Genomic DNA, 132,747 nt, shown 5'->3' on the forward strand with positions numbered 1-132,747 from the left:
CCACCCCACTCACACTGGCTTCCAGAAACTCCATGGGAGAGCCACTTGTTTGAATGAGGGAGGGGAGGGCAAAGGAGAACAGCAGGCAAAACAGACAAGGGAACAGGGTGGCTCCACCAAGATTCTGTTTTCCTAGAGCTTTGCTCCCAACTTCAACACTCACCCAATCCCTGCCCCCTCTGGGACTCTGGCGGCCCCCACCAACTCAGTCACTCCTGTATCTGGGACAGAGGGCACCCTGGCTGCCTTGCATATCTGTGACCTCTTTGCTTCCCCAGGCATCTCCCAAATCCATTGCTATAGCCCGGCTGGGGGTGGGGACAGGGTATTGGGTGAACAGGTGAGGGAGCCAAGAGGAGGTATGAAGAGGGGAGAGGGTGTGGAATGGAGGGGGGAAGAGCCCAAATCAGGGTATAGGAAGGAGCAGGAGTGTGCTGGGCTTGCGTGGGAGGGACTGCGATCCTAAGGAAACAGGCAGGGTCGGGGCAGAGTGGGGCTGGGGAGTCCTGGGGTGGCTGTGGTCTCGGGGAGGTGAAGCAGGTGTGTGGCTCTTATCCTGGGCAGGGATGGGGCCCCTGTTGGCAGACCAGATGGGATGCCTTGGTGCCCCCAGGGTGGGGGTCCCAGTGAGCAGCCTGTGCTCTCGGGGGGGCCCATGTGAGAACATGAGCCCTCCACGGGGGATGAGGCACTTGTCCCCCAGAGGAAACGGGGTGCTGATTAATCGGGGCACTAATGAGCAGCAAGGAGAGGAAACTCAGAGGGGCGGGGGAGGCGGCTCCATCGATCCAAGCCACAGAACCAGCAGCTGAAAAAAAGTGAGAAGGGAATCGATCTGAGGGAAACAGCAGCTGCTGGGGATTAGAGCCCGAGGTCCACCCGCTGCCCAGTGGCCACCCCTCCCCTGTGTCAGGCCTGCCCCACCGGTCACAGCTCCTGCCTGGCCTCGGAGAGGGGACCAGGGATGGCTCCCCTGGGGGACAGGGAGCCACTCTGCCTATCCTGGCTATCATTCCAGGTCAGGCCCTGGCGGTCACCCGTCACCCCAGCAGGGAGCCCGCTGCACGCCTAGCCTTGGCCATGTCTGGCGCCCTGCTGGGGTTGTCCCCAGCCTCTCATCAAAGTAGCTTCCCCAGGGGCTCTGTGGCTGGACTTCCCCACAAGCCAGATCCCCAAGCTGGGAAGGTAAGACCCCTGGGGTCAGGGACTGCATCTGGCAAGCATCCCAGAGGGGAAAGGGGCTGGCATTGGGAGCAGTTGCTGAGTTAGCAGAGACTCCAAGTGACCACAATAAGTCCCCCTCTCAGCCCCCTGCCCAGGCAGCCCCCTCCCAGGCTCTCCCCTCTGTGCTAGACTCTGAGACCCTTCCAGCACTTCCACCCTACCTCCCCCTCCACCAGCCTCTCTTCCCCTTTCTCCCAGTATTGATTTTTCTTTACTGGTTCTTTTTTTTTTAAGGTGATTTAATTGCTTTTTTAAGGTTACTTCAGTCTGGGACTCTGCCAAGAAAGTAGGGAGCTGCCCCCCAAGCTCTCCCCACCACTCACTGCTGCCCTGGACTTAGTGTGTGGTCCTAAATTGCCCTGCCATCCATTCAGACCAGGAGTCCAACTCCCCCAACATACTGGCCTTCATCAAGATCCCAAATCACACCCTCTGTCCTGAGGGCATGGCAGGAAGCCCTCAACCTCTAAGAGGAGTGGAGTTCGGTTGCGGTTTGCCAGGTGGGGGGCACTAAGCCACAGGGAAGTGGAACAGCCATCAGTGTGCATGCAGCACCCCCACCCCCCTGCCACTGCCCCACAGCCAGCTGTCTCTGACTGTCCCCAAGTCCAGATCATCCAGTCTTTCACATCTCCAGGAATGTGCTTATGCCCAGTGGGGCTCCCCACATGTCCTTTCAGCCCATCCCTTGGCCTTCCCCCCCCACTCCTCCAGGTTCTTCGGTTTCCCCCGCCCCCCTCTCCCTACATCCCCTGCCCCTCCAGCCCCTATCCTTTCCCCCCTCCCTCTCCCCGCTTCCCTGCCTGCCTCCTCTCTGCCCGGCTGCAGTTGGGTGATAATCTCCCTCATTTAGCCTCCCGGCTGCTTCCCCGGCTCATTGCCCAGCTGGTCCCTGGGGCCGGGCCCAGCTTCTTCCCCACCCCCACCCCAGCCTGTGCCGAGCTCTCCCATCTCCTCCCTGCTTCCCCCACCCACTCCCAGGGGACCAGCTGCCCCCTGCAGTGAGCATCAGGGCCAAGTGTGCTTGGCCAGGATCTGAACTGCAAGTGAGCAAAGGGGGCGGGTCTGTCCTGGACTCAGGTTGGAGATGTGGCTGCAGGGCATGCGGTGGGGGCATGAGGTGGAGGGGCTGCAGGTCAGGCTGTGAAGCCTTAGCCGGGCATCCTCTGCCCACTAGTTATCCCCATTCCCCAGATTTGTTCCCAGTCCAATTCTCTACCCACACCACTCCCTGGGGGGATGAACTAGGCTTCTAGACAGAAAGAGAATGGTGGATGAACTGAAAGGCGGAGTTTTGAGTGGCATCTGTATAGCCTGACAAGACCAGGCACGGGAATGGGGAGCAGAGGGTGAGGGAGGGCAGGAGGGTTCTGACTCAGAGCACCTGGCAGGGTGCAGAAGATTTTATTTGGGGGAAATGCCCCAAAGGCAGACCAGGAGACCTCCCAGTATTCAGCCTGGGGGGCCAAGGGAGCCTCTGACGCCCTTCCTGCACGCAGCGCTTGGAGCTTTGCCTCCTCTCCCTGCACTGGGACTGCCAAGCTTAGCCAAATTTGCCCCTTCTCACCATGTGCAGCCCAGGCTCCCTGCCTGGGTGGTCCCATTCATAAATGATATGACCCCAAAACTCCTAGATAGCGTTCTCCTAGAGAGAGACCCCAGCCACCCCCTGCTCCCAGAAGACACCTGGCCACCCTTCCCAGACCTGACACCTGTCCCAGGCCTGGCTATGGTGTGGATCAAGGGATGAGCTAGTGTGGGACTGATGTAGGCAGGAAGGGACAAAGATGGGGGTGTGGAGGCCAGGACTGGGCCAGGCCTGGCTGGTGAGCGAGCAGTGGTGACAAACGGGCTGTGCGGGGGCCGAGGGGCGGGGGGCGGACGGCAGCTGATTTATCTGGGTTATTTATGCCGCGGACGAGGCAGGAGAAGCGGTTAATGAGAGTTCCAGCGAAGGGGGGTGGGGAGGCCCAGACGTGATCTGAAGCGACTGAAGAGGGTTAGCGTCCCACCGCCAGGCCCTGCCCCCACTGCCCACCAGCACTCTGCACCCCGCTCCTGTGGCTCTCACCAGCACCCCCATCTCCCTCCGGGGACGCCCAAGCCCGTGCAGCAGTCACTGCGACTGAAGGTGATCAGGCCCAGGATCCATGGGCAGGCCGCTGGAGGGGTCGAGAAAGGAAGAACAGGGAGAAGAATGATGAAAAAGATTGACTGGACAAGACACCGACCCAGTCTGTGGGGCCTGCCAGGTGGACTTGGGGTAGGAAGAGGCCAGTGTGCGAGTGGGTGGGCAGTGGACAGCCACAGAGCTAAGGCTGCAAAGAGGGCAAAGGGCACTGGGGTGCGGATCTGGTGTCCTCCAGTAGCCATCATGGGGCCTGAGAAGCAGAGACAGGCTGGATTGGGGGCCTGGTCAGAAGAGAGCCCGAGATGGAGGGGGGAGAAGATCCTGCGAAGGAGGGGGAGAGGGCTTTGCAGCAGCGAAAGCTGCTGGGAGCAGATAAGGCGGTATAGCAGCAGGAAGGATTAGAGCTCTGAGGGGTACGGGCGGGCGGGGGCGCGGCGTGGGGTGGGGGCAGGGAGGAGGGAGTCGAGGGCAAGACACCAGGGCCGAGGACATGAGTGGGAGAAACAGGCGCTGTGAAGGGGGCAGGATTTAATCAGGGGCCAAGAGGTGGTCATCGCCTGGGAAGAAGGAAGTATGGGCTTCCTGACCGTCTCTTCTGGGGAGAACTTTCATGTTCTTGGCGAGTCCCCACGCCCTGCGCATATCTCTCTCGGGCTAAGTGGAGGGCGGCATAAGCTGAGAGTTAGGGTACCGGCAGACTGCTGGGTGGGGGAAGTGGCTGGACCAGGCCCTGGAAGCCAGGAGTCGAGGCTAGAGACTGAGGGTACGCCAGCGCCGCCTCGAGGTGGCCGACGGAACAGCCCTGGGGGACCCAGTCAAGGGTGCCCTGCCCGCAGCCCTGCCTGGATGGAGACTCCATCACACCCAGGGTGGTGAGGACCAGCGGTTTAGAGGGGGGTCTTCTACAGGGAGTATTCGCTTGGAGGGAGGGCAGTGGCTTCCCCAGGCCTCAGACCTGGCTGCCCACTATCACCACTGCTCTCCGGTTCTCCAAACCTCCCAGAAGGGTGTGCTTGTGGGGGTGAGGCCCCCGCTCCCTCCAGACAAAAGCTGAGCGTGGCTCAGAGGTGGCCAAGGTGGCGGAGGGGAGCCTGGAGGAAGGGGCGGGAGCAGGAGGAAGGGGCGGGGGGAGGGGAGCGGGGGTGGCGGGCGGGGCAGAGTAATTGCGTGTTTGTCAGTTCTGCCTCTGCACCGGAGGGAATGTGTGTGGTGGTGGGTGTAGCTGCGCCTCGAGGAGTATGTGTCTGCTGGCAGAGGTGTCAGTGTGTCTGTCTCAGGGGCCTGGGCTCTCCTTGGCCCCCGCCCTACACCCCTTTGTGTTTTGGGGAGCCGGCTCTGGGAACACCCAGCTGTGCTCCGCGCTGATGCGGCAGATGTGGCGGGGCCCCAGCTGTGCCTGCTTCCCGGAGAGGGGGAGGGGGCTGCAATCTGCTCCCCCAGTAATGGCTGCTAAGTGCCAAGGGGAGGGATTGAGATGAGGGTGGGACTGGGGCCCAGGGCAGCCCCTCCAAAGGAGCAGGAGCGAGATGAGGGCGCTGCCCCCACCCCACCCCATCCTGGCTAGCCTCACCCCAATCTGTGTTCTTGGCTCTCTCTCCCCTTGGTTGGTTCCTGAAGCCCATCCAAATTTCTTTCCTCGCTCTGTCCCTGTCCCCAGCTCTCCTACCCTGTCGCCCCATCCAGCCTGGTGCCAGGGGCCCGCCCCCATCCCCGGCCCCCAGCCTGCTCCCCCTCGCTGATTTTACAGAATAATCTTTTTATGGAAACCGAAAAAAAAAAAACGCTAATGGCAGGAGTGCACCCCTCCCCCGCATCCCTCCCCCTCCTTATCCCGGACTTCCCACCAGTTCCCTCTTGTTCTCCCTTCTCAACCCCTGGGGGGCCAGCATCCTCCTACCCCTAACAGGGCCATTGCGGTCCCAGAGATGGAGAAGGGAGGCTTTCTGCTCTCTCCCCTCCAGAGGCAGGGTGATCCCACATCCTGGGCCCTGCGCTCTGCTTTCATATGGATGGGGCGCTAGGTCCCTCCCAGGGTAGTCAACAGCTCGGGTGGGGGATTTACAACTTCTCCCCTTCTTAGGCCCCCCTCTGCGTTAGTGTGCACACATGCACAGCAGTGACTCCATCAGCCTGGGGGAGCGTGTTTCAAGGACCTCAGCTTCACTGCCCCTCTCCACTTCAAACACACTGACCCTTTCCCCTTCTACTGCTCCCCCCCTCACCACCATCACTGGGCCTAGGAGGGGGGTTCCCGGGGGCTGGGGCCTGACACAGACTTATTGGATTTCACGGTGTTTTGCTGAGAAAATAATTAAATTATCATATTTATGATGGAGCTGCCATGGCCTCTGCCAACCACTCGGAACAGAAGGGTCAGGACTGGGGGGAGGAGAGAGAAGGGACCCAGCCTCTGGCCTTGTGGCCCACTCCCCTTCCACAGGGAGTTGACCCCAGGCCCAGAGTAGACATTTGCAGCCCCCTCCCAACTCCATGCACAGATTATGGAAGTCAGCAGGAGGCAGGGGCAGGAGGAAACCCAGGAGGGGCTGATCAGGGCAGGTTAGAGGTCAGGACTGCTAAAACCCCGCCATTTCACACATGTTCTCACACAGCCTGCAGGGCCCTAAGGGGTGGGGAGGTCGTCTGGCCCAATTCCGGTCACCCTCAGCTCTAGTCCAAGTAAGCACATCTTCCTAACTGCCCAGCTATGAAGCTATGAAATCCTGGGCTCTGTCCCAGACCCTGGTGCTGAAGAGAAGGCCCAGGCACCCTGCCGCCTGCCCCCCCTTGCCTGCTGCCAGGACCCCCTCCTCCCTCCCACCCACGTCCTGTCCCCCCATTCTCTTCGGGTAATTAGATTCCTCTCAATTAGCAGATTACGATCATTACCAGCTCATCTGGCAACTAAGCTCTGCACCCACAGCTGGGAAAAGTGGGGGGGGCACCAAGAGGGGCACATGAGGGTCGTGGACAAACATGAGAGATGGTTGGGTTTCTCTGGGGCTTCAGGAATGTGGAGGGGAGGGCTGAGATCTCCCAAAGGGTAGAGCCAGGGTGGTGGGAGGTAGCCAGGGCCCCTCCCCTCCCAGAACAGAGGGCCCCCACTAGGCTTCACTCTGTCTTCCCCTGCCAGGGGAGACCGACACAAGGCCTCAGGAGGGGAGAAACCCCCACCCCACCAAAAGCCAGCCTAGAAGCAGATGGAGCTGGCAAAGCAGAAAACAGGCTGGGCTAGAGCTGGGCAGGAGGTGAGGAAAGTGGCTGCCAGGTGATCCGTCTCAGGCCTATGGCTCCTAGTTCTGGAGCCCACTGCCGTAACCTCACTGCCCCACCCAAGTCCTTCACCCTTCCCTTCAGAATCCTCATGAGTCTGAGCCAGACTGGGGGAAGAGGCACAGGGAAGCAGGGAAGCAGAAATGTTGGGGCAGGGGTGAAGGTAAGGGCCAGGCACACTGGGAGCCTTGAGGGCCTTACTCCAGAGCAGCATGCCAGGCTGAAGGCAGTGGGAGGGGGAGATTTACCAAGGTTCCAGATTCATTATTCATGAGCCCGCAGCAATAACTCCAATTTAAATGCTAATGTGGGGGGGCCTGACTCAGCTGCCCCCCTTTCAACCCCACCCTAGCCCAGGCACAAGCGGAGTCCGCACTGGCTCCAAGATTCACAGGGCTTTATTAGGGAGTAGAGAGGAAGGCCAGGAGTCCCTGGCCACCCAGTTGCTCCTGGCATGTGAAGATCCTGTCTGGCTGCCTCCAGTCCTTTCTGGACAGAGGCTGGCCTTGAGGGGAGTGGGTAAGAGGTGCGGGGGCCATCTGGCAGTTGCCCTCAGAGAATGATCTGGTTGGTGAAGCTGCGACTCAGCTCCTTGTGTGGCAGAACAATTGAGTTCAGGATGAGCACCTCAGCAGGGATCCGGACACGGCAGCCTGCAGCATGGAGGAGGGCACCAAGTAGGCCATGGGGAGGGGAATTGCAGGACAAGGGGCTGGGGGCTAACACCATCCAGGAGAGATCCCCCCCTGCCCATCTGTGCCTTGGCCTCCTGCCCCCAGTGACTCACACACTAGCACACAGCAGGCACTTGGTAAATGTTTGCTAAAGGAACACACACACACACACGCACGCACGCACGCACGCACGCATGCTCCCCATGGGACACACCATCACTTGTGGAGATTGCACAAAGCCCCAGGTCACTTGGGAAGCCATACCCAGGATGGTGATGGCAGGCAGCAGCTTCCCATCCTTGAAAAGGCTCTCACTATCCATGTGGGCTCGGGGGTCATTGGGATTGGGGTCATTGGGGGTACCTTCCACTCGGGCCCAACGCCCCACAGTGCTCCCCCAGCCCACGATGCTGTGCAAAACACATGTGTGCTCCTGCCAGACAGATGGTATGAGGTGAGGGGGTGAGAAGGGGCCAGATGCAGAGCCAATGGGGTTCACCCCTCCCCTTGGCATCTGGGAGTGCCACACCCTGCTGCATGTGCCCAGGTGCCTACCTGCAGCGTGGCTCCATGGAGGACAATGCTCTCTCGGAGCCGCACACCCTCGCCCACAGTCACCCCCTCCCCAATGGACACATTGGGGCCCACCTGTGGAAAAGAATGCGTACCATAAGCCCTGGAGGGGCTTGGAGGACTCCAAAATCAGTCCCCTCATAGAACAGATAAGGGGGAAGGGACCTGCTTGAGGCCACCTGACCCGCTGTGACAAAGCAGAGACCATCACTCCAACTCAGGAAGTATCCGTGCACTCCCTCCAGCCCCCTACCTTGCCCAGCCCCCTTCCTCTCTCTGGGCAGGCCCACCAACTTACCACCGCTGATGGGGCCACCTTAGCTGTTGGGTGGATGTAAACGTTTCCTAGAAGCAGAAGAGAGGACCTGGGGGCAAATACCCCAAATCATATCTGGTTTAGGGAGGGCAGGGATTGAGACTGCCTCTGGATCTGAGGTCAGGAGTCATGGTTCAGAGGGCAGAGGGGCTGGGGTGGGGGCAAAGGTTAAGAACTGGAGCAGGGTGGGTACCTCGGATTCGCGGACCCCCTGTGCTGTGCTTGGCCAGGCGTTCTGGGTGAGTGAGCTGGTACTGGCTCAGATAGAGGCGGGAGGCATACAGGGCTGAGCTAGGGGCCAGAGGGCAGAGCAAGGGCTCAGGGATCAGCAGGGCTCTGTGCTTACCAACCCAAAGTCTCACCCCCTTTCCCCCAGGCAATCCAGCCACCCCATTAAAGTCCCCTCTCATACCCTGCAGACTTGATCTGGCTCCAGATACCATCAGTGAGGTGCACATAGATCTGGCCCTGCCCGGCCAGGGCTGAGAACACGTCCTGCTCCAGGCGGATGGTACCTGCCCCTGGCCACAGGCCTGCAGAGTCCTCCCTGGAAAGGAAGGGGTGCTAACATCAGATCCCCAGCTGAGCCCACCTAGGGGACCAACACAACTCTCAGGAACAGGAACCAGAGGGAACCCTCCACCTCTCCAGGTCTGGTCAGGTCTTCTCCCAAATGATAGTTCACATCCCAGGAAGCTCCCTTACCATCCACATGTATTTGCCAGGTCCTCCCCTAGTTGGAGTGCTGTCGACCTGCTGCCAATCCCTGCCCCGTGTCCAGGGAGTTCAGTCAGACCTGGGTTCCCCCATTTGCCCATTCTCCTCCCCACCCATGCCTCTAAACCCCACCTCTAGTCACCCGCCCTCTCACTGGATGGAATGAAACAGACACTCACCCCAAAGGAAGGCAGCTGGTGAGGGCAGAGACAGTCACAGAAAAAGGGGGAGAGGGGGAGGGTGTGAGGGGAGAGATGGTAGAAATGCCAGCTTAGCAGAAATAGAGAAGCCAGGAGAGATGGGGAAAGAAGCAGAGATATGGGTGCGGTGAGAAGATGGCTGAATGACTGAGACATCAGATGGGAGCTGGGTGGGGAGGAGGGGGTGAAGGCAGGGTCCAAGGAAGGCAATGGGTCCTGAGCCTAGGGGGACAACTTGGGATTGTGGCTTGTGGTGAGCAGGGCTCTGGGGTGCTATGCTCTAGGGGAGCCTCAACCTGAGAGAAAGAAAGACAGAGAAACACAGAGAAAGCATGTGTATGTGTGTGTGTATCTGCACCCAAGCGTGTGTGCGTCCAAGTGGGTTGCCGTCTGTTTTGAAAGACATCTCTGGGACTCTCAGGCATGGAGAGAAATGGACCAGAAGGGGAGTGGGCAGGCAGTGACAGAGGAGAAACTGGGATGGATAAGGAAGAGGGACAGAATGAGGTTAGAAGGGGAGGGACTGGGGAGGTTGGGCTGGAGATGACAAGTGGAAAGCAGAAGGGAGAAAAGGTGAGCAGGTTGAGATGGAGCCTGCAGAGACTGGGGGGTCTGTGGTTGGGGGTACTTGGGGGTACAGGACCATGGGGCCTGCCTCACAGTTGCCTATCCTGCTGATTACACTGGAAGACATCCCGGAGGGGCTTCAGGGCTTCTGGAGAAAAGAGGTAGATGCCGCAGTTGATGATGTCACTGACAAATGTGCTGGGTTTCTCCACATAGTGCAGCACCTGAGGACAGAGAGCTGGGTGTAGTAAGAGGGGCCCTGCCACTACCCTCTAGGAGCCTGTAACCTCCAGCTTCTCCCTCCTGCCAGGCTGGTCTTCCTAAACTGCAGTGCACATCTTGCCACTGTCCTTCACCTTCACTTTCAAGATAAGTCTGGACTACATGTCTTTCCCCTTGCAAACCTCCCTACCTTCCAGCACTACCAGAACACAACTCCATGCCATCACATGACTGTGCCTGGCATGCCCTTTCCCATCTCTTCATCTGGAAAACTTGGCTATCAAAGCCCAGTTGACATTGTCACTTCCTCTGTGAGTCTGCTCTTATCTGCTCCAGAGTTAGCTTCTCAGGTCTGGGCACCACTGCCCTCTGGCCACACCTGCCTGTGGCACCTGTGTCATTTGCTGGTTGCTTTTTGACCGCCTCTCCAACTACACAGGGTTCCAGAGAGGGAGGGATTGTGTCTTTGTGGCTGTGTTTTCCTCATGCCTACCTGGTGCCTAGCACAAAACTTTAAAAAGTCATAGTATATGTGTGTGTGTCTATGTATGTTCAGGTATATTTTTAATACTACAGCTTAAACAAATAAAGCTGGTGTGTGAAAGTCAGTTAGGCTCAAGGCCAGGGAGTTTCACAAACAGAGGCAGAGACCCTCTGCCTAGTCGATTATGTTCCCACCTCCTTAATTCCAGAGGCACTATGCTGTCACCTGCTTCTGCGCATTTGTACGTACTGCTCTCTCTACCTGCAATATTCTTCTGTCTAGACAAATTTAACTCAGCTCAGACCTTGCCTGCTCTGGGGAGCCCTCCCACCTGCACAGGCGCAAGGCTGGGTTGGGCCCCCTTTTTGTGTTCCCATAGCATCCTGTGCACACATCTATTGGAGCATCACAACCATGACAATTAACTGTTACTCCTTCACTCTTACCAATCACCCTAGAAGGAATATAAGATGAACTGAGGCTACACCCCACCTGTCTGACTGGGGCCCACCCCATAGCATTACAGCATTCCCTAGAGGCAGAGGGGGTGGGGAGTGATGACACACAGAGTTAGCACCCAGCCAGCCCCTCCACTCTCACCTCGTGTGTCTGTGGATTCTCTACAATGCAGCCATAGTTGAGGGATTGTGTCCTGTTAGCCTGAAAGACAGCACACTGAGACAGTGACCTGCCTGCTCCAGGGCCGCAAGGTCTGTTTTCTCTTTCTTTCTTTCTCTCCCCTACAGCACCTGGCACGCAGCTCCGCCACTGACAGGCTTTCAGCAGGGGTGCAAACTGACAGCTGCCCTCCCCCTCCCTACTTCTGAGCAGCCAAAGGGCTCCAGGTCTTCGTTACTGCTGGGGCTTCTGACACATCTCCTTCCTCATTCCCACTCCTAACTCCCTAGGCTGCCTCTGCCTCCCTGATACCCTGCTTTCCAGGAACCTCTCTGGATTACTCCTTCTATACCCTCCAGCCCTCCAAGCCTCCTCACCGTGGTGCCAAGGAGCAAGAAAGGGTGAGGCTGGTGTCTGTAGGCCTTCAACATAGCGTTCAAGGGAAAGTCGGAGCAGACATCGGCGTTGAGCACGAAGAAGGCCTCCGGGCTCCCTGCCAGGATCTGGTCCCGGAAATGGTAGAGACCACCCCCTGTGCCCAGAGGCACAAATTCCTGCAGGTACCTGTCCCCAGAGACCCCAGAGCCAGCTCAGTGAGATCAGAGGAGACAGATACCATGAGCCTGGGTACCGTACCCCTCCTACTCCTGGAAGTAAACCCGCCCAAAGCCCAGAAAAACTCAATATACTCAGGGATCCAGAGATGCCCAAATAAAAATCCTCCCAGTGTGTGAGGGTGAAGTCTGGCAAATGCTCACTCTATCTACTGCTGAAAATTCAGAGGCTTAGGGCACCACTCCCCCACCCCACACAGCATGTGTGCACAACACCTGACTGGAAGGTTAAACTCCTGCTGGGCAGCTTCTAGGAACCGGCTAAGGGGCTCATCAGGTTGATAGAAGCCAATGAGCAGAATCTCCTGCATCCCAGGGACCTGAGGACAAGGGAAGACGTTGGGAGAAAACAGTATCTGATGGGAAGGAATGTTGGGGGAATCTGTGGAATTGGCCCAGAAATCCAGAGACCACACAGTTGCAGACTCAGCTATGGGGCCCCCCTGGATACTCACTTTACCACTTTGGTCTGATTTCTCCTCTGGACAATGATGTTTCAGTCTTTAATCTTTCAATCTTTTTTCATTCTACTATCCCCCAACTGCCTGCATCTGAATTGGGAAAATTCTGCCTACCAATCCATTCATTTCCCCAATATTTACTATCTGTTAATCTGACCTTGGGATGAGCATGAAGTTAGGGTATCATTTACCAAGTGCCTACACTGTACACTTCACAAACATCATCTGTAAGCATCTTTCACCACCCCACGAAGTAGGTCTAATTCACCCCATTTTACAATTAAGGAAACTAAGGCTCAAAAAGGGTGAGAAATTTACTCAAGTCCTTACAGCAGGCAGATACTAGATTCATATAGTCTTATCTGTCCCGATACCAAAAACAACAAAGAAATTAGCTTCGTGGTGAGCAACGGTATGAGTCCAGAGCTGTTATCATTAAGGTTCCTCATGCTATAGCTTTAAATGGTCTCCAAGATGCCTGCCTGATCTCATATCCCATGCTTTAAAACAGGAGTGAAATCTGAGCAAGAAGAGGCCAGATGAGACTAGATTAGGTGGAAGACAGAACAGCTGCACTGCAAACTCCAAGGGGTGCCATTCATGTTGTTATTTGTAAATGGTGGTCCTTGGAGTTATGCCTAGCAGGAAGAGGTTAAGGTTGGAAAAGAGGGGCAAAATGGCATGAAGGAATGAGCAGGAAGTGAGGTGGGAGAGGGGTTCCTATGGGGTTACCTGGGCACAGGCCTCAATGTGGTGCTGGATCATAGGGACCCCTGCCACCGGAAACAGGGGTTTGGGCACCTCAAAAGACAAAGGCCTGAAGCGAGTCCCTGGGAGAGGAGAGAGAAGTACATTTCATCTTCCAGTCTCCCTCTGACTCCACCCCACCAACCATTCAAGCCCAACCTCCTACCCCCATTCCTCCAACTCCTCACCCTTTTGAGGGCCTCCAATCAGGATCACAGCTTTGAGCATGATGTTGATTGCTACCTAAACCTCAAATACCAACAGAGAAATCAAGCTCAGATCTCACAGCCCAACCCAGAAACTCCACTCATATCCCCAAGCAAACACCAAATCTCCAAGAACAACACAGCCCTCTCCCGGGATGTAAATCCAAAGTTCAATACAGTCCTTTCTGGCATACAACTCCTCACAAATCCCACATATCTCAAATCCCAACCCAGATTCCAACAGGCCATCAAACCCTATGGTGACTCATCCCAGATTCTGAAATTGCTCCCTGTAATTTGATGCCTAACAGACTTCCCTCTGGCCACAAATTAAACTCAGAAACTCAGCAGTATTACCCCCTTCTCACACTCCAAACCTCCAAACCTTATCCACGTATTCCCAAATGCTGCAATCTCACGCTAGATGTTAAACTCTGAATCCCAATAGTGAACCCTGAAAATCGAACCTCGGATCCTGAGGGAGCCCCAGATATATAACCACAATGGTAAGAGTGAATCCCAAGTATTGAACTAACACTGATATGCATCTGATGAATCTCAAATCCTAGCAAAAACCCTCTATATGCTGAACCTGAATCCTAAAACTAACCTCTAGGTGATGAACCCTGAATCAAAAGACATATTCCCTTGGCATCCCAAATACGGAACTTACAAACACCCTGAGTTCCAATACTGACAAGTAGCTGAAACTCAGGATTCGGAGGACTGATCCTCAGAACCCCACATCTGACTGTTCAATAAACCCTAACCTCGCGTAGCCAGGGGTTGTAGGACCAACACAGGAGCGGACGTGCGTAGAACCATCCGGGACCTCCAAGCATCCCGGCCCCTGCCCCCCAAACCCTCCCACCACCCCTCCATCAGGAGCCTTTACCACTAGTTCCCTTTATTGCAGCTCTGCGGTCCACAACTGCTTGCTCCTTCCGCGCACGTGTCTTCTCGCAACTCGCGAGAACTCCTTAGCATAGTATGCCGGGAATTGTAGTTCTTAAGCCCCTACCCCACGCTTCCGACTATGAGAGAGGGAGGAGGGCCTTAGAGGAGAACGCAGGGGCAGGGCCAACGGGTAAAGGGGGCGGGTCTAAATAGAAGAAGGGTGGGGCCTAAGAAGTAGAGACTGGAATCTACGATTAGCACCCGAAACTGCCTGGGAACGGGCCCAGGAGGAACAGCCGAAGTAGAGAACTAGGTCGCGGGGAAAAGCGGCTAGAGACGAGACAGGGGTGTGGCCAGTCTTGAAATGGACAGGGCCAGAGCGCAAACCCTCAGGAGAGGGCGGGGCTTGAGGTATACAAAAGGAGGGAAGGCGGGGTCATAGACCCCTAGGCCCATCCCGCAGGGAAGTGAAGGAGTGTCTGACTGTAAAAGAAAGCGTGTCTCAGATTTACTGTCCGTAAAGTAAAGCAGTGGACTAGGCACTCCAAACACTCTGGCCCCAACATTCTGCGACCTTGGCGTGTAGGTCCGGAATAAGCGTGGGCGCTAACGGAAATGGCATCTCAAAAGTACAGAATAGACACGGAGGGTCAGGGAGAGCATCTTTATTGAGCAAGATGGAGAAGGGCTGTCTGTCCCACACACCCCAGGGCTTAGAGCCAGGGCGAAAGGCCTGAAGGTCCCTTTCAGGCTACGTCCAAGCGAGAGACGCTCTGGTCCATGTCCTCCAAGTACACCTCGTATTTGCCGCGGTCCTCGGGCGTGGCCCAACAAATGGTCAGCGTCGTGGTGGTACTACCGATCTCGAAGAACACCCTGGGCGGGAAGAGAGGGCAAAGGCGCTCCCCGTGTCAGGTAGAGCGCGCCCTGGGCCCAGCTAATTAGCTAGCTGTACTTCACCCCCAGTTTCTCCGCCCCCGTCCCACCCCCGCCGGGTTTCTGGGCCCTTTCCAGTCCAGGCGTCAGCTCCAGGCCTGGCCCTGCTGCCGGCCTCCGCCCTCGCCTGTCATCCTCCTCTATGTCTTGCCCATCCTTGGTCCAACCCACGACAGACGCAGGCTCACCCATGATCTCCGCAGTCAGCGTCACAGTGGCACCCTTGCGCGCCTTAGTGTTATCCGATCCCTTTTGAATCTTCGCCGGGACTAAATGAAGGGAAAGGGAATGCGAACCAGTGAGGGATCTAAGGTGAGGCGAGACAGGGACATTGCCTCCCCAGCTAATACCGGGCCCTAGATATGAAATGGATTTAAACTCGCAGTGGACATTGAGCAAGTCTGTATCCTCTCTGGGGCTTTATCTCCTTAGCTGTTAAATGAGACTAATATCTGCCCCCTCTGACTTCTCAGGGGTGAAAGCCGGGAATGCTCACACTTTTTGCAGTGCCTTGTAGACAGCTCTGGGTAGTGGAAATTTCCCTGTCGAAGCCAGAAGATCTGAGCTCTGCCCCTGGCTCTCTGTGACCTTGGGGCCCTGGAGTTGAGTGATTGAAGCCCTCAGTGGACTTCTGTGTCTCGGTGGGACGGATCCTGAGGTAGGGACTGGCTCCCCAGCCCTCTTGACACTGTGCCCCAGGCTATGCCTGGGGCTGGCCTGGTCCGCACCCATCCCAGACTTAGCTAGGCCCAGCGGTAAATGAGCACAGCTGGAACCAGCTGCAGGCGTCTGGGGGTGGTATTGCTCAGCGGGGGCACTGTACCTGGGGTGTGCATACCTTCTATAAGGATTCCCGCCGAGTTGGAGCCGAAGGGGTTGATTACATTGATGCTGTACTGGTCCAGGTCTGCCAGCTCATCATCGCGCACCAACAATGTGACTACGTCAGGGTTCTTGAAGACATGGCGATTGATACTTTGGCCCTTCTCGTAGCTCCTTGATGTCATTGCTCCAACGGATGAATGGGTCGGGAAAGCAGAAATGCTGGCAAGTCAGCTGGGCTGGGCTGCCCTCCATCAACACTGCATCCTTCAGTGGCTCTAGCACTCGTGGCAGCCCCTTCTCACATAGTTCCTCTGGGACCTAATAGCCAGCCAGGTCAGGGCCCAGACCTCCCAAGATGCAGCTCCCACCTGCAGCCCTGCGCAGCGCTCCTGTCCCCTGCCCTCCCTTTCTGTCCACTAGAACCTTAATGTAGGCGTAGAGAAGTAGAGGGCTGTGCCTGAAGAGTTACCCTGGTAAAATGATGTACTCTTGTCGGCCACCCTTCCACACCTCAGTAACATCTGTCCCCTAAACCCAATGACCCTAGCAGTCCATGACACTGTGCTCATGGACCACCCACCCACAATGTAGGAATGTGCTTTCTACAACTTCAGCTCCCTTCCTCCTGAGGGCTCCAGGGCTCCCCGCTCACCTGCAGCCCCTGTAGAGGCCTGAATGTGAATGGTTGCTCTCTGGACCTGGGGGTCCTTGATATCCAGGGTGCATTCCTAAGGTTGGGCAGCAACCACTGTTTGTTTTTTTTTTGGTGGGAGCTGCTTTGGATATCTAGGTGAAGGGAAGGTAAACAGGAGGTCTAGGATGACACAGAGATTCTGACTTTAAACCTTTTCCCTGCAGATTCAGAACATCTCAGTGGGAGAGGTGTCTGGGGGTGGTCTGAAGGTGGGACTCACCATCGGGGGTCAACTTCAGGACTCCGGTGGACTAGCTGGGTAATAGGTGGCACAGAGCCCTTCTGGACGGCACAGCAGGGGCACAGGCAGGTGCTCAGTCCCAGGCCCTGGTTTTATACATCACTCCCCTCCTTGCCTTGTTTGGTGCGGCTGCCCCAAGACTCGGGGCCCCAGCTCCCGCCCCCTGACCCAAGCAGGCTCCTTACTTAGCTAGAAGACTCCTGGGATGCTGGCTCAGTCACTGGGGCAGGCCCAGGGAGAAACCCAAGTGGCTCTAGTCCCATCCCCTCCCAGGGCAGTGGGTATCCAGCCCACTCTTGGGAGGATCAGACAAGGCCCCAGCCCAACAAGAGATGCAGGTCCCTGAATCTGGGGCAGGTTTACACTCTGGTCAGTCCCCAATCGGACATGTCCTTCCCAGGACACTATTGGTTTAGGGGTGCAAGTGTTTGTGGGAGTCTCCCTGAATGAAGCCAGAGCAGCAGTGGACCACTGTCCATCCAGCCAGTTATGAGAGATCATGTGGCTGTCAGGACCAATCCGGAAGCATCTTACTCCCCTAGACCCAGGAGTCTAGAGGTTGTCATTTCTGTACTGTGCCCCCTGGTGGTAAACAGACAAACCTAGAGGGGACCATAATGATTTTTGAGAACAGTATCCTCTCCTGCCTCCCCCTCCCCATTCACTCCCCTCCATGTGGCAGTGGTAAAGTTTGCCTGAGCTGCACTGTCCTCAGAGATTGGCACTAATATTGACTCCCCAAATCTAGGTCTGCCCAAGCCCCTTTGGGGCATAAGCTGGTCCACTGGGGCATCAGACCACCCAAGATGAAGGGCTTTAGTTAAGCCCTCTGGGACTCGCCTGGATTCCAGTGTGCCCAGGCCAGGGCATCAGATCACAGCATTGCTTCCATTCAACGTAACTGCCCGCCCAGGTGTGGAGCACTGTCACCTTTTGATCAGAGCGATTTTGACACAGCTCTGCTGACATAAATTACCTTTGCTCCTCTGAGTTTGGAACAAGCAGTTCGCATGCCATTTCCAATGGAAATGGGAAGAGAGCTCAAGATCAGAGTGGGGACGGGAGAGGAATTTTACCATTTATCAAGATATGAGTTCAGGCACCTCAGTTTCATAAGAAAAGACTTGGAGTGAGTAGGGGATTAAAGCTTCTCACAGGTAAACTGTATATCTTCATTGCTAAAGTGACAGGTGGGCAAGACGCTTCTCTGGTGCCTTCCAGCTGGCTTTAACATCCTGTTAGTTTATAATGATGGGGCTTGCCTCTTCCCTGGGGTCCTGAGAAACCAGAGAGGCTGGGCTGGGCTGTGGAAAAGGTTGTTTGGGCTACAGCCAAGGCACCCTCAACCTCAATCAGCATCACACCTCCGCCAGCTCTCTCTGCTCATAGTGGGAAGCTTTACTCCTTTCACCTGGCCAAAAACAGACTTTCCAAGGTGGAAGAGTGGGGAAACATCCTTCCCACCCACTATCCCCCCACTCCTCCACCTCCCCTCCACTGCGCACACACAAGAACTGATTCTCCCTTCCCTCATCTCAGGGCAGGGCAGCTCTGTTCTAGGATCCAGGGACCATTCTGTGGCACTGTGGGGGAGTGGCTAGAGCCCAGGTCCTTAGCACCCAAGCCAGGGGGGGAAGGAGGTCCAGGTTGAGGTGTCCCTTGGCTCTAGGAAAGTGCTCATCTGTGGCCCCCTCACAGCAGACATGCTGCCCAGAGCACTCAGAGCCGCCTTGTGAAGGGGAGCCCCACATGCCCTGACTGGTGCTCTAACACTGGGAGCATGGGGGTGTGGGCCTGTCCTGGTTCCCTCTTCGGCTCTTTACACCACCTGCTGTTGCCGATCATGAAGAAACCATTTCTGTTTCAGGGGGCAGGATCAGAGCTGACCTGTCTCCTGGGCAGAGAGAGGGAGGCTGAGCCAGGATTTTGGTGTGGGCTGGGCCACTCCAGAGCCCAGCATCCTACAAGTTGTGATGATGGAACATGGGAAGAAAAGAGGTGGGGGCCACCAGAGTCTGGTTACAGGGTGGTGGGGGTGATTTAGTGGTCCTGCCAGGATTCCAGAAACTTCAGAGGGAGAAGCAGGCCAAAGATTCTCCTCTTTTAGGAATAAGGGAGAGGCAAGGGGCCAGGAGGGCCTGGCGAGGGGATTGGAAGGCGAGGGCATACCTCCCCTCTTACTAGCCCAGACCAAGCTAAAACACCCCTGTCCCAGCTCCCCCAGCTCCCTGTACTGCCAGTCATCCCTTCCCATAGACCACACATAGGTCCTGCTGCTTGCCGTTTTTATTTTCCTTGTGAAAGACAGACGGACAGCTGCACAGACAACTGGATGGCTGCAGGGATGGCCAGGACAACATGGGCAATAGGGATTGGATGGAAGGGAAACTTCATAAAAGTCAATAAATAAATAAATATGAATTGGAAGAAGGGTGAAGGCCACGAGGGGCAGTGGGGACATCCTTGGGCAAGCACAGAGTGTCCAGAGCTGCGTCCACCGGGATAGGAGCGCTGGCTTGCTGATCACTGCCTCCAGCCTCCAGCACTCTCTGCACCCCCCTACCATGCTTCTCATTTCTCCTTCCTCCTTTTGGGCTTGCTGGCAGCTGGCGTACCCCACCCCCACCCAAGTCCTTTCTTCTCTCCCTCCCCCATCTCCAGACTTTCTCTCACACAGTAACTCTGTCTCCATTTCCTGTTCCTGATTCACTGACACAGGAGCCCACCCCCCAACACCCTGGGCTCCTTCCTTCTCCTCCTCTCCAGCCACTCACCTTCCTGAGTTGGTTCTCCCCAATGACTTGTCCCTCACTCCCAGAACCTCCCTAGAGTCACCCCCTCCCTATCCCTTGGCTCCTTCTCCTGGTCACTTCCCCATTCCCTCCTTGCCCCTCTTCCAGCTCCTGTGCTCTGGCCCCACCCAGCCTGGCCAATGGGTCTCCTGCTCTGGCTCTGGCCTGGGTGGCATCATGCAAAGCCCAGGGGCCTCTGTCCCCACAGGTCCATGAGGTAATAGCCTGGCTGGATGTTACTGCTGGTGGAGTCTGAAGCCCCAGGCCCAACAGGCTCAGTGTGGGCCCTGGAATGTCCCACAGCATCAGCGGGAACCCCAAGTGGAAGCCAGAGGCCCAGCTGTGGTCCAAGCCGCTAGGGGCTGCCTGGGTAGGAACGGAGCAGCACCTTGTGACGGGTGGCAGCCTCAGCCCTGCGGCGCCGCTGCTCGCCCAGGAATTCCTTGAGCCGGTTGGTGGTGAAGGTAAGCGTCTGGCGGCGCAGCTTCATCAAGTAGGCGTCCTGCAGCCATGGGTGGGCCAGGCAGTCCTGCAGGGAGGGCCGGCTCCTGCCAGGCCACGCCAGGGACCCTGAGCCTGGAGGGCTCTGCCCTCCCACAGACCCAAGTCCCAATCCTGAATTCACCCCTATGTGGGTGAGGTAGATCAACTCTGGGACTCAGTTTCCAATCTCTGGAATGGGGATGATGATTCTGTCTACCTCATAGGGTGTCATAGGCTTTGGTAGTGGGCAGTGCAACCATTTAGTGGTAGTAGCAGCAATGTGTTCTTGGGGGCAGGGGAGGAGCTGGGGACCTTACACATGGGCTGGGCCAGGACAGCCAGGGGGCAGGCAATGCTGGGGGCTTGGTAGATGTGGGCCCACTTACCAGGGATGTACTGAGAGGACCTTTCGCAAGAAGAGGGTGGCACTTTGGGAGGTGTTGGGGTACAGCTGGAAGGCATCAAAGCGGCCCCCCACAATCCGAGCCTCTGTTTCTTGGGGGTCTGGTTCATAGAACGGGGAGTGCCCACTGAGCCTGTTGTGGAGACAGGTCACACACAGGGACTGAGGATCAACTCACAGGTCCAGGGATACATTAGCATGGGGGTCCTGAGGGGCACAGCACTCAGGTACAGGGCTACCCCCACCTGTGTGTGCATGTGCATATGTGTGCTGGGGAGGCAGTGAGGGGAAGAGGGTGCAGGCAGAAGGTGGGCCCGGGGGCACTCACATGATGTAAGTGAGCACACCTGCTCCCCAGATGTCCGTGGCAGAGCCGATGGGGTCTCCTTTCACCATCTCAGGAGCTGACAGGAGACAGGGGCCAAGCTGAACCAGCTTCCTGAGGGCAGGGGCGCAGGGAGAGAAGGGGAGGCCCTGGGGGCCTAAGGACCAGGAGAATGCCCAGGTCACCAGACCATGGGAACAACTAGAGCAGCAAGTCCTGTATGCCAGCAAGCAGGATGGGAGTAGGGGTGGGCCCCAAAGGAGATGGAGGGCGCCTTAGGAATCAGCCCAGGCACTGAATGGTGGGAATCCCCAGAACTGCAAAGGAGGCCAACACCAGGTTGAGAGCCTTTAAAATCACCCTGGTTGGTTCTGATCCCAGGCCTGCCCCTTCTAGCTTTGGGAACCTGGGCAAAGTATTAAACCTGTCTGGCTCTCCATTTCCTCATCTGTAAAAGTGTGACTTATAGAATAACTCAAAGGAATACAGATAATGAACATAAAATATTTGGCATGTAGCTGAATGGTAGCAGGTTTTCCTTATTTATATAAGTTAATAATTAATTCTCTCATCTTTCCAGCTTAATCAAATCATGGCTCTACCATTTATAACTACCTCATGTTGGACAAATACTCAATCTCACTGTGCCTCTATTTCCCCATCTGTAAAATGGGAGGTAATGTTATGCCAATCTCCAGGGCTATTGTAAAGATAATTTGAAAAAAAATACCCACAGAAAGGACTTAGTTCATTGCTTACATACAGTAAACAATAAATGACACATATGTGAATAAAATGGGGGAAGCCCTGGCTGCTACTGCTCTGGCTGGCATGGTGTCCTCACCCATGAACTCCAGTGTGCCTGTGCGGTGGCCAAGGGGCCTCAGGGCCTGGGGGTTGTAGGGTTGGGCACTGCCGAAGTCCACGATCTTCAGGGCATTGTCAGGGGCCAGCAGCAAGTTGTCTGGCTTGATGTCCAGGTGTAGCACATGGCAGCCATGGAGGTAGTCCAGGCCTTGTAGCAGCTGTACCACATAGGTGGCCACATCATCTTCTGAATACCGGAACCTGGGGGACCAGGTAAAGCAGGTGATAACCCAGCCCAGCAGCCCCACTCTTACTTTCCATTGCTCCCAGAATGCCCAGCTACCTGTCGCTGAGCCCACAGAGGAGTTCCCGGTTGCCACAGCTCTCGGTGATGAGCACGAGGTAACGTGGGGTGATGTAGGCCTCATGCAGGGACATGAGCCGCTCGTGGTGCAACATCCGCAGCACTTCATACTCCTGCAGGACCCGCCGCTTGCCCTCAGCCGCATAGGGCACAATCTTAGCCACGAACGTTCGTCCAGTGGCATTCTCCCGGCATGCTCGCACTACACCAAAGCGGCCCCTATGTGTGTGTGGGGAACACCGCATGCTCAGAGGAGAGGAAGGGATGTCTGCATCATAAGGGGTAAAGGGTCGGGGGAGCAGGGACCCCTGGGAACAAACAAGTATAAGTGGTCCTGACTGTAGGCTCTGGAGTTCAATCCTAGGAACCTGGCTTTGAGTCCCAGCTCTGCCACTCACTGGCCCTGTACCCTGTACCTTAGGCAAATCCCATAACCTCTCTAAACTCAGTCTTCCCATCTGTGAAATGGGTGACGATAACAAAGCAGTCTCTTTCAGAGTTGTGAAGCTTAAATGAGATCATGTGACTAACTAACAGTTCAGAGAAAATTTGAACTCAATAGTGCTAAACATGTAGAGCCTAGCACCTCCCTGACCCTGGCCAGGGCAGTCAGGTCTTCTCTCCTGATCCCTCTGCTCCCTATGTCCCACCTAGTCCTCACCCCTTCCCGATCCCATCCCCACTTGCCTGGCCTTCTCCTCTAGGAAGGTGTAGGGTTTCTGAGGGGGACCCTGTCGAAGAGCAGTGCCCTCTGGTCTGGGAGAGCTGGGGGGGCCACCCCCAGGGGAGCTGACCACCTCCTTGGCTGGGCTGAGGCTCCGCACAGTCACCTTGGTGGGCTCCGGAGGGGGCTCAGGGGCTGGGGGCTCAGTGGCTGGTGGTGCAGACACAAAGGAGGTCACCATATACAGGGGAGTAGAGGAAGACGCTGGTTTGACCTCTTGAGGGATAGAGGCTGGGGTCAGGGTCCCAGTGTCGGGAACGGAAGACTTGGGTTCGCTTGGGGTGGCCTGGGCACTGGGTGGGGTGGGCTCTGCTTGCTGAGCAGCCTGCAGACCCCTGTGCTTTCGTGGGGGTGTTTGGGGTGGTGGACCCACAGCCTTGAGTGAGGACAAGGCCTGGCTAGGAGAAGTTGGGGGAGATGAGGGGCTGAGAGTAGCTAACTGGTGGACTGGGGAAGCAGGAGCTGGGGCGGGGCTTGGGGCCAGTGAGGTAGGAGAGTCAGGAGGTGGGGCCCTGGCTGGCCCTGAGGTAACAGGGGCTTCTTGGTGAGGAGCAGATGGCAGAGCTGAGGAATCTAAATTGAGACAAAGAAAATCATCACCATGGCATCCCAGGGGCAAAACCATGGTGCTCTAAGGAGGGGGTGGACCCCGGGCTCAGGGTCCCCTTCCAACTCTGGCCACACTCCACCACCCTCTCCTGCTGACCTTGCATGCCCTTGACGAGGACCTTCTCAGAAGGGTTGCTGAAAGGCCCTTGCCCAGCACGGTTGGCACAGGCTACACGGAACCTCACAGTCACACCAACTGGCAGCTGGGTCACGTTGTAGTAACAGTTGGGGATTCCTGAGGTCACGGGATGCCAGGCAGACTCCCCTATAGGCAGCATGGAAGGAGGGGCTGAGGCCACAGCCAGGGTGGCCCAAGCTCCCAGTACCATCTGTGAGGAAGCCAGGGAGGGTATTTGTCTCCCGGGCATCTCTGCCTTCCACCTTCCCCCACTCCTTGCACCAGCCTGCCTTGTCCCTCACCATCCACCCGCCGCTCCAGCGTGTACGTGCAAGGTGCCCGGCTGTCTCCTGGCTTCCACAGCACCAGTGCTGTGTCCTGGTAGGTTTGGGGCACTTCAGGAGGAGCTAGCTTTCCTGGAACACCTGGCAAGAGGAGGGGAGCCCTTGAGAGCCCCTGTGCCCTAGCTCAGGGCCAATCATGCCCGGCCCCACCATCCCCCATCACTGCCCGCCTTGGTCCCTGTCCCCAGCTTACGAGCCACAGCCACAGTACAGGAGCTGGTGATGCTGCCTAGCACGTTGGTGGCTGAGCACTCATAGAGTCCGGCATGCCGCTTGCCCGCCCGGGGGATGCTCAGCAACTGCCGTCCATCTTTGCAGGACACAATGATCACAGAAGGCTCTGACCGCAGGGACTGCTTGTCTGGGGGCAGGAGGGAGCCAGAGGGGCTGCTGAGTGAAGCAGCACACCTGGCCCTCCAGGCTCTCTCGGTTGCTACCTCCCACCAAGCATCCCCTGGCCTTGGGACCATTGCCTAAATCTTTGCTCTGTGGAAGAAGTGACCTCCTTACCTTTCATCCAGGAGATGTGGGGTGCAGGGCAGGCTGCAGGCAGGCAAAGCAGAGTGGCTGCCTCTCCCTCCAGCAGCACCTGGTCCTTGAGTTTGATGTGGAAGACTGGGGGAAAGTCTGCAGGGAGAGCACAGACAGCCTCCCTGGTCTGGGCTGCAGGGACCCTGTTTTGCTTACCACCAAGGAAGGGGAGGTGCATGTGAGAGCTGGTGCTGAGGGCAGGGAGCAGAATGAGAGGTTGTCTCTTCGCTGATAAGAGAAGTAGAACCCCATGCCACACCTTTGAGAATTTTCTTTGGGGTGAGCATCACTTTCTCTGGACACTCACTGCATGTAGCACTATCTTATCTTTTCACTGACTATTGAAGATGCTTGGTAGCTACCCCATATGTTTGTAAATCTCCTAGAGCAGGGCCTGGCACTCAGTAAGTGTTCTATAAACATTTGATAAATAAAATAAATAACAAATATTGAAAAACCATCATGGTTAAGATCTTGTAATACCCGCTCCCTCTGGGATACCACAGGACAAGTGAGAGGAACTGGTGACCTGCGCTGAGACTTGCAGGATTGAACATAATATTCAATCAAAACGTTCAGTCTTAAAAGATGTGAAGTCAAGGAAAACCAGGGGCAGACTCCAGAAGTGTGTTAGCCTCTCTCACTCCTTGTCCCACCTGGGTTCTAGGGAGATAGTCCTAAACCTTCTACACACTCCTCAGGTTGGCTCACTGGTGAGAGCTTTGGAGGGGACAAGAGACAGGGGGAGCTCCCTCTGGGAGCCCCAGCTGCTGCCTGTCTGAAGAACTGGGAGGGATAGGAGTGGGGATGAGCTGGGCCGGGGAGGAAAGCTTGTTAGGAGTGGGTGGTCAGGACAGCAGCATGCCCCTCTTTCACTGTACCCCAGTGTTCCCCCCAAAGGGGTCCCACACTGAGGTGCCAACAACATGAGGTAAATATAGTTTCATCAATGGCTACCTCCAGCCTAAGTGAGGGAACCAGGTAGGCAGGGAAAGAGAGAGGCCAGGAGGAGAAGAGAAAGGTAACTCCAGCCCAGCTCTGCCAGTCCCACTTCCATTCCCCTGGGCCAACCCTGGTTGGTAAAGTGGACAAGAAACAGCTTTCTTCTTTCAGGGAGGGGGAGAGGCTGGATTAAGGTAACACTGTCTCAACAGGAAATCAGCTGCACAAGCAAACCAGAGCTGGGAGGGAAGCCCCAAGTGGGAAGGGATCAGCTGTCCCCGGGTCTCTGGGCTGGCTTCTCTCTCTCTCTCTCCCTCTTTCCCCATCCTTCTCCAGCTTTGTACCCCACACACACCCCCAGCAGGCCTCCCTCCCTCCTCTTCACTTACTGCAGCCCCCACTGCCCACTGGCTCATGGGAAGACACCTCTGCCCTCCTACCCAATGCCCCTGCAGGACACAGTCACCCCAAGCCCAGCTGAGGCACTGCTGGACTGGTTCTGAGGAGTTTCATCTGGAAGCCAGGGAAGCACAGAACTGGTGACTGGAGGGGGGCCTGCAAGCAGACTGGCTTGGTGGGCCTCCTCCTCCTCCATGCCACTCTGGAAAACAGCCTTCCCAAGCCTTTGCTGGTAGTCCTTGAGTAATACCCCTTCTTCAGGTGGGGGACCAGGGTGGCCCCCGTTGGAGAATACCTCAATCCCTGCAGCCCAGGACACTCAGGCAGAAAAACAGACCGGGGCATATTCCAAGTCCGTCCCACCAGCACAGAGCCCTGAGGCCCCTTGTCTATGCAGAAGTGCCTTCTCTGGGGGCAGCAGGACAGGGCAGGGCAACCAGGTATTCAGGGATGTAGAGAAATGGAGAATTGGGGGCACAGTCCAGATTAGGGGCCTCCAGGATGGGAGAGAAAGAGTGTCTTTGTGTGTATGTTCAAGCCTATACACATCTGGAGGGGACGGTAGGGGCAGAGGAGCCCTATCCTGAGCTCCTTCCCAGTTAGAGACCTTCTGGGATCTCCCAGGAGGAAGGAGGCTAGCCAAAGAAAGTCACAAATATGGTGTCCCAAAGTCAGCTCTGGGGTCTGGCTGCAGAGGGTCATATAGTCCAGCTCTCTGGCTGCCCCACTACTACCAGCTCTGCGACTTGGACAAGCTACTTAGTGTGGCTAAGCCTCTGTTTCCTCATCTGTGAAATAGGAATGACAAGAATATTTCCTAAACAAGGAGGAAGGGTTGAGTTCTTATAAAGTGCTTAATAGGACACGTGGTGTTGCTAATTAGTGGCAGCTGCTGCTAGTATTGTTATTGTTGTTTTCCTGACTCCAGGCTCCTTCCACCACTGCCTGGCTCCTCCCTGTGGTCCATCTCTCACCCGGCTACAACTGCCCCTAAGGCGGGGAGGGGGCTACTTACCCAGAGGGCCTAGATTACCTGATTCACTGCGCACATACTGGTGACCCAAATCCTCTTGATCGCTGGCGGAGAGGCTTGGCTGTGATAACCCCTTGTCCTTCCTCAGCTTAGAGAGTCCCCAGCGCAGCCGGCTTCGCCTTTCCCCAGGAGCTGGGAAGACCCAGGCCCATGAGCACTTGCTCAGTGGGTACCAGCAAGTTCCCACCTCCCTGCAACCAGCAGCCCAGAGGGGTAGAGAACTTCTGGTCTCCACCCTGGCCTGCTCCCTTGCCAGCCTCTGCCCCTCAGCCAGGCTTGCTCCATCCTGGGCCCTCCAGCACCCCCTCAGCCCTCTCCTCCTTCCAGAGCTTCTCTCCAGCGCACTCCTCTTCTGAGCTCTGTACCCGTCATCCCAGCCTTGCACCCTTACCCCATCCGCATGTGTTCACACATTCACCTGCTACTCTGCCCCTCCTCACCTGAGGAGCCCGACGTGGCGCTGGCTTCGGAGCCCAGGGACTCTGCAGAAGGCGTGGTGGCCCCGGCCTGGGCAGCCAGCTGGTTTTGCGGGAGCCCGAGGCGCCGCAGACTCTCGCCCTCGGACGTGGCCCTGCGCAGCCTTCCGAACAGCGGCGTGCTGCGGCCCGACGCGCCTCCCGAGTCCTCGCTGCTGCCGCTGCGCTGCAGCCGGCTCGACAGCCGCTCCAGCGTGGAGCTGAGCCTCCTGCGCACCGTCAGCACCGGGGAGCCCCGCGCCGAGCTGCCACCCTCCGAACTCTCCCCGTCGCCACTGCGGGCCTCCCAGGCCGGGTGGCGCTGTGCGGGCGGGGTCCGCCGCAGGCGCTGGGACAGCGACAGCGAGAGGCGGCGGACGAGGCCCGGCTCCCCGACCGCCCTCAGGTCCTGCACGGAGCGGGAGCGCTCAGGCCGTCGCACTAGCTCCAGCGGTGTTCCCGCCGGGCTGGGCCGGTACATGCCATCCTCCTCAGCCCCGCGGAAGGGGCCGCGCTCTTCGGACCGCGAGCGGCTCAGCAGCCGCAGCCCCCGCGACAGGGGCGACTCACGGCTGCGCTTGAACTTGGCCTCGAACACAGCCTCTGACTCCAGGTTCTCGATGCTGCTGCTGGGACCGCTACCTGGCCTGCGGGGCACCGTGCGCACCGTGGGCACCTGGGCTTTCTCGGCTAGCAGAGTGGGAGGCCCGGCCGAAGGCGCGCGCTTCTGGGAGGCTCCCGGCGGTGGGGAGGCCACTCGAGCGAACACAGCCGGGTGGGGCTTGGGCTCCGACTGGGGAGAGGCAGGGCCCTGCGGGGGGCCTTGCGTGTGGTCTGCCAGCTGGAGCGTCTGCATGATCTGGGCATAGGGTGTGAGCGGGGGCGCTAGCGTTTGCAGAGCCACAGGGCGCTGTGTAAGCTTGGGGGCTGGTGCTAGTGCTGGCACGGACTCTGCGGCCTTCTTTTGGGTAGGCTCGGGTGCCGAGGGCTCGGGAGCATCACTGACTGTGGAGGCAGGAGGTTCTGAGGATTTACGGGCAGTGGGTTTGGGGGCACTGGGCTCCGCAGAGCTGGGTGACTGGGCCTCGCTGAGGGCAGACAAGGAAGGAGACTCCTGTAGCCTGCAGGCCCCAAGCCGGGCCACAGGGATCTCCAGGGGTGCCCCAGCACGGCGGTGCCGGCCCCTGGGCTCTGTCTCACCCTGCGAGAAGCTGCTGCTCTTCTGCAGGCCCCGTGTCTCGGGTGGGGGTTGGTGGTGGGGTGCTGCCTCACTGGAGGCAGCCCGTGCCAGCCGGGGGTCCCGAGCACAGCCCCCCAGGCTCTCTAGCAGGGGGCCCCTGAGGCCGCTAACCTTGCCATCCTCAGGGCCTCCCCGAAGCAACCGCTGGCGCAGAGCCTGCAGCCTCTGGGCATACTCAGCCTCACCCAGACCTCCCCGGGTCAGGCGGGTGGCTCCTGGGCTGGGACTCCGGCGCTGAGGCAGCTCCACAGAGGCTGCCTTGTGCAGGCCCCGGCCCGGCTCCCCCGGCCCGGCCCGGGGCAGGGCGCTCTCAGCTGAGCTGCCCCTCCGGAGCTCTCTCCGCTGGGGGCTGGGCCCAGCCAGGGACTCCTGGCCTGGGGAGGGGAGGCCCTGAAGACTGGTGGCCTCCTGGTCCAGACAGGGGACCCTTCCCTGCTCCTGCCAGTCCATGGGGGTGGCTGCTGCAGCCTCTGGGGCCCCCAGGGCCTCATCCTCAGTGGGAATGTCAGTGAGTGACACCCGGGAGCCAGAGAACTCAGGCTGCAGTGGCTGGGGCACTGAGGGCAGCTCCTCCAGCTCTTCCTCTTCAGAGTCGGAGGAGGATGAGAGCCCCCCACTGGGGGGTTGTCTTCTGGGCACGGTCACCCACACCCGCTCTGGGGGTGCCCGCAGCAGCTCAGGGATGGGGCGCAGCACCAGGTGGCATTTGTAGCTGATCTGAGAGCGCTGGAGACAGGGTCCTAGAGTCAGACCTGAGGGACCCATGGCACCAGACTGACCTACTCAGGCCTACCTCACCCCAGGGAGAAGGACTAAGGCAGGCAGAGGGTCAGGGGATAGGAAGGAAGCCAGAGTTGAGAGAATAAAAAAATGGATGAGGATGGATGAACACGAGGTTAAAGGTGCATGACTGGAAAAAGGGAGGGTTAAGGAGAGAAGGCTGCAGAATGAGAAGGTGGAAAGCACAGAGGCAGCACCCAGGCCAACTCACCTGCCACCTCCGCCGGGAGAGGAATAGCTTCAGGTGATCTGTGCTCACCTCTGCACCCTTTGCCTGTGTCTGCAAACCCAGCAAAGAAGGCCTGAGGGAAAGTCCTCCATCAACCTAGACCCTCTGGCAGTACAAAGCCCACAGGAGGGGAGAATGGACTGAGCAGTATGGAGTCTGGGCTCCTGGGGTCCCCTTTCCCTGAATCTGTCACAACTGCCAAGGTGCCCACGTATGGACAAATTACCTGAACCTAAGTGGAAAGGCAGAAAATTGGTGGTTCCTCAGGTGGGCTTCAGAGCTTATGCCACAGGGCTCAAGGCCCTGTCCTGGTACACCGGCTGCCCTGGAAGACCTGCCTAGGCCTCTGGGCCAGGGCCCTTCTCCCTATCTTATCATTTGTCTCCATGTAGAGCCAGCACCCCAAACATCTGGAGCCTTGGTAGGCCAGACCAAGACAGATGCTTCCCTCAGCCACCCACCCAGGCTGTTCTTTTAGGAGCTCATTTCTGATCATTTCTGAAATAAGTCTTATGCTCCAAGGACAGATACCAGAGTGACCTCAGCCTTCAGTTGACCCAGCACAGCACTAAACGGGTAGTTTATTTAGTTTCTCTTTCTGGGTCATTTGCTGACTCCCCAACCCCTGCCTGGAGCTATGCCCTGTGGTATTGGGGTTTAAAGGTGAATGAGTGAGAATTCTGCCCACATGGAGCTCAAAACCAAGAAGCCAAGCCAGCCACACAACCCACCAACTGCAGTGCATTGGGCCAGCATAGGACAGAGGTGGGCATATGGGAGTGAGGAGGACAAGGCTGGTCTTAAGAATCCAGGGAGAATCCTAATGAGAACCCCCAGGATAGGGAGGTCCATGCCTATGCCTTGAAGACCATGATACCCCAGCTTGGGCCTCAGTTTCCTCATCAAGAAGATGAGAGTAATACCTTCCTTTGCAGAATTATTGTGAGGCCAATAGACTTTATATGTATATAAAATGCCTATCATGGCTACTGCACACAGTAGGCACTCAATAAATAACATTCTTTCTCTTTTTATCGTCTCTATCACTACATTACCGGACTGAACTCACTTTGAGCCAAGGATGTTCTAGAGTCTCTTCTGCGGTAGGCCTCCTGTAAAGGAAGGAGGATGAAGAAGGGATTTATCGTTCGTTCACTCAATAAATGTTTGGGGAAATGGGGCCTCTGAGGAGTTGGGGGATTGAATGTCTAAAGGCAGAGGCTTAGGCAGGAGTAGAGGGTGGCATGAGGGGACTCTGCAGGTGGGGGCTTCTCAGGGCCTCGTACTCACAGCCTGTCCTGCACCAGCACTTTGATGAGGAAGCCCCGGGCCTCCCTGCTCAGGCTCAGGAATGTGGTCTCCTCAAAGGCCACATTGTAGTTTCGGATGTTCATTAATGTTGTCCGATCATTTTCCCCAACAAAAGGGGAGATTCCTGTCAGACTGTAGGGATGGAGAGGACTGGTGTAAGAGGTGGGCAGGGCCCTGGGGCTGAGGCAGAGGTGACCTGAGGTGCCAGTGGGAACACAGGGCTGAGGACAGGTGGAGGCCCCAGGGCTCTGGGGAAGGCAGAAGCTGGGTGAATGGGGCAGATGGTAGTCTTTCAGATTCCTGTCTGTCTTGTCCCCACCCCCGACAGGCAGGGAGGCAGTACTGCCTCAGGACACCGGCAACCAGGTCTCTGCCCAGAGCCCACACCTCAGAGGACTTGTTCTGTCCCTCTTCCAGCAGAGGCCTGGGAGGTGGCGCCAAGGCGATATGTCCACCGAGACTCAGCCTCTGCTTCTAGTCCCTGTTCTGGACACACAGGACCTTGCAGTTCCCTAAGTGAGCCTGCACTGGCCTCTCTGTCCAGCCTCCCAATCATGCCACCAGTGTGACCACCGTTATGGAGGGGTGTGGCGGTGGAGACAGCTTAGACACACAGACTGGGGTGTCCACGTTCACGTGCATGATGCCTCTTGCAATGCAGGAAGGAGCAGGGGTGTGGAAGACAAGGGGTGGGCTGCAGGCCTCCACCTGCTTTCCTGCCCCAGGCCACGCAAATGGTAGAGGTGGGCCTGCCAGGACACTGTTGGAGATTGGGGTCTTGAGTGCAGAGGGGTCCTTACCAGAGGAAGGCAACGACGCCCACAGGCCTGTGGGAAAAGGAGAGTGGACAGGTAAGAGGATAGGATAGCCCCCCTCCCACTGGAAGTTAAATGTTCCCTCCTACTGCTCATTTAGTGAGGGGTGTCCTCTGTGTGAACAGTGCCATGGACAGGTGGGCACATGGATGTCTCCTACAGGGAGGACTCTGAACCTGGAGTCCAGACATCCCTGGAGGAGCCAAGAGTCATGGCAGGGCCAGCACAGGAAGCCCAGAGGAGTCTGGGGACCAAGGGGCCATGCCTTCCTCACTGGGAGGAGGCAAGGTGGCTACAGAGGGGGAGGCGCAGCACCCAGGGGAGCCAAGGAGCCAAGGACTGACAGGGCTGAGGTCTTGAGTGACTAGGTCAGGCCTCATTGGTGAGGGGTAGGTAGCAAAATCAACAACAGACCCTGTGAGCAATGCCATGAGGCTACATGTCAGAGAAAGAATCTGGGCTAGTAAAGCTCCTCTCTGCGAGGTCCCCAGTATGGCACTAAGGGCCAACTCCAGCAGCCCAGTATGTCAACATTACCAGATGTCAGTGACTCCAGACACAGGGGTCTGGTTGACAATCTCAGGTGCCACGAACTCAGGTGTGCCATACTGGCAGTACTGGGGCTCTCCCAGAGTCAGCTCCTGGGCGTTCCCAAAGTCACAGATCCGTACCTGCTCTTCACCCTCCGCACCATCCCATACCAGCAGGTTCTCAGGCTGCAGGACACAAGGTAAGGCATGGGAGCTGAGTGAAGAGGGGAAGATCCCCACTGCCTGGCCCCTAGAGAGTCTGCCTGCTCCCTGCCCCTTACCTTGACATCCAGGTGTAGCACATGATGCTGGTGCAGGTAGCATATTCCTTCCAGTACCTGTCTCATGTAGGTCCGAATCTGTGGAAACAGAAGGCCCAGAGTCCATAGGGAAAGGGTGGGATATTACATCTGATCACCACTAGGGCTGTGGCAAGAGGTCAGGCGGTGCCTGGGAAGTGGCCTACAGATGGCTGGTGGAAGAGGTTGAAACAAAACTTTGAAGTTTCTGAGATCCAGAACCTCCATGTACAGCTGCACAGGTTGGACACAGCACAATTCTAGGAGGGAGCCATTTATATTATAAGTAGAATTGTGCAGTGCACAATTTGTACAGCTGTACATGGCAGGACAACAGTAAGACTCAATAGAGTCTAGATGGGGCTCCTGGGAGAAATGCTTGAGGAATGTTTATATGAGGAAGACTGGGAACCAAAAGATTTAGGGGCCAGGGGGTGTCTGTTGAGATTTACAGAAGACAGTGCAAGTCCTAGGGTGAGTATCTGGTCCAGTGGGGGCAAAAGGCTCTGCTGCTTGCCCAACAGCACTCTCCACCACTTCCCCTGGCCCATCCATGGGCATAGATGGCATGCCCAGGACCCACCCCTCAGTTCTCAGAGCTCAGGTGGGTGAACGGCCCAACCTGACCCCTTACCACCCACTGCCCTCACCTCAGACTCACACACGATGGGTTTCCTGGCCATTCGTTCCAACAGCTCCTCGGTGCATCTATGTCCCAGGTCAAGGAGAACAGTGACCAGTGCCAACTGCCAGACCCTCCCTGGGCAGTGCCTTCCACCCACCTCCAGAGCTCAAGTCAGATCCCAGCTCAGCTCCTTCCCCTTAAAACACACCTGGTACTAGTTAGTGACTATGTCTTCACCTTCCTCCTCTCATCTGGGTACATAGATAGGACAACCCTGCTTGAATTCCTACTTGCTGTGAGATCTCAGGCAAGTTAGCTAACCTCTGTGAGCTTACGTTGTAAAATGGGGATGATATTTTCTCTTGCCCACCCTGTAGTATTTGTAAGGATCAAGTTAGAGCAGAATTTTGACTTGACTATTTGATCATGACCCAAAGGTCCATGACATACAGTTATTGGTCATTCTACTGAGGTTTGGGGTCTAACAGTGCAGACTGGGAGGCTAGTGTGAAGGGCAAAGTCACCCTGCTACTGGGAGTGACAAGCTGACCACCCAGCATCCTTATCAAAGTGTGCCTCTGTGTAATCACAGCTCTCATGAAAGGATAAAACACATTCTTTATGAAAACAGCTTCCCAAATAAAGCCAAGTACTGATGCTCATCAAATGTTCAGATAGACTGTGCTAGGCTGCATTTTGTGATAAAAATCACACACCTTCTCAGGGGAGTTATGTAACCTAATGAGACCTCAGTTTCATTATCCAAAAAGTGGGGATAAAAAAATCCCATGAGATAGGTGTACACGGGGATTTAGGTTAATATTTGTAAAACTCTTAGAACACTGCCAGGTACACAAAGTACTAAGTTTAAGATTTTTTTTAAATGGGATAAAAAAAATGTTGGTTTTCCCTGAAGTCTTGAAACTCCACCCTGTGAGGTACTTATAAGATGCCTCCAGAACTCTCAGTTGTCAGTGGGAACATTTTGTAAAGGTGAACTGCCCCTCCCAACTGTCAATGGGACGGCTCTGCAAAGTGAAAAACCTGTTGCTAACTGGCTGTCACAAGGACCAATTCAGGCCATGAGACCCCACCCACCCCGCCTGTCCCAGGATACAACTCAGTGACAATGACCAGTCCTCGACGCCTCTCGAAGGCTTCATGGAAGTAGAGGACACAGTCATGCTGGAGCCGGGCCAGCAGCCGGGCCTCCCGCCATGCTGATACCTTTGGCTTGGCCTGGCTAGGGATGAACTTGGCTGCAAACTCCAGGCCAGAGCTACGCTCCACCACGCGTCGCAGGTATGAGAAGGAACCCCTGGGTGATGACACAGGGAGGGGACAGGGCTCAGGCTTTGCTGCAGCCCCGGCTCTCCGTGCCCTCCTCGCCTCAGACCCAGTCTCTCTTGGCCCCCAGACACCACACCTCCTCCCATCCCCACACCTGCCAATCTCCTGGTGGATGTCATAAAAGTCGCTGAGTCTCCTTCCTCGCTGCTCCTCATCTTCCCCTTCTGCCTCCACCTCCATAGCTGTCTGAGCTGGGGAAGAGATACCTGGTGTTAGGTGGGGACAGCAAGAGGGGAAGGAGGGCAGAGACCAGGCAGGCAGGGCACATGGAGGCACAGAACGGGAACAGGAATGTTGGCCTGAGGCAGGGCACTGGGGCTGGAGGATACAGTGGTGAAGGAGTGAAGGGCCAGGGGCCCACATCGGATTCCTGGGGTGAATGCTTTGCCCTTCTCCCTTTGAACCCGAGCCCACCTGAATGCACAGCCAACTCTGCCTTGCAGGAGACATTGCCAGCCAGGTTCTGGGCGGTGCAGGTATAGACGCCTCCATCCTGGGGCCCCGTGCTGAGCACCACCAGGGAACACTCGTTCTCCTCATACACGAAGCTCACATGGCTGCTCTCGGTCAGCAGCGCCTCATCCTGCAGAGTTGGCTGTCACCTCCCGCCCAGGTCTGGTTTCACCTCCATGCCAGAGACCCAGTCTCATCCCTACTTCGGGGCCAGGAACCTCTCTACCCCAGGGCCCAGCATTATCTCTGCCCTGGAGGCCTTGCTTCCCACAGAACCCAGAACTGGCTCCAGACTTAACTTGCATTGATAGCCTGCAGCCCCTAGTTTGTCCCCTGGTTCCTCAAACCCCCACCAGCCTCAGCCTGCTCCCCCAGGTCCCACTTCCTTCTCCTAATTACACCTCTGGAAAAATCTCTGCTCTTCTCTGTCTGGGCTCCCCTCCTGCCAAGCCTCCTGGTCCCCAACCATGTCCCCAGGAAATCCCACTTCCCCTACCCCCGGGCTCCAGCCAGCCCCGTGCTAGAACTCCGCTGAGGCCTTCATTACCCGCTGACCTTGTACCACAGGATGTCCGGCAGTGGTTTCCCCTCAACCACCACAGCAAAGCGGGCGGTTTCCCCAGTCCCCACCTCCACGTCCTCCATGATGGACTCAAACCGAGGGGCCTCTGAAACACAAAAGGGTTGGTGTAGGGAAGGGAGGGCGACAACACGGGTCACAAGGGCCTGCCTCCTCAGTCCCTCTCCCAGCCCTCCCTCAGCAACTAGCTGAAGCAGAACGCCAGACCCCTGACTTCCCGGAGCCCAGGACCCTATTCAGTGGGGCTCTCAAACTCAGCTCCAGGGAACACCAGGGTTCCTTGCCTGGATCAAGCATGCCACTACATAAATCCATGTGATGTTCTCAAAATTTCAAAAACCTAAGCCATAGGATGCAGGCTTGCTTTGTTTGACCCTCAGTGTTCATTTGCCAACTTTGAAATTAGGAGATTTTCATACACAAAAGAAATCTGGATTTCTTGCCTCTCTTGAAAAATCAGGGCTAGCGGTCCTGAGCCTCTTCCCTCACTGCATTAATGGGCTGGCATGGAGTGGCTCAATGCTGCCCCCTGTGGGTGATCGCTATTCTGCACAGTCCCACTGCCCGGTTCTCTGACTTTAGGGTCCTCCTGGTCCTGGCAGGCCGCTCAGGCTGTGACCCTGAATCAAGTTCACTGCCTCTATCTTGAAGTTTTCTCTCTGAATCTTATTTAAATGTCTAAGGGGCCTTCTGCCATCTGGGAGCTGGCAAGATGAACAAACGGGTACTGATTCTCAGCTTAGTTCTCCCATATGTGACTGATTTTATTCTCCGCACATATCATGCAGTTGTCTTATTTCCTGGTAAATTCTCATGATGGAACTAAATACATATTCCAACATGCTTTGCAAAGGAGCCTGTGACCTCCCAATGCCCTACTCCTGAGCATGTTTGAGGATCTCAGCATTAATGGAGTGGGAATCATCAGGCTCTAAGGGAAGAGCAGGGGTCTTAGGCAGGGACCACCACCATAACAGGCACACAGCTTGATTTTACATAGATAAAAGGTGAGGGCATTGAGAGGTGGAGAAGACACTACAGAGGGAAAGACAGAGAGTGGGGCCTGGTAGGAGGGAGGTGTAGATCCAAGCCCCAGGCCAGCTCTAGCCCTGGCTGGCTGTGGCACAGTCTCCCCTAGTCCCTGTACCAGCCAAGCTGGGTGGCAGGGCTCTCAGTGGCCAGCACTCCCCAAACCACAGGGCTCTTCCTATATCTGGGAAGAAAGATGAGCCCCGCAGACGGTTCTGCCAAGGAACAAAATGCTGGCTGAGTAAGGGGGTCGACGTGGGGGGAAAGCTGGGCAAGAGGGAAGGCTCATTAATGGGAGCCCAGGAGCCCAGGTGATCTGTGGCCCCCCCTCCAGCCCCCCAAGCCAGGGGGCCCCCAGCTCTTCCTCACACATCTGCTGCTTCTTTTCTACTGTAAAGTAGCCTCCTCTCCCCTCTGGATTCTGGTCTGGGTGTGGGGTGGCTCTATGAAGGTCAAAGGACTGGAAGGTGTCAAATGAACTTGAACAATTTTTTAAAAGCACCAGAAAATGTACATTTACCTGTGATAAGATTGCCTGTGCTAACTAAAATGGCACTTCCCTTGCATTTGGTTGGAATTGTATCTACTCAGCAGGTAACACTGTTTAGCTCATGCTGAAGTGAAGTTCTGAGTGGCAGTTACATATGTCGGGAGTTAATTAACAAACTGGAAAACAAGACAATTACTGCTTAATGTATGCTACCGGTTGAGAGACTACATCTTTCTAGGAGAAATTATAAGAGGGGCCCTTGCTGCAAAGGTTGGGAGGCTCTGTCAAAGAGGCCTGTGTAAAAGGGCAGCCAGGATCCCCAGGGGGGCAGTCTATGATAAGATGCGTTCACTTGAGCTCCTTTTAAGTTGACTTGGTGTCCCTATGCCTGTTATATTTGAGGTACTATTTCTTGTTGTGTTTAACAGGAGCTCAGAGCACTGTCTGGCTTTGGAGTCTGGCATCGGGGCTTGAATCCCAGCTCCTGTACTCAGTAGGCTGGGTGACTTTGGGCCTGTTACTTACTATACTCTCGGAGCCTCAGTTTTCCCATCTGTAAAATGGAGATAATAACTGACCCCATCTCACAGTGTTGACATAAATGAAGGGATAGACGTAAGATACTTAGCACTGAGCCTTGCATATGCTAGGTGCTCAGTAATATTAGTACTATTGCTGTTATTACTACTAGTGTTGGTATTACTATGGCCCTTAGATAGACAGGACTGAGAGGGGAGTCCCAGGACTGGCAGGGAGGTGTGTCCACCTGAGGGTGTGAGGAGAGGGCTGTGGGCCTCAGCAGGAGGAAGAGGAAGGAGGCCCACTGTCACCCACCTGCCAGCTCCAGCGTGACCGAGCAGGCCTGTGTGCCGTGGCGGTTGCGAGCAGTGCAGGTGAGGGGCCCTATGTCTCGGCGGCTCACCCGGCAAATCCGAAGACAGTACTGGTCATCATCTGGCTGGCTCAGCTCGTACACACCTGCCCGTGCCTCCAGGAGGGCCCCTCGGCAGCTGAGGGACATGTGACAGGGAGGTCACCCAGCATCCAGCCACAAGGAGGTCAGACCAGGATGGCTGGAGCTGGACTGCCACATATGAGGAGTGGAGCATGCAGGGCAGGGCCCACCTCCTCCAGATGACCTGAGCCTCCACATGGTTGAAGGTGACAGTGACACTGGCGGGCTGTCCTTCCACCACATACACGGTGTCTGGCTTATCCAGCACAGCGGGTGCCTCCTCCAGGGGTGGGCCTGGGAAGAGAACAGCACAGGCTCTATGTTAGCTTGACAAGAGACCCTTAACACCCATTGTACCTTTAACCCTCCCAACTACCAAGTGGGCTCCATTTTTGCAGAGGAGGAAGCTGAGGTCCAGTGAGGCTTAGCAATTTGTCTAGGGAACACAGCCAGGAAGTAGCAGAACTAAGACTGCACCCCCAGCTTGTCTGATTCCAGAGTCTTGGCCTTGCCCAGTACGTGGGCCCCTTTCAGGAGTGAGGAGGGGCACGCTAATGGGTGGGAGTTGTGCCCAGCTATGCTCTGCCCACCACAGCCATCGTGTCCAGACCAGCCCTTGAGCCTGCACTACAGGGACCCTGTTCCCTGGCCCAGTAGCTCCCACCTCTGCCCGTCCCCTAGGGGCACCCAGGCTCACCATGCTCCAGCAGCTGCACGGGCTCTGAGGGAGGGGAGGGCTTGCTGCTGCTCTTGATGGTGGTGCTGAGGACCCGGAAGATGTGCTGGGCCCCCTTCCGCAGCCCTGTGGCTGCCCACCTGGGCTCCCGCAGGCCCGTGGCCAGCGCAGTCCACTGGTCTGAGCCCAGCACCTGGTGCTGCACGGTGTAGGTCAGGGCATCCGGGTCTGGGGGGTAGGCAGCCACTAGAAGAGGGTCTTGCTGGGGTGCCCACCACCCCATTCAGCTGGCTTGGGACCCAGGAAGTCATCATTAGTTTGCTCTGAGGACCTGCCTCAGTTTTTCCTGTTGCTTCTGCCTGCCACCCCCATATCTGCTTTTGCCCAATCACTGGCCTGGCCAAGCTCAGAGCCAACAAGATGCCAGGCATGGGATCCAGTTATGGGCATGCAGGGAACTTGACTTATATCCCAATTCCTTGCTACTACCTGAGATAGGGAAACTGAAGCATAGAGAGGGTGCCCAGGGAAGAAGAGGGTATTCCTAAGATCATGACCCAAGCCCCCAATCCCTCTGAGAAAGAGTAGAGAATGTGGTGGCCCCTTTGTCTCTGGGACCAACCTGATGCTGACCTGGATCCGGGATGCCATCCACACATGGAGGGGTGACAGACAAAGCTGCTCCTGGCCCTGCTCCCAGCCCTGCCCATATTCCTCCCTGGGCCTTGCCACCCCTCTTGGCTCCTTTGGTGCCCCCGCCTGAGCCTGCCTGTCCGTGTCTCCCTCCCCTCCCCACAGCTGCGTGGGACGCTGACCCACCGATGGCCGTGTCCAGACTCCTGGGAGGGCTCCATGTGAGCGCGATCATCCTCCCGGTCACAGCCACCACCTGCGGCGCACCATCTGGGGGGCCCGGAACCACATCTGAAAGCCACAGGCCAGATGTTTGCTGGGTTTTTAGGGCCCAATGGCTCCATGGGATCACCAAGCCTCAGGGCAGTGGGCTGGGGGTGGAGGGCACTATAGGGGCAGGAGCAAGGCCAGATGGCTCCCCGGGGGGCGAAGGGGAAGGCATATAGTGCGGAAGCCCCTCCCTCACCCTGGCTGGAGGTTAGGCTCTGGACATGACTGACCAGGGGGGTGTTTGCTTCACCTGTGACATAGAGGTGGGCATAGCAGGCAGCTTTGCCCAGCTTGTTGGCAATGACGCTCTTGTAGACACCAGCATGCTGAGGTCCCACAGCAGGGAACACCAAGCGATGGACATCCCTGTCTGGAGGTGGGAGGGACAGTGACACGGGGCTTGAGCTAGGAGGATACTTTGAGGGGTGGACCCATGCCACCCCAGGCCTGCCCCTTCATCCTCACCCACCACAGGGAGGAGGAGAGGGGGAAGGGCGGAGCATACAGCAAGAAGTGTGTTCAATGTGCAGCAAACTCTAGGTCCAGGCCACCAAGTCTACACGTGCAACCCTGGCCTCTCTTGCCTGTCACTCCAGCACTTCAGGCCCAGCGACTTCTCACCTTCCTTCCACACTGCCTCACCCTCTGCAGGTTCCTAGCCGGCTGACCGCCCTCGTCTCTGCACCTCTGGGGAGTCACACCACTGAGTGGAAGTTCTGGTAAGGCTGTGCTCTCCAGGCCCCGCCCTTAGTCCCCTCTTCTCCATCGCCATGGCCACTGCGGCCCCCTCTTCAGCCCCGAGCCCACGGGAGCCCTCCTCTAGTGTGGTCCTCACTCTGCCAACAGCCCCGCGTGTTAACTCCATCTGGAGCCAGTACAGACACCTGCTGTACAGGGTGGCATCCAAAGCCCTCAGCCCAGACTCCCATCCAGCCACATCCCCTGCTATTCCTCCACATTCTGACCCTGACAGGCCGTCAGGGAGTTCCCTCTCCAGTTCTCTGCTCACACTGCCCCTCCCTTTTGAAACATTCTTCTCTTATCAAGGCCTCCTGCTCCTTCAAGACTCAGCTCAAGGTAACTGCCAGCCTGAGAAACTTCCTCTGCCATGCCCCAGGTCCCCTCTGTGCCCTCATCCCTGCCTCCCTCCCCAGGGCCTCCAGCACGGGCCCACACTGCTTTGGGTGGTCTTTCCTCTTCTCTTACACATGTCGTGGCTCCTGAATCAGCATGCAAACTCCTTAAAGACAGGGCTGGTTTCTCCTGCCAGAACCCAATGACTTGCACACTCTAAGTGCCAAATATGTTATATTATAAATTATAGTAAGTGTTGTCTGCTCTGTGCCCAGCTTAGGCCAGCTACTTAACATGCATTTTCTTTCCATTATCCTTTCAACAACCCTGCAAAATTATCCTCATTTTACCAATGAGGTCAAAGACATTAATGGACTTGTCCAAGGTCACACAGCTAATAAATGATGGAGCCATGGCTTGAACTTGGTTCTCTCTGATTCCAAAGCTCTTCCCTACACTGTGTTCCCTGAATGATGAGGAGGCCATCTCAGGCAGAGACATGAAGGGGAAGAGGCCTGCATTGTCCTCCTTCACGTCAGGGCCATCCCCAAACACCCCTCCCTTCTCTTAAAAGTTATCTCCGCATGGAACAGTCACCAATTCATTTATCTCTGCTGACGCTATTTATAAAGAAAGAGAAGCAAAGGCTGCCCCTGACCCCAGATACAGACAGAAGCAGAGACACCAGCTCAGATCCTGAGACAGACACCCACCCAGGGCCTGAAGCAGATGGAGAGATGGGAAGCCTGTGGGCTGAGCAGAGACAGCCAAGGGAGGGGGCTGAGAGGAAGGGTCAGAGCCATAATGGGGGCACTGAAGAACAGAGTGGGGATGGGGCCGAGAGTGGGGTGTGGGCGACGAGGCATCCTGATTAGGACTGGGGTGCCAGAGTCAGATGATCCTTGCCTGCCTTAGGGCAACTGCCTGACCCTCTGTAAGCTTCAGTTTCCCCATCTGTAAACAGGGAACATAGCACCTGCCTTACAGGCCTGAGATGAGGAACGTGAGATTGTCCATGTCAGCCCTTATGCACTCAGGGCCGGGCACTGACAAAGGGCTTAATATAGGAAGTTTTGTCATGTTGCATCTGTAAGAGGTGCGCATCCTGGGTCACAGTGTGGCACTGTCTGACAGGGCTAGGTAAAGCTTCTCACACAAGACTTGGAGTCCTTCACGGATGGAAGGGAGATGCTGTACTCCCATGAAAAATATCCTAGGCTGAGAGGACAACATCCCAAATACGTGCCTCTGTACTTCTCCCCCAGTTCCTTCTTTATTTGCTGTTCATTAATGACCTGGCCAAGCATCCTTTTGGCGTTAGACATGGCCCACACCAGCCTTTCACTGACATTTCTCCAGGAAGGCATGACAGCACTGCTTTATCAACAAGGATGATAATGGCGGCAACAATAACAGTAGCAATAATAATAATTAACATTTACTGACCTTTGCTATTTGCAGGCCCCACTCTAAGGGCTTTATATTCATTAACTGATTTAATTCTTATAACAAGCCTATTACAGATGAGGAAACTGAGGCACAGAGTCATCTTGTAACCTTGCCCACGGTCCTGTGCTGGCAGCAAGCTGTACTTCCTGTCCAGTGCATGCTATGGGGCCACCGAGGCCCAGAGTGTGACTCAGCAGATAGCTGCTGGGTAGACCCCAGAAAGGAGGCGATGACCTCATAGCCCCATGGAGCTCCCCTCCTCAGGCACCCCATCACTGACCAGACTAGAAAAGGAAGGTTAAAAGAGGGGATGGGGGGTGGGGGGACACTGCCCGCAAAGAGGGTGCTGGAGGGGCCCCTCCCCAGGGTCCCTTCCCAGGCACATACACTGTGTCATGCGCCGGTCATCGCTGCTCTGGATGCGGTGGCCATTGTGGAACCAGCTGATGGTGGGGTAGGGCAGGCCAGTCACCTGGCACTCCAGCATGGCCTCCTTGGACAGCCCCACGTCCAGGTCCTGCAGTGGCCGCAGGAAGTCGGGCATGGACAGCCGCTCCAGCTCACCTTGCTCTGGCTCCTCAGGGATGGATGGCATCTTCTCCAGCTTAGAGCTGCAAGACCCACACCACTGTCCAGAGGCCCAGAGCCACACCCCCCACAACAGGGCCAGGGCACCAGAGAGGCAGCCCAGCAGCCCCAGGGGCCCCAGGCAGTACCTAGGGCCAGTGGCAGCTGTCCGAGGCTCCTCCACGTAGAGCTGGGCTGAGCAGTGGGCCTGGCCGTGTGTGTTGGCAGCACTGACCTCATAGAGGCCCTCGTCCTCACTACCCACGTGGGTAATGTGCAGTGAGTGCAGGCCCCCTTCCTGCCGAAGCCGCACGTTCTCGCTCTCCTCCACAGACCGGCCTGGGGAATGCAGGGGCGGGAGTGCAGAGCAGGCTCAGTGAGAGGTACTGCCTGTTGGGCTTGGGGTGCCCCCCCAGCTGCAGACAGCGGGCCATACCAAAATGAGTCCAGGTAACAGACGGGGGTGGGGTGCCGCTGATCTTGCAGTCGAAGTGGGCAGTGCGGCCCTCCAGTACCTCCACATCCTCAAGCAGCCGTGTGAACAGAGGTGCCAGTGAGGGCCGCACAGCCAGCCGGGCACTGCAGGTCAGCTCATCTGGTGGGTAAGGGTCAGCGCTGGAGAAGGGAAGGTCATGCAGCCCCAGATACCCCAACCTGCAGATCCTGCCTTCATGCTGGGCAGGAAAGGGGAGCTGGGCCAGAACTGAGGCCTGGGCAGAGCCCAGCAAGGTCCCCAGGGAACCAGAGTGCGGCAGTGGTCAAGGTCCAAAGACCTGGACTTTTTGGGGGAGTGGAGGTCAGCAAGAGCGGGTAGCAGGAGGCTATGATGTCTGCAGGTACAACGATGGGAGTCCCCTGCTCACCTCACCCTGCCACCCGGGATGTTCAGCTCAGCTCTAGAGAAGGCCTGGATGCCAAGCCCGCTCCTCCCCTTCACCCTTCCCTGTACTAGGAACTCTCCTCTGTGCGAGGGTCATGCCCTCATGCCCTCCCGCCCCAGACCCAGAGCTCTTGTCCTCACAAAGAATATTCTGGGGAGCTGACCTGTCCCTCTCCTGCTCACAAAGCCTCTCCAGTGTCACCTTAGGTGCTCATCATCCCAACTTGGTGAGACATTATCTCCACTCTCCAAATGAGGACTGGGACCAGGTCAGAGATGTCATTAATAATAATAATGGCTGACATTTATTAGGTGCCACCTTTCACCAGGTGCTGTGCTTTGTTCTTTACATGCATTATCTCATTAATCCTACAAGGTCAGGATTATCAGGACCCCTTTTTACAGATGGATGGTCTTAAGCTCAGAGATGAAGTGATCTATCCAAAGTCACATGGCTGGTATGTGGCAGGACAAGAATTGGAACCCACATCTGGGTTTGCTCACTATACTTCAGCAGACTGACCCCGTAATGGGAACAGCAGCTAACACTCGTGTGGACATGCTTTGTTCCAGGTGCCACTCTACTGCTGCTTTATCGAGGCAGGTGTACTATGCTACCTCCCATGCACTGCTCTTCCTGCAGGAGATGGTGCTGCACTTCCTGGGCAACTTACTCTGTACCCAGAGACCTCCCTCCAGCTCGTGGGTGGGTGCTCACAGCAGCCCAAGGGCCCAAGTGGGCAGTTACCTTTGGCCGTGCTGAGCTTGCAGGTGTAGACGCCACTGTCGTCCTCATGTACAGAGGTGAGCAGCAGCTTGCATTTGCGGCCATCGAAATGCATCTTGCATTTGAGTAGCGCGGGCTGCAGCAGGCGGCCTCGGCACAGCCAGTCTACCTCCACGTCGGCAGGACCTGCCACCAAGCACTCAAACAGCGCCATCTCCCCGGCCCCCACGTCCACGTCCTGCAGGGGGGCCAGCACGGCTAGGGACCGGCTTTCAGGATGTGCTGGGAGGAAAGTGGCCACAGGGGGCACACATGGAGCAGAGACACACAGGGCCAGGGAGACACACATGCACACACACACAGGGACAGACAGACACAGAAAGAGAGATGCATTTTTTTTTCCTTTGGAGAGAGGGAAAGCCCACCCACCCAGCCAGCCAGGGCAGCAAGGAGCAACCAGGCCTGGCTTCACGATGGCAATTCAAGGTGGGCCAGGGAGGGTGAACTTGGGAAGCAGTAGGGAATCAAGGGCAGGGAAACTGAGAGGGCTATGTAGGGGTAGAGACGGCGGCGGAAAAAAAAACACAGCACACCAGCTGGGTACAAACTGGACTTTATTTGAGCTAAGAAACAGGTATTTCCAAATATCTCCACAGCCACTACATCAGGTCCCTAATTCTTTGCCAAGCCTGGCTAAATCCCTCATTCCCAGGCAGAACATCCTGGGCCCTGACAGTGAACAAGAGAGCCCCAAATGGGCCCTAAAAGTACCCAGGGCCAAGCCTCAACCAGGCCTCCTCATCAGCGTAGGGCCTGGGGGCTTCTGGCTTTTGGTCTCTTGTGAAATAGAAAGTGTTGTGCCATTTGAAACCCATTTCTGGAATGGTCAGTGCCTGGCCCCCTCCCCCTTTGTGATCCCCTTATCAACGGCCCCCTGCCCTTAGGCCCCTCCATCCTGTAGATGTCGTGCCATATCTTCTTCCACTCTGCCTTGCCCCACACCAGCTTCAGGCCCCTTCCCTAACTGTCACAGACACACAGACAGACAGACAGACAGGGCCTGTAGCAGCGGTAGCTCATGCGCTCCCTGGGTGCTCCCCTGCAGGGAGAAACTGGGGGAGCAGTTTTGATACCCCTCATGGCCACCTGTTCTTGGCACTCAGTCCACGTTGGGGCCATATGTCCACTTGGGAGGGAAGGGTCCACAGGGACCCACGGGCTATCCCAGGATGCTGCATGGAGTGAGGCAGGGAGGGGAGGCTGGGACAGGGTCCAGGCCGTCTGGCCGGCAGGGTCTGTGGGCAGGAGGCAGTGAAACACAGCGAGGTCCAAGAGGTGCCTGAGACAGGGGTGCGGCTCGGAGGGTAGCGGGGGGAGCACAGGTGGCTCCCTGAGCTCACTCGCCTGTGTACAGACAAAAACCTCGGTCAGCAAGCAGCAGGTTAGTGCAGCACACGCACACGCACACACACGCAGAGGCACACGCTCACAGACCTGGCTAGGGCCCCTCTGCTGAAGAGCTGCCTCTAATACTGCCAGGGCGGCACTGCCACCTTCAGCTTCCCTGAGATCAGCTTTGTGGTATGGGCCTATAGCCAGCCAGAAGCTGGGTCTCTGGAGTTCCTGGGCGGGAAGAGGTCCTGGGACACCAGGATAGAGGCATTCCTAAGGATCAGGATCACCCCAAAGCCTGGGGGATGTCAGGAGGAACCCCAAAGAGAAGCACTGAGACATGGGTTAACACAAAGCAGCAAGGCAGAGCCAGAGCCTGGAGAGGAAGCAGCAGGCCAGGAAAGGGGGCTGGGGTGGGCGCAGGGGGCTGAGGGACTCGGACTTGGGGGGTGACAACCCCAGGAATGGGGGGCAGGGGTCAGGATAACCGAGGGAGGCGGGGCCCAGTGGAGGTGACCGTGACTGTTAGCGCCTGAGCTCCAGCAGGGGGCTGAGGGTGTCCTGGGAAGCCATCGGAGCGGGCCTCTGCCAGGAAGGGAGGGATGACGGCTGAGTGCAGAGCTGAGGAGGGGTTCCAGGCCTGAACTGCTCACAGGAAAGGGTGAAGTAGAAGGTGAGGCAGCCAGCCAGCCGTTGGGGGTTAAACCACCAGCCCCCGAGGGCAGCCTGGTTAGGGCCTGCCGTCCCAGCTGCCTGAAAGGCTCCCTGCCCTTAGGCTCCCAGCCCCAGCACCCCTGGGGTCCCCACAATGTTCCATGCCCAAGCCACCCCAAGGGCCCCTCCGAACGGGTCCAACCATCACACGCTCCCCACCTCTTCCCTCAGCCACAGAGCTTCTGCACAGCAATGGGATGGGTTGGGGGCCAAGGGGCAAACGGAAAGGGGACAGTGGGTGTGAGGGAGGGGCCTGGGGAGGGCAAAGTGACAAAGGTTTATTAGAGTGTTGTGGGAGGATGGCCAGTGGCAGGAAGCAGGGTCTCTTTCTGGCTAGTATCAGGGGCAGGTGTGACTGAGCATAGGGAAGGCAGTACTGTGCACGAAGCTGAGCACTGAACAAGCCTCTGTGTGGCCTTGGGCAAGTCACTTCTCTCTGGGCCTCCGTTTACTCAACTACAGTATAAGCAACTAAACTTGGAGCCTTGAAGACCCTTTTGGTCCCGGCATCCTCTAACTGAGGTTGTGTGAAAGTCAGAAATTGGGCAGGGACCAAGCCTGGATTCGGGGTGGGGGTTCGTTAAGAGTGTGAGGTACTCACCTCTGACTTCCAGGCGGGCCTCACACTGCCGAGCACCATACTCATTAACCGCTTTGCAAGTGTAGAAGCCGGCGTCACCACGCTCAGCGGCCAGGATCCGCAGCCGGCACAGCCCACCCTCTGCCTCCTCAGCAAAGCGCCGCTGGTCTGGGCGCACGGGCTGACGGTTTCTCAGCCTGCCAGAGGGGCAAGGACTCAGTGCCCTGGGCCCAGGGCCCTGATCTGCACATGCAGGAAAGGGGGGCTACAGGGCCAAGCAGGCCTCTCCTTCCTCTACAAGTGTCCACTCCACTCCCCAGATGCTTCCTGCTGACTGCAGGCACCCCTGGGCGACAGAGCTAGGTTTTTACCCTGACTCTGCCACCCCACCTCCCCTCCAGGAACTTTCAGAGCATCTCTGCCCACCTGGGTCTCTCCCTTCTTGGAATCTGACCACACTTAGAGAAGTGCTATGCTGTTTAGCTCTCAATAGTTCTTAAATTTCCTGATGTCTTATTTTTATTTATTTATAATGGACAGATAGGTTTCCCACTTCCCAAAAGGGATATGAAATAACATACAATGTTAGGAAATCACATTGGAGACTAGACAATCAACTAAAAATGAAGACTAGAATCCAGACTAATAAAAAGCTACGTAAACTGACTAATCAGAGTTCCAGGCACTTGCAATGAATGCCTGCTGTGAAGCCCACATTTAACACTGGGTTCTGCTAGCTCTGAAACAAACTGTTTTGTCTAGGACTAGCACAGGGATGGGTACACAGCAGGCCTTAAAAATTACCCTGCTGTCAACTGACAGCCTTCTCCAGAGAATGACTCCTGGTCATTCATCCCAAGTGAACTGACAAGAGACTATCTGTTACCCACACCCTTCCCCAGAAGAAGCCCCTAATGAGCTTGGGACCCCAGGCAAGGGGTGGAGAGGCATGTTGGGGAAGAGGCACCTCTGTACCTGGGATAAGGCCCCCCAGGCAGATCCTGGAGAAGTCTGCAAAGAGTCCATTCTCCTTCACCCAAAGAAGCCTCACAGTGCCACGCCTGGGGCAGGGGAAGCTGGCAGGTGGTGGCCAGTGGCTACTACTCACCAGGAGACCACCGGCTTGGGCTCCCCCTGCACTCGGATGCTCATGGTGACATCTTGGCCTTCTCTTACTGACTGGTCCATAAGTGACACCTGAAGGAGGGCCCCAAAGTGTCAGAGGAGACCATCAGAGATCAGTTTTGGCTCCTGGGGCCTGAGGCTGCCCCTGGGTAAGGAGGGTTGGTGGGGCCAAGCTGAGGACTTGCTGGAGCTTGGTGTGGCCCCAAGAGCAAAGGGGAACACAAAGGCACAAAGGAATGGGGAATGGAGGTATCCAGGGGCTGGGGACTGGCCTTTGGGGTCTGACCTTGAAAGTGGGGGGCGCCTTGGAGCCCATATCCAAGGAGTGGTGGTTCTGGCTGGGACTGAGCTTCATGGTGGGGGTTTGGGACCAGGTCTCCCCAGGCTCTGGGAACTCCTCTGGGGGGCTCAGGTACTCCTCGTCAGAGGTGATGGGGCTGCTGAAAGGGGATGTGGACCCACCTGGAGGAAAGACAGAGAAGAGACAATGGCACAGAGAGAAGGGGGCAGAGAGAAGGAGAGATGGATCAATCAGCCCAAGTCAAGGACCTGATCAGGTCTGGAATGTCACAGAGCTCAGGAGTCCAGGTAGCTCCCGCAGGCCAGCCCTGCCTTGACTTCACTTCCTGGGGCTCCTACTCACTTGCTGTGTGACCTTGCCCAGGTTCCTGCTGTCCCTGAGCTCCGGATTCCTGCTCTGCCAGACTCTCCTAACACTTATCCTGCTGAGACTCCTGAGGCAAAGGATTCGGGCAGTGGAGAGGCCGCCATGGGCCTCGTGAGAGACTTGGAATTCCACTGGAGCAGAAAATTCATGCTCCTGGCATAGAAGCACAGCTCCTGATGCATGTGGTTTGTGCCTCTGGTCCGTTTCTTGGGTGAGCTGGGCTTGGTGCAGAGGAACACACACCTCAGACAAGCCCCATCCTGACCTCAGGGCCAGGGCCAACAAGGCGGCACCATCCAGCCTGCCCTTCCCCCTCCCCCTTCTCAGCTTCCTGTCCCAGATACCCCAGGGGCATCTGTTGGCCCCAGCCCTAGAGCAGGGACCCCAAAATTCTCAGGGGATGGGGAAGCAAAGCTTGAGTCATAGGCCGAGAAGGGCAGTTGAGACTGGGGAAGAAGAGGGGGGCACCAGTGTCTGCTTTAGGGGAGGGGTGTCCCCAGGGTCCTGATGCCCTCCCCTGCAACTGGCCAGGGGCCCAGCCTCACTGAGCTGGCTCCTATCCGACTGCCAAATACAGACATGAATCCACCACAGCCCCCTAGCCCCTCCTCCTGGTTCCCTCACCCCAACCCCTGTGGCCCGGCCCCCCACAGGGCTGCACCCCAACTCACCCAAGACTCTGCACACGGACCCCCAGCCTGCGCCTGTCCTGAAAGCTCTGCCCTGGCACCAGGCCCTCCTGCTGCCTGCCCACTGTCCCCCCTGCCCCACTCCCCAGGGAGCAGAAGCCCAGCCCGCCCAGCCCTACTGGCTTGCTGGGCTGACCCTGCTGAGGCTCTGCACCCGGGGCCTGGGGAAGAGGAGGGAGCCTGAGGAGGGGGAAGGAGGAGTGGGGGCTGGCCAGGCAGGGACCGGCTAGGTGGCAGGCAGGCAGCTGGCTGGGGAGTAGTGCCTGCTGAGACCACAAGCCGACTGGGCCGTGGAGTGGAGGGCGGGAGAGGGGAGGGGCGGAGTGCGCCCAGCTGTATTTAGCCACCCTGCTCATTCCCTTGCACGGGATCTGCCTTTTCTCTTCTTACAGCTCCTGGACCCTGACAAGAGCAAAGCCCCCTCAGTGGTGCCTCCACCCAAAGTTCAGGGCCTTAGTCCCCAGGGAAAGATGGGGGTGGCACTGCACTGAAGCATCCAAGACACTTGCCCTGACCCATTTGTTGTGACATGTCCATCAGAGGAGATACTGATGGCAAATCGCCCCTATAATGCCCGTTGCTCTGACCAAATCATCCAGATCTCCACATGGAATGCGCTGACAAGCCTCAAATACTACTGAGCCAGGCTGTTTTCCCTGGTGCTGACAATCAGAGAACTATCAAGACCTTTAGCCTCCTTCCAGACATGACCCCCTCAACCTGAGGGGGCCCAGAATCCCACCTCTGTCTCCCCATTCTGCCATGGTAGCTTAGACCCAGCAGCTGCCCAGGGGCCCTGGGCCTGCATCCAATCCTCCTCCTACAGGCTCTACCAGCGGCACCTGGTGACAACCGTTCCTTACTCCGTCAGCCTCACCAGGGCCAAGAGTCAGGAGAAAGGGGCTGCTTCCTCCGACAGCCCCTCCCGACTATCCCCCATCTGTATTTGGGTTGGAGAAAGGGCTTGCATTCAGAGCCAGAAAGTAGGGGAGCTGTTGAGGAGAGGTCACATGCCCTTCTCCAGCCTCCTGTCACCCCACCCCCCAGGGCCACATTCCCAAGCTATGACCTGTATTTCCCAGCACTGCCAGTGAAGAAGGTGGGGAGGGCAGCAGAGGAGGGACCCACCATTCAAGGCTGGCTGTCTTGAGGTGGGGGTGGGGAGGGAAGTCAGAATGGCACTTGGTGAGCGTCTGTTGAGGCTTGGCCCCTAGCTGATGCTGAGATCACAGGCATGGCCCGAGGAGACCGGCGCCTCCTCCCCTCTGTGGAGCCAGGTGACCTCCAGGGTCACCTCCAGGTTGGACAGCGCTAAGGTGCTCAGGGGCCCAGGGAGGGAGAAAAGAGATTAAAGCCTACTGGCAAGGTTTGCAGGGAGCCTGAGAGACCCCTGGTGGTGGCTGGGGGAACAGCACCCTGGAGGTATCCAGTGACCAAGAGAAAGGCGGCTGGCCCCTCAGAGAGGGGGCTATCAGAGCAGTCTTTGCAGGAGGCTCAGGCTCCAGAGGGTGCAGAACTAGTCCTCTTAGAAACAATGCAGTGGTTCCCCCACCCCCTCTGTACCCTCCAAACTGTGTGGCCAAGGAGGCTGATCAAGGATCTCTGGCTCCAGAGCCCCTGGGGTTCCAAACCAGTCTCTGATGTCACCCAGTTTTTACTGGCTCCCACACCAAAACCATCCTTGTAGGCAGTCCCTACATCTCAGCCCTGCTCTCACTGTGGGAAACACAGTCACAGCAGCTGGGGAGGGGGTCAGCAGGTATCCCCCAAACCTAAGATGTGCCTATGCCCCCCATGTTGGTGCTGCCCCACACACCTCACAACTCCAAAACACACCAACTCTGTGCACAAGTCTGGCATTTCAACACTGTTCCCAAGTCAGACTCACTTGATGAAAATACTGGTGATGGGGAGCCTGCAAGTCAGGAAGCCCTCCTTTCCCAGACCAGTGTGTCACAACATCCCCTAAGGTGTTCTCACAATATGGTCACAACCACCCATGTGAAAGTCATCACACAAAGCCCTGTATGTCAGGACTTCTCAGAATAGCCCTTGAACCACTGCATCAGGACCACCTGGGATCCTGTTTAAACTATACATCCCTGGGCCTTACTCTGACCTAAAGAATTAGATTTCTAAAATGGGGATGAAGGAACTGCATTTTTAAAAAGCACCCCAGGTGATTTTCTTTCATGCACATGAAAGTTTAGGGGCCCCTGTGATCCTCATGGGAGGACAATCCTAAAAGATGAAACTGCAAGTCCCATCTCACTCAGTCACTGAACTTCGGGGTTTGGCTCTGAAGCTCGGAGGTTTGACTCCACGGCCCACATGCTTCCCACTGCACCACCTGTTCCCACCTTGAGCAAGGTCCCTAACTCTATGGCAGTGGTTCTCAAAGTTCACTGTGCATCAGACCCACCTGGAGATCTCCTTAAACCAAACCGCTGAGCCCCACCTCACAGGTTCTCATATAGTAGGTCTGGGCTGGTGCCAATAATGTGCATCTGTAACACATTCTTAGGTGGTACTGATGCTGCTGGTCTGGGGACTGCCCTTTGCAGACCACTGCTTCATCCCAGCCTCTACTCCTAGGCAGATCCTTATTACCCTTTGCAGATGTGGCAACCCCCCATCTCTGCATGTTACCCAGGTAGTTCCAGGGGCTTCGAAAACCACAGGGATCTCTATTCCCCCCACCGCTGCTACTCACACATAGTTCCCATGACCCACACAATTCCTGACTATCCAGGAGGGCCTCCAGGTGTGGCTGTGAGGGCTAGGGAGTGGTCAAGTCACAGGCGTGACCTCAGGAGCCTTCTGGCTGGTGGGGATGACAGGCAAGATGCCCATGTGATCAGAACAACAAGCAGGAGTACAGAGGCAAGAGAAGGGCACATGGGGCCATGGCAGTACGGGGAGCAGGAGATTACTTTTGGCTTAGGAAAGAAGTGGGAGATGAGGAAAGGGGTATTGGAATTAAGAGTTTGGTTTAAGCAAGACAAAGGGGAAAAACCTTCCCAGCAGAGAAACTTCATGAGCAAAGAAATGTTCAGAGGTGAGAAGTGCATGCAGAGAACTATAGCTCAACCTTCAGGCTACAGAGCTGGGGAAAGATGAAAGAAGTGGGACACAGCAAGGAGAGCAGACGCCTCCCACTGCCTCAGCCACCTCCAGGCCCCTCGGGTCATCCTCAGGTCCAGATGGTAGGAGCCAGCTTCAGAAGTGCGGCCTTCATTCTAAGGGCAAAGGGGAGCGCCTCAAGACTTCTGGAATGAACCAGCACTTATATGTGGCCCAGCCATGCCCAGCCCATTCTCCACATGCACTGTCCCAGTAGGTTCCTGCAAGAGTGATTTCCTGAAGCGTCTCTGCCATGGTAATCCCGTGGTGGGAGATGGGAGACTGAGGGGAAGGGAAGACCCAGGCTAGCCCACAGCAGGGAGTTCCACAAATGCTGCCTTGAATATCTCCCTTTGCAGAGGAAAACAGTTGTGCTGAGAATTTTCCTCTTGGTTTAAAATGGACAAGAAAGCAGAGAGAATTTCCAGTGGCTAGCCTGACCTAGCTGTGTAAGTGGTTAATTCCATATATGATTACTTCGGGTTGCTCTGGGTTAAAGTGTTGGCACCCACAGCAGACTGGGACTCCATTATTCTGACAGGCTGCATGTGATAACCCCCACTCTGAGGTGGCAGCCTTGGGGAGATGCCCATAGTGCCAACCTGCTTCTGGAGGACAGGAGTGGGGAGGGAGAGCTGAGTCGGGGTGAGGGACCAGGCTGCTAGTTTAATTACTGTCCAGACCCTCATCAAGGATGGACGACAGGGTCTTGTGGCATTCCAAGATCCCTTCCATTGGCAGCCACTGCCTTCAAAGAGAGCTTGCAAATTGGCAACAGGCTGGGACCAGGGTGGGAAGCAGAGGGGCAGATGTTGGTGCCTCTCCTTTTGTATTCATGGCCCCCAATAAACAATCTCTTTTCTGTTTGATAGTGTTGGCCACTTGGGTGGGACCAGAATAAACTTCAGTAACCCATATCCTCTGGCCCAAGTATCCTTAGTTAAATTATCATCCTCACAAACCTTACCAAGCTGGTAGCCCTGGAGGTATAATGAGCCTCATTTTACAGATGAGAAAACTGGACAGCTAAGGGAAAGTGAAGAGGCCATGGTCTCGGCCAGAAACTGCTAGAACCTTGGGCTCAAATATATGCCCATGCTTGTGGCAGGACTGAAAGCAACAGGATGGAGTGTCCCACATGCTCCTTCTTCCTGACTAGCACCCAAAGGGAGCCTCCTGTCAGAGCCCATGGTGGGGGTGAGCCAAGTGTGCTCACAGCAGGCAGGACCACAGCCACAGCGTGCTGGAGAGTAAAGAGCAGCAGGAGAGAAAACCCCCAGGGTGACCCACCCACCCCAGCACCTCTGCCCCTCCACCCCATGAGCTCATGAGCATAATTCTACCTTAACCCCAAACCTCTTCAGAGTATCAGGAAAGGGGATAGTAGTGAGGAGTGCAGGCTTGGGAGACCCAGGGACAGGGCTTCAAATCATGATGCAGCCTCCAACAGGCCCTCTGCTCCTAGAGCTGAGGGCAGGCACTTGCCATGGGAGGCTACTTAAATGCACATTAGTTAAAATGAAATGAAATGAAGACCTCAGTTTCTCAGTCATACTCACCACATTTCAGGACTCATGGGCCACATATGGCTAGTGGCTGTCTTACTGGACAATGCACATATAAAATATTTCTATCATCACAGAATATTCTGTTCATCAGCACTGCTCTACAGCAAGTTGCTAAAGCTTTCCAGGTCTCAGTTTCCTCATCTGTAGCATAGGCATAATAATAATAATAACAGAACCTACCTCCCAGGGAGGAAATAAATGTGATAACCTAATCAGCACAGAGCCTGGTATATGTGAAGCACTGAGTAAATGCTCACTGCTGGGGTTATTTTCATCTGCCATTCACACTAAGTTTATTTGCTTCATGGGCAAATATTCCCATCACCCTAAATCACTGGTCGCTTATACCATTTCTAGGCAGATTACAGAGGCTCAGTGAAGGCCACTGGCCTTGCGCTAATTCTCTGTCATCTTATTCTCCATGTTTTTCTCTTCTCATCTGTAAAGTGGGAATATCACATCTGTCACGTCCCTTTTGGGGGAATATATGTATCATGAGGTAAGTCAAATAAGGGAAAAAAGGTGAAAGGTTTGGAAACAAGTATATGGCACCCTCCAAACACAAGAAACTGTTTAAGATGTAGTACATGGTACCCAGCTGGTACTCAGTAAAGGCTGTGTGATGAATGCAGGCAGCAGCTGACAACACTTAGCTTCGGTTAAGCACACCTCTCACACTTGCCAACTACCCCACCCACCCCAGTACACACACCCTTGGGGAGAAGGACTGTGATTTCCCCAGAGGTATTCAGTGGGGTGGGGCAGGCGGGAGGGACCCAGAGCTGGGAAGTGGGGTATGTGTGTTGCTGCAAGAGTTGGTAAGGACCAGACCCTGCCCCCCCAAAACACAGTACTGAGTAACTACTTTCTCTAGTTACCCGTTCCCTGTTCCCATGGTTCCCAACCAGGCATTGAGGTTGGTGGACTCTCTAAGGCAGGCCCTGCTGGGGTGGGTGCTGCAGCCAGCCCTGGTTACCAGGGCACAGGCAGGGTTGGCGGGTAAAGAACAAGAACGGGAGGTGGTTCTATGAGGCCTCTTCTCACAGGACATCAAACCCACCCTCCCTCAACCTGCTCCCCCACAGCCACACTGATACACACCCTTCCCTGGTCCCACCCCCTCCCTCCTCAAGAACTCCAGCTCTGGGACCCCTGCCCATGCCAAACATCTGCGCCACCCACTGGTTCTGCCCGCTCCCGCTGCTCCCTGGGTCCGCTGGCCTATGTCCAGCTGCCATGGACAAAACAGTGCCTTGTAGGGTAAGAAAGTCTGCTTCCTTCATGAGAGCCCTGGGGCCGAGTCAGCCTGACTTACGGGGGCTGTTCTCTGGCCACACTGACTGGTGCAACTGACTAATGTGATGAAGCTTTTCTGGCTCCCCAGGGCGGAGGAGGCACAGAGATGCCGTGAACAGCTGAGGACCCAGGGGCTTGGAAATATGGAGGGGCTGGGGACTGCAGGCCTGGAAAGGGCAAGGGAGGAGAGTCCCCAAGACACAGTCTGAGGAAAGGGCAGAAAAGGAAAAGGCAGCTCCCTGGAGCCTCATGAGAACCTGCGCTCCTGTGCACAATGGCGCCCCTTCATGATGCTAACAACTAACATTTGTCTACAGCTTCACAGTTCATAAAGCTCATTCACACGTTTGCTTTGGTTTGTGAGGATGGTATAATTATCTCTGGGTTATGAATGAGGAAACCGAAGTGCAGGGGGTTCAGCGTGGCAAACACAGAACTCCCAGTCAAGTGCTGACAGCTGCCTTGCCCCAAGCCTCTTTCCCAACCTTAAGAGATTCCCATATGGCCTTTAGATAGACTTGGGGCACCCCTTTGCCTCCCCTTGCCAAATCTCGGCCCAAGCCAGATATTACCAGACTCCTGGAGCTAGGCCTAGGCCCTCTAAGGAGAGTTGTGCGCTGAGTCAGAAGCCAGATCCCGGAGGTGATGGAAGGACAGAAGCATGCAATGGAGGGATGTGATTCAGCGGGGTGGGAGGGGTGAGGAGAAGAAAACCTGAAACATGGGCTCCAGGGTGGGTACATAAGCTAAGGAAGATGAAGACCTGCCCTTCTGCAAGGCCAGATGGGTGCAAGCAAAACAATCTAATGCAGGTCTAGGACTCAGGGAAGATACCACCAAAAAGTCCTTAACTGTGAAGGTGCTGAAGCCCTAGGAATACAGCAATACAGGGTCTGTAATCTTGCCTCTGAGTCAAAGAAAGGGACAGAACAGTGTGTGCTGTTACCCCTCCTTGCCTGCCCAGCCCTGTCCCCTGGTTTAAATCCCAGTCTCCTTCAGGGCCCTGATGTCTCTCAACTCAGCATCCCACTACTGACCAGCTGCTCAACTGTTCTAGGAACTGAGTTCATATACTCTGCACCGTCCTCCAACCTAGGTCCTCTGATCTAGGTGGACCACCCAATGGTAATAATATCCTTGAGGACCGAGTCTGCATCTTTTCCTTCCAGAATACCTGCTACCCAGACTCCCCTCCCCTCCCCCTCACTGCCCAGGGTCAGCACACTGTCAGTCCCGGCAACGTGAATGAGTAGAACTGGCCATGCACACTGACACCAGTCCAGCCTCACCCTGAACCTGAAAGAAACTGGGCTTAAACCCAAAGGAAGTAGTCCGATACCAAGTGAGAGCTTTCATAAAAATAGAAAACAAGGCAGCCTCAGCCACTGCCATCTCCAGAGATGTGCTCTCAGTTGCACCCTCTTTACGGGCTTTGGGTTCAACAGTAGGAGTGAGGGGGAGGGTCATGGCACTTAAAGGCATCTCTTTGTTCTGGGTGGTGGGGGTACTGCTCTAGAGAGGAAATCTCAGAAGGCTCCTGATGGTTTTTAAGTCTCTTGAGCTTGGAGATTCTTTTTCTCTGAGACTCAAGGAAAATTTGCTTTCCCCACAGGACCATTTTCAGGGAAATGCCATGGGAAGATGGCATTTAGAGGATGTCTAAAGACAAATTTCAGTGACTTCATGAATTGGCTAGCCTGGTGAGTGCCTTGGGAATTTGGCCCCTGCCCGGAGGCCAAGGCCATTTAAGTGCTTCCACCAGAGCATCTGACACAAGAGAACAGACGGTGATGCCCACCGGTTGAGAGCCTGAGTTCTCTGCTGGGAGTCGGAAGGTTCGTTCCTCACGTCACCCAGCCCTTGGGCCCACAGGCTCCCTACCCGGTCTTACAGCCAGAAGAGCAGCACAGCTGGCCTGGCCCAGCTCATTGGTGGCAGTAGCTGTGTAACTCCCAGCGTCAGCCGCCCGAGCCTCCCGGAGCAGCAGGGTATGCCGCTCGCCTTCAGCCCGGATGAGAAGGCGGCCATCACTGCACAGCGGGGACCCATCCTTCTGCCAGGACACTGTGGGGAAGCAGCAGGGTAACCAGGTTGCCATGCCTACAGGAGCCCACTGTGGCAAATCTCCCCCACCCCACACAGAGCCCAAACCACTCCTCTCCCCACCCTAGGGAATCCTGAGGACTCACCCCTCACTCACAGAACTTGAGGCCTGCCCTCACCTCTCTCAGGGGTTTCTGGGACAGCTCTCCTAACACACGCATAGGATAGGCCAGCCCCATGAAGCAGACAACCTCCCCTCCTTCCCCACCCTGCCCCCTGAGCATTGGGGGAGGGGGCCTCCTCCTCCCTGCCTCAACCTTAGCCTGGCCCCAGCCCCAGAGCTCACCGCGGGGTGGAGGGTTGGCAGTGATGATACACTTGAGCAGCGTGTCTGTCCCTGGGGCCACGACTGCATTCTGCAGGGGGATCTCAAACAAGGGGGCTTCCAGGGGCTCTTCTCCAGCGGATACATAGGAGTCATCTGAGGACTCTGATGGAGACATGGGGACAGGGTAAAAGGACATGGTCCCTGTGGAGATAGCTCAGGGAGCAAGGGGATGATGGCAGTCCCATCTTAGAAACCCAAACCCAGAGTGAGGAGCTTCTACAAAGGCAGGGATCGGAGAATGAAGGGTCTCTCCCAAATGTCCTGACATAGGGAAGAAAGGAAGCTATAAGGGGGCTTCTCAAACAGGACAGGGCAGCCAGGATTCAATGGTAGTTTGGCTGTACCTCAACTTCAGCCACAATTAGTATTGGTTTCTGGTGGAAGGCAAGGATTGCACTGTGTATGCCTCTGCACTAATCAGTCACCAGGGATGGTAGATCGGGCCCTGTGCAATGTACTCTGGAGGTCAAAAAATTTTACAAGCTTCCAAACATAAGACAAGATAATAGCAACCCAAGATTTAAGCAGTAATAGTGTTGTCACAGGGCAGCATGTGGTAGACTGTCAAATCAGTGATGCCCCTGGATTCAAAAGAGGGAGCAGCAGGTGGGGCCTGTAGCCATCTGAGAAGCCTCATGAAGATCAGCTTTGATTTTGTCCATTCACCAAATAGTAATGCTGCACTTACTGCATACTAAGCTCTGTATGGGTACAAGGGAGACAATAGGAAATAAGATGCAGTCCCTGCTTAGAGGAAGCTTGTATACACAAAGAGATCATAAAACTCCACTGTCATGGATCTCTCTGGGTATTTTCTGACTCTGACTTTCTATAAACTAGATAAAACACGGTATATGTAGCCAAAAGAGCAATGAAATCCCAATTATGCTGTTTTCTAGCCACATAATCTTGGGCAAATTAAATAACCTCTCTGCACCTCAGTTTTGTTACCTGCAAAATGGAGCTGATAAATAACACCCAACATCTTGCAGGGCTGGCATAAGGATTAAAATTTTAAAAAATCCCTAAGAGGCAGTTAATATAATACCTGAGACATGGCCGTGAGAACCCAATGTGGCTAGTATGATGATGGACAGGTACCTAATCATTTCTAAGAATACTTAAATGAAAAATGAAGTAATTTTAATGAAGAAAAACACAGGGTGGTAAGTGCAACAAAAGAGACACTAGCAAGGTTGTCCTGGGAGAAGTGGGTAGAGGCATCTGGCCTGGGGAAGCAGCAGAGGGTAGGAGCCAATCAAGAATGGCTTCCTCTGCTTGGCTGCAGGAGTGGGCCCCAAGCTGATATTTAGTTAGGGGCAGGGACATTCTGGCTATTGGCCACCACCCATGGGAAAACTGGGAGACAACACACAGGCTGGCATGTGACTGCAGTCAGCCCAGTCATGTAGGAACTCAAGGATGGCAGAGAGGAGGCTAGAAGGGAAGCTGAGTCATATCTTAGTGGCCACAGATGGATCAGGGGATGGTGCTGGTATGGATAGGCAGAATGGTGTGCTGGCTGGCCCCAAATTTGCCTGTAAGAGGAACCTGACAAATTACTTAAGACTGGTTTCCATCACTTCGCCTACAGAGGGGTGGGGTTTGGAGTGGCTCCTTAGGTTTCCACAAATACCTCCTTCCATGGTTAGGTCCTTGACCCTACAGCCCAGCAGAACACTGGCTGGACCTAAGGCACCTATGGCAGGCATCTGGGCACCAGATCTTTGCTTACATGTCGGTTCCACCCAACCTCCATCAAAACATACTCACACTGTGCCTCATCAGTGGATGGGTTCTAGCACAAGGGCCTTCCCAATCCTTCACTCAAACTCCAACCTGGGTCCATGCCTTCCCAGGAAAACCACAACCCCGCCATGTCTAGCATCCTTGCTCTCCCCAAACGCCCTCCCACCTAGGGCTCAGCACCTTCTCAGCCCTCCCTGAGGCCTTACCAATCTCAGGCGAGGTGGGCCGGGCCCGGCGACCTCTGCCCTGGCTGCGAGCCCCTCGGCGGTCCCAGGCACCCCAAGGACCATCCTCCTCTGGTCCTCTGCGCAGTCTCTTCTCGGCATCAGGCCCCGCCCTATTTCTCTCCAAGGTCTGGGACACAGCAGCGCCCTCCTGGCCCGGCGTGGCCCAGGGCAGGAAGCGCACGGTCTGCGCCGGGGGCTCCCGCTTCCGACTCGGGGGTGCTCTCGTCCTGGCCTCGGGGGGATCGGCGGCCGAGGGTGGCACGGGGCTCCGGCACTCCTGGATGGCCCTGCCCCGGGTCAGCGGGAACTGGTCCCGGCGCCTAACCTCCTGCTGCGGGCCTTCCCCTGGCTCCGATCTGCCTGCCGGTCCGCGGCCCCGGGGCCTCCCCGGCTCGTCCCCCGGCTTCCCCGCGACGCTGGGAGGGGGCAGCTGGGCGGCGGCGGGGCTCTCCGCCCGCGGGGTCTTGGGGGTTGAGGGCCGGGAGAAAAGCGGGGGCTCGCCGGGCTCTCGAGGGGACGGAGCACGCTGCAGCGTGGCGCGCAGGGACTCGTGCGAGCGCACCAGCTCCTCCCGTGACGTGGAGCGGCGGATACGGCCCAGTTCCTGGGCGAAGCGCAGCTCGAGGTCGGAGGCCGGGCTGCGCTGCCGCGTGCGCTCGTCCAGCGAGGCCGCCTTCTGCTGGAACAGGCGGCGCCGCTCGGCCACGCTGCCCGCCGCCGCCCGCAGCTCCTCCTGCGAGGCCTCGGACGTGCCCCACGGCGCACCGCCCTCGGACTTGGGCTGCTCCAGCGAGCGGGCCTTGCGCAGGGGCACCCACGGCCGCAGGGGCGCCGGCGGCGAGTCGCTGCGCTCCAGGCTGCGCCGTCGCTCCTCGAAAAACTGCAGCTTATCCAGAATGCGGGAGCCGGCCCGCACCAAGCGCGGCGAGCGGCCCAGCGCTGACAGGCGGCCCGAGGCCTCGCTCAAGGGCGTCTGGGGCCGGGACTCTGCCGTGCCAGCTAGCGAGGGCCCCGACGACTTGGACTTTTTCCCTCGCTTCTCTTCGGCGGTGGCGTCCTCGGGCAGCACGGGCTCCTGAGTGCGCCGGTGAGGTGATGTGGGGGTGGCCGGGGGTTGGGCGCTGGGTCCCGGCGGGGCCCGCTTACCCACCCGAGGGGACGGTGGTGGCAGCAGCGCGGATTTGGAGGGAGGCGGTAGGGCCGGGCGACGTGGGGCTTCACTGGCCGGCTGAGGCTGAAGGTCAGGTTCCTCCCTGTGCAGTCCACTCTGAGGGACGCTGCTGCAGAACCAAGATGAAGATGGGTAGAAGATTCAGGGGGCCTCGAAGACCTTCAGCTCGTGACAGGAATTGGGTGGTGGGACATGCTGGGAAGGCTTGGGGTGATGTGGGCCAGACCCTCTGCCCCCTCCCCCCTAAGAGGAAGGCACAGCCAGAGCAGGTGCTGGGGAGAGGCTGGGGGCTCTGGCACCAGAAGATTGGGCTGGTGGCTGGGTCCAAGTACAGACAGCCCCAGGGGCTCTGGCCAGCACCCTCCCCCCAGCCCTGGAAGCTGGGAAACAGCAGAAAGAGAACTGAGTTGTGGAAGACAAAAGAATGAGGCATAGGACCCAAAGGATGAAGTGGTGGGGGTAGGAAGGAGGGTGGGTGGGGATGGGCCCTCTCGGGAATGCAGCCTCCCACTCATTCCTGCCCCCAGCTGGCCCCCACAGCCCTGCCCATCCTCGGCAGGACATACCCGCTTCACAGCGGCGGCCGTTAGAGGAACAGGCACAAACCTTCAGGGAGCCATGCCCCAATCCCTGGGATTACCTAGCACCTACTCAGACCTGGGCCCATCACCAGTGCTGACAGGGTACATACAGCAGGTGGTAGCTGAGGTCCCTGGGGTGAGAGACCAAGATACCCAGGTTCCCATTCCTTTGATCATCCTGCCCTCAGCACAGGCCTTTGACTTTGCCTACCTCTTGCACTCCCTCACCCCCTGGAAAGTTCTCATTTAAGTCCTTGGGACCCCCTCCCGCCACCCCCACCAAAAGCACAGCAATTCCCCAAAGGGGTATGTTCAGAAATAACTCAGCTCAGAAATAACTACCGCGTGGGCCTGAATAGTGGGTGTGAAAGAAGAGGAGGAAGGAAGGAGATGGTCATCCCAGAGTACCCCTCTCACCTACAGAGCTCTGGCCCAGGAGCTGGGCCTCAGTTTTCCCCATCTGGACTCTGGGGGTCACATCAAACAAAGGTTTAGCAAGAAAAGGAATCTAAGATATTAGCATCATACCTGACACATTAGAGAGAGCTTAATAAAAACTTAGGGAATGACTCGTTGAGTACTTACTGTGTGCCAGGCCTGTATTAAATGCTTAAAATGCACTGAGCCTTATAATCCTCACAACAGTCCTCTGAGATAGGAAATGTTATTACCCATTTGCAGATGAAGAAACTGAGGCTTAAAGAGGTCAAATTCATTACCAAAGTGACATGGCTAGGAAATGGCTGGAGCTAGGACTGGAACCCAAGTAGTCTGACTCCTGAACCTTTGCTCACTCCAAAATGTCTGGGATTCTGGGGGCACAGAGGGAAGAAAAAACAGGACACCAACTACAAGCAGAAGTTCTAGGGGTGCCTGAGGGTAAGAATGTTTTAGACTAGCAACCCAGTCTCTGAGTGGGGTGGCAGGGCAGATGGCAATTCAGAGTGCCCTGAGGGAACAGAACCTCAGCCATCCACCTGCAGGGAGGCAGAGCCTACTCTGGGGGAGGGACAATAGAATCCCTGAGGAATGGAGGAATTGCCTGTGGGAACTGGGTGAGGTATGAAGAGAAATTGGGGACAGCAGAGGAGGCTGCTTGCAGGCAGTTTCAAGCTGTAGGCCAGCCTCTGTGCCACAAACATCACTAAGGAAATAGGTTCCTCAGAAGTTGCCATAGCAACTCCAGGCTCCGGCTGAGTCCTGGCAAAGAAAGGCAGGGAAGGAAAAGGCAAGTCCAGGGCATGAGAGCACCTGGTTAATGCCAACCGGATAAAGCGAGGGAGCCTTCCCTGCCCCAGACCTCTCCCCTGTCACCACTAGCCACTCCAGCCACACTTAAAACAGCCTCCCACCACCAGGCCCCTTCTTTCTCCCCCATGAGGTCCCACCCCCCACACCCACACCCATTATAAATCAGGACCTCTTCTCAGCTCCTCAAATGCCCCCAGTGCCCCTATCACCAGCCACTCCCCTCTTCTACTAGAGCACTGCCAGCCTCCAAATCTCCAAAAATGTCTCCACTGCCTCACTCCAACATCTCCATGCTTCACCACCCCTACCAGGACAACCTTTACCCCCACCCTCAGGTCTTTCCCACAAGATCATCACATGCCCCCAGCCCCCAGCCCTGCAAGCCCTGGGCCCCCCCAACCCCAGCTCTGTCTCCATCACTCCCTGTCCCAGCCCCCTGCCTCCCACGCCCCCCGCATTCTCCTGCTTTCCCAGGCCCTGGCCCCATCTGCTCCCTAGCCACCTCACTCTCTTCTCTCTCCTGGTTGTGGTCCTGCTCCCTTGCTCTCTCCTGCTCTCCCGGGAGCTGCTGTGCAGAAAGGTTCCATTCCTCCCAGAAAAAGGCCCACAAGGGAACGGGAATGTGCAGAGAGATGACAAGGCAGCAGCTGCTGAGACAGCAGGCACAGAGGGGGCCTTCACGGGGGGGTCCTGGGGACAACTGGAGCCTGAATGGGCGAGGTGAGAGAGGGCCCCCTGGGAAAGTGGAGCTTTTGGAGGAGATGAGGAAGGGACAGAGGGGGCCATGAGACCATGGAGAAGGCATGGTGAGCCAGGACAGGTGGGAGCAGGAGGTGGGTGGTGATGGCACAGGAGGAGGATGGAACCGTGTGGGAAGATAGTGGGTAGGTGGGGCCAGGAGTAGAAGCAGCGGGCGTGGGGGTGGGTGGAGAAGCGCACAGAGGGATGAATGGTGCAGGGGATGGAGGGTGGAGGCTGACGGAGGGTGAGGGGTAGTGCAGGGCAACATGGTGAGGTGGGACAGTGCAGGCCATGTGAGGCCATTACTTACACGTGGATCGAGAGCGCCCGTCCTCTGTACAGACTGAATGCGCTGCCATACAGGTCACTGGCCACCGAAAGGCTATCCTCTGACCCCCAGCTTGCGCCCACCAGATTAGCTCGAGATGCCCGCACCAGCGGCTCCACCCCCAGGTGCCGTGGCCCGGCCCCGGTTGCCTGTGCTTGCCTTGGGCTGCCCGGGAGGCGGCGGATGCCACCCCTGCTGCCCGCTTCCTGCTCCAAGACCGTCTGCCCGCTGCCCCACCAGCTCACTTGCTCCTCTGAAGTGCCTGTCACGGAGGTTGGGGGTGTGTCCAGAGAGGTGCCCACCAGGGTGTCGGAGCCCCCTAGAGAAAGGAGCACGGTGAAGTCCAGGAACCTCTTGTGGGAAGCTTGCCTGTCTGTTCTTTGAATACCCCAGACAGCTCACCCGTGGGGGTGCTGAAGTCCCTGTCATCCTGAAGCTCCAGGCGCTGGGTCCCCTGCACATCGCTGATGTCATCCTCGCCCGTCTCCGAGTCTGGGGAAGAAGGGGTCTGTGTGGGTGGGGCTCTCCTCCCTCTGACTCCAACTCTTCCCTCTGTCTCCTCCTGCTTCCCTCACAGCAGGCTCCATCTTACCACCAGGAGGCCTTCCAACACCCATCTTCTCTCCTCTTTTGCTCCCTACATCCCCCTGCCCATTCTGGGCTGCTCAGGGCAAACCCCCTGTGCCAGTCCCCTGGCTCCATCTCTGGGCCCCTGACTACTCACCCTGGCATCCCTGGTAGTGTCCTCAAAGCTACCTACTGACCTCCCTCCTGGCCACTTAATGGATTACCAGGGCCTCTGCCCCTCTCCCTCTTCCTCAGGCAGTGATAGCTTAAGTTCCCACGGAACCCCCAAAATATCAAGGTCTTACTTTCCAAGTATCTAAATTCTGGGTTTCAGTAGCCCAAGAACAAAGAGGAGTCACCTCAGAGTTGTACTCGACCAACCGCAAGGCCAGCCTGTCCTCCACCCCAAACCAGCTGGAACACATCAGGGTGCAGCTGAGGCAGGGTGAGGAGAAGCCAGGGTTGGGCAGCAAGGAGGGGGAATGGAGGACTAGGGCAGGAGCCAGTTTCCTACCGTAACTTTGCTTTCTGCAGGAGCGGAAAACTTCGCTTCCATAGGAGCAGCAGGAGAGAGACATGGACAAACTGTTATCAGAGCGTTTGTGGGGTAGGGTGTGGTGGGCAGGCAGGACAGAGGGGGCGTGAGCGTACCCAGTGCCCAGAGATGCCCTGTGGGGATGGTGCAGGGGAGAGGGAGACACCTGGGATGAGCCAAGCACCTCTCATTCTCTGACTGTCCAGCACTGGGGAGCCTGCATGCTTTGCCTAGTTATTCCAACTATACCAGTGATTCTGTACCCTTGGCACTTTTATCCATGCTCCCACTGGCCACACATGCATGTGTGTGAATGCTCACACACATACACACACACACATACACATACACACACACAACTACTTGTACGTGGCCTAGGCACAGACCCAGGCCTCCCATTGGGATCAGGCCCACCTTCTATGAAAGCATTTGCATTGTGCTTTGACCCCTCCTTGCAAAGTCACCCCCCAATCTGTTCTGCATCATGATGTGACAAGCACCCTCTTCCCAATCCCTCTTCTACTGCTAAAGGGTCCTCAAAAATACCCAGTGGCTAGGAGCAAAGTTTCCTGGGCATATTTTTAACTTTCCCAGAATCTATCAGGTTCTGTGCCTCAGTTTCTCTGAGTGCCATGACAAGCAGGAGCAGCGTACTGGCTGCCAAAGCATGGCAGTGAGCTCATCCCCAGTCAGCCCCACAGATGAAGAACAGTGAGCCCAGGCTAACCATGGGCTGTGCTAGAGGGCCCCACCCCCCACTGCTAGATTCTCTCTCAGCTGCAGGGCACAGAGGGCCTTCCTAGGTGGGTGGGTAAGTGAGAGTGTGTACTGGGGGGCCCACATCTCATGGGCTGTCTTCAGGGTCTGGGTGCCTCATGAAGGGACATGGAACAGGAGGAAGGGTGGGCATGGGCTACTGCAGGGAGAGGCCATGGTCCACGCACCATGGGTGAGACGGCCAAATGCCCGGCGGGAGTGGCCGGTTTTCTGAAAGAGAAAAGCCAGAGTGAGGTTTTGAGGGGAAGGCTCGCTTCTGATATCCCTGTGCCTCCCACCCAAACGTCTAATCAAACAGAAGCTCATTCCAGGGGCCAGTGGGGGCGGGGTAGTGGACAGAGATCAGGGTGGGTGGCCAGCTTGCCCCGCAGGGACTGTCTCCATTCTTCCTTGCCTTCCTGCCCTCCAGCTGGAGCTCCAGGAGGCCCAGCTCGGCTCAGGGCAGAGGCAGAGGAGAAGGAGAGAGAAGAGCAAAGCTGTGGGCCAAATGCTGGGACTCATGATGGACAGAGGCTCATAGGACTGGGGACCTGAGGGACACCCCTAGGAGACAAGATAGGCGGCTGATTGACAGGAAGGAAGAGATGGGGGGCGGTGCTTGATGCCTGGGTGATGGAGGGATGAGGACACAGAGTCCTGCTGAGGGGAGGGCAGATACCTGTGATAGGTGTCAAGCGGGAGGGGAGGATGATGAGGGGCAGAGGCAAGATCCCTCAAAGGGCCAGAGCTGATCGAACGCAGGAAGGAGGCCCGGGTACGCGGAGGGCAGGGCAGGACTTGGGGGATTTACTGAGCTCTGCGCGGATCCCAGTGTGTTGCTTTCAAGAGCTCGGGAAGATGGAAGGCTCCAGAGTGGGGGGCAGGGGAAAGCGGGACAGGGGCCGGGGTTGGACAGAGATAAAAAGAGACAGGGTGGCAAAGAAGCCAGTGGGCGCTCCACGCCTAAGGCCGCAACGGGGGCCTTCCTGAGCTGTTGCGGGATTGCAGGAGACCCGGGCGGGGGGTCCGCCCTTGAGCGCGGTCTGAGGAGCCCCCTGAGCGCGCCCGGCCGGCGGCCCTCAGCGGCCGGGGTGGGGCAGGCGCGGCTCCAGCGCCCCCACCCCCGGGCCCAGCAGGGGTGACCCGCCCTCTCTCCGGGGAGCCCAGCCCTTCCTGCCCCCTCCCGGCGCCGCCCGCCCCCGGAGCCCTCACCTGGAAACGCTTCTTCACCCACAGCTTCTTCATGGCGGGGGAGGGGGCCGGGCCGGCAGCCGGGCGAGGAGGGGACGGGCGGGGGCGGGGCGGAGTCGGAGGCGGGGCCGGGGGCGATGGGGGAGCGGGCGGGAGCGGCGCCGGCGGCTGGGGAGCCTCGGGGCCGCGGGAACCCGGGCGGGGGCAAGGCGGTGGCTCGCCCAGAGCCCGCCCCTTCCCCGCCAGCCCGTACCCCACCTAGCGCCCCCTCCCCGCCTGCTCCCCTGCGTCCCCTGGGGCGGCGCTCACCTGCCTCCCGGCACCCCCACCCCCATCAGCCTCCTGAGCCCTGGGCACATGGGGAAACTGAGGCACAGAAGGCGGTACAGTGTCCCCTGTGAGACTTTGGGCCACTCTCTCATTGGCAGCCCAGCGCGGCCTCCACGCCACCCCCACCCGCCTCCCGCCGGGCCGCTCTGGAAGGTCGGCCACATCTCCACTTGCTCACTCCAGAAACATGCGCACACGCTCACCGTGCCAGGCAGTACCGAACTCCCCCAGGCCGGAATACGCTGCAGGGCCACAGCGCCGAGTGGGGGCGCCTGGGTCATTCACAGGGCAAGGACCCTCGTCGGGGGTCTCAGTGCTAACACGGGCCCAGGCTACGAAAACCCCCGGCTCCTCAGGAAAGCCAGAGAGGACCCTAGAGTTTCTTGATGGTAGGTACCTGCACCCTGTCCCTGCACCCTGCCTCTCCCCTCCAAAAAATACAAGTTAAGGTGCCCAGAGGTACTCCTGTTAGTCACAAATACCACCTACCTTCTCATTCCCTGGAGAGCACACTCACCAAACTTTCTTTGTATTCCTCCCATTCAGCATCTTGCACACTTTGCCTACACAAAACTTCCCCTCCACCCAAATCATCGTAACTACTTTTCTTAAGCATTTACTTAGGCACTTTATAAATGTCGCCTCATGCCCAACAACCCTGTGAGCTTGCAACTTTTCTGAGCATCTAAGTGGCTTCATTTAGCTGACAAGTGATCAGTGCTCAGAGAAGTCCTATCACTTAGCCAAAGCCACACAGGTCTGTGTGTCAACATGCCCCCCCCCACCATCCAAATCCCCATTCCAGCATGAGCAAGTAGCCCCAATTCTGGGTTCTGAGATGTGACTACTAAGTTATTATCATCAACACTTCCTGCATGCTTCCTATGTACCAAGCATTGTGCTAAGCACTTTTTATGAATTAATTCATTTAATCCTCACCAAAGCAGGAGACTTTGGCACAGAGAGATCAGTGGCCCAAGGTCACACAGACAATTGGGAAAGCCAGGATTCTAACTGTGGCACTGTGACTTAGTTATTCACCTCTGTGTCAGAAAGCTTCACATGCTAACTGGTCAGCAGGTTCCCTAATTATATTTCTTGAAAGCATGGATCCCAAATAAATACAGAACCAACTGATAAGTTCTGTTCATCCTGCACAATATTTCACATGGGGTAAGCATGCTCAATTTCAGCTACTGACAACAGCACCTCACTCATTATCCTTGTTGCTCCTTGGTTCCTGAAGTTTATTTGAGTTTATGGCCTTTTTATTTTAAAGGTTAAGGCTATGTCTTGGACATTCTGGCTACATACAGGTGGTCCTATTGCCCAGACCCACAGAGGCAAATGTTCTACATACAGATACATGCACAGGGGTGTGCACTGAGAGGGCACACTCTTATGTCCACATCAATTCCAGCCAGAGGACCTGGACACCCACAGGCTCTTTCCCTACCTGCCCCCAAACACACCCACTCACAGATGGGTTAGCTGAGTGAAGAGAGGGGGTAACCTGAGGCCTTGTTCCCCAGGAGAATCCGAGGGGCTGGCACATTCCATAGCAAAAATAACCAATGGGCAGCAGGCGTGAGTGACGGGACAGCTGGGCCAAGGAGAGGCCTGTGGAATTTTGTGTTCCTGCTCTGGGCCTGTGCTGCTCACCCCCACAGGGCTGGCCTGCGGCATGCTCCCAGGGTGGGCCTCCCCAAGCTAGCCCCATGTTGCCTTATTTTTCCTCCATGGCTAGCAGCTCTGCCCCCTGCCATTTCCCCAAACCCAGACTTCCAGTATCTATACTGCTAGCATTTCCCCTTCCAGAGAAATCCCAAGTCACTGATGACTTAACTCTGCTCTGCATGTCTGATATACTATATAACTTTTACTTAGGTGTTATGTTTATTACATGTTGTCTGTCTCCCCTCACTAGAGTGTAATCTCTAGAAGGACAGGAATTGTCTTTTTTCCAACTCATGTAACCCAAGCACCTAGAATTTAGTGACTTGGTGCATAGTAGGTAATAAATATAAGAGGGGGTTGCAGAGCTGGTGGTGGAAACAATGAGGGATGGTGGGAATAGGGAGAGTAAATCTTCCTGAAACAGCTCATTCAACCATCCCTCTATTTCTGTCCTGACCCAGACCCTTTTCCAAGAAAGAGCCAGAAAAGGGACCGTCTTGCATTCCATTCAGGATCTAACTTGGAGGGCCTGCCCTAGCTTCAGGAATGTTCTCCTGCCCCTTCTTCCCTCCCAAAGCACCTCATGCTGCTGCTCTGGCCCCTCCTCTTCTCCCTGATCAGGACTTGGCATGAATGGATGATGGCTCTCCCCATACCCATTCCTACCTCTACACTAGTTCCCTCCTGCTTTTCATCCAGACATTCCAAGTTCCAGGTGAAAAATGGTAACTGCAGAGTATTCTTTAATGCAGGTTCTGTGAACGCCCACTCTCCCTTACCTAAACTGGCCCCCTCTCCCTATCCCTAACCTCTCCTCATTGTCAAGCATGGTTCACTACCATCTGTTGACCTTCGACCTTTCTGATTGACAGCAGAGTCTTCCAGACCTTGGCCAGGAAACTCCGAACTAACAGATAGGTATCATCAGCTTACCCCTTCTCTAGGCTGTGCCCTCTCCTCCTTACCCCTGCCCTTTTAGTACAGGCCTCCCTCTCCAATCTCACATGCCTCAAGCTCTGAGGGTGACCCTTGCTCTGGTCACTTGATTTGCACATGGCTCCTCAATCCACACAGACAGGAGCCTGAAGTTCTCAAAGAGAATGCCTGCCCATCTTGGGGATGGGGCCAGAAGCTGGCTTTGGGGCTATTGGCAGGAGAAGCGTGGTTATGATGACAAATCCCTGCCATCATCTCCCCATTCTTCTCTTTCTGAGCACAAGTAATATGGACCTAGACCCAGAGACCCAGTTTTCAAATCTGGCTCTGCCACCTCACTAGCCTGTGACCTTGGGTAAATTACGTCTTTGAAACTCAGTTTTCTTATATATAACCATCACAACACTAAGCTGGGGCTCAGAAGATTAAATAATTAAATGAGAGTACTTTACACATGTCAAGGTGTATCCTGCATTCTACAAGTAGCCTGCCTTCCTGCCATCTTTACAGTTCCGATTCTGTCCTAAATACCACTCTCCTGTTTGCCATTCTCCCAAATCCACAGCCTGCAGCTCACTTGTCTTCTCAAGGCCCTAGGCTCTCCAAGCTGTGCCAATATCCCACCATCCTTGAGCTAACATATCAAGCTTTAGGAGTGCCAAGAACCTTAGCATCACCCTGTCTTGCCAAGCCAGACAGCGATCCCAGCCAGGAAGCTGCCTCCTTCCCTCTGTAGCCAGGTCCTGGCTGCACTTCCTCAAGAACTCTGAAGGCCTCGTGCTGTTCTTGTTCCCAACCAAGGAAGTTTTCCATGAGTAAGTGAGCAATACTCAGCTGTTTCCCAGCTGCTCCTCTGGTGGGGAACAGGCAATAACAGGAGGGGGCAGAAGCCAGACTCACCTGGTCAGGCCTCCCCTACATCACCAAAGCAAAGCCCTCCCTCCCCCAAGTCACGTGGGAGGGGCATAGTAGTTAAGGACATGGTTCTTTGCAGTGGGACAAACTGAGGCTTCTATCCCTGCTCTGCTTCTATCCATACAAGAGTGTTATTTAATCCCTCTGCACCTCAGTTTCCCCAGGGTTGCTGTGGAACTTAAACGATTTATCGAAGGGTTTGACAACGTACTGCCTGCCACACAGTGGCACAGTACTTATTCATACTATTGTAAATTACTGCAAGAATTATTACCAGTTAATAATAATTATAAGCCCACTTTGGGGATAAAGATTTCACTGATAGGAAAAAGTTCTCAATATGACCTGATACAGCCCAACTGTGTTCTTGTTTTAACATGACTGTTAAAAGGCCCCAAATCTAAGCCCATAGGACCCAGGGTCCTTTCCTCAGCCCAAGCCTCTCAAACGTGCTGTTTCTCCAGACCAAGCCTGGAGACTGTCCCCCAGGCTTCTGTCTATGTTTGTCCAGCCAGGGCTCAGCTCTGCCAACCATTACAGAGGGGTTGAGGAAACAGCCCTGCTGAGGGGCCCTAGCACCCTAGGCTCTCCCCACTTTGGGGAACCAGGGCAGAAAGGCCAGGCCTGGGCTACTCTCCATACAATGGACAGCTCCCCCAACCCTCTTTCTCTCTCCCTCCACCCTCCAGAATTCCTTGACCACTAAGAAGTGCGCAGAGTGAAGACCAGGATGGGTTCTTAATTCTGGGCGTCATAACTAGCTGCACGTCTTTCAGATCTCCCCTGCTCTGGACCACAGTGGCCTTACCTGTAAAAGGAAGCATTTAGAACTGCGGTTCTCTTTCCAATTCTAAACAAACGTCGTGACCACCTTGCTGATTCTTAGGGCTGCCTTTCCCTTCCCTAAACTCTCCCTACACTGTGTGCTCACCGATCTGAAGCTAAGAGTCTGATCCCCAGCTCAGAGCTCTGCCAGGGTGGGCCCCTTCCCCTGCCCCCAAACTGGGAAGGCCTGTACTTGGACAAGTACAAAGCCAACCAAGAGAAGCCAGCCTTGGCCCTGTCTGCCACAGGCTTGGCCACAGGGACTCTGAGGAATCACCTCGTTGAAACCTGTAGGAGGGTGGGCAGGGTGGGGTTAGGGAGAGAGCAGAAATGCTGATGAGGGGCTGAGCCCCTGTTCTGTCTTCTGACCAGACTGCACCCTACAGCTTTCTTTCCCCTAGAGCTACTGAGGTCATTCATCCCTTGCCTCCTCCTCAGCCCCCAAGGATGGAGCCCTCCATAAACCACCCAGCTGCAGTGAGAAGTCCCTCTTGAAAATGCCCAGTACACACTCAGTGACCCCCTAAGCAATTTGCCATCTCCCTCAGCTGCAGCCTACTTCCCCAGAATTCTGTCTTTCAAGGCTCAGCCAGCCTGGGGCTCTTGTCTTCTGCTTGAAAAAGAACTGGCTGACTTAGGAGCTGAGGAAGTCAGAAAGGAAGCCCAAACACTGACCCCGGGAGAATCAGCCCTGGTCTGGCACCCACACCAGCCCCAGCAGGCCCCTAAGCAGCAAGTCCAATCTTGGTCCCCTCCCCTTCTGCCTCAGACCATCATCTGTCCCTTTATACAGAAGCCCAGCACTCTTCTCCCCCGGAGGCAGAGGCCCCAGCACCTGCCTGAGCATCTCTCCTCCATGCCCCCAAAAGCTCAGGTAGATATGGCCCGTGAGCTTTCCATACCTACTCCACAAACCCCTGTCTCTCATCCACTTGTACAACCAGACCCTCCTACAGCCTGCACACACACACACACACACACACACACACACTTGCACACACCTGCATGTGATTCCCAAGCCCTATCCCTCCCCCATCCTCATACAGCCCGGGAACTCCCAGCCCTACCTCCACTTCTTGATGTTCTGTACCACATTCATCCTTGCCAATCCACTGGCCTCTTCCAGTCAGCCTGGTGCTGACCACACCAACTTGCCCCAGCAGTGGACTTTGAGGGGCACTGGCCTATCCCTCAACTTAGCAGCGGGAGCAGGGGAGCTGGCCATCCCTCAGACATGCACACACCTGTAAAAGGCTGGTCAGGAGTCTAAGGTACTGGACGGCCTACCCAGGAGGTCTCTCTACAGGGAAACTGGGTGGGCTTTCACTAGGAATTCCCAGGGATGCCTGAGTGCAGCTCAGGCTTTGCTGACCAAATGCTGATCTTTGATCTCTGACCTTCCTTTAGGAAACTTCCCTACCTTGATGCCCCTTTCCCCACACTTTCCTCTTCATGGCACTTGTGGGTCAGCATAGCTGAGAAGCCAGTGCACCTGGGGAGAAGGCTGGATGAATGGGTACCTCTCCCACATGGCCCAGGCAGCCTTCCTCTACCTCTGAGCACCCCACCGGCCAGGTGCAGCCCCACCTCCCCATTACCTCCGACCTCCAACACTGTGAGAACAGCCTCACAGGAGGCCTGGCCCCGCTCATTCTGGGCCTTGCAGCTGTACACGCCGGCATCCTGCACCCCGCAGCTCCGCAGCCACAGGCAGCTGGGCTCAGGGGCCGGTGGGGGCAGGAGTTGCCCGTCCCGGAACCAGCTGAGTCTGGGCTGGGGTGTCCCGCTCACCACCACCCTCAGCCGCACATCGCTGCCCGCCAGCACAGCTGCGTCCTTCAGGGGCTGCAGGAAGATGGGTGCCCCGGCCATGGCCCCTCCGCTGGCCCCCACCTTGGCCCTCTTCGGGGGCACCCCGGGGCTGGGGGGTGCCCTCGTGCCCACGTCCTCGCCTCGCATGCCCCGGCCTTTCTGCATGGCTTCAGTGAGCTGTGCTGGAAGTACGCTGGAAGCTGGAACTGTATGGCCACCGTGGCACCCAGGAGATGGTGCCCTGGGAGATGAGTTTTGGGGGGCCGGCACCCTGCCTTCCTGCTGCCCGCCAGCCTTCGGCCTGTGTTACCCAGAAGGTCACCAGGGCGGCGGGCGGTTGCGCCTCGGGGGCTATTTTTAGGCCCCCCGGCTCGGGTTGCGAGGGAGCTGTGGAGGGAGGGGGCAGCAGAGGAGGGAATTTCGACTCCACGCTGCTCCTTCCCTCCCTCTAGGAGCCCCCATTGCCTGCCCCAGCTTAAAAGGACTTGCTTCAGACCCCTACCCCCTCGGTGAGCCTGCCCCCCACCCCACTTAGGGAATCAGGCTCAGTCCTATTTCCCTTCCTTCTTCTCTCAGGCCCCTGATTCCCAGCCCCACTTGGCTGGAGGGGAGGAAGAGGAGGACCTGGCTGAGAGGTCTGAGAGGCAGATGGGAAGGCAGGCTCCAGCAGAGGTGAGCAGGCAACCTGGGAAAGAGGGACCAGTGGTTTCCCTACCCTCCAGGGCAGCCTGGTAAACAGTAAGACCAGGAGCAGGAAGTCAGGTGGATTCAGGCTCCCAGCTAGTCCTGCCCATACTTGCTGGGTGATCTCCAACCTCTCTCAATCTCCAAGTCCTCATCTGTAAAAATGAGTAGTTGAATAGGGTTGCAACTACAGACAATAGTCGGAAGGACATTCCTGGCAGAGGGAACAGTTTGACCAAAATCAGAGCATGATGAAAGTAGATGATGCACTCTGAGAATCAGAAGAGTTTGGAGGAATTGAACTGCAGTGGGGTGCGGTGAGTGGAGGTGGGAAGTGGGCCCTGACTGAGAACACTTTACTGTATCTCCTGATGGCAGTGGATACCAATGCAAGGTACTAAGCAGCAGGAGAGCATGGTCAGAGCGGTGTTTTAGAAGGATCCTCTAGCAGCCGCAGTGTGGAGGTGGACTCAAATGGGTGAATTGAAGGCCAGGTAAAGGAGTGGTTCTCAAAGTATGGCATCTGTTAAAAGGACAGATACCCAGGCCCCAACCTCAGAGATGCGGTTTCAGTAGGTGGTGCTGGGAGGGTCCCAGGAATCTGCACATTTAAGAAGTGGCCCAGATGACTGATGCATCTAACGTTTGTACTTTGAGAAACATCAAGATAGGACATTACCACTTTTAAAAGTTCAAGTGAGAGTTTTGTGTTAGAACAGTTTCATATCTTGACTGGGGTTATGATCACATGAATCTACACATGTGATAAAATAGAATTAAATGGACATATAAGTGTGCATGCATGTGCACACACGTACACACACACTGAGTGCATGTAAAGCTGGTAAAATCTGAAGAGGGAAGGTGGACTATATTAATGGCAATTTCCTAGTTGTGACACTGTACCACAGTCGGGCAAGAGTTACCATTAGGGGAAAATCAGGTGAAAAGTATACAGGATCTCTCTGTGTTGTTTCTTATAACTGCCTGTGAACCTACAATTATCCCCAAATAAAAATTTTTTTTAAAAAATTCCAGGTGAGAGACCCAGGCCTGACCTTGAACCCTAAGGGCTGAAGCCTGGGAAGGCAGGAAGAAGCCAAAAGAGGAGCCCTGAGTCATTTGAAGGCAGAGAAAGTTACTTTTACTGTCACATCCCTTTCCCCCACCTTCATTCCGGGAGACCAAAGTCATTCTGTGCTTGTGTGTGTGAATGGAGAGGATACATAAGAAACAATTTTAAACACTGAATTATGTCCAGAGGGATTAAGAGCCTTGGGGAATGAGATTTTATTCTTGCTTGCATACATTAAAGCTTGCTCTTTGTGATGTGCAGTTCTCCGCGTTTTGACAGATGTAGAGAATTGTGCATTGGCTACCCCAGGACCATACAGAATGTCACCCTAAATATTTTCCTGAGCAGCCCCTTCATAGTCAGCCATGCCCCCTCCACCAACCTCTGGCAAACACTGATGATGAACTGAATCCTTAAACATGAATTGAATTCTAAAAGACAAAGATGAGGGAGAGGCACTGCAAGCAGATTGAACATCAAGAACAAAGGATGTTTTGAGACTGTTTTTAAAATCCAGTAACCCAAAGCCACCTAGCAGTGTGCCTCAACAATTTGCATGGAATGCAGTGGGGGGTCTGTAATGTTGGCTGGCTGGTTGGCTGGCCGGGTAAAGTAATGAACTGTATAATCTCAAGGAAGCCACTTAACAATTCAAAGCCTCTGTTTCCTCATCTATACAACAGAGGCAGTGCCATTCAAGGTTTATTTATTCATTCAACAAACATTCTCTTAGATCCTCCTATGTGCCTGGCACAGCTCTAGGCACCAGGCATTGAATAAGATAGACAAGGATTCCTGCGTCTGTGTTGTTTACATCTGAGGAAGGAGACAAACAATGTAAAGAAATAAAGAAATGATGAAGATTATTAGAAGGAGATAAGTACTGTGGAGAAAATGGAGCTGGGTAAGAGGGATGGGAGTGTGCTGGCGGCTTGCACTTTCAAACAGGGTGGTTGGAGCCTCTCTGGGAACCCACGTTGAGGGGGTAAAGAATCATGTGGTGTGGATGTCTGGGGAAGACTGCTTCAGGCGGAGGTGGGAATGTGCCTGGTGGGCTCTGAGAAAAGCCAGGAGGCCAGCTGGGCTGGAGGGAGTGGAAGGGAGGGCGGAGGGACACGAGGTCAGAAAAGGAGCAAGGGCCAGATAGCTTAGCATCTTGTAGGCCATGGCACTTTTATTCCTAGTGAAACAGCAGGTCATCTCAGAGGATTTTGAGCTGATGAATTGCATGATCTGACTCAGGTTGTTGTGATGGCTTTAAATTATTATATTAAATATTAAAATGAATATTAACTATTTAAAAGTGCCTGGAACATGGCTTGTGTGTCTCCCGTCTGAATGTCCATAATGGGGGCATTCATTGATATAATAAGCACAGGCGCTTGTGGGCCTGGGTAGGAAGGACATGGCCCCTTGTGAATCACTGGCGCCCTCTTCTGGTGGAGCCTACACTGGCTGTGACAGCCAGAAGCCATCAGGCTCTGGCCAGGCCCATCACCCAGGGCAGCTGGCTGCAAGGCGCTCATCTGTCCCTAAAAATGGGCCTCACACTGCCCTGCGGCCTGGCGCCAGGCTGGGTGTGTGCTGCCAGTCTGCCCTGTCTTGCAATCACAAGCCTATGGTGTCATGGAAAGAGATCTGGGCTCAGGAGGCCAAGGAGCCTACGGCCCAGTTCTCATCTGCCACGGATAATGCTGTGTGACCTTGACAGTTCACCCCACCTCTCTGGGCTACAGGGAGTTTCCTCTGAGTCATAATGATGCACCATGTGCCTGCCACATGGTAAAATTGCAGTAAATGTTGGTTCAGTCAATGAAGTGGGGGCCTGGTAAATATTTAATTCAAAGAAAAGTAAAAGTGCTCAGTGGGTATTCATTCAACAAATACTTAAATATTTAATGAGCACCTTCTATGAGCCAAGCACTCTTTGGAGCACCAGGGATACAGCAGTGAGTAAAATGGAGGAAAACCTTGCCCTTGGTTAGCTGACAGATGCTGAATCAGAGGTCATTGATAATATATTTGCATATGTGTCCTGGGCTAGCTGTGGTGAAAGGAGAAACCAGGAAGGGTGAGTGCGTGGAGCACATCGTCCCAAGGGCCAGGGGTGGGAGGGTGTCAGAGTGGACAGACAGAATAGGAAAGTGTCCGCTGAGCCCTCAGTTGCTGGACATATCCACACTTCTTCCTATTCCATCCCATCAGGTGGGGTCTGAATTGGTCTAGAACTGGTCCCCTGAGCCCAGTGGGAAGTTAGTCAACCACCTATGAGCTCTCTTATTTCTCAATGTGCAGAGTCTTCAAGGAGAAGACACCAGAGTGTCCCAAGAAACAAGGAGAGGTTTTTGCCAAAGAGGTGATGGGGTGTGTGTATGACCGCATGAAACCCAGATCTTTTTTTGTTTATTTGTGTCCATTCTCTGTGAGCACCACATCCATCTCCCCTGCCCTAGATTCCCTGGGTGGCTGCAGCTCTCAAGGTCAGAGGCAAAGCACAGGACTCAGAACCAGAATTTCTGGTCCCAGGAAGACTCTGCTCAGAGAATGCTTCCCCAGGGGGGGACACGGTAGATCTGGACTTCCTCTCTTCTCTGAGGACAAGTGGGTGGTAGTCACAGAGACAGATGTGTGCTGAGAAGGAAGGGCTTTCTGATTTTCACGGCTGTCCTCAGCTGGAAGGGGCCACCATGGATGCAGTGCATTCTGTGACACCAGTCACATTCAAGCAGAGCTTGATGACAGCTCAAGGTGCCAGAGCAAGGCTGGGGAGGGGGTTTCTGCGTTCTGGGGGTTGCTGCCCTGGGGACTTTGAGGTCTGACTCTGAGAGTCTAAGATTCCTAAATTCCCACAACCTTAGCTACTAATCTGCACCTACACTGTTTGTTGGAGGTTGGGGATGCCTGTAACACCTTCTCGGACCTATGTATCCTTTTATCCTTTGTGGGATAGATGAGTATACATAAGTCTTCAGGGAAAAGAAGGAGGAGCAAGAGGCTCTGGAAATTACTCACCAACACACACCACCTCTTATCCACCCAGGCCCAGCCCCACCCAGGTGTTTCTTTCACAGAGAGACTAGTTCAGATTCCAAGGCCCCCATCAACCTCCTCCTCTATCCTAGCAGAAAATACTGGAAATTCTACTTCTGATTTCATTTTTAGTTCCATTACAGGTTGACTGGGGTAGTTCTGGGGCCTACAGGATTAACCCCATTTGAGTACAGGAAAAGACATGACCAGGAGTCACCAGTGGCAGAGGGTGGGGACCTGGGGTATGGCCCAGATGCTCCCAAGGCAAAGGCGAAGAATACCGTGGAGAAGGGGGCCTTCTCAGAAGGAGGGACGGCACAACACAGAGGGAAAGGGGCAATGTGTGAGCAAGGGCCACATCCAAGGAGCGGGAGACAGATGGAAACACCAGAAAGGCTTTGAAAGCTGTTTGGAAGTTTCTGGCAAAATCCAGCTAGGAACATCAGACTAGGGACCTGGAGACTAAAACCCTATTCAGTTTATTTTACCTATGGACTCTCTGAATTTACCATGTCTATGATGTCTTCTTTCATCCCATCTCCTTTAAAAAGTAATCCCTTAATTATTTCGGGAGTAACTTGAAGGTTGAGGCCTTTATGGGTCCATCAAGCTTCCTAAATCTTTGATCCACTAGAACTTATATTTTGGACAGAGAGAAAAGAGACACAGGCTTCAATTCTACCCACCATGGCTACCCAATTGCCACCAAGTCCTGTTAAATCCTATATTGGCTAATAAAGATTTCCCCAAAGAAACCTTTAACATATCTGTGTTATTGTTTTATTCCATGATTTCCTGATTTTTTATATGTCCGTTGCTCCTCTCCCTTATGCTTCCCAAATTCTCCCCAAATTCCCTTTGGTATGCTAATTGAGATTGCATTGCATTGAAATTATAGATTAATGTAGGATGGATTGACGTCTTTAGAGTGTAGAGTCTTCTCTAAGAACCAGGTAGAACTTTGTTTTCTTACCACTGTTATTTTTTCTGAATGGGTCCTTCTGCATAGAAGGTGCCCACACACACTTAATGAGAAGAGGTTGAAGCTTCTTTGGGGAAAGGATTGGGGTAGCTATACCAGTATCTGTCCTCTAAAAAGTGTCCCCCGACCTTAATGATCTGAAGGTGGGGTAGGGGACCCAAGGGGGACCATCCCAGAACTGGAGCCTCATAAGAGGTAGTTATGGTTCCCCAACAAAAGCCCCCTGTCCAACCCCCACGCCCCATATGCTACACACACACAGCAGGGCTGGGAGGCTCCAGGAACAGAAGGGGTTTGGACAGCCTGACTGGGCAGGAGGGCAGCACATAGTGCATCTCAACAGTCATGGCAACAGGGCCAGGGGACCCCCAGGGGAGACCGGCAGTCAGTGAAGCAGGGGACTGGCTAAGCTTGTGCTTCTCTTTTTATTGTTTCTGTCCAGAGCCCCTGCTTGGGGGAGGGGCAGGCTTGGGGAGGGGGGGAACCCCTCCCACCTGCCTAAGACCACTCTCTGCCTCTCTCCTCTCCTCTCTTCTCCAGCATCTTGCCACCCTCTCTCCTTCTGAATCTCCTGCTCCCACATCTGGCACCTTCGGGGGGTCCCTCTAGCAGTCCCTGCTTTCTAAATTCACCCTGGGAAAGTAAGGGTCAACTTCAAGCCCCCTAGTCCCCACAGGAGCCTAGTCCCCCTGTTACCTGCCCTGCTTGCTGAGGGGCTGCCCCTTCTCTCTGACCCAGGCTAGGGAGTGGGGAGTGGGGAGGTTCACAGGGCTTGATCCTGACCCTGTGGGGTCCCAACACCCGGCTCTGGGTCCTGTCCCAAGCCAGAGGCTGAAGCCTGAGGTCCTGGGGATGGGAGGGGCCGGGGCCCTACCCTGCCTCGGCTCCATCCTGGCCCTGTGCCACACACCCCGAGGGCAGCCAAGAGCCAGGCTCACTCACTTCCAGCATCCAGGACTCACACAGCTGGGGGCTGCCTGTGCCTGGGCAGGGGTGGGCCGTGTGCCCTGTGGGGACATAGGGGTGGCTGGTGAGCAGCGGTCAGAGGCTGTGAGGGGAGCACTGTGGCGAGGTGTGCTGCTCTGGGATGGAAGGAGGCTGGCTTCGGAGGCAGTGAGGATTGAGGGGAGGTGGTCTCTGGTGACAGAGGAGTCTCTGGCTTTACAGCACCTCGTGTTGCTGCTGTGTGGCCTCGCTGACGACCTAGGGAGAAAGAGAAGCCCAGTCCAACCTGGTGCCGGCTGGAGAATGGAGCCACAGCCCTGGGTCATCCCCCACCCCAGCACAGCAGGGCCTTGAACCAGTGCAGCCAGCAGAAGGCACCTGGCTGGCAGCCCCCAGATATACCCCAAAGACCCCACCAAGGATGGGGGGGCCAGGCAGACCATTTACCTCCCCGTCGCGGGTCTCGATGGTCTTGATCATCACTGTCTTCTTGGTATGGACCTCAGAACCCCTTTGCTCGGGGCTTGTTTCTGTAATAGATCAGCCACGTGCTCAGCCTGGCCAAGCCCAGGCCATGGGCCACTGCAGGCACTGGGAGTCCATCCCTGATCCCATGGCGCAGAGCCCAGAAGACTCCCACCCTCTCAGGATGGGCCTGTTACTTTTTCAGCAAGACCTTATCACCTATCCTTGAGCTCAACACCCCAGGGGGCCAGTCGCATGGCTGAGATAGGCTTAGAAGCCAAGAGATGTGCCCCAGGTGCAGGCTGGTAAAGAAGGGTGAGAGACCCCTAAGCCCAGGCACCCAGCATTCCCCTTCCCCAAACCCCTCCTCAGTCCCTCTCCACTCCTCGGCTCCAGGAGAGCCCTGAGTGAGTGTGGACCTTGACAGTTAGAACCCCACAGCCCAGTCCCAAGACACCCTTTTGGGGGACCTCATGGAACCCAGCACCTTTAAGACTCTGCATGAGCAATTTGATGTCTTTAGGAAGGAGAAACAGACAAGCGTCAGTCTCTGCCTCTTTGTGCTGGTGGTCAGTCATGTGCCTTTCTGTGCCTCAGTTTCTTTGCTGTAAAACTGTAGGAATGATACTTGCCCTATGATGGCCACGGAACTACTGATACAAAAAGCGTCAAGCAGTTTTAAATGCAAGGCTTACACTTGGTGTCTGCATAAACTACTAGTAGAAAAGAGAGGTTCTGAGTTTTATAGGGAAGGTCAAGTTTAGGTCCTCGGTATTAAGCGTTTGGTACTCATGAATCTCCTTAGCAACCAGCTTGTTATGAACATTGTAACTCAGTGGAGCTCAGCGTGTATTTTTTCTTGATGGAAATGAACATCGAACATCGAAGATATAAAAGGTTTGATCTAGGAAAGGTGAAGCTGCCAAGGACTCCAACTTACTTTCCTAATGTATCATTATAGCATGTTTTTCTGCTCTCTGGGGTTGAAAAGCCACTTGATCTGCATATTACTAATGTCAGAATGGCAGAATGCCCTAGGAGTGCATTCTTGTGATTGTTTGGCTTCGCTAAGGTTTGGCTTCGTTTTTAAAAACATGTGTCCAACGTCTTGCTCCAGCAAACTGGAGGTGTTCAACAAGCAGCCAGCAGGAGTGGGGAATAGGGTGGGTGGTAGGGGCACTTGGCAACTTGCCAGACAATGAGTGTTGGCTGCCTTGTAGCCCAAGGCATGTGGCTCTAGATGCTCCTGCTGCCGGGCTGCCAAGGACACCCCTGGTACCTTCAGAGTTTGGGTATGTGAGGGAATAGAAACCTTTGCTGATGCTCCCAGAAGGTGCAGGGGATGTGGCCAATACAGTACAATACCACCACATAAAATTTTTAAAAATAAAAAGCTCTCTCTATCTCAACTTCCCCACCCACTGACAGCAGCCCCGTTTCCGTCCCCCAGACCCAGCCCTGTCCCTACAGTTCCATCCTCCCCTCCTGGCGGTCTTGGGTGACACCCATGCTGGACTCCTGCCCCTTCCACCTCAGCCTCCACCTGCCAACATGCACTCACCTCGGAAGTTGAGGGCAGAGAAGGTCTGGATAGGAAGGTTGATTCTGAAAGGGGAGAGAGCAAACCCCCAAAGTGTTAGGACTCTCTTTCTCTCCCTGTAACCATCCATCAAAACTTGTGCTGGTCCCCTCCAAACACCATCCTCAGCTGTCCCATTCCCACCTACCCCAACACTGCCACTGCCACAGTGCACAGGGCATGGGGTCAAAGGCCAGCTCTAGCTGTTCCAGCAACTGTTCCTTCTGGAAGGATCACCCATTCCACCTCTGACTGCTGGCATGACACCAGGCCCCTCAAGCCCACTGCACCCTCCAGCTCGCCAGATTTCCTTCTTGCTCCTGGCACTGCCAAGTGCATCAATAGCAGGTGCGGGTGACATCCACCGTGTGTGCCCACCCTCCAGGCTACCCATATGAGGGCAAGTTCCAGGAGCTGCCATCCCCATGTAGGCCTAGTGCTGGGGAAATGCAACATAACTTTTGCTACCTTAAAAGGTCATTATACATAGATGTAATTCTATGAAATATGAAATCTCTCTATGTGTAACCCGATATCTAAACATCTGCTGATTTTTTTAAACTTCACATACTGTCATTTCTATTAGTGTCAATGGGCATTATTTTTTGAGTAATCAACCTGTTTTAAACTGAGGTTAAGTTTACATAAGAAATGTACATTAAGTTTACAGCGAAATGCACAATCTTTACTGTGTAATTCAGTGAGTTTTGATCAATGTCTACATACATGTATCTATGGGTCTAAATCAAGATATAGACCATCACCCCAGATATAAATATTTCCATCACTGCAGAAGCTTCCCTCATGTTCCCTTCCAGTTGTAGGTTGTTTTCTCTGTCGAGGAGTGAGTTGCTCTGAGTATGTCACTCTGTGTCTTTCCTGTGAGCGGGTGTGTGCACACGCACGAGCTTGCACCCTCCCTCTTAGCCTGTGTCCAAGGCTCTCTGTCTCTCTTTGTCTCTGTCTGCCCCCTCCCTTTCCTTCCTCATCATTCCCCTCTCTGCTCTCATCTCTCCCTTGACTGGCAGTAATATTTTATTACTGGTTGCTGAATATGGTTTTATGCTGCTGGTTCTTAATTCTGAAGGTGGATGAGGGAATACTTTTATTTCTCTTTTTATAAAAGATGTTAATTAAATCACTTTTTACCCAGGTGGCCTTGGCTAATTCTCTGCAATTAGTGGAGTGGTGGCCTCTTGTATAAAATTGTTTCCAGATCTTGTTAAAGGTGGTCCTGAGCCTCCCAGGGGCAAGAATGGTACCCCCAACAGCGCTCCCCAAAACCCCACCACCGGCCCCTGCCTGGCCCCTCACCGGCTCTCCTCGCCCTCCAGCAGCTTCCGGTAAGTGGCAATTTCCACATCCAGGGCCATCTTGACATTGAGCAGGTCCTGGTACTCGCGCAGGTGGCGGGCCATCTCATCCTTGAGGTGCCGGATCTCCTCCTCCAGGCGTGCGATGTTGTCCTGGTAGCCGCTGGCCTCACTAGCAAAGCGGTCTTCCAGCTCCCGCATCTGCCTCATCAGGGAGTCATTCTGAAGGGGAGAGACACCCAGGTCAAGGGCAGGCTGGGGGTGGGCACCCGGGGCTCAGGATGGAGAGAGACGAGGCCTCAGTATTGGGAGGCAACCCCAGATGGTCAAGTCCAGGAGGTGTCAAACTCTTCGGAGCCAATGAACCCTGAACTCAAAAGGAGTCATAGTGGCAACTGAGAAACTAGATAAAAGGGGACACCAGTGTTCGGCCTCTCTGCCCCTGACAGTAGCCCCAGGATTCCTGAGAGTCCAACTGGGAATCCACTCGTCTGTTTCTACCCCTGTGGTAGATTTGAGGAGACAGAGGCCCAGAATGGGTGTGTGATGGGTCCAACGTTAACAGCGGGAGGGTATGAGCTGCAGTCAGGAAGGGCTGGGCTGGGCTGGACTGAGCAGTGTGGGTCGGGACTCACTGTGCCCTTGAGGGCATCGATTTCGCAGGTGTAGGACTGGATCTGGTGTCGGTATTCCATCATCTCCTGCTTGGCCTGGCGCAGTGCATCGCTGTTCTTGTTGGCCGCCTGGGTCAGGTCGGACACCTACGGGCAGAGAGGGGCCCTGAGATGGGAATTCAGGGTGCAGGTAGGGGTGGGCAAGGGAGTATGGGGACTCTAGCTCCCCCTTCTCCCCATGGATGGAGCCACAGGAAGCTCCTCCAAACCAGTACTGAGGGGGGTGGAGGGACCAGAGTCCCTGGCCAGGCCACCCACCTTTGACTTGTACCACTCCTCAGCTTCCGAGATGTTCTTAGCCGCGATGGTCTCGTACTGGGCCCGGATATCTCTGAGGGCAGCGGTGAGGTCTGGCTTGGACATGTCCATCTCCACCTGGACCTGCTGTTCCTGAAGCTGGGCCTGTAGCTCTCGGATCTCCTGCAGCGAACGTCTGGGCTTCAGTGTCCTACCAGGGCCCACACAGCACCCTCACACCCCTATTCCTGGAACCTGACACCACGGCCTTTTGCAATTGCTCTTAGCAGGGTCTAATGAGGACCTTGAGGAGGAAGGCCAAGGACATACCTCTTCGTGCACTTTCTTAAGGAACGCGATTTCCTCGTTGAGAGATTCAATCCTGCGTTCCAGGTCAATTCGAGCTAGAGTGGCTGCATCCACATCCTGGGGGAGGTTAAGTGAAAGGGACAGGGTTATTTATCACCCAGGTAAGGGCAGAAGACCAGGTGCCACAGAGGGGGTACAGAGAAGTACGGAGGGGTAGGGCTGCAGTGGGACCAGAGGGCTCACCGCTCGGAAGGCAGCCAAATTGTTCTCTGCTTCTTCTTTCAGCTGTATCTCCTCTTGCAGCCTGGCCAGGACAGACAGACAGGAGGACAGTTGGTGGGGATAAAACCCGCAGTGGAGACGACTGGCTAGGGACTGCCCAGGCTGTGGGCTCAGGACACACAGAGGAGGCCTGGCGCTGGGTGGAGACAGGAGGCTCCGCCCACCCAAGGAGGGGACAGGAAGTGGCCCCATTTTGTGCCCAGAGCCACACCCTGGAAATCTATGTCCCCACCAGATTATGACCTCCCTGGGATTAGGAACTGTGTCTGTTTTATGCATCTCTATGTTCCTGGTTCCCAGATCCAACTAGGCCCATGTAGGTGCTCATTTAATGTTTGTGACCTGGTGGCAGGGTAGTGATTTTGCTCACTTGGGCAGCCAGGAGCAGGACCTATGCTTGTGTGTTTTACCTTTATTGCCTCTTTGTAATGGGAGCCTGGTGGAGCCCACCACCTGGTCCTCCAAGCTTTCTGAGGGCTGCATATGATGAATTGAGAGCTCCTGCTTGGATGCCCACCCCCTGTCCTTCCAAGCTTGCCCCAGGTTTTGATCTCTGACTGTGCTAGCACCTCCTTCCTGCAACCATCTGCCTGCTGGACCCCCATCAACATCATCCTAGTATCCTAAGATGCTTTTTAAAGGGTCTTCCCACAGGGCCCCATGTCTTCCAAAGTCTTCCATTTCCACCCCATGATGTCCCCAGGAAAATTCCTTCTTTGCAGAGGGGGAGCACAAGGACAGACATAGAGCCCATCTCCCCTCAAGGGACACTGGCAGGTGACCCTCTCCCTGCATGGGGCAGGAGAGCGCCCATGGCACCGGGAGAAGGCAGGTGCTGACTGCTGGGTTCCGGCCCCCAGGCCTAGCCTCCCGCGCCCAGCCCAGGTGAAGGAAGTTCAGGGAGTGCCAGGTCCTCACTTGGCCTTGAGCCGCTGCAGGTCGTCCAGCAGGTTGTCGCGCTCGACGTCGACGCGGGCGCGCTGGTTGGTCAGCACCTCCACCTGGCGCCTCAGCTCGCGCAGCTCCTCCTCGTAGATCTCGGCGACCCGAGTCGGCTCCCGGCCCTTGAGCCGGTTCACCTCGGCCGCGAGCGCCGCGTTCTGCTGCTCCAGGAAGCGCACCTTCTCGATGTAGTTGGCGAAGCGGTCGTTGAGCTCCTGCAGCTCCACCTTCTCGTTGGTGCGTGTGGTCAGGAACTCCTGGTTCACGGCGTCGGCCAGGGAGAAGTCCAGCAGCTCGCCCGCGCCGTAGGAGGGCGCACGGGTCGCCCCCAGCCGGCTGGCCCGCAGCGCCCCCAGGCCCCCGGCCCCGCCCGACGTGCGCGACACCTGGTACACGCGGGACGTCATCGAGCTGGAGGAGCCCTTGGTGCCGAAGCCCGCGCGCGGGAACACCGGCGAGCTCAGCGGGGAGCCGAGCGGGAAGCTCGGGGCCCCACCGAAGGTGCGGCGGTAGGAGGACACGCGCTGGCTGGACGAGTAGGCCTGGCTCATGGTGGCAGCGCGGGCGAGGCTGGGCGGCGCGGAGGAGGAGGAGGCGGCGGGCGAGCGGCCGGAGGGAGAGTGGATGCGGCGAGGGGAGACAGGGCCCCCAGCCGTCGGCGCTATTTGTATCCCTGACATCAGCCCCCGTGGCCCCTCCCCTGACAGCTGCAGGATCCCGCTGTCCTGCCAGGAAAGGGCGGCCGCTGGCGTGGGGGCAGGGAGGCCAGCTTCCCCGCAAGAGGCCTGCGCCCCCAGCTGGGGCGGGTGGAGGGTCTCTGAGGGGTGTGGGAGAGGCTGGTGGCCCTTAACAGGGCAGAAGATGGGCAGGCCTGCCAACCCCTTCACCAGGACAGCAAGCGGGTCTGGGAATCCCCAGACCAGCCCTTTTCAGCTCTCGGGTGCCTTCCTCCTCCCCAGGGTGACCAAGGGAGAGGGTGCAGAGAGGCTTCCATTTAGTTTGAGGGGTTCCTTATTGCTCCATGGAGAGATTTGGGGTCATTTCCTGAAGGAGCAAGGGCTGTTCCCAAGACAGGCTCCCACCACCTTTTTCTAAAGATTCTCTGGGAGTGGTAGTTGTTCGGGAGGGCGCAAACAAAGACCGGGAGTCCGCCTGCCAGGCCTAGAGGAAGAGGGTCTCTAGGAAGGCAGGGAGGGTGGGAGGGTGCCCCCAGGAGCAGAGAGTAATCCTGGCCAGAGCTGGCCTGCCCAGGCATGTCCATGGGCACCTGCGTTCTAGCTCTGAGCCTCAGTTTCTCTCTGGACTAGTTTGGCCCGTTTCCTCTCCCCTACCCGTGAGGGTGGGGCCTCAACTGTATAAACAGGGTGATTTCCAGAAAGGGCCTGGTAAACTCTCATCCCCACACTACCAACGTCAACTGACTTCTGCTCTTGTGCCCAGCCCACCCCCTCCCCAATTCATCCCCCTACTCACACCCCCCACCCCACATACAGCAGGGCTTTGTGTTTTGTCAGGAGCCACACGTCAATCCAGCCATCTCCCTAGCAGCCACAGCTGCCAACTCCAAATACCAGAGCTGGTATTTATAGAGGAGAATGCATGGGCTGGAAACAAGCACACAGGAGAGGAGCCCTGGGGGGTGAAGCTGGGTACCTGAGGAGCCATGGGTGTCAGATGGCCTTGGAAGACTGGGTGTGATAACGCCCAGTCACCCCCACAGTGCACCAAGCCCGCAGCAGGAATGGAACCCCACGGGGAGCTTGCCATCCCTTCACCACCCAGTGCTTAGCACAAGTCACTGGCTGACCCCTGAGGACATACCCACTTCCTGAACACTGGCTGTCTCTCTACACCTCCACCTGGCACTCTACAGGCCTCTCTCAGCGCTGACCCTTTTGGAATGCAAACCTTGGAAACAAAGACTGCTGGTCCTATCTTAGCTCTGCCATCATCAGCAGGCGTGGTTACTAGCAGGCACGTCCTTCACTTCCTGTGTCCTCAGCTATAAAGTAGGAATGGTCAGGCTTACCATGGCTACCCTAGAGGGGTTCAAAGAGGCTCAGGTGACAATAAGCAAATAACATCTGACATACAATGAGGGCCCACTGTGTGCCACTCTGCTGAGCACTGCCCACCCATGATCCCCAATTTCCCAACAACCCTATGAGATAGAAATGAGTATCATCCCTGTTTTATAGCACAGGGAGCTGAAGCGGTCTGACCCCAGAACCCATGCTTTGCCGCCAGAGTGGATGTGAATGTGCCAGGCGAACTGTCAAGTTCTATGTTACTGCTGTCTTCTGTTACTGCCCTTTCACATTAAATGTCTAATTTTTATCCAACAGACAAGCTTATGAAGTGGGTGAGGAGTTTCAGATATTCTTATCCAGCCTTCCAGTCAGTGCAAGCTGTTGTGTTGTGTTCTGGTTATTTTTGTGTAGCATCTCCCAAACTAGACTGTAGGCTCCTGGAGAGTTTTGGAGACATGTGGATCTTTAGCACATTCCAGGCAACACCAACCTTATTATAGTTGAAAGTAGCCTGTGAGCTTTCTTTTCCACCCTCTTACAAATGCTACACCCATACACACCACGAGTAGACAGGTGACTCAGGTCCCAGCCAGTCTTATAACTGCATTCCTCTGACTGCAGTGATTGGCTCAGGGGTGGGCCTGGACCTGAGCAGGGCCAGTCAGAGACATTCCCTTGAATCTATAGATGGAACTCCGATCAGAGGTCAGTACGCAAGGAGAGGCAGAGACACCTGGAAAGGAGGAGAATGCCAGACAGGGAGTCCCAGATTTCCAGCCCCTGGGGCCCTGGTCTGCAGCTTTTCCCTAATTTTGTGAGCTCCCCCATCGGCCTTCCTGGCTCTGAGGCTTAAGGTACTTGGTATGGGCTTCTGCTACTCGTTGCCAAAACAATCCTGGCTCATCTCCTGTTGGAGACTGTGCACCCATTTTCACAATGCCAAGGAGGACAGAACATCTCTGGGACTCCTCTTCAGATCACATAAGGAAATTGCCCTTCCAACCAGTCCAAGGCCTCGGTTCCCTGGTGAAATGAGGCAGAAAACAAATAAATAAATAATGCCATCTATTCTCTAGTCAAAATCAACATCTACCAGACTTGGCTCTGAACCACTTGGGGCTGTTTCCAAATTCAGTTGCAACTCTGAGGATTTGCTACCATGGAGGGCAGCAAAACAACACTCCGAGACATGGAAGGCAGGTCAAAGAGAAGTGCTCCAAAACATGTTCTGAACTGGGCTGCACCACTGGAGTAAGAGGTTAGCCTCCCCAGGAGACATTTATTCAGAATTGACATGCTAAACAAATAATAATTTATCTGGATGGGTAATGTACTTGGCACAAAGTTTAACAGGTCCCATTCTGTGGGTTGTTTTTCACTCTGTTGATAATATCCTTTAAGGCACAAACATTTTTTCATTTTGATAAAGTCCAATTTATCTTTTTTCCTTTTATTGCCTGTGCTTTTGGTGTCATATCCAATAAATCATTGCCTAAAACCATGTCACTAATTTTACCCTCTATGATTTCTTCTAAGAGCTCTATAGTTTTATGTCTTTGATCCATTTTGAGTTAATTTTTGTGTTTGGTATAACGTAAGGGTCCAACTTCATTCTCTTGCATGTGAATATCCAGTTTTCTCAGCACCATTTGCTGAAGAGTGTCTTTTCTTCATTGAATGGTCTTGACAAACTTTTTGAAAATCTCTTAACAACCTAGTTGAAAAGATTAATTTCTGTGGTCTTTATTCTATTCCTTTGGCCTATAAATCTGTCCTTATGCCAGTACCACATTGTTTTGATTACTGTAGCTTTGTAGTAAGTTTTGAAATCAGGGAGTGAGTTTTCCAACTTTGTTCTGTTTCAAGATGTCAGGGCTCCTTAAGATTTCATATGAATTTTAGGATAGACTTTTCTATTCCTTCAAAAACCACTGGTGGGATTTTGATAGCAATTACATTGAATCTGTAGATCATTTTGGGTAGTATTGACAACAATATTCATCTTCTAAATCAATGAACTTGGGATGTCTTTCTATGTATTTGAGTCTCCTTTAATGTATTTCAGCAATGTTTTGTAGTTTTTAGTATACAAGTCTTATACCTCCTTAGTTATGTTTGTGCCTAAGTATTTTTCTGTTTTTGATGTCTTTGTAAATGAAATTGATCATGTGGGGTTTTCCCTTAAATCTATTAATGTGGTATGTTATGCTGATTGAGTTTCATATGTTAAACCATCCTTGCTTTCCAGGAATAAATTCCACTTGGTCATGGTATATAATCCTTTTAATGTGCTGCTGAACTTTGTTTGCTAGTATTTTATGGGGCTATTCATAAGGGATATATGTATATAGTTTTATTTTCTTGTGTCCTTTTCTGGACTTGGCATCATGGTAATGCTAGACTCATAGGATGAGTTAGGAAGTATTCCCTCCTCTTCTAATTTTTAGAAGAGTTTGAGGAGGATTTCTGTTCATTCTGAAATGTTTGGTAGAATTCACTGGTAGGACCAGTGAAGCCATCAGGTCCTGCTCTTTTCTTTGTTGGGAGGTTTCAGTCATTGTTAATATCTTCATTTCTGTTTCACTATACGGACCTACCATGATTTATTTGGCCAACTTTTTTTGTTGATAGGCATTTATATTGTTTCCAATCTTCTGCTATTATAAACAGTACTACTCTGAACATCCTCAGGACACTTTGGAATATATAAATTTTGGTAAGCTGTCAAAAAACAACAGTCACTTTTTTTTATGTTCATACTTCTTACTTGGGCTAACTGATACTGAAAATTGGAAGGTCCACCAAGATAGACTATTTCGTTCAGTGTTTGTAGAAAAAGGAGACAATTAAAAAATTTGTGTATGCACAATGGTGTCTTGTATGGTGGGTGTTATCAATACATTTTATTGACTCCGTTAAAGAATGAATTCAGTCCTGTTTTTGCTTGAAATCTTCCCTGATTATTCTCACTTTGGAGGGTCTTGGAAACATAAGGTTGGAGGTAATTTCACAAATCACAAGTTCAACCAGTCCAATGCCCCCACTTCTCAGTTAAAGTTTATATCTTTTCTACTCTGGTCCAGCTTGAATCCCTCCATTGCCTGGAAATTCACTGTCTTCAGGAATCCCTCTCCATTCCATAGTGATTAGGTTCCTATCAAGTCTCAGTCATGGGACAATGAACAGCTCTTAGAACAGCTTTCTAACAGCTGTTAGAAAACATTTCCTTATATCTGATGAAGTATCTCTGCTGTGCCACTCATTCTAACCTGGAGCCAAGCAGAGCAAGAAGAACCCCCTTTCACAGACCTGCTTTTCACAAGGATGGTGTAGGACTCATGCCTGCTGAAGACTTTGCCCATTTCACCATTCCCAGTTCCTCTCCCTTCCCTGGACTAATGAGCCAGCAAAACCCAACTTATGGTGGCCTCCAAGGCCCCCCAGGACCAGCCCAGCCCACCTTGCAAACTCAGCTCACCCACCTCTCCTCTGGGCTCACCTCATTTTCTGTTGGATGACACTGCCAAGGTCTTTCCCGCTTCCAGACCTCTGCGTTGGCTGTTCCTGCCTTCCCTGAAGGGCTTATCGATGCCTAGGCAGACCTCTGAATCTCACAAATGGCTCCCTGAAAGACAAGGCCCTTGGCTACTGACAGGACCTCCCAGATCTCATAGATGGCATGGATTGGGAGGCAAGTGTCTGTCGTGGGTGGATGGCTGGGGTGGGGACACTGACCTGGAGAGCATCAGGCATTTGGGTGGAGGAGAACCAGAAGTGACTCTTGCACTTTGCCCTATTTGGGAGCACCTCACCTAACCCAGGGCTACCCAGGTGTGACATAGGGCTGTTGCCTCCCCACTGTGTGCCCACCCTCCACTGACTGACCTCCATCTCCAGGGTTGCCCTTTGCCCTTTTCTCCACAGCCCATCCTTCTTCACTTTCTGTTTCCCAGCCAAGCACCTTGGACTGCTATCCCCAGCTGGACTGAGCCAGGAAGCAGCCATTCTATGAAAGACTTGGGGGCAGTGTAGCAGGTGTGAACTCTGAGCTGCTGTGTCTTGCCTCAGCTTTAGTGCTTGGTAGGGAGGTAGGAGGCTCAAGCATGGTGGTGTGGCTCTGGGGCAGTACACCAGAGGCTAAGATATGGGTGCACACCCTGGGGGTTCACCAACTACGCATCTGTGTGACCTGGGCAAGTCCCATTTCCTCTCTGGCACTGTCAGTCCAGGTGGGAGATGGGATCAGCCAGGTCATCTCTGCGGTCCCCTCAGCTTCTGGTATCCTGAGACTCTGGGCCCAGGGAGTGGGACCAGTGGGTGGTCCAGGCTGAGCCCGTGCCCTCTGGTGCTCCTCTGCCTCTGTGCCTCCAAAGCCCTCCCCAATGGCCTCCTTGCGTCTGCCCCACGCTCCCTCCCCAATCCACCTTCCTCTCAGCTGCAGTGGCTGCTTAACCACCGAGGGTGCTGAGCCCCAGTGACTGTAAAAGGGAAGGAATGTCCAGAGGCAATTGTTTCTTCCTGATATCACCCAGTGGGGGGGAGGTTGAGTTGGGGGGCCAGTGGGATGGTGGTGTCAGGATTCTCCCTGAAACTCATCTCTCTCATGCTGCGCTGCCAGCCCTTCCCAGGCTCAGCCAGCAACCGCTCCCCAACCCCCATCTGTCACCATCACCTCTCACTGGGTTAAGACCTTCAGGCCATAGTGACCCTCTCCCAACTTTCTGCACCAGACTCCAGACTCTTCCCTAGGCTCCTTCCTTCACTGGCACCCCCTCCCCTATTCTCCTGAATCCCCTCTCCACCTCCTCATCACCCCCACAGTCCTGACCTGGCTTCTCCAGGAAGGCCCCACAGCCCCACTCCAACCCCCTCCTGCCCACACTCCTTTTACAGACATGGAGTGCCGAAGATTTGCTGCCAAAGTAGGAGAAGTCGAAGGCTGACTGCACCTCCTCCCAGCCCCCAACTTCTCCTACCAAATAGGACTCCTGGCTGGCCAGAGGGGGGGAGGAGGAGGAGGAACAGACAGAAAGGGGAGGGGAAGGGAAGGGAGGGGAGGGGAGGGGAGGGGAAGGAAGGGGGAAACTGAGCTCAAGAGGGAGGAACGAATGAGATTGTGGAGGTGAAAGTGACTGTGGATTTCAGGGGTTACTTACGGCAGTAAGAGATGGGAGGCAGAGAGGAGTGGGATGGAAGTCAAGTGGAGGGGACAGGGCTTTGGTGACATTAAGGGAAGGTGCCGGAAAGGCATCCTGATGTGTTGGGAGCGGCACATGGTTGGGAGTCAGCAGGCCAGAAGCTGGCCAGCTCTGGGTAAGCTGTGTGACATCGGACTGCTCAGGTTCCTTTCTGGGTCTGTTTCTCCTTGCTCACAGTGAAATGTCCTGACATCCCTCCCTACTCTGTCCCTAAAATGAGGGGCAGGGGTGGCCTTTTTCTTCCGATGCAAAGCTTTGGAGCCTCCCGGGGCAGCCTGTGGGAAGCCTCTCTGCTCACCACAGCCTCAGGATCAAGCAGGACCCAGATCACCGACACGTCCCCAGAATAGCCATGATCCTAACCGTGTGTTGATGAAAGGTGGCTACACCAGCCCTGCAGGGACAGAATCAGCCTCCTCTGAAGACCCTGCCCCAGGGTCCTCCCAACCAGCTGGCCCTCCTCTCTTCCCTCTCTCCAGGCTTCCCTCCTCGGGTCTGAGCACCTGGTCGTGCCCAAATGCAGCCCCCTGCCCCCTTCCAGGTGCCAGAGTCTTAGATATCCCCACACACATCTCTGCCCTCAGCACATCTGGCCACCTCCCCACAACTTCCAGCACCCTGCAGCAGATACCTCGAACTTCTCCAAACCCCACCCTGTCCTGAGTCCTGAGCCATTTCCTGAAGAGACAGAGACCCAAGTGGAAGAGTCCCCTCCCCGCAACAGTCTGAAACCCCAAGAAGAACAGATGTTAGGACGAGACTAGGGTGTACCTGGGTGCAAGAGGGGAAGCGGGGTCTGAGAGAGGGGCTGGGAGGGGGCCAGGTGATTTGGGAGCAGCTGATACTGCGCTGGATGTCACCCAGCCCTGCTCCAGCCTCCATGGAAGACTTCATAAGCTCTGCCACCTACCCACGGACTCACACCCTCTAGATAACCTCTAGGCCTGGTTATTTAATCTGCTGAAATGTAAGCCCCTTCTTTCTTTCTTAGACCTTAACCCAGATAGAGAAAAGCAGGTTTCTTTCTCCCCGGGAATTCTGTCAGGTTCCTAGTGCCATCACTCAGCCCTCTCTTCTCCCTGATTCATCCCCATTCCTTTCATCTTTCCTCATAGGCTTTTTTGGTTTCAGCCCCTCCAGTTTGGTCACATCCTTGCTGTCCTGGGCCCCGTCCAGGTTTCCTATATCCCTCTGAGGCTGTGGAGTGCTTTAAACAGGGCCTGAGCAGGCCGGCAATGACCTCACATGGCCACTGTGCACAGTTGCTATCTATAGCCTTGTAGGATCATCCTCCTCTTCCTCCAACCAGCTGAGTCACAGTAAGCTTGAGGTCCACTCAGACCCCAGGGCCTTCTCAGCCACTCAAGACCACAGCCCAACCCATCACTCTGAGCTGTTCTAGCTCCTGAGTGGATACTTTATTATCTGAACCGTCCAAGTATGTAATAAAAGTGAATCTTTCACTCAATAATGTAGCTACCACTTATCGAGCACCTGCTTTATACTATCCATGGTTATTCTGGACACTTGCTGTATAAAATCACTGTATCTTTAAACCTCACAGCACTGGGAAATAACTATTATCCTCATTTTACAGTTATCCATTCTAGGCTCAGAGAAGTTAGGTAAGTTCCCTAAGTTTGCACAGCAAATAAAAACAAAGTCCAGATTTTAACTTTAGTTGATGGCTCCTAGAAGCCCAGCTCATTTTTCTGTGTGGTCTCTAAGGCCTTGCCAAAGATCGACTTGGCAGACCCAGTTACAAGGCTTTCCCCTTTTTAACCAGACCCTATCTAGGGATCTCCACTGAAAAGCCTCTTGTCCAGTAGTGGGGACAATGTTGGCAAGTCCCTCTCAACATCCTTCCCTGCTCCTCTCCCCAGCCCCACTGCTCTCAGAGGGGGGCCAGTGTTAGAGGGGGCAAGTTTCAGGGTGTTTCAGGCCTTCATCCCACTGGGGGGGCACTGAAGATTTTATGTCTGGGGAATAAAGTGGCCAGTGGGGGCCGCTCTGCTTTGTGCCACCCTCAGGCACTGCCCCCCATCCCTCCGCAGGTTGGAAAGGCTCCCCTGAGTGCACCCTGGCCCAGACTGCCCCCACCTGGCCTGGGAGCAGGCCTCTGGCAGCAACACCCCACAATTCTGTCCTGAAGAGGCTTTCTGGGGGCTGGGACTGGGACTGGGCTTGATTCTGAGGCCTCAAGGTTCAAAAGAAACTCTGGGGTTCACTGTCAGCTCTGGGGATCCCCACTGCTCCAGCTCCTGGGCCCCAGAGCCACCCGGAGTCATCTCAGATAGACTCCCCTTCCCAATTTTAAAGATCCCGAGAGATACAAATTGTTGAAAACAAAGAGTGCTGGAGCTCCTTCTCTCCACCCACAGTGGTCAGAACCCTATCCCCAACCGTCTCAAAGAGCCCCCCTGACACCCCCTCCCTAGCCAGCCTCAAAGAGATGGGCCAGGCTCTCCCTCTGCCTTTCCCACCCTGGGCACCAGAATAGACCGAGGAGCACCTGCCCTGGAGGGGCCACAGCTGGTGCTGCCACTCAGGTTGCAGGAGGGGGTTGAAAAGAGGCGGGGATGGGGCTGGGATTGTGGGAGGGCACTCCCAGGCCCTCTGTGTTGTGCAAAGTGCTTTCCACCAACACCCTGCAAGCAACAGTGCCCCCCACTTCCCGACCAGGACACAGCTTGGAGCATCAGACACCCTCTCGTGGTGGGATTCAGGCTGTCTCCATCCCCAGCTTTTTCCTGGTCTCAGTCTTTGCGGCACCTTTTCTGCACTCTGGTCTCTGCCCCCTTCCCTTCCTCTCTCAGTCACTTCTCTTGCCTTCTCCCCAAGCCCCTACTTCTACTCCTCAGTCTGTCTCCTCCTTCCCTGTGGTCTGTGCCCCACTTCCCCACCAGTTCTAAGTGAGGCTGCCCTTGCTCAGTGACCCCACATTCCAGCTTTACTGGGGTCGGGAGGGCTTCCTGCCTGGTGTGGGATCCCTGCCCCCACCCTTAGCTCCCGGGCAGCCTCTTGGGCTGTCCAGCTGCTGGCCCTTCACAGTTCCCTTCTTGGACCCCTCCCCCAGCCCCAGGCCCAATTTAGCTCCTTTAATCTTCCCTGTAATCCAATCCGACTGTTTCCTGAGCACACACTGCACTTCCCAAACTTCTAGTCCCTGGAGAGGGGCAGCGCAGGGTGGCCTCAGCCTTTCCTGCGCTGAGGCAGCCCCTGCCCCATCCTGGACACCCCTGCTGTACCTCTCTTCTTTTCTCCACTCCTAAGAGGCCCCAGGAACTCTGACTGCACAGGCCTCTAGCATCTGGCCTCCATGGAGCCCAGGCCTGGGACGGACCTACTCCTCACCTCATGCTTTCCCAACACCTGGCCTGCCCACGCTGTTCCCTCTGCCTGGAGGACCTTCACCTCCACAGTGCATTTCTTCCAATGAGGAAATTACCCCCACCCCTCTCAAGGCCAGCTCCGGCCTGATTTCCCAAATTCCAGAGCACAGACTGCAACCAGACTGCCTGGATCCCTGATTCCAGCCCTGCTGCCCATGACCCATGCCACCTTGACCAGGGTGCTTCCCTCTTAGAGACTCTGTTTCCTCATCTGTAAATGGGGATCATAATAGTGCATACCTCAGAGGCTGGCTTTGAGGATTGATTGAGTTACTTTATGTAAAGGGCCTAGAAGAGTTCTGGATAAACGGAAGTGCTATTTAAGTGTTAAACAAAAATGATCTATTCCTGCCTTGTATTACAATGACTTTATTTCCTCCAAGTGAAGACCTCCAAGGCTTGTGAAACACTTTATTTACTAACATCATTGCGGGGAGGGGGAAACAAAGAAATATTACCGTATGAGATGTACAAATTGTATGCAAGCCACCTTTCAATTTCATATATGTGTAAATTGTTCAGTAACAATATTTATGTAGCATACTCGTCTGCCTCTATGCAGACAGTCCCTTTTCAGCTCTCTGTATATTCACTGTTTATAGATGGTGCCCATCGGCTTGGGTTCAAGTCCTTAGTCCCAAATTGTATTTAGCCATTTAGCTGAGTGACCTTGGGTGAGTGCTTTGGCTTCTTTAAGCCTCCGTTTTTCCTAAAGAGCCAAATAATTCACAGCAATTGTGGTGAATATTGAACGCAATAATATATATTTAAGCCATTTAGTGCTGTATTGGATATTCAACACAGGAGAGCTATCATTATTTTGATGACTTAACATTGTTGAATTGAATCCCAGTTCCAAAGAAGTGGGAGGTAGAGAGCTGGTATTGCATGGTCGAAGTGCCCTCCAGTGGCCATCATGGGGAACTGCAGGCTTCCTGGTGTGGTTGGATATTCTTTCTTTTGTGGGTCCCAGAACTAACTCAGCCTCCAACAAGCCCCATGCCAGGCTTATCCAACTCTCTTGGAATTCTTCACAACATCTTTCCTTTTACAGATATCTTAAGGGGATTTTTTAAAGTACTTAATAGGACAAGAGACTAGGGGCAGAAATTTCAGCCCAGGAAGGCTACAGCTTGGTCATATACACTGTCTCTAAATGGGCCCGGGGCCCTGTGGCTGGGAGGCTGAGATGGTAGAATGCTGTGTGCTGGGCATCAGTTCTCCTGTGACCTGTACACTGGGATCTGGCCTGCGAGAGATCCTTTCTTGCTGTCCATATCCAAAAATCTATCATAGACCAAGTGTAGCCCATTCCGAGAACCTGCTTCAGTGCTTTGACAGAACTGTCATTTGTTCACCCGGGCACCCTTCCCTCCTTCCTCCATCCAGCAATTTATTGAACACTGTCTGTGTACCAAGCCTCACGTCTTAGTTGCAGGGGGTAAAAAGATCAATCTAACACAGACACAAATACAGCCACCAAGAGTTGTTCACAATATCCCAGACACCACCTGCAGAGTTAATCCTTGCATCTGAGTGTTTACAGCTTCTCTCTGTGGCTGAGTGGAAGGGCAGAGGCAGAAACATCAGATCCAGGCTGCTTGATTTCCCCTGATGAAATGTGTCCATAGCAGAAGCTTTGTCTAGCAGGTTTGGGGGCTGACTTCCTCCTCCTGGGCCACACTGCTCCTCTGAGAAATCTTTCCCATCTCAAACATTTACCAAACTCCCAGCTCCCCCTGCATCAGGGTCCCTGATCTCACCTCCCTTCCCCTACCCCTGCCCTTCACCCAGGGCCCAGTGCTGGGCTCCAGGGAGAGGGTAATGTGTTCTTATCCCATGCATGCACTGGATGGCCTGGAGAGGGATTTTACTTACCTGATACTTGGCATCCAAACCCAGCTCTCTGGCCAACTCCCCCTTGTCCAGGATTCTAGAGTCATTGCATGGGAGGGTAGCTGGAGGTGCCCACGCTTCATCTTTTTGGAAGATGGCAGGAGAGGGAGGAAGTGCTGGATGAGCGAAGCGCACATTGTTTCTGGGACAATGTAGCCTCCTTGAGCTGCCAGCCTCCCTCATTCCCTCCATGATCAAAGTTCTTAAAAGTCTTGTCACCGCTTTCTCAGTACCCCTAGCTTGCTCCTAACTGTTCTAGTTCCTCAGAATTCTTCCAGCTGTGGTAATACAGGCTGCTGGCCCATTGCCAGGGTCCCTCAATTCCTAGACTAGGGCTGTCTAACAGAAATAGAATATCAGCCACACTTTAAATATTCTGGTAGCCACATTTTTAAAAAGTAAAAGAAACAGGTGAGAGTCATTTTAATAATGTAATATATTTAACCCAATGTACCCAAACGATTATCATTTGAACACATAATCAATATTTAAAAATTGAAATATGTATATTTCTGTAATCCAATGTGAACATATTTTGTATGTATAGCACCTCTCAATTTGGACCAGTCACATTTCAGGTGCTCAGTAGCCACATGTGGCTGATGTCTCCTGAACTGGGTAGCACTGGTCCAGAGCCTTCATTCACTACTGGGCATACACACCTTTGGCTATGTGGTTAATCATCTCATTTCTACATGTCCTGTCTCCCCAAAGAGATTAGAAGCCCTCTGGGTCAGAGTCCTCATTTCATTCATCCTGGTATCTCCCATGGCACCATAAAACAGTGTGCCACACTCAGAGGCCCTCCAAGCATGTTTGTTGATGGGAGTGAGCACTGGGGATTGATTTTTGTGGTTTAGTTATGGCTGTAAATGGCGTTTTATAGATTGCTTCTATACATGCCTCCTGCTGCAATATTAGCAGAAACAAGCAGCTGTGATTGTCAGCATAGGCAGAGGCCTAGGGGCAGATGGGGCTCCCTGAATCAGGCGGGGGAAATCCTGCCAGACCACATACCATGTCTCTGGTTTAAGAGCTTGTCATTGCCCTAGCACACTCCTCCCTGCAACCCCATGTCTGTTAGACCTTGGATGTAGCTTCTGTCAGGGTGCATTACACAGAGGCTGCGTCTCCAGCACCCCACCACCAGGTGGGGAGTTCCTCGGGGCAGAAAAGGAGTTATTCAGGTTGACAAGAGTCTGAACCATGATAGATGTGCAAAACATGCCAGTGATATGAACAATGAATGGGTGGCTGGAGCCAATGAAGCCTCTCAAAAAAAAATCCTTCTTGAACACTTAACTTTGTGTCAGGCACTGTGCTAGGCACAAGGGGTTCAGCAGAACCACGTGGATGTGGGCTGTGCCCTCTGGAGCTTCCCCATGGTGTGGTAAACAGACAATAAACAAGTATACACACAAATTAAAAATAGCACACTGACTGAGGAAGCAAACACAGGGGCTGAGGTGGAAAATGAGGGTGGAATTCTTTAAGTAAAGTCAAGTGTACTCTGCAGCCTCCTGGAATAAGGACACCCCCAACGCTGCCCAGATGAGGGATCATCATTTAGACACTGGCCCCAGGAGGCCAGCCTGAGGCTTGAGGGCTGTGAGGATGTTACTGGTTCAGATTCCACTGATGATGTCTTAATGGGCCCTGTGAGATGGACTGAGGACCCTGCAAGCTGTAGCAGTATCTGTCCAGCCCTGCAGATGTGACCATGGCTCGGGAGGAGGTGAGCAGGTGTCCATGGCACTCAGCCTCTCTGCCACATCCATCCCCAACAACTAGCTCCCAGGTTACCCTGAGGTAACCGGGCCTGTCTGCTTGGTTTGTCTTTGGTGGGAGTGTCCCAGCCAGCCCCGTGTGCCAACCTGCAAGCCGCATGGTCTTAGGGATTGGTAGCAGGGGTGGGGTAGAGGGGGGGGTAAAAAGATGAACAAGATATGGTTCCTGCCCTTAAGATGCTGAGCTGCTGACTAATTAGACCTTGAACTCAGGGCTTACCGGATCATACTCATTGGCCTCTCAGCTAACGTTGGAGGAGCGGTGTGTTAATTGTTGATGGAATCATTTAGGCAAACAACCCTATCTGGTTCTCAGTTTCTCTGTGTGTTGCCCTACAACATAGCACTGAGCTCAAGTGCAGTCACCCATTGGCACTACCGTTTTTGAGAATCTAGGTTAGTGTTTCTTAGGGTAGTCTAAGGATGGAAGAATTATTTGCAGCATGGTTAAAAAAAAGCATATCCCTATGCCTTAGCTCAAACCTGGCAAAGCAGAACTTTCCAGTGTAGGGCTCAGGAATATGCATTTTAAAAAGCACTCTAGGTAATTCTTATATACTAAGCACTGCCTCAGATTTAAATACCTATCATGGTTACCAAGTCCCAGGTTTGGCTGACCCCAGTGGGTCAGTTTCTCTGTCCCTGATGGGTGTTGGCTTTGATATTTTTATTACTGATGAAAAACCATGATTCATAAGCTGCTGGTGGCCAACTGTCAGCTTGATAGGAATCAGAGGTCACTAAGAACGGAATTCCCTATCTTTGCAACCCATCTATAAAATGCTTACCTGAGCAGACACTGTTTAAAGGCCATTAAAATACCAGACACAGAGTAACCCAGTCCCTGGAACTTTATAGACATATTTACTCAAAACCAAGTGCTTGCAAAGAGTAAATAAAAGGGAAGGAAAATGAGCAAGCACCCCTAGAAATATGAACTGAAAGTAAATAGCCCTGTTCACTAAAATAAACAGGACAAATCCAGCGAGGATTAAATGACCTCTAGTCAGACAGTCTCAGGGCCAGGAATTCCCTGTCCTGCCTCCCATAGGAGGGAGAGGGCCTGTCTCTGCCACCTGGGGACATGCACAGGTGCCACCTTGGGAAGTCAGGGCCAGGCTGGCAAGGGCAGGCATCCTTGGGAGGTAAGAGTGCTCCCCAGATCTCACTGGCAGACTGCTATGGGGCCTGAAAATCTCCAAGATTAAAGATCTAGAAACCCTAAAAGGCCTATGATAAAATACACAATTTTATCAAATGGAGGTATAGTACCTCAAGCCACTATTTTTGCTATTTATTCATTAATTTGGTGAACATTAATTTAGCACTTGCACATTTCAGGCCTTGTGCCAGTCACTAAAGATAATTGAGGCATAAACCTGCCCTCACATTGCTCAGTTTAATATGAGACAAATAAGAATAAATAGCTAACATTTATTATTCCCTTACTACTTAACAAATTTATTGATAAGCAGCCTACAGGCATTATCTCATTTAATCCTTACAACATTATGAGGTTTTTACTATTATCTTCCCCATTTTACATGTGAGGCTCAAAGTCTGGTGGTAAATGTAGTAAACTAACTCTCTGGAAGAGAAAAAAGCCCTGATTTGTGCCCATCTCAGAAGTGTAAATACTCCCAGTCTGGTTTCAAGCCACCAGCCCAATGTGCTAGTCCAGCACACTCCTGCCAATATGGCCCACAGCTGTGTATTGAGTAATGGAGGGGCCAGGATCTGAGCCGAGGTATGTCCGAGTCCAAGCCCATGTGCATAAGCACTTTGTTTTACTGTCAGTTACAACATGAGATCACTGACATTTGAGAGAGATACATCTCAAGACCTTTGTGAAGTGCCAGTTTTACAACACTCCATAAAATGTCCAAGGTTAATAACCAGCCCTTCCTGCATCTCTTTGTTTTTATCACCAACAGAAACAGTTGATTTCTTCTGAGGGCCATTTCAAAAGAATTTTTTTATTTTGACACAATTATGCAGTCAAAAAGAGGTTGCAAAAATAGTACAGAGAGGTCCTGTGAACCCTTCACCCAGTTTTCCTTGATGGCTATATGTTCCATAACTACAGTACAGTACCACAGCCAGGCACGTGATGCTGGTAAAATGTGCATGTATAGCTCTATGCCGTGTTATCTAGGATTGCCAGATTTAGCAAATAAGAATTCAGACACTCAGTTAAGCTTTTTAAGTATAAGTATATCTCATTCAATATTTGGGACATCTTTATAAGAATAAATTATTTATCTGAAATTTAAATTGAACTGCATGTATTTTAGCTGACAATCCAAATTTGATCACATGTGTAAAGTCATGCAACCTTTCCTGTGATCAAGATACAGATCTATTCCACCACGACAGATGTCCCTGTTCTACTCCTTTAGCGTCCCACCCATCCCTTCCCCACCATCCCCCTTGGCAACCACTACTATGTTCTCTGTCTATGATGTTCTCATGTTTCCCACTCAGCATAATGCCCATGAGATTCATCCAAGTTGTTGCAGTTATCAATAGTTTGTTGCTTTTTATTGCTGAGATGTATTCTACAAGGGCCATTTTTCACAAACAATTATTTTTTAAAGCTTCATGCATTTGGTATGTACTGCATATGTACTATGTGCCAGGTGCAGATGGGGAGCAGGCGAAGAGCTGATGGCAGTCGGGGCAGGGGTTTTGCCAGGAAAGTAGCAAATTCAGTGCAGGCAGGTGACTTGAAGGTATATGCAATGGGGTGACTATAGATGGAGCATATGATTTATGCTGGGAGGAAAGTGGAGAGGACTAAGGAAGAGAGAAAAGAGATCAGTATTTGTAGTTCTGTGTAGGTGAAGAATTAATGAAGTTGGGTGCCTTTTTCTGAAGGTTTGCCTTATTTTTTGTTTAAATATCAACATTAAAAGAAATATTCTATCCACTTCCTCTTCCACATGTAGGCAGTTTCCCTACCAGAAGGTAATACAGGTTTATGTGAGTACTTTTAAGTTGAAGGCTTTAGGATTAAATGTTAATCAACAAATGCTTACTAATTCAACCAGCGTACAAAAGAAAACAAAACTATGGTCACAGAGAAAAGGTAAAAATCATCTTTCCACCTTTACTTCTTAACTTTACTTAGTTTTTAGAAGTAGGTAATACTTGTATGTAGAAAAAAATTCAAAAAGTGCAAAAAGATCTATAGGAAAAAGAAAGTGTCCCTTCCACCCGAGACCCTCAGCCATCCCATTTCTCCTGTCTAGACTCAGTTACCATTTTCTTGTGACTGCTGACCTAGTTTAAATACAGAAGAATATATGTGTGTGTGACTGTTTATACACACACATAACTGCTATTTTGCACTTTTTTGTTTAGTAGTGTATCTTGGAAATTTTTCCCTATCAGTCTCTGTAGAGGTGCTTCATTCCTTTTTAACCATATAAAATAATTTTAAAGCTCCCTTCTAGAACACAACTGGTTGGAAATTACATAATCTTACCTGAGCTACTCACCCCAATGCATCCTGGGATTTGTAGTTTCTAATCCATTGAGTTGTGCATGGAAAACAGGACTTGAGCAGAAGTTATGTGTTGGAAATTAAAATGCCCTTCCAACAACACTTTAAGAGGATGCATTGTACTGTGTTATGCAAGTTCCTATCATTATACCAAGAAGTGAATTATTCATTTAAACAACCAAGATTCCAACACACACACACACACACACACACACACACACACACACACACACACACCACACAGTCCATGTGCCTTCCCTTGCTTACAGCATCGCTTTGGTCTTCTGTACCTCAAACCACCCTAAAAATTATGTGACAAATTACTACTGAGGAAGCTTCTTTTATAAACCGATGGATCAGAAAGGACATGTATATCAAACCAACTTACAATGAAGTGTGTGTAAGCAATTGCTATATTAACTCACCAGCATTTGTACTTTAATAGTTGTTAAACCAAAAGCCTAAATGGATAATGGTAGCATTGTACACACACAGCTAAGGACTGTTGGGGACATTTTTTCAGGAGGTTGAGGGTAAGAATGATTCTCGGAAATTTTTTTCAAATAGCTAAGGTCTCTCCTTGATGCTCCCACTCTGTATCCAATACCATTCCCTTATCCAGAGATGTCCACTCTCCTTCCAATCCTGCTTCCGTGCATGCATATGTATTTATATAAACTCTGGGAATTTATCTCATTACGTTTTACCTAAATGCTCTTGCCTTGTAAATACTATTTTGAAAATGGGTGTTTTCTCACTCAACAATATATTTAGAACTTTTTCTATAATGATACATAAAGATTGACCTCACATTTTTTTGCTGCCACATAGTACTCTAAAATACCATGTTCCAAACTTTAACGTGCATTCAGATTATCTCAGGATCTTGTTAACATACAGACTCTGATCGGTTAGGTCTGGGGTAAACCCTGAGGTTCTGCATTTCAAAAAAGTTTCCAGATGTTGTAGATGCTGCTGGCCAAAAAATCACACTTCAAGGAACAAAGATGTAGAGCATGGGTGAAGGTGTGTGTTAGAGCCCGCTTGGACCAGCTCAAAAGAACTAACTGTCAAATTTCCAGGAATTTTGTGATCTCATTGTTAAACACAGAAATCATTTAAAAATTAAATTACATAAGCTTACAATTAAATGTATTATGCTAAAAACAGATTATAAGTACTCAAAAATCACCACTTCCTATTTTACTATAAATCTATGCTCTTGAAGTTATTTATGTCTATTATATCTATACAGTGGAAATCTATACAATAGTATGCTTTTGTGCATCCCTTCCCAGTTCCACATTCAGTCCATACTGGCAGCTTGGAACTAGCCCTGGGGAGTGTTTACACTGCAGAAATTGCGTGTACAGGTAGGCATTACCCCACGCCTTCTCCAACACTTTTTCACTTTTGCTTACCTAACAAATCAAAAATGGTATCTCATTTTTAACTTCCCTGATTACAGTAAGATTGGGCCTCTCCTAGGAATTTAATAGTATTGCTTGTTCTTGTAAATAGGATCTTTGTACTGTTTTATTTTCTAGTTGGTTATCTAACAGGAAAGCTGATGATTTTTGAAATCATGCCACCCCTCCTCCAGTTCTACTAACTTGCCCATTTATTTCTTTGAGGTCCTAAGTAATCATATAATCTACAAATAATGACAGATTTTTCTTTTCTGTATATATAATTGCTTTGTGGCACTGCTTTGACTGCCGTTCCACGTTGACTACCAGCAGTGACACCTTATCTGTGTCTTACTTCTGATTTGAATAGAACACTTCTATATTTTCCCACTAACATCTGCATTAGATTTCTGCCAGCTAGCCTTTACCTTTTCTCATTCTGGTTTCTTAAGGGGATTTTGCTTTGGTTTTTTATCAAGAATGGATGGATGTTCAATTTATAAAACATTTACTTTCACTTCCTAAGTTATGCATTTTGTTATTTGAATTTCTTACATTAACATGTACTGTTTGTGGGAATCAGAAGAACATTAAAGATTTTTCTTTAAGTTAAATCTCCTCCCCACTTTTCACCTGTCTTCACTGTCCTTGAATATGTATGTTCCTTCCCCAGTAGCCAGCCTCTGGCTCCTCAGAGGATAGGAATGTTCTCTCGGCCCACTCAGCACTGAAACTTTATATGTAATGACATTTCAATAAATGGTTAGGGCATTCCATGAATTTAACCCATCACCTCGTGTTTATATTCTTGAACAATCTCCTGCAATATCTACTCCTTTGAAGTGAGGGCTGCAGGACCTTTCCAACTATTCCCTACCTCCCCCACAGCCCGCCAATCCCATCCCAGTATGAAAGGTCTGGTTGCTCCCTTGACCTGTAATCCTTGGAGTGTTGATAACACCTTGGTTGGTTGCTATGACCTATTTTGAACCTAGGGGCCATCAAAAGTCCCAATCAGAATCTATGGGTGGGAAAGTGCCAGGGTTTTTTTAATTGCTGTTCACCCCTCTTGACATATGAATATTGGAATTGTCTCCATAAACACAATGGAGTGTTTTTCTCCTGTGGTTTTTAAGTGGAAAGAGTACAGATATGAGTCAAATCCCAGGTGCATTCAAACAATTGTGTTATCTTGGAAAAGTCATTAACCTCTCTGTCCCTCAGGGACTTCCCTGTAACAGAGCACTACCAAAGTGAACCAAAAAAGCCCCAGAAAAGATCCATGAGTGGGTTAGTCCAGGCCTCTAGAATCAGATTAACTGAGTTCAAACCCCACCTCTGCCATTTACTGTCTTGGACTGGTTACTCGTCCCTGTATTTCGGTTTGTGTATAAAATGGGGACAAAGTTGATGGGGTAGGTGGGAAGCTTTATCATAAAGATAAAGCTCGTGAGCACTCCAGGAACATGAGTCACGTTGCTTTTATTATCACAAGGGAACTTGTGGAGAGACAGCACTCTGCACAGTACCCATCGGACCAGGTGAGCTAGCGGGGAGTACTTTCTCCTACTCTCCGACCCGGGGAAGGGGTGGGACGGGCGATTGGCGGCCGGCGGCTGTGCTAGCACCTCCGGGGCGGCAGAGGGCCACCTACGCCGCAGGGGACAAAACAGCGAGGGGCGGGGCGGCCTGGAGGGGCGGGGCAGGAGCGCCCGGGCCGGGAGCGCGGCAGCGGGCTCACGCGTAGGGCAGTGCAGGTAGGTGTGCACCGCCCGCCCGGCTCGAATGCTGGTCCCAGACCTTGGTGGCACCCAGGCTCCACCGCGCGAGGAGGGGTGGGCCGTGCCCCGCCCAAAACGAAACCAAAAGCCCGGCCCCGGACGACCCGACCTTCGTGGGGCTGCAAGGGGGCGGCCTCCTAGAGACTGAGCGTGGGGCGGAGGTGGGGGACTCCCCGGAGTACGAGGCTTTCGCTTCGGGCCGGGGTCGCGCCTTGGTGAAAGCCGGTTCGGAATTAGGGTCCCGCCTGGGAGCTCAGAGTTTGGGAACCGACCGGGATACGTGGGGTAGGGCTTAGGGGGCCGGGCCATAACTCGGATTAGGGGCGGGCCGTCCTGGACGAGCCGGGCTGGGAGCGCCGCAGGGTTGTGATAAATACTGGACCGGAGGGCCGAAGCTCTCAGCGGAGAGAGGTTTGGCTCGGCATCTGCGTCTCTGGGTGGGCAGGAGGGCGGACAGAGAGGTCTGAGTCCTGGAGGCGGCACTTCGCGGGGCCGGGGTCTGGGGAGTCCAGGGGTCCCAGACCTTACAGGGGTCTGAGCGCCCTACTGCCTAGGTGGCCATGACCGGCAGGGCTCGCAAGGAGGCGGTGCAGGCCGCGGCCCGCGAACTCCTCAAGTTCGTGAACCGGAGCCCCTCTCCTTTCCACGGTAGGTAACCAGGACAGGGGAAGTGGTTGGGGCCGGTGTGTCCCCTACCGCTCTCAGCTCTGTGAGAGGTCTCTTTCCCTACAGCCGTAGCCGAGTGCCGCAGCCGCCTCCTCCAGGCTGGCTTCCGTGAACTCAAGGAGGCGGAGAGCTGGGATATCAAACCTTCGAGCAAGGTAACTAGGGGTGGGTTGGGGCCAGAGAGGCAGGTCCCTAGGCTGGGGCTCAAAGTCCTGTGCGCCATCTGGCTGGCTAATACAACTCAAAACTCTCCCTCCGGCCCCCAGTACTTCCTAACCAGGAACTCCTCTACCATCATTGCTTTCGCTGTGGGAGGCCAGTATGTTCCTGGCAATGGTTTCAGCCTCATCGGGGCCCACACGGACAGCCCCTGCCTCCGGGTAAGGAACTGGGGCTGTGCTGGGCTAGGGGAGGCATCAGGGGAAGTACAGGGTGAGAGAGAGCCGGAAGGTACAAACTGGGGGCGCTGTTCCCTGGAGCAGGGAGGAAGACTTGTGCCCCCTTACCCCACACCTTGGGCGCTCTCTGTCACTAATACTTGTTCTTTGTTACTCTGCTTGTGAATGGTCTGTCTCACCTCCAAGCCAGCGTCCTTCAGTGTTCTCTGACTCCTCATTCCCTGTCTTCACACTCAGGTGAAACGGAGGTCTCGGCGCAGCCAGGTGGGATTCCAGCAGGTTGGTGTGGAGACCTATGGGGGTGGGATCTGGAGCACCTGGTTTGACCGTGACCTGACCTTGGCTGGACGCGTCATTGTCAAGGTACTGGGGCTGGACCTGGGAGGTTCTGAGTTTCAGCAACCTGGAGATTGTTCCCTTCCTTCAGGGTGCTGAGAACTTGTTGAGAGCCCCCCAGGGAAGCAGGGTGGGGCAGTCGGGTAAGAGACTACCTTGGCTAGTGTGGGTTAAGTGGGGCCTTTAACCAGTTGTGGTTGGGAGGTGCCCTGGACTGACCTGGCCTAGTGGCCACAGTGCCCTACCTCAGGCCGGCTGGAGCAGCGGCTGGTGCACGTGGACCGGCCCATTCTTCGCATCCCACACCTGGCCATCCATCTGCAGCGAAATGTCAACGAGAACTTTGGGCCCAATATGGAGATGCACTTGTGAGACTGGGGCAACGCCATGGCGACCAAGAGGGATGGGGTGTGGCCCGGGACATGGAAGGGGCCTCAAGGGGACCTAGGAGGACACTACCTAATGGTGGTCACATCAGGTCCTACTCTTGGGATCCAGTTGATGCCTGAACATTTGGGGAGTGAGCTGGGAGTGGAAGGGCAAGGGCAGTCCCCATCAGGAGATGCCTGAGCTTGGGGGTGCCCCCCCCGCTGTGTCCGCCACCCTCCCACACCCCCCTCATCTCTCTCCATAGAGTCCCCATTCTTGCCACAGCTGTCCAGGAGGAGCTGGAGAAGGGCACTCCTGAGCCAGGGCCTCTCAACGCTGCAGTAAGAGGGTCCCCTGCTGAAGGGGAGGGTGAGCACAGGGGAAGGCACTGATCCCTGAGAAGAGCGGGGAGAGCAGATCCTCATCCAAGTGTCCTACGGTCCTGCAGGATGACCGGCACCACTCGGTCCTCATGTCCCTTCTCTGTGCCCATCTGGGGCTGCGTCCCGAGGACATCTTGGAGATGGAGCTCTGCCTTGCAGACACCCAGCCTGCGGTGAGGAATGCTGTAGGACCTGTGGGTGGGGACCTCGGGGTCCCAGCACTCACCCCCACCCCCTCCCCCGCCAAGCACTCATATCTCTGCCAGGCCCCCAGTCACTCCCATCCTGTTCTTCCCAGCAGACACCATCCCCCTCTGCCTCCAGGGCAGTGGTTCTCAAAAGGGCAGCTTCCCTGCCGCAGACTGCAGTGGGCCTGGGAATCAGCCTTCCCCCAGAGTCCCCAGGAGTGTCTGCACAGATGGTCTCTATGTGCTTTTACCCACACTGGCTCCGAACCTCTGAGGGCAAGAGGTCTGGATATGGCCACCCTTTTCCTGGAGTGTGTCCTCGTGTCCCTCCCAGTGTCCAACAGTAGATTGCCAAGTCTTCGGGTCTGTCCTGTTTGAATGTGCACTAAGTTTCTGTTCCTCACCGGGTTTCTCTTAGCTTTTCTTGTGACCTTCAACCCCTCCCTTTTCCTGTCCCTTAGGAACTGGTCAGGAACTGTTGGCTTCCCCCTCCCCTCCCTCAGCTCCTGGCCTCCCCACTCCCCTCCGTCAGCCCCACTCTACATTCTCCATTCAGCCCTGCACGGCAGGATCATAGTGCCCAAACCAGAGGTCAGGGGCAGGTGGCACAAGGAACTGAGGAGGTTCGCTTGAGCTCAGGCATTTGGGAGCAGGGAGAAGCAGGTGAGTTGGGTGAGGGCCTGAAGGTCAGGCTGATTGTCCTGTCTTCCTAGGTCCTGGGTGGTGCCTATGAGGAGTTCATCTTTGCGCCTCGGCTAGACAACTTGCATAGCTGCTTCTGTGCCCTGCAGGTGAGGACCCCTCCTAGTTGAAAAGGTCCCCAACATGCCAGGCAGTGCCCTGAGAGGTGAGGGACAGTGAGAGCCCAAGCCCACCTCACTCCAGCCATGATGGCAGGTGGGCTAGGAGAGGCAGGCAGCCTCCGGGGCATTGGTGGGCTGAGTTATGAAGAAGGAGGGGTGACGATGATGCTCTTCTTCCCCACCCCAAACCAGGCCTTGATTGATTCCTGCGCAAACCCTGCCTCCCTGGCCACGGAGCCCCATGTACGCATGATTGCCCTCTACGACAATGAAGAGGTACATAGAGGACTCTGTGGAGGTCCCCAGTGTGAAGTCTCAGCTTCTGCCAGACACCTGCCATGAGCCAGGGCTCTTCCAGAAGCCAGACAGGGAGCCACCACCTTTCTCCATGAGCACTGGTCCCCCCTGGCCCGGTATATATCTGCTTCTAGCATGACCATGCCTCTCATGTCTCTGTGTGCCTTGTGGCGAGCTCCTCGAGAACAGGGACTCTGCCCTCTCACCCTCATAGCTCCAGGGCTCAGCACCTGGTGGGTCTCCATGCATGCTTCTGTTGGGGCACAGTTGTAGATGCTGTGACAGAGCTTGAACAGATGTAGAGTTCTCTGTCATATAACTGCATAGGTCAGAGTTAACAGTTCAGAACAGGTGTCTGCCATCCTGAACACGTGGCTTGCATCTCAGGATCCAGGGTAGCTGTCCAGCTCCTGCCATCATGTCTATACAGAATTAGTAGGAAGGAAGAAAAGGGCCAAGGGGGAGTGTATGCCCATACTCTTCAGGGCATGACCCAAAGGTGGCATTGATTGCCGCATGCATGCCATCGAATGCAGCATGGCATGTTTAGCTGCAAAGGAAGCTAGGAACATCAACTCTGGCTGGGTAGTCATGTGCTTAGCTGCATCTTGGGTGTTCTGCTATAGAAGATAGCATGGAGAGATAGCAGTCTTTGTCACATGCATAAAAGAAGATTGAGCAGTATATTGGGCACCTGGGCTGAGTCCCAGGTGAGGGTCAGGGAGAAGGAAGGGGACAGTGTGAGAAGCCCACCAGAAAGTACCATTTCTGCCCCAGAGATCACTAAGGATTGATTTGGCCCCAGCCCACCATCAGGTTTTCATAACCCCATTTTCCTCACCCACTGGCTCGGTGGGGTCCTGGGCCAGTCCGGGCATTGGACCCCTTTCCCTGGCTCCCAGTTCAAGCCCAAGCATAAACCCCCAGAGCCAGGTCTCTGCTGTCACCAGGTGGGATCCGAGAGTGCCCAGGGGGCACAGTCACTGCTGACAGAGCTGGTGCTGCGGCGGATCTCAGCCTCACCCCAGCACCTGACAGCCTTTGAAGAAGCCATACCCAAGTCCTACATGATCAGCGCAGACATGGCGCATGCAGTGCACCCCAACTACCTGTGAGTCTACTGTGCTGGGCGCGCAGTCCCCACACAGCTGGAGATCTAAATGTAACCTGCCTGTAGGCTCAGCCCTGGGCACTGGCCTCTCCCCCTTCCTTTTCCTCACTCTGTTGGGAAGTTCAGTAGGGACTTCCTTATGACTGCTGCAAGGCCCACCTTGGTCAAAGTCATGTGGTACCTAACCCAGGTACGCTCATTAGGCTCTGTCACTCAAACTTATTTTCATCTGTTGCTAGAGGCAGCCTGGACACCAGTTAGCCTGACTCTGAGGTCCTGCTGGGCTGGGTGGTATGCGTGGTCCATTAGTGATGTCTGCCATGTGGGAGGTGGTGGGTGTTGACAGGCCTGGCCCTCCAATCTGTCTCTTACAGGGACAAGCATGAGGAGAACCACCGGCCCTTATTCCACAAGGTGAGCTGCTCCTGGTTCTCCTTAGGAACTCAGAGGCCTGGCTGCCTCTGGGCCTCATCTCATTCCCTTTGGGCCTGTCCTACATCTTTGCCTCACCCTTGATTCCTGGTTCCCTCTACCTAGGGCCCTGTGATCAAGGTGAACAGCAAGCAACGCTATGCCTCGAATGCGGTTTCAGAGGCCCTGATCCGAGAGGTGGCCAGCAAAGTGGGGGTGCCTTTGCAGGTGAGGGGGTCCCTGCTTGGGCAGGTACGATGGAGGGAGCAGGGTGGGAGGGCACAAGCAAATGGACCCCCAGGGATGGGGGAGCCTGGTAGACCAGGCTTTGGTGGAGGGGGTCCTAATAGAGTGAGGTTTTGGGTACAGGTCTTGTGTGGGGCTGGTAGTGTGCCTGTCCTGCTCGATTTCTGTGAGGATCAAAGGTACAGTGTGCTTGTGGCACATAGTGGGTCAGTCCTGCCCTTCTCCCACACACCATGTCTCTCACACAGCCTGGAGCAAATGCAGGGCTCGGGAGCCTGAAACTCCTGCTCATTTTCATTTATGCCTTGACAATGGCCCATCTAGTCACAGGTAGAACATGAAAGAGAGAGAGAGAGAAAGTGAAGGGACTGAGGTCCAGGTGGTCCAGGGACAAACGCAGCAAGCAAGCATGGCAAGGTGAGTCAGGATTAGGACCCTGGCATCCTGATGCCCAGCTCAGCTCAGGGCTCTGCCTGCTGCATAGCACCACCCTGCCCCATGTTAGCTGAGTTGTGTCACTCTCAGGACTCTCTGAGGAGGTGGCACTTGAGCTGAGACCAAGCTACTGAGAAAAAAGCAGCTATAGGCGAGTCTGGGGGGAGAGCATCCTGGCCAGAGGTAACACGTGCCAGGGCCCCAGAGGGACAGGAGTGAGCTTCACCTGTTAGGGGTAGACAGAGCCAGGGTTGAGGACAGGAATGGAAAGGAGTACTCCATCTTTCTTTCTAAGTAAATTCTTGTTTCAGTAAGCTTGTGTATCATCTAGTATACAGATCATTTTCAGTTTTCCCCAGTTATTCCCAAAATGTTCTTTACAGTTGTTTGTCCTACCTTAGTATCCAGTTCAGGACCACATGTTACCACTGGTTGATGTCACTTTAAAAGTCTTTTAATCTAGTACAGCCCACACACACACACACTTTTTTTTTTTTTAAATAACAATGCCCTGAAGAAGCCAGGCTGATCATCCCGTGTACCATCTCACTTTCTGGATTTGTCTGGTTACTTCCTCATGGTAGAGTTCAGCCTGTGCCTCTCGCTCCTCTTCTTCCTATAAACCAAAATTCCTATCTGAAGGTTTGATGGATTCAGGTTAAACAGTTTGACCAGAAGACATCATAGTGGATATGCCCTTTACATTGCATCAGACCCTGTTATCTGGGTGATCTCCCCTTAGCGATGATAGGATTGACCACTGGATTGGGGTGCTCTCTGATCCCTCTGTCATTTGGGGGTTTTCCTCCTCTGACTGGACACTAACCTGTAAAGTGATAAATTCCTCATCCTCTGGCACCTAATGGTTATAACACGAATTGATAATCCTTGCCTAAGTCAATAATTTCACCAGAGTTTACTAAACAATATCTCCCCCTAATTCATCCCTTCCACATTTCATCCTTGGAACATTTATTAGCTGCCATTCTTCTGTGAACTTGAACTTTTCCTCATCAAGTAGAGTTATTTGGTTATGTTGTGGCTCCTACTGGGAAGTATTTTTTAAAACACTAAATCCATTATGTGATTTTTGTGTTTATATGGTGGTGAGGAGGTGAGGAGAGTGGGTGTAAAGCAAGAGGGTGGCATGAAGGAGACTTTTTATTTTTAATCCCACTGCCTGCTACATGGAGAAAGGATTTTTTGTGGGAGGCCAGGTGATGGCTGCTGGAACTAGGGCAGTGGAAGCTCAGACAGAGAGAGTAGGACCAATTCAGAATACACTGTCCTTTGGCCCTGCCATTTAATGTTGATTTTCTGATTTTATGCTGGTCACATCCATTCTCTGAGGGGAGTGGGTAGAAGTGGACCATCTGCCACTGCAGTTCTAAGGTGCCCTCCTCCTCGGACTTAGCGCACACTGCATGTTGCTCCCAAACCTCTCCTCTCAGGATCTCATGGTCCGGAATGACTCCCCCTGTGGGACCACCATTGGACCTATCCTGGCTTCTCGGCTGGGGCTGCGGGTGCTGGATTTAGGCAGCCCCCAGCTGGCCATGCACTCCATCCGGGAGACAGCCTGCACCACAGGAGTCCTCCAGACCCTCACCCTCTTCAAGGTGAGTCCCACCCCTCCCATCACCATGGCCACTGGACTGCTCCCCTGCTGGTGCCTGCATGGGTTGCTGGGGCCCCCTGGTTATCACTAAGTGGCCACATAGGAAAAGAATGGTCCCCAGTCTTCTAAAGGCTCAGGGACCCCAGTGAGCCCCCAGAGGACAGTGAGAGCACAGGGAAGGGGAGGAAGATGGGGAGGACTGGGGTGGTCGTCAGATGCAGGTGAAGCAGCAGGCTTTTCTTGCTGGGGCCTGTGTTGGCAGGAGGGGAGCAGAGGGGCACCGCCCTGCAATCCACTGACTCCAGATCCCCGCTGCCTCCCACTTTAGGGCTTCTTTGAGCTGCTCCCTTCTCTAAGCCGTAACCTCTTAGTGGATTGAGGCCTCTTGGAAAGATTTTTGCACTTGAGAGGGAAAGTTCTCAACTGAGCTGAAGCTGGATTATTAAAGTGAATTTTTCACTCAAACTCATTCTGTTGTGCTTATTTAGGGAATGGAGGGGAGGGAGTTGAACCTGGCTTGAACCTCTGGAACCAGAACAGAGCAGGAGGTTGAGGTGCAGGTGGAGTCTGCAGCTCCTGGGATTTCATGGAGGCTTGATTTCAAATCTCTTTTCTCTTCCTTAAATTTATGCCCGAAGTGGATGACGGGTGGGCAGGTCCAGTCAGTAGGTCGCTTCTCCCATCTTCAGTCCTCCCTTCTGGGACGTGGCTTCAGTGCTCTTCTGTTCCCAGAATAGTCCTGGAGTCCGGCTCGGCCCTCTGAGGCCTTCATGCTCAGCACTAGGCCGCCCAGAGCTGCCCTGGGCCCCACGGGCTGTCTCCACCCTCCCCCTCTCAGGCATCGCAAAGAGAAGAGCACAGTGGGCTCCAGCACCGCCGGCCATCGTCCGCTCCCCTTCTCATCACCAGCACTTCAGCTGCTGCTGTCAGTCCTTAATGTATTATCACCAGGGAAACATCACAAAAAAATCAGGAAAAGTCAAAGTGCTTATCAATTCTTCCATCAAAAAATTATGCCAACATTTTTTGGATACCAATATAAAATTTTTATATTAATATGACCATTTAAGTTCTTTAAACACTGCATGTGCTGCATAAAACAATGTTTGTGGGGTTTTAAAATATATATATAATTAAACTATATGACCACAATATTTGTGGACTAATACTCATTCTACTTGGATATACGCCTAGGAGTAGAATTGCTAGATTATACAGTAGATGCATGTTTATAAGAAACTACCTTTAGTGAAGACCCAATACCCATCCTCCTTAAAGTTTTACAAAAAGTGGAAGAGGAGGGAATATTTCCAAACTCATTCTACGAGGCCAACATCACTCTAATACCAAAACCAGGCAAAGACATCACACACACAAAAATTACAGACCAATATTCCCTGATGAACATAGATGTAAAAATACTCAATAAAATATTAGTAAACCGAATTCAAAAATACATCAAAAAGATCATCCATCATGATCAAGTGGGATTCATCCCAGGGATGCAAGGATGGTACAACATTTGAAAATTCATCAACATTATCCACCACATCAACAAAAACAACAAAAACCACATGATCATCTCCAAGATGCTGAAAAAGCATTTGACAAAATTCAACATCCATTCATGATAAAAACTCAACAAAATGGGTATAGAGGGCAAGTACCTCAACATAATAAAGGCCATATATGACAAACCCACAGCCAACATAATACTTAAGAGTGAGAAGCTGAAAGCTTTTCCTTTAAGATTGGGAACAAGACAAGGATGCCCACTCTCCCCACTTTTATTCAACATAGCTCTGGAGGTCCCAGCCACAGCAATCAGACAACACAAAGAAATAAATGGCATCCAGATTGGCAAGGAAGAATTCAAATTGTCCCTGTTTGCAGATGATGTGATATTGTACCTAAAAAACCCTAAAGAATCCACTCCAAAACTACTCTAGATCTAATATCTGAATTGAGTAAAGTTGCAGGATACAAAATTAATACACAGAAATCTGTTGCATTCCTATACACTAATGATGAACTAGAAGAAAGAGAAATCAGGAAAACAATTCCATTCACAATTGCATCAAAAAGAATAAAATACCTAGGAATAAACCTAACCAAGGAAGTGAAAGACCTGTACTCTGTAAACTACAAGACACTCATGAGAGAAATTAAAGAAGATACCAATAAATGGAAACACATCCTGTGCTCGTGGATAGGAAGAATTAATATTGTCAAAATGGCCATCCTGCCTAAAGCTATCTACAGATTCAATGCAATCCCTATCAAAATACCAATAGCATTCTTCAATGAACTTGAGCAAATGGTTCTAAAATTCATATGGAACCACGAAAGACCCCAAATAGCCAAAGCAATCCTGAGAAGGAAGAATAAAGCAGGGGGGATCTCACTTCCCAACTTCAAGCTCTACTGCAAAGCCACAGTAATCAAGACAATTGGTACTGGCACAAGAACAGACCTATAGACCAATGGAACAGACTAGAGAGCCCTGATATATGGTTAATTAATATATGATAAAGGAGCCATGGATATACAATGGGGAAATGACAGGCTCTTCAACAGCTGTTGTTGGCAAAACTGGACAGCTACATGTAAGAGAATGAAACTGGATTATTGCCTAACCCCATACACAAAAGTAAACTCAAAATGGATCAAATACCTGAATGTAAGTCATGAAACCATAAAACTCTTAGAAAAAAACAGGCAAAAATCTCTTGGACATAAACATGACCAACTTCTTTATGAACATATCTCCCCAGGCAAGGGAAACAAAAGAAAAAATGAACAAGCGGGACTACATCAAACTAAAAACCTTCTGTACAGCAAAGGACACCATCAGTAGAACAAAAAGGCATCCTACAGTATGGGATAATATATTCATAAATGACATATCTGATGAGGGGTTGACATCCAAATTATGTAAATAACTCACGCACCTCAACAAACAAAAAGCAAATAAGCCAATTAAAAAATGGGCAGAGGAGCTGAACAGACACTTCTCCAAAGAAGAAATTCAGGTGGCCAACAGGCACATGAAAAGATGCTCCACATAGCTAATCATCAGAGAAATGCAAATTAAAACCACAATGAGATACCACCTCACACCAGTTAGGATGGCCAACATCCAAAAGACAAAGAACAACAAATGTTGGTGAGGATGTGGAGAAAGGGGAACCCTCCTGCACTGCTGGTGGGAATGTAAATTAGTTCAACCATTGTGGAAAACAGTATGGAGGTTCCTCAATAAACTCAAAATAGAAATACCATTTGACCCAGGAATTCCACTCCTAGGAATTTACCTGAAGAAGATAAGATTCCTGATTCAAAAAGACATATGCACCCCTATGTTTATCACAACGCTATTTACCATAGCCAAGAAATGGAAACAACTGAAGTGTCCATCAGTAGATGAATGGATAAAGAAGATGTGGTACATATACACAATGGAGTATTATTCAGCCATAAGAAGAAAAGAAATCCTACCATTTGCAACAACATGGGTGGAGCTAGAGGGTATTATACTCAGTGAAATAAGCCAGGTGGAGAAAGACAAGTACCAAATGATTTCACTCATCTGTGGAGTATAAGAACAAAGAAAAAACTGAAGGAACAAAACAGCAGCAGACTCACAGAACCCAAGAATGGACTAACAGTTACCAAAGGGAAAGGGACTGGGGAGGATGAGTGGGAAGGGAGGGATAAGGGGGAAAAGGGAGCCATAGTGTAGTGGGGGGGACATGGGGAAGGCAGTACAACACAGAGAAGACAAGTAGTGATTCTATAGCATCTTACTATGCTGATGGACTGTGATTGTAATGGGGTATGTGGTGGGGACTTGTTAATAGGGGGAGTCTAGTAACCATAATGTTGCTCATGTAATTGTACATTAATGATACCAAAATTTAAAAAAATAAGAAACTACCAAACAATTTTTTACACACAGAAATATCTGACAGTTTCAGTTGCCCAACCCCCTCACCAGCACTTGGTGTTTTATATCAGTCTCTTTTTAAGTTTAACCATTCTGTTGGGTGTGTAGTGGTAACTCATGATTTTAATTCGCAGTTTCCTGATGGGTAATGTTGAGTATTGTTTTATGTGCTTACACACCGTTGTCCTCATTTGTGAAGTTGCTATTCAAATACTTAGCCCATTTTCATTGGGTCATTTGTCCTATTAATGACTCACATACTGAATATACATACACACAAAGGATTTATGTTCTGAATGTGTATCTTTATTCAGAATATAAGTCCTCTGTTAGATATGTGAATCACAAACATTGTCCCCCAGTGTGTGGCTAGCGAAGGCTTTTAAGGTATACTTTACATACAATAAATCACACGCATTTGACGTGTATAATTCTTTGAATTTTGACAGACATATATATACCTGGGAAACAACCTCCACAATCAAGTACAGAACATTTCCATCACCCCTCAAAAGTTTCCATACACCCCTTTGCAATCAGTCACTCTCTCTGCCCCTGTGCCCCAAGCAACCTCTGAGCTGCTTTCTGTCACTATAGATTAGTTGGCACTTTCTAAAATTTTATGTAAATGAAATCGTGTAGTATATGCTTTTGTGTCTGGTGCATAATCTTATGATTGTTTTTCCTTAGACTCAATAGCACGGACAATTATGCTGATGGATTTTCCCAATATTGAACCACATTTCATTCCCAGAATAAGTCTCACTTGGTCACATCATGTTATTTTTTAAGGGGTCATTGATTGTTTGACATTTTATTTAGGATTTTTGCATCCATATTCATAATTAAGATTGATTTGCAGGGTTTTTGTGTATGTACTATCAGGTTTAGGTATTAATGTTACTCTTCATAAAAGCAATTTGGAAGTTTTCCTGTTTTTGTTTTTGTTTTTTTAATGCTCTGAAAATTTTTAATGGCATCAGGATTACCTGACTTGAAAATTTGTGGAATTCCTCTGCAGAATCATATGGACTTGATACTGCATTGCGGAAAAAATCTTTCATAGCTTTCTCTATTTGTATGGAAAGTGGTATGCTTAAGCTTTCTACCTCTAATGGCATCAATTTCTGTAAATTCTATGTTTTAGTTATTTAAGTGTTTACATTTATTTGCACAGTTCTCTAAAACAGTCTTTCATTAAATTTTTTCCTCTGGCTAATTTCTCCCATCATTTCTCTCTTTTCTTTCTTTCTTCCTTTATTTCTTACCTTTCTTCTCTCTTTCTCTTTTTCCCTTTTTCTTTTTTTTCTTCCTCCCCCTCTTCCTTTTTGACATACCCTCCTCTCCCTTCTTCTTGTATTTGTTCAGTCTCCTTTATCATAGTAAGTTAGCTAGTAGTTTGCTTATTTTGTGGACTGTTTTCTAAGTACCAGCAGTTTCATCTATTTGTTAGTGCTGAGTGTGTTGGTGAGAGAGCCTGGCATGCTCAGGATCGCAATCACTAAGCCTTTCAGCTACTGCAGGATGCAGAGGCGGCTGTGATTGCCAGGCCAGCGGGATGGTAGGGAAGCTGCTTGGGAACTGAGCTCCCCAGCATTGATGTGATAATAGGATATTAGAACAGTAGAGACCAGATGTGCAGCACTTTCCATGAGAATCTGTGATATTTCTGTCTCCTTATTTCCTCCTTTCTCCTTTTGTTGAATTGAATGATTTGGGGAGGATCTATAGAGAGATTTGGACTTAAGCATGGCTTCCATCCTATGGGGACTACAAATCCTGTTTTAATAGTAAAATACTGAAGGTCTTTGTAGAAGACACTGTCAGTAAACCCACCCTTTTCCCTCATTTTACCACTCCGGTGCACTTGGCCCCATTTCCAACTGCCCATATCTGCACTTCTTTGCCTGGAGGCTCTTGTTTCCTCCTTGATTTCTGTTTCCCATTCACAGGGCAGGTCGCGGTGCTAGGGAACTATGCTCTCTACCCAAGAACAGCTCTAGCCAGTCTTGTCTAACTGACAAGACTGTGTGCATTCGCCAGCCCCCTCACATCTAGGGTGAGATAAGTGATCTGTGCAGTTTACACTAGCTCCCCAAGTCTCTCCAGCAGAATGAAGTACATCCTGATAGTACACCCCTTTCTTGGCCACCCTCCCTCCCTTGTCTTGCTCACAGCCCTACCAGTGTTTTCCTCCAACTCCCAAATAAAATCCTTGTCTAAGATCTGCTTCTGGGGAAATATATGCCACAATTGCCTTGAGACTGGGAATAAGGCAAAGATGCCTGCTTTCCTATTTCTCGTCAACATTGTGGGGGAGGTCCTTTTAGGTAATAAGGTGAAAAAAGGAATAAGAGCACAGGAAAGGGAGAAATAAACTTCTTTTTGATACAATTTATTACATAGAAAATCCAAAAGATATATTATTTGGATTAAAAAGAGAATTTATCAAGATAGCTGGCTGGACAATCAATACACAAAAATCAATTCTATTTCTATATACCAGCTATGAATGTTTAGAAAATGAAATTTTAAAAAGGATTACTTCTACAAAGCATAAAAATGAAGTACCTATGAATAAATATAAAAAATATGCAAGGACTCTACAGAGAAAATTATATGAAACAAGGTCCAAATAATTTGGAAGATACATACCATTTGTGAATGTAAAGCATAATATTGTAAAAATATCTGTTATCCTCCAAAGTGATATATAGATGCAATGCAATCTTAATAAAAATATCAATAAGTCCTCCCACCACCCCTTGCTTTTCTTCTTTGGTGGGAGTTGTCAAACTGATTGTATATTGCACTATGAAAATTGCATATCCATTTGGAAAAATGAAATTGGAACCCTACTTCCCACAATACACAAAATCAATTCCAAGTGGATTTTATATCTAAAAATAGATATCAACATAATAACACTTTTAGAAAATATTAGAGGAGAATAACTTTATGACCTTGGTTAGGGAAAGATTTAAACAAGATACAAAGAACACTAAACATAGAGGAAAATAATGGTATATTTGACCTCATTAAAATTAAGACATCATTAAGAGAATTAAAAGACACATCACAAAGTGAAACGTATTTGCAACAAATGTAATAGACATAAGGCTCATATTCAGAGTATATAAAGACCTACAGATCAGAAAAGTCAGACATCTAAAAGGACAGTGGGCAAAATACTTGAACAGGCACTTCGTAAAAGAGGACTTCAAATGGCCATTAACATGAAAACATGTTCTACTTCATTAGTCATCAGAGAAATATTAGGCTGAATCATATATAATTGACTGTGTTTGACCATTTTGACCTATGAAATCACAATTTCATATGGCTTAACCTAACAAAACCACATGAAGACACCACTATGCATCCATTATAATACCTAAAAATTTTAAATCTGACAATACCATGTGGAGCAACAGGAGCTCTCATACAATATTAGTGGGAGTGTAAATTTGCAACAGCTTAGGACATCAGTTTGGCAGTATCCTCCCACACAGCCAGTCTCCTCTAGGTGTACATCCTCAGTAAGTGCATCTGCCTGTTCACCAGGAGACATGGTCCCTAGCACTGTTCATCAGAGTCCCGAACCGCAAACAGCCCAAGGGTCCATGAACACGACAACAGATCCTAAAAGAGCTCCCAGTTTTGTGAGGGCTGAAATTTGGGGACCCTCTTTAATTAAAGAATACAAAATTAGAAATAAATTTAGTATGAAAGCAAATATCCAATTAGAATGAGGACAAACATTTCAGGAAGAATTAACATCCAATTCTTCACAAACTTTTCACAAAAGTAAAAGAGGAGAGAATATCAGTATTATCCTAGTACCCAAACCAGACAAATACATCACATAAAAAGAAGAGGGAAGAAATTAATCTTCTAGGAATATAGATGCAAAAATTCTCAACAAAATAGCAAACTGAATCCAGCAACAGGCAAAAAGGATTATATACCATGACAAGGTGGGATTTGTTCCAGGAATGCAAGCTTGGCTCAACTTAGAAAATCAGTCAGTGTAATATGCCATGGTAATAGGATAAAGGACAAAAACCACATGATCATCTCAACAGATGCAGAAAAGCATTTGACAAAAATCCAACATCCTTTCACGATAAAAATATTTGACACCCTGAAATAGAAGGGAACTTTCTTAACTTGATAAAGGGTATCTGTGAAAAACCCATAGATAATATCATACTTAATGATGAGATGGAAAGCATTCTTTCCTGACATCAAGAATAAGATAAGGAGTTCTGCTCTCACCGATTAAATCTACATTATATGGGAGCTTCTATCCAGGACAATTAAGCAAGAAAAAGGTATGACTAGAATGAGAAAATATAACAAATTACTTTTGCGAATCATATGAAAATATTTGATAATGTGAACACATTGCTAGGGCTCCTCCCAGAGCCTTAGAAGGAGGCTGTGAAGAAGAGGATCCTTGGAGCAAAAGGTTCTTGAGTTTCACAGTACATTATACTCTGAACTGTAATGTACAGTTACCAACAATGCAAGATGATAAGTTGATGAAAATGAATACAGTAAGTTACATTCGATAATACAGGTCTTTATAACGTTGAACAAAAGAAATCCACCCAAAATAATACATATTGTATTCAGTGTGTTGAGTGGTGTTTCCCCAAAATTCATGTCTCCCTGGAACCTTAGACTGTGTCTTAATTTAGAAATAGGCTATAACAAATGTAATTACTTAAGGATTTTGAGATGAAATCATCCTGGTTTTCGGGTGGGTCCTAAATCCTTTATAAGAGAAAGGAGAGGGATATTTGGACACACAGAGACACGAGAAGCCAGGTGAAGACAGAAGTGGAATGCTGCCACAAACCAAGGAATTCCAGGACTCCCAAGAAGCTGGAAGAGGGAGATACTCTCCAGGGAACCTTTGGAGGGAGCTCAGCCCTGCCAGCACCCTTGATTTCAGACCTCTGGCCTCCAGAATTGTTAGGGGAAAATTTCTGTTGTTTTAAGCCACCAAGCTTGTGGTGATCTGTCACAGCAGCCCTAGAAAACTAATATGCTCTATAATTGCATTTCTAACACTACTCTTCAGAGATGTGTGCTTACTTTTGTTGCACAATCGCAAAGGAAGGCCATTATGCTCACCAAGTCAGGAAAGTGATTAACTCTGGGAGGTAGGAGGGGAGAGGGAGGGTGGTAATCTGGAAGGGACAAGGAGGTGTTTCTGGGTTGTTGGCAGTGTTGTGTTGCCTGGAGAATGACACAGTGGTTCATGCTCTAATAATCTGTTCAGCTGCACCTCTATAACTTACCTGCTTTTGTGTATCTTTATTACTTCTCGCAATCATAGTAAAAATACTTTTTAAAATAGAGGAAAAGAAAAGAGCTTAAAGGCCTCCAAACACAAAAGCTGACATCAGAAACATTCTAAATTGAAAGAGGAGAGGAATTGCTTCTCAGATTGTATTATTAGAATTCAAGAAATGCCCCCTTCTTGCCTAATAATCCCCAGAAGCTCAGGATTGGCCCTGGGCAGAGAATGGATGAGAGGGTCAAATGGGCTCTGCAGGAAAATCCTCTTTTCCAGCCAGCCGACCCCTTTTGCTTCCCCCAGGGGCTGCTGCCTCCTCTGAACTCGCTTGCGGCTGCCTTGGTGCAGAGCTCAGGGAGGAGGACTAAGATAAGATGTTCAAACAGTGTCTGTGTGTTCAAACAGCAGTTCTTAGTTCTACTCAATTATGCCCATGTTGGGATCTGGTTTTCAGCAAAACACATATACATACAAACCCTCAAACAGGAGTAAGCCAAAAAGGAAGCCTTGACAAAAGGGAGCCACCTGCTGAGAGGACGGGAATCTGCAGACTCTGAGGTACTGGAGAGCGGCTCCTCCAGTCTCTTGATCCCTTCCGCCATATACTGTCTCAGGAGCATGAAGGACTCCTCCCAAGTGCCCCTGCTCCTGCCTTTCCAACATAGCAGTGACATTCCTAAGCTTGCATGTGTGCCGGCATACATTTATAAACACAAACACTCCTGCATGCTCATGCACACATATTCATATACCTACACACATGTACACTTCACATAAACATAACATATACATGGGTATGCACACATACATATACCTACACACTGACATATATACATACACAAATGCACATAGACAAACTCTATGCACACACATACCCAACATATACTCATGGGCACACACATAGCACAGAACATATTTAAAAATATCCATCCATCCACACACAAAACACATATACATACAAACCCACATGCACACACATACACATGCACACACACATCCCTGCAGGCATATACTGCACACAGTACCGATCTACCAAGATGGCCTCCACTGATCCTCACTTCTTGTTATTTGTGCCTTTGCATACTCCTCTCCCACAGTGTAACAAGGCTGGTCTGTGTGGCCAGTAGAATATGGCAGAAATGATGATGTGTGACTTCTGAGGCTGGGTTATAAAAACACGGTGGTTTCTGCCTTGCTCTCTCTCTCTTGGTTCATTTGCTCTAGAGGAAGCCAGCTACTGTGTTGCGAGGACACCCAAGCAGCCGCATGGAGAGCTGATGTGGCAACAGCGGAGGCCTCCAGCCAACAGCCAGCACCAAACTGCCAGGGTGCGTGAGTCACAGTGGAAGCAGATCTGTCCCCAGGCTGAGTGTGTTCTCCTTGTCTCGTCCCCACTGTAACAGAGAATTGAGAGGCAGAGACACAATAGTGAAGCGGAATGAAAGTTTATTTGAATATACTCCAAGGGAGGAGTGGGCCAGAGTCAAAGTAGGCAAAGGCCCCAATCCATCAGGTGGGAGGCCTTTATATTACATTCTGGCTATGAGGCTCCTCTTTGACTGACAAGGAGGGATTATTTGGTTTACAGGTCCATCTATGAGCATGTCCTTCCCTGTGATGGGGTGTGGTTTGGGCAGTTCTTAGTCCTACTCAATTGTGCTCATGTTGGGATCTGGTTTTCAGCAAGGAAGTTATCTCCCTGCAAAGCCTTTGTTGCCTGCACATGTGACCCCCTCTCTGGGCAGAGTTTGGGTGGCTTTGTCTTTGAACCTTATCTTCTTCTTTGGCTGCTCATGTCTCTCTTTCTACTGAACATTCCTAACAGATCCAGCCCCAGTCAAGCCTTCAGATGAATACATCCCTGGCTGACATCTTGACAGAAATTTCACGAGAGACCCTGAACCAGATATACCCAGCTAATGTTATCCCAGACTTCCAATCCGCAGAAACTGTGTGAGATAGATGGTTATTGTCATAAGCTACTAAGCTTTTTGGTGACTTGTTATGCAGCAACAGAACAACAGATAATGAATACCAGTACACTGGACATACACACATGCATGCATATATACATATACCTATACAAATACATGCCCACATACGCACAAGCCTATGCACACACACAGGAACATACACAAACACACATGCCTACAGTACACACACACACACACACACACACACATGCACACATGCTCAAAACCCTGAGAACCCTTCCTAAAGAGCCTTTGGGCTCTTCAACATCCAGATACTCATCTAGTTCTGATCCATCTTCCAACACTGACAAGGTGTGCTCCAGCAGCCTGTGCCTCAAAGGTGAGACAGAAGGAGCTGGAGGAGAGAGGCTAGGCCTATCAGATATAGGTGGAGGATCCACAACTTGACTTTAAAAACTCCTTTCCCAAACTCCCATGCCTGAAGCTTTCTCATCATACCCACCTCTGGTGCCCCAGCTTCCCAGGCTCTGGGTGGGGCGGGGATGGGGGACCAACCTTCACAGCAGACCCGTTCTCACTTAGGCTTTTTAGGGAGGTACGGCAGAGGCAGCTAGAAGTCCCTAGGAGAGGGCCAGCACTGATATCCTTGGGACTGGCCATACCCTGGTGCTGGCCAAGTGCTCCAGAGCAAGGAATCTCGGGGACCCCAGCCAGTACCTCTCCCCCACATGTGCATATCCCAGGCTGACCTGGCAGAAGGGCAGCTCAGAGTGTTTGGCAAATAGAAGACCTGAAAGATGGGGGTGGAGAGTGGAAGGTGATTTTTTGGGAAGAAGTCTGAGCCTTCCGGAAAGCAGTTTCATGGCTGCAGAGTTCAGAAGGGAAACCTGCTTTGACTGCTCTACTAATCATAGTGCCTGATGGGCGAGCAATGCCTTTGTGTTTTAAAAGCACCCTGCACCTCCTCAGCTTCATTTAGTCCTCAATCATCATCATTATTCAATTCCCATTTGATCCCTTCTTACATGCCAAGCCCTGTGCTGGGAAACGTATGTGCTTTGGCTCCTTTATTCTCTCAACACCCCTGCAAGGTTAGTCATTTTATGGGTGAGAAAACTGAAGCTCCGCAAGGTTAGGTAAGCTTCCCAGGGCCACAGAGCTTATAAGACAGGGATTCCACTGCTGAGGTGGTCACTCCTGTACCCCAGCCAGTATCTGGATCCCTCCAGTGCCCTGTGGTCCCTCTGTACTTTGGAGAAAGCAGAAATCCTAATCACACTTTGGTTTCTGGGGTGGGCTGATCAGACCGTCCCAAGCGACCACTCACTCCATCCTTTCACCCTGCAGAGCTGTTCTGGAAGGATGACATCACTCAAGATGTGAAGACTGGGAAGACAGAGCCCATGTCCAGGCTTCTTGTCCAGAGACCTGCATGAGGGATGGGCAGGCAGCCTCTCCTACCAGAACCACTGGGCTGAGGTGTGTGGGGCCTGTTGTCTGTCCACACTGCATATATTTCCAGAGCAACTGGGAAGGGAAGGAGTATTAGAGCAGCAGGTAGAAGCTGTCATAAGTCCAGTAAATAGAACGAAGAGAGCACCTGTCTGACTTCAGCCAGAAGCGATGCCATGATCCATTAGTGATGTCTGCAAAGGGAGGGGAGTGGGAAGCATAGTATCTCTATGCTACCCCTGGCTTCATCTTTGTCTGGTAGGGGCAAACACAAAGAGAAATCTCCACTGTTGTTCCCTAAGGGGAGGTGCCCTCAGGATGAAATCCCTTATTCAGGTCCCAGCTCTCTCCCTCTGGGCCCTTTTACCATTTTCTCTCCACCCTGACTCCTGGCTTCCCTCCTCACCTAGATCAGTGCCCAAGGTGAACAGGGAGCAATGCTTGTACTCTGAGGTAGTGTTCAGCATCCTGAACCAAGGGATGACCAACCACGGCGAGACCCTACTGCAGGTGAGGGCCTGGCCTTGCCCTAGGCCTATTTAAAGAGGGAGACAGTGAAAGAGTGGATGGATTTTGGCTGATAAGGAATAACAAAACTTCAATGAGCCTAATGGAACCTTCTGGAAGAGAGGGCCGGGAGGATGGAAAAGAACAGGATTTTCGATACAGACAGAACCAGGGCTGGCTTTGCCCCTGCCAAGCTGTGACCTTAGACACATTACTAAGGTCTTCAAGTCCCTTCTTCCACATCTGTGAAATGGGGATGGTAGGAATGATGCCTCTTAGTGTCTTGAGGATTAAAGACAATGTGTGACAAGTGCCTGCTGTGGTTGCAGGATTGAGGGGAAATTCTTCCTTTCCTCACTGGAGGGCGCCCCTACTTCCTCAGTTTTACAGACCTGTTCAGATTGAGCAACAGTTGGATGCAGGTCTGGGGGCCTCCCGTGGCCTCTTGTTCTGTGAGATGCTCACAGAGCTTGAAGGGCCTGCAGAAATTTCAGAAATTTACTTCAGACATTTCCCATCATTCAAAAAAAAAATACAGAGAGGCTCTCAGTTTTTCTAAGAACATCTTGAGTATGACATGACCCTAATCCTCACTTTCCATCCATATCCACTTATATCCATAAGTACATGTATAAAGTGTCTGCCCATAAATGGAAAAGGAGTCCCCAGAGCCCCTCCCACTCCCCTCTCCCTTGCTTTTCTCCGTGGCATTGAGGAAGTCAGGCATCTCGGGGGACCCTTGAGCTCTTTGGTGCCCAGATAGAGAACTGCCCATCTAGTAGTTATTTATCCACCTTTACTGCTGAGAACCTGAGCAGGCAAGCATGCAGCAGGACCAGACTGGGTGTCCAGACTCCCAGCCAGCCCCCTGCACAGCCCCAGCCTTCCTCTCCAAGACCCAGCAGCGGTTGGGCTTCTTCACACATCCGACCACTCCTCCCGAAGGACACCTCATGATGTGATATTTGAACTTCGACCTAAATGACACAAGGAAGCAGTCAGGGGAGGGTCTGGAGGAAGAGTCTTCACAGCAGAGAACATTACAAATATGATTGCCTATAGGTGAGATTGTGGGGCTCGTGGCTGGCAAACAGACACAATAGCCTGTGGCAGCAGATGAACTTGGAGAACAGGCCCAGGACAACTCACGCCTTAACATCTGTAGATGGGTTTGGTCTTTCAAAGTGTAGTGGGAAATCATTGGGGTATTTTAGAGGGAGGGAGTAGAACAGAATGGTAAACATTTCATAAAGATGCACTGATACTGCTAGAAAATGGATTAGGAAACAGACAAGAGCAGAAACAAGTAGAACTGTTTGGGGCCATTGAGTCATCCAGGTGGGATCTGGTGATTCCTTGGATTAAGAGCACAGCAGCTTTGCCGGGAAGCTCCTAATGGGGCCCCATCTAGAAGCAGCCTGCACCTCAGAGATGCTCCAGCTCTTCACTCCTTTCAAAGAAACTGGTCCCCATCCCTGTTGCCATGGCAGCCAGGCCTCCTTAGCTTGGATTGGTTGCCAGACCGCATCGTTGGTCCTGTGACTGATCCTGTAATGGGGCCTGGTTGCCATGGTTCTATCAAGTATGCAAACAAGGAGCTGCCATGGTCCTCCAGGCTCAGGGGACCGGTCTGCCCCATGTCTAATGGAAAATCCCAGGAAGGAGAGAGGACTAGAGGTGTGGAGCAGAGAAGGGCCTGAAGTCTGACAGTGCCTGAGCCACTTGGCTGCTATCCAGACTTGTTCTGAATTTGGGGGGAGGGAGTGGTCACCTCTGCCTCAGCGCATTCATTGAAAATACCTTATTTCTTCTCATTTGAGGTTGCCTTTGAGCAGTGCCCAACTCTGAGTTACAACCTCACAGCTGATTAAGGCCTCATGGGAAGCTTCCCATTCCCCGCACCTTCCCTGATGCTCTCAAGAAGGGCAATTGCAGGCTGACTCAGATCTGGATTATTAAGGCCAATTTCCAAGCAAACTCTTTCTGTAGATGGGATGGGTGGGTTTGGACGAGGCCAGAGTCTCTGCGGTGAGAGAAGGGATCAGAGCACAGGGAAGGTTGAGGTGTGGGATGTGGAGAGTAGAGCCCCTGTTGCACCCAGAGGCCTGGTTTCAGATCCCATCCTTCTACAGATCATTTCTAAGGTGGGTGAAAGGTAAAGTGGGATTGCACCTGAAATGGCAGCTGTCCGCATCCACAGTCTCCAAATGTGTCTTCTTAGTGTCCTATTTATGAAAGGAAAGTCTTCCCTCCAGACCGTCTGGCAGGCCTGGGACCTTCCTCTGCCTTTTGAGGTTCCCAGTACCCCTGAGCATTAGGGTCCTCTACAGAGAGCATTCATGTCAGCCCAGCCTCAGGAAAGCACATAGAGAATTCTGTAACTTAAGGGTACATACATTTAACATTTTGAAACTTGTGCTCAGTTTGCCCCTGGGAAAGGGGGAGACCAATCACCATTCATCACCCAGTTGCAACTGCAGATGTCCCACACCTGAAACCTCATATTTCTTGAGGAACCTCCACACTCAGCCCATTAGATCCTCACAAATGGAAACACACAGGAAAGTATCAAGTCCACTGTCTTAGTCCATTCAGGCTACTATAAAAAATACCATAAACTGAGTGGCTTATAAGAAATGGAAATTTATTTCTCACAGTCTGGAGGCTGGGAAGCCCAAGAGCAAGGTGCTGGCCAGTTCTGTGCCTGGTGAAGCCCTGCTTCTTTGTTCATAGTGCCTTCTTGCTATAACCTCACATGGTGGGAGGGGAGAGAGATCTCTCTAGGGCCTCTCATTCATGAGGGCTCCACCTTCATACCCTAATCACCCCCTAGAGGCCCCACTCCCAAATACTATCACCTTGGCAGTTAGAGTTTCAACATATGAACTTTTGGAGGGGCACAAACATTCAGACCACAGCACCTATTTGCATATAGAACCCAGAGAAATTAAGAGCTACTCCCCTAGTAATACAGGCTTCATCATGAGCCCGTGCATGTCTTCTCTCCTGCATCCTTGTATCTAAAGACATAGCTAAACATAACACTCAAGTCATCACATTTATCTGTACCTAGTTCTTATTAGCCAGGCTGATCCCTACTTTTTCCCATTATTCATTCACTGTGCTGGCCATAGCAATACAAAGTTCCTGCCTCAAGGCAGTTGGAAACTAGTCAAGAAGTAAATCATACATATATCATATTCATGCAATAGATATTTACTGAACACCTGTATAGCAGACCGTGTAGATGCCCTGCCTCATATTCCCCAGTCCATCTCTAAGCTCACCTGCAGCTGCAGGTGGAGAGTGTCTATAGATGATGACAGCTTCCCAACTCAGGCCCTGGGACTCTGCTTCTCATGCTGTGCTCAAGACAGCCCTCAGGTGGGTGGGACCTCACGTGCCCAGAGGCAGCCCTAACAGTTAAGGATTGAGTTTAGTGGATAAATATTCCAGCATATCCTTCCCTTGGTGGGGGTAAATCTAAGACAAGTTCGACAGATTTTCAGCGGTCCCCAGCAAGGTTCATTCCCAGTTGCCCACTGTGATGGTTAACTTTGTATGTCAATTTGACTGGACTGAGATGCCCAGAGAGCTGGTAAACATTATTTCTGAGTGCATATGTAAGGATGTATGTTAGAAATTAGTATTTGAATCACTAGCCTGAGTAAAGATGTCCTCACCAATGTAGGTAGAAATTGCCCAATCCACTGAGGGTCTGAAAAGGACGAACAGGTGGAGGAAGGGTGAATTCGCTCTCAGCTTGAGCTAGGACATCCATCTTCTCCTGCCTCTGGACATCAGTGTTCCTGGTTCTCCAGCTTTTGGACTCAGATTGGGACTTACACCGTCCACTCCCCTTGTTCTCAGGCCTTTGGACACAGACTGAATTACACCACCAGCTTTCTTGGTTCTCTGATTGCAGATGGTAGATCATGGGACGGTTGGCAGACAGATATGAGCAGGGTGAAAATAGGGTGGGGCTGGCCAAGAACTCAGGGAGTTAATCAGGTAAAGCCATAGAGCCAGAAAGGAGACCCACACCCTTTGCAATGTGAGTTCATTCCAGATGCTCTGAATCTGAGCTGACCTTGAGACTTGCTCCAGCTAATGCAAGTGAGATAGAACAGAGACAAGGGACAAGCATCATGATTAATTTTCCTAAAAATGCCAAGATATGAGTAGCATAAGAACAGGAGGGACTTATCTTAAGGCTAAGATTCCATTTTAAAAGCAGAGAGTTGGGAAGTTAGATTCCTAACTTATTCTTTGGTAATCGGCCAACAACCTATCTCAAGGCAAGCAGTCCTAACTGATACGTTCCCAGCGCTGGGGGGTACCCACCATCCTGGAGAGGAACAGGATGTTAATCCTATAGAATTCTCTAGAGGACTGACTATGGATAATGACATACTGTTTCTCACTGGAGACAGACATCATGAGACCTCATAACAAGCTTGCGCCCCCTAACCCTTTACCTTTAGTCTATTTTTGAAAGCCATGAAAAAGAATCCTAAGCCCTTAAGTGCACCTCTTGTCTGAGGTTGTTCACACTCCCCTTTCTTGGAGCGTGTATTCTTAAAAGACTTCTTACTGCTCAACTTACTAAGTTTTGTCTCCATGCTTGTCCAGTGGTGTCTTTGTCACTTTGCTATTTCATTCTGTTTTCCAGACTTTGAGCACAAGTCTTCACTCTGTCCTACTTCAGATAAGTAGGGAGGGGCGACTGGGAGCTCGGATTTGAGCTTGCAAGTTTCCATCAATGAGCTTCCCCTTCCTTTCTGCTTTGTTCAAGTAAACCCACCTTTGTCTGCCTTGACTCTGGCCTGTTCCTCCCTTAGATGGTGTTCAAATAAAACTTGAGCTCCACTTCACTACTGTGTCTCTGCCCTTCAGTTTTTTGTTGCGGTGGGGACAACAGAGGAGAACAAATTCAACCCCCAACAGGACTTGTTTGTCTCCACAATTATGTGCTTCCCTTTTCCTTCCTTATTTTGGGCTGCTGAAACACTTTGTATTCAATTTTAATGTACCAGTTGTATTTTTTACCATCTTTCTTTAGTTTAAGTGGTCTTTCTAGGGATTAGAGTAGACACATTTAACTTTTCAGTCTACTTATAATCACTGTTTTACCATTTCAAGTGAAATGTAGGTATCTTACCAGCTTTACAGATCTGTTGTTCTTTCCCCATTTATGTTGTTGTTATCAATTAGAATCAATCACATCTACATACATAAAAAACTATCAGACAATGTTATAATTTTTCTTTCAACCATCAGATGTATTTTAAAATAATTTAAGAGAAGAATAGCCTATATTATTTACCAGATACTCCTCATTTCTATTCCCCTCCCTTCATTCTTGATGTTACAGACGTCCTTCTGATACCATCTCCCTTCTCTTTGAATAAATGCCTTTAACAATTCTTTTAGAGCAAGTCAACTGGCAATTAATTAGTTTTTCTCCATCTTTATTCCACCCTTTACTCCTGAAGTATATTTTGCTGGATACAGAATCCTGGATAGACAGCTCTTTTCTCTCACCTCTCAAAAAATGTTATTCTTCTACTTTCTGGCCCCTATAGTATATAATGAAAAATCCCTGTGTAACACCAGGGAAAAATCCTGGGAAAAGATATATCTGAAACTGAAATCAGTCAAAGGGAGAAATAAAGTTTAAGAAACCCATTTATTTCTTCCAAGCGGTCATCCCATCTCTCTCTCTTGACCAGGCTG

The 132,747-nt window shown here is 52.7% G+C and overlaps 5 protein-coding genes across 26 annotated transcripts; 1 reads left to right on the forward strand and 4 right to left on the reverse strand.

Annotated features, from left to right (window-relative positions):
* Positions 1-7,008: 7,008 nt before the first annotated feature.
* Positions 7,009-13,998, reverse strand: GMPPA (GDP-mannose pyrophosphorylase A). 4 transcript variants are annotated; one of them, XM_017659034.3, is made up of 13 exons: positions 13,923-13,998; positions 13,010-13,070; positions 12,807-12,904; positions 11,830-11,933; positions 11,377-11,563; positions 10,982-11,041; positions 9,769-9,899; positions 8,604-8,738; positions 8,385-8,482; positions 8,174-8,220; positions 7,858-7,950; positions 7,567-7,735; positions 7,009-7,281 (listed from the first exon to the last, which is right to left on the reverse strand). In XM_017659034.3, the coding sequence occupies exons 2-13, from the start codon at positions 13,047-13,049 to the stop codon at positions 7,181-7,183; spliced, it is 1,263 nt and encodes a 420-aa protein (XP_017514523.1). In that variant the 5' UTR covers positions 13,050-13,070; positions 13,923-13,998; the 3' UTR covers positions 7,009-7,180. The 4 variants fall into 4 exon arrangements, with proteins under 4 accessions (XP_017514523.1, XP_017514669.1, XP_017514599.1 ...); XM_017659180.3 differs by having other exon boundaries at positions 13,010-13,064; positions 13,923-13,995; XM_017659110.3 differs by lacking the exon at positions 13,923-13,998 and adding an exon at positions 13,798-13,876.
* A 610-nt stretch (positions 13,999-14,608) lies between these two features.
* On the reverse strand, positions 14,609-18,325 carry SPEGNB (SPEG neighbor). Its single transcript, XM_073217927.1, is given in 6 exon segments — positions 14,609-14,800; positions 14,988-15,129; positions 15,699-15,828; positions 15,830-16,003; positions 16,357-16,413; positions 18,317-18,325. Coding segments are annotated over 6 exon segments (642 nt in total). The 3' UTR covers positions 14,609-14,670.
* Positions 18,326-18,888: 563 nt separating this feature from the next.
* SPEG (striated muscle enriched protein kinase) lies at positions 18,889-73,412 on the reverse strand. Of its 14 annotated transcripts, none has more exons than XM_037016093.2 (43): positions 66,615-66,740; positions 65,591-65,633; positions 64,626-64,660; positions 63,947-64,036; positions 63,527-63,863; positions 59,452-60,752; positions 57,455-57,598; positions 56,947-57,129; positions 48,009-48,184; positions 47,706-47,794; positions 46,619-46,794; positions 43,933-44,193; positions 42,741-42,899; positions 42,454-42,643; positions 42,125-42,348; positions 39,465-39,584; positions 39,131-39,235; positions 38,333-38,539; positions 37,806-37,929; positions 37,515-37,690; positions 35,137-35,249; positions 34,543-34,711; positions 34,223-34,319; positions 33,896-34,096; positions 32,804-32,861; positions 32,136-32,213; positions 31,862-32,040; positions 31,310-31,336; positions 30,489-30,641; positions 30,268-30,310; positions 29,181-29,249; positions 26,935-28,915; positions 26,495-26,626; positions 24,100-24,216; positions 23,783-23,950; positions 23,548-23,670; positions 23,225-23,392; positions 22,482-23,091; positions 21,774-22,013; positions 21,468-21,691; positions 20,627-20,702; positions 20,282-20,431; positions 18,889-19,960 (listed from the first exon to the last, which is right to left on the reverse strand). In XM_037016093.2, the coding sequence occupies exons 9-43, from the start codon at positions 48,075-48,077 to the stop codon at positions 19,768-19,770; spliced, it is 7,269 nt and encodes a 2,422-aa protein (XP_036871988.2). In that variant the 5' UTR covers positions 48,078-48,184; positions 56,947-57,129; positions 57,455-57,598; positions 59,452-60,752; positions 63,527-63,863; positions 63,947-64,036; positions 64,626-64,660; positions 65,591-65,633; positions 66,615-66,740; the 3' UTR covers positions 18,889-19,767. The 14 variants fall into 14 exon arrangements, with proteins under 14 accessions (XP_036871988.2, XP_036871982.2, XP_036871983.2 ...); XM_037016087.2 differs by having other exon boundaries at positions 64,626-64,655; positions 66,615-66,725; XM_037016088.2 differs by lacking the exon at positions 64,626-64,660 and having other exon boundaries at positions 66,615-66,669.
* Positions 73,413-79,265: 5,853 nt separating this feature from the next.
* DES (desmin) lies at positions 79,266-86,261 on the reverse strand. The gene is made up of 9 exons (XM_017658864.3): positions 85,582-86,261; positions 84,625-84,685; positions 84,403-84,498; positions 84,094-84,255; positions 83,797-83,922; positions 83,163-83,383; positions 81,831-81,874; positions 80,252-80,334; positions 79,266-80,062 (listed from the first exon to the last, which is right to left on the reverse strand). The coding sequence occupies exons 1-9, from the start codon at positions 86,154-86,156 to the stop codon at positions 80,021-80,023; spliced, it is 1,410 nt and encodes a 469-aa protein (XP_017514353.1). The 5' UTR covers positions 86,157-86,261; the 3' UTR covers positions 79,266-80,020.
* A 20,181-nt stretch (positions 86,262-106,442) lies between these two features.
* On the forward strand, positions 106,443-114,329 carry DNPEP (aspartyl aminopeptidase). Of its 6 annotated transcripts, none has more exons than XM_037016511.2 (15): positions 106,443-106,579; positions 107,158-107,251; positions 107,336-107,424; positions 107,536-107,649; positions 107,905-108,030; positions 108,232-108,371; positions 108,638-108,713; positions 108,821-108,928; positions 109,657-109,734; positions 109,939-110,022; positions 110,994-111,154; positions 111,529-111,568; positions 111,692-111,793; positions 113,698-113,865; positions 114,193-114,329. In XM_037016511.2, the coding sequence occupies exons 2-15, from the start codon at positions 107,164-107,166 to the stop codon at positions 114,241-114,243; spliced, it is 1,425 nt and encodes a 474-aa protein (XP_036872406.1). In that variant the 5' UTR covers positions 106,443-106,579; positions 107,158-107,163; the 3' UTR covers positions 114,244-114,329. The 6 variants fall into 6 exon arrangements, with proteins under 6 accessions (XP_036872406.1, XP_036872410.1, XP_036872411.1 ...); XM_037016515.2 differs by having other exon boundaries at positions 108,241-108,371; XM_037016516.2 differs by lacking the exon at positions 106,443-106,579 and adding an exon at positions 106,586-106,764.
* Positions 114,330-132,747: the final 18,418 nt, after the last annotated feature.

The sequence above is a fragment of the Manis javanica genome, chromosome 12 (genome assembly GCF_040802235.1).
Source record: "Manis javanica isolate MJ-LG chromosome 12, MJ_LKY, whole genome shotgun sequence".
NCBI classification, from domain to species: domain Eukaryota; kingdom Metazoa; phylum Chordata; class Mammalia; order Pholidota; family Manidae; genus Manis; species Manis javanica.

What these genes read in the sequence shown, in the direction of transcription:
- GMPPA (XM_017659034.3), bottom strand. Translation starts at nt 13,049, where the DNA reads ATGCTCAAAGCTGTGATCCTGATTGGAGGCCCTCAAAAGG. An exon ending in TCTTGCTCCTTGGCACCACG is followed by an intron (nt 11,042 to 11,376) that starts GTGAGGAGGCTT and finishes GCTGTCTTTCAG; the next exon opens with GCTAACAGGACACAATCCCT. An exon ending in AGGGGGTCCGCGAATCCGAG is followed by an intron (nt 8,221 to 8,384) that starts GTACCCACCCTG and finishes TTCTGCTTCTAG; the next exon opens with GAAACGTTTACATCCACCCA.
- SPEG (XM_017652910.3), bottom strand. Translation starts at nt 73,253, where the DNA reads ATGCAGAAAGGCCGGGGCATGCGAGGCGAGGACGTGGGCACGAGGGCA. An exon ending in CAAGCTCAGCACGGCCAAAG is followed by an intron (nt 42,900 to 43,932) that starts GTAACTGCCCAC and finishes CTTACCCACCAG; the next exon opens with ATGAGCTGACCTGCAGTGCC. An exon ending in CGTGCAGCTGCTGGAGCATG is followed by an intron (nt 37,930 to 38,332) that starts GTGAGCCTGGGT and finishes TTCTCTTCCCAG; the next exon opens with GCCCACCCCTGGAGGAGGCA.
- DES (XM_017658864.3), bottom strand. Translation starts at nt 86,156, where the DNA reads ATGAGCCAGGCCTACTCGTCCAGCCAGCGCGTGTCCTCCTACCGCCGC. An exon ending in AGGAGTGGTACAAGTCAAAG is followed by an intron (nt 83,923 to 84,093) that starts GTGGGTGGCCTG and finishes CTCTGCCCGTAG; the next exon opens with GTGTCCGACCTGACCCAGGC. An exon ending in CTCTGCCCTCAACTTCCGAG is followed by an intron (nt 80,335 to 81,830) that starts GTGAGTGCATGT and finishes GATCTATTACAG; the next exon opens with AAACAAGCCCCGAGCAAAGG.
- DNPEP (XM_037016511.2), top strand. Translation starts at nt 107,164, where the DNA reads ATGACCGGCAGGGCTCGCAAGGAGGCGGTGCAGGCCGCGGCCCGCGAA. An exon ending in GAGCCCCTCTCCTTTCCACG is followed by an intron (nt 107,252 to 107,335) that starts GTAGGTAACCAG and finishes CTTTCCCTACAG; the next exon opens with CCGTAGCCGAGTGCCGCAGC. An exon ending in CCCAATATGGAGATGCACTT is followed by an intron (nt 108,372 to 108,637) that starts GTGAGACTGGGG and finishes CTCTCTCCATAG; the next exon opens with AGTCCCCATTCTTGCCACAG.